The sequence below is a fragment of the Chlorocebus sabaeus genome, chromosome 20 (genome assembly GCF_047675955.1).
Source record: "Chlorocebus sabaeus isolate Y175 chromosome 20, mChlSab1.0.hap1, whole genome shotgun sequence".
Classification (NCBI taxonomy): domain Eukaryota; kingdom Metazoa; phylum Chordata; class Mammalia; order Primates; family Cercopithecidae; genus Chlorocebus; species Chlorocebus sabaeus.
This window is the reverse complement of record NC_132923.1, coordinates 108,174,869-108,298,496: the sequence shown is the minus strand read 5'-3', so window position 1 is coordinate 108,298,496 and position 123,628 is coordinate 108,174,869. Positions and strand designations below refer to the sequence as shown.

The window sequence follows — 123,628 nt, the reverse complement described above, 5'->3', positions numbered from 1 at the left end:
CTAAGCTGGTCTGGAACTCCTGACCTCAAGCGATCCACCTGCCTCGGCCTCCCAAAGTGCTGGGATTACAGGCGTGAGCCACTGTGCCTGGCACCAGCCTCAGGCTGGGCACAGTGGTTCACATCTGTAATCCCAGCACTTTGGGAGACCGAAGCAGGTGGATCACCTGAGGTCAGGGGTTTGAGACTAGTTTGGCCAACATGGTGAACCCCGTCTCTACTAAATATACAAAAATTAGCTGGGTGTGGTGATGTGCACCTGTAATCTCAGCTACTCAGGAGGCTGAGGCAGGAGAATTGCTGGAACCTATGAGGCAGAGGTTGCAGTGAGCTGAGATCACGCCACTGCACTACATCCTCTGAAAATAAATTTCGCTTTCCCTCAATTTTATTTTAGCTGTATGTGATTGGTTATCTTCTCTTAGTGTGTTCCATTATATAAAACGTTCTGAAATAATTATAGACTTAACACAAACAGTATGGAGAGTTACCATACCCTTCACTCAGCTTTTCCCAAATGTTAACATCTTAAATAACCATAGTAAAATTATCAAGACTAGCAAATATTGATGCAGTACTGTTAACTAATTTGAGTTGTGCCAGTTGTTACACTGTCTTTTTTTGGGGTTCAGCATCTAATCAGGATCCCACATTGCACTTAATTGTCTTTAGTCTCTTCTAGCCTGTGACAGTTTCTCAGTCTTCATTTTTTGATAGTTTTGGTGAGTACTGGCCAGTTATTTTATACAATGCCCTTCCAGTTGGATTTATCTGATCATTCTCATTATTAGATTGAGGTTATTCTTTGACAAGAATGCCACAAAAGCACCGTGCCTTTTTCAGTGCATTGTATCAGAATACATGATTGTGACATGATTTCATACTGGTGATGTTAACCCTGATCACTTGGTTACAGTGCTGCCAGACTTCTCCACTGGAAAGTTATTAATTTCCTCCTTTGTACTTAATATGTAACTTAGGAGATCAGGTATACTTGGAAACTTTTTTTCTTTTTGGAGACGGTCTTGCTCTGTTGCCCAGGCTGGAGTGCAGTGGCACAATTATGCCTCACTGCAGCCTCAACCTTCCGGCTTCAAGCAATCCTTCCTGGTATCTGGGACTGCAGGCATGTGCCTCCATGCTTGGCTTATTTTATTTTTAAATAGGGATGAGGTCTTGCTATGTTTGCCAGGCTGGTTTCAAATTGTCCTCCTGCCTCAGCCTCCCAAAGTGCTAGGATTACAGGCATGAGCCAAGGCACCCGGCTGAAACTACCATTCTTTGACCCACTAACTTTGGGCAGCTATGGATTGTTATTGCATGCAACAAGTATTCCTGTGGCATTTGCCAAATATTGCTTCACGATTTCTATTCCTTCTACATTTATTAATTAGAACTCTGTTGTAAGGAGGTGTCCCTTCTCTGTATTCAGTTATATCAGTATGGATTCACTTTTGCTTAAATTGTCTCAGCTTTGGCCATCAGGAGCTCCTTAAAATTGGCTCCTTTGTTTTCTTGACATTCTGTCAGTATTTTTGCTGGTCTGGCTTTGTGGCTCATGCCTGTAACCCCAGCACTTTGGGAAGTTGAGGTGGGAGGATTCCTTGAACCCAGGAATTTGAGACCAGCCTGTGCAACATATTGAGACCTGGTCTCCACAGAAAGTAAATTAGCCAGGTGTGGTTTGTTCCTGTAGTCCCATCTACTGGGGAGACTGAAGTGGGAGGATGACTTGATCAGGGGAGTTTGAGGCTGCAGTGAGCTGTGATCACGTAACTGCACTCCAGCCTAACAGCAAGGCCTTGTCTCAGAAAAATTTTCTGGTGTCTGCCCTTCTGGTACTGTAAGATGTTCCCAGAGAATCTTGTATTTTCCCTGCCCCAATTCCATTTTTTTCCAAGGAATTCTGGTTTCTTTTATTGGAGAATGTTTCAAAATTATTGAGGTGGTGTTTTGTTTTTCGTTTTTTTTTTGTTTGTTTGAGATACAGAGTCTCACTCTGTCGCCCAGGCTGGAGTGCAGTGGTGCAGTCTCAGCTCACTGCAATCTGTCGCCCGGATTCAAGCGATTATCCTGCCTTAGCTTCCCGAGCAGTTGGGATTACAGGTGCCTGCCACCGTGCCTGGCTGATTTTTGTAGTTTTAGTAGAGATGGGGTTTCACCTTGTTGGCCACGCTGTTCTCGAACTCCTGACCTTGTTAACCACCTGCTTCGGCTTCCCAAAGTGCTGGGATTACAGGCGTGAGACACCGTGCCCGGCCCTATTGAGCTTTTTTAAGGGCAATTCTTCAAATTGCAATGGATTGTTAAACTGGGATTTGTTACCAGTGTAAGTGGAGAATTATTGAGACTAATCAAAACAACCACTTTATTTTGTCCTCACCTTTTAAAACGCTACATGTGAATGAATCCTCTGGAATTACAGAGGGGGCTTCCACTTGACAATACTTCAGCTAGGGTATGGCTCAGTGCTCATGGGTTTGCATCCTTCCACAATGTCTCTGTTTAGCCTTGTAAATAAAGACCCAAAACGTTAGAAGTCCTCCCTGGAGTGTGTTAAGTCCTGGTTCCACACCTCCCAAGCAATTTTAGAGGCTTGGAGGTTTCTCTACCAGTGAGAAAGTAAATGGTCTTGTAATAAAGTTTTTGGTCGGGCGCAATGGCTCACGCCTGTAATCCCAGTACTTTGGGAGGCCAAGGCGGGTGGATCACCTGAGGCCAGAAGTTCGAGACCAGCCTGGACGATATAGTGAAACCCCGTCTCTACTAATAATACAAAAATTAACTGGGTGTGGTGATGCACACCTGTAATCCCAGCTACTCGGGAGGCTGAAGCAGAAGAATTGCTTGAACCTAGGAGGTGGAGGAGGTTGCAGTGAGCCGAGATCGCGCCATTGCAGTCCAGCCTGGGCGACAAGAGTGAAACTCCATCTCAAAATATGTAACAAAATTAAGTGTCCGTTTTTCATTATGGAGCTAACGTAGTAGCACTTGAATGTTACCACTTGTTTTGACCTTTATTTGAAAGGTGACTTGTGGCCTGCGTGTCATGAATGTTCTGAAAATGAGAGCGGAGGTAAAGGTGTCTCTAGGATTCAGATCTGATAAGTCCACTTCTAATCAGCTTTTTCTGCCTTGGGAAGCAATGCCACTTTGTCATGAGCATCGCTCATCGCTAGTGGTTTCTGGGCAGCGGGTGCACCTCCTTACTACAGAGAAGCCTTTGGAACTGTGATGTTTAATTACAGCTGCTGGGTTTGCACGTGGGAAGCTGACGTGCTGTGGTGTAAGCCAGCTGTTTTCGGTGAGTGGAGGGAATTGCAGAAGGTCTCACGCCCTTTAGGGCCCTTGGTTCGGGGTTTCCGGGACAGGCTCTGGAGCTCCGCCTGCGGGGGCCGGGCTTGGCGGCTGGACGGCGCGTGCGCCGTGCCTACGGACGGAGGAGGACTGGCCTCTGCCCGGCTGCAGTCAGGTTCCCTCCACGCTTCCCCACCCCGTCGCAGCCTGGTTTTTGTACGCTTTCTTCCTGACAGCGGATGTTCCACCTCATGGAGCCACGGCTCAAGGTGGTGTCCGCCCTTGCTTCTGCGCCTGCGCGGAAGCGCCCAGTCCTCACCTGCGCAGGTGAGCTGGTTCGTCTGAGAGGGAAATGGGGTTTCACACTACCCTGCTAACCGGACAGATGACATTCGTGTCATGTGTAGCTTGTTGCTTTCTTCAGCCTCTTCAATAATGCTCAGACATGAGGCTGGGTAAAGGTTGGAAAGCTTTTAGCCCACCTGCGGACCGTGGGTTCATGTACTCGAAAATGTTGAGGTGCCTCTGAAGGGCAGCTCCCCGAGGAAATTCCCAGTTTTGCTGCCCTCTCCAGGTATGCGTGTGAGTGTACTCATCTGTTGTTTCCATGTGTTAGTCAACCTGTCTCACAGTATTTTGTGAGATCCTGTCGCTACTATTGTTGGGCATTGGAGAAAAGAGAAATAAATGAAGATTCTTGTTTTCTCAAAATCCTGTTTAAGGAATATACCAATTACAGTTTGGCGAGCTCTATAAGAGCAGAGCTACCCAGAAAACTGCCCCTCTCTATATTGGCGTTTTTTTCTCTAGTGTTTCTTTTTTTTTTTTTTTTTTTTTGAGGCGGAGTCTCGCTCTGTCACCCAGGCTGAAGTGCTGTGGCCGGATCTCAGCTCACTGCAAGCTCCGCCTCCCGGGTTTACGCCATTCTCCTGCCTCAGCCTCCTGAGTAGCTGGGACTACAGGCGCCCGCCACCTTGCCCGGCTAGTTGTTTGTAATTTTTTTAGTAGAGACGGGGGTTTCACCATGTGAGCCAGGATGGTCTCGATCTCCTGACCTCGTGATCTACCCGTCTCGGCCTCCCAAAGTGCTGGGATTACAGGCTTGAGCCACCGCGCCCGGCCGGTTTCCCTAGTGTTTCTTTATCTCAGTGGAAACCACAGGAGCCCTTCGCCTCTTCATCCTCCTCCACAGCTCAGCTCTCTCTCATAGGCTGTCTGCGCCTTCCTTCACGAGCTGTGTGATGTTGGGCAGGTCAGAGAATTGCTCTATGCACGCATTTTCTCGTCCGAAAAAGGAAATTGCCTCTGAAGCTACTTGATGGTATGAGTTTTACAGGGATTTAAGGTGACATTAGTAGTCCCTTTTTTTTTTTTTTTTTTTTTTGAGATGGAATCTCTCTCTGTCGCCCAGGCTGGAGTGCAGTGGCACGATCTTGGCTCACTGCAACCTCTGCCTCCAGGGTTGAAGCGATTCTTCTGCCTCAGCCTCCTGAGTAGCTGGGATTATAGGAGCCGGTCACCATGCCTGGCCAATTTTTGTGTTTTTAGTCAAGACAGGGTTTCACCATGTTGGTAAGGCTGGTCTCTAACTCCTGACCTCAGGTGATCCGTCCACCTCCACCTCCCAAAATGCTGGGATTATAGGCGTGACCCACGGCGCCTGGTCCCAGTAGTGCTTTTCTAATTTAAAACAAACAACACAGTTCAGACAGTTACACATGCAGAATAAAACGTGTATACAGGCCGGGCACGGCGGCCCACGCCTGTAATCCCAACGCTTTGGGAGGCCGAGGCAGGCTGATCACAAGGTCAGGAGATCGAGACCATCCTGGCTAACCCCGTCTCTACTAAAAACACAAAAAATTAGCCGGGCGTGGTGACTCGCGCTTGTAATCCCAGCTACTCCGGAGGCTGAGGCAGGAGAATTGCTTGAACCCGGGAGGCGGATGTTGCAGTGAGCTGAGATCACACCACTGCACATCAGCCTGGGTGACTGAGTAAAAGTCTGTCTCAAAATGTTAATTTAAATCCCTGTAAAACTCATACCATCAAGTGGTTTCAGAGGCAATTTCCTTTTTTGGATGAGAAAATGCATGCACAGAGCAATTCTCCGACCTGCTCAATATCACACAGCTCGTGAAGGATGGTGCAGACAGCCTATGACAGTGAGATTCCATCTCAAACAGCAACAACGAAAACCTTGGTATAACATTTCGCTATCTATCCTTATAAACCTTAAAAGAAAAAAAAAAAAAAAAAACACTTGCTTTATGACATGTAAAATCAGTATATGGACCAGGCACAGTGGCTCACGCTTGTAATCCCAGCACTTTGGGAGGCTAAGGCTGGCAGATTACTTGAGGTCAGGAGTTTGAGACCAGCCCGGCCAACATGGCGAAACCCCATCTCTACTAAAAATACAAAAATCATCCAGGTGTGGTGGCACACACTTGTAGTCCCAGCTACTGGGGAGGGTGAGATGGGAGAATCACCTGAGCCTGGAAAGGTCAAGGCTGCAGTGAGCTGTGATTGTGCCACTGCACTCCAGCCTGGGTGACAGAGTAAGACCCTGTCTCAAAAAGTAAAATCAGTATATGTAGCATGTATCTGTTCCTAAATATGCACATGTCTACACAATTAAAAAAAATAATAATATCAAACCATCTTCAGGGTTCCCCAACCCCTCTCTAGATAGGGCCAGGCGCTGTGATTCTGTAAGTTCACTGGTTTGCTAAAGAAGGATCCAGAGCTTCTGTGACAACCTCAAATGGCCAGCCTTTTGGGATCCTGAGGTGAGGGGTGCCCAAGGACCCGGGTCTCAGACAGCAATCGCAACTTGGCAGAAGCCCATCGTTCTCATCTTGCTCTTTAGCATTGGAACCCAAACTTTTCTAGATTTCTGCTTTCCTGAAGCCGCTCAGTTGACAAGTTAGGCACTCAGTTTTTAGATGGATGTTATTCCAGATCAAGGCATTTTGATGCGGACCTACAGGATGTGTCCTGGATATGTGATTGAAGAGTAAGTTGACCAGGATTGGATAAGGAGGACAGTGTGGAGGAGCACTGGGGCCACAGCAGGTATCAAAAAGCTCCTGCCTTAGAGGGAAACATTTGTGAGATTGTGATGAGTGCTGTAAAGAAACATGGGTATGAGGCTGGAGGGAAGAGCCAGCTAACAGAAGTCCAGAGAGGTGAGAGATGAAGGCAAGTTGGGTAAGGCTTTAAGAAGAAAGCACCCACTTTTAAGAAAAGTGAATTTCATTCTCCCTCACCATGCTTCATATATCTCTTGGCTTCAATTCCATGGTTTACCATAATCCCCCTTCCTAATTGGTATTCACCATCAACTCCCTGGCCCCTTTCTCTTGCTTCATCAAATTTAATTGACAACCACAACCCCATTTACATCCAACTCTCCACCCACCTGCACCTGTGCAGCTTAGAGTGGCTGGAGAAAATCTTTCAACCGGTGTCTCATTTTTAATTCACAAGCATCAGCCTCAGCAGGAAAATCAGCTTTCCCCCCATTGATTCATTCTCCTCTCAAGAGAACCATTTCATACCTTCTCCCTTTCCTCCGGTCTCCAACACTTCCTCTCCCGTCTTTACTTTCAGTTCAACTAAACGGGAAAATGGAAGCAATCGGAACAAAACATCACAGACTCCATTACATCTACCCCCCTCACAGATGCTGCCTTCCCACCTGTTACGGATCAGTATCTCGTAAAGCCTGGTCTTGGCCAGCAGCATCAGCACCATTGGAGAACTTGTCAGAAACGCAAGTTATTGGGCCCCAACTCCTGAATCAGAAATCTTGCATCTGTGCTTTAACAAGTTCTCCCTAGAGTTTGAGAACCAGTGTCTTTGGACTACGCATGTTTCTGTCTAGAATAAATCCCTCCATTTGTGCATCAAATCTCAGTCTCATCAACTCAAGAAGATGGCTTGGTTGGGTTTGGTGGCTCACAGCTGTAATCCCAGCATTTTGTGAGGCCAGGTGGGAAGATCACTTGAGCCTAGGAGTTTGAGACCAGTCTGGGCAACATAGTGAGATCTTATCTCTACATAAAATAAAAAACCGGGGTGTGGTGATACTGTAGTCCCAGCTACTCCAGAAGCTGAGCAGAAGGATTGCTTTAACCCAGAGGTCAAGACTGCAGTGAGCCATGTTCGCGCCACTGCACTCCAGCCTGGGAGACAGTAAGTCCCTGCCTCAAAAAAACAAAACAAAACAAAAACCCAGAAAAGATGGCTTCATCAAATCTCTCCCCCACATTATAATTTTACCTCTAATGGATCATTTCCATTAACATAGAAACATGCTGTTGTTTCTCCTATTTCTTTTTTCTTTTTCTTTCTGTGCTTTTTTTTTTTTTTTTTGGGACAGAGTCTTGCTCTGTCACTCTCAGCTTGGAGTACAGTGGCACAATCATGACTCACGGCAGCTTCCACTTCCCAGACTCAGGCGATCCTCACACCTCAGCCTCCTGAGTAGCTGGGACCACAGGCATGCACCACCACACCGGGCTTATTTTTATTTTTTGTAGAGATAGGATCTCTCTATGTTTCCCAGGCTGCTTTCCAACACCTGGGCTCAAGTAATCCTCCTACCTCGGCTTCCCCAAGTGTTGAGATTACAGACATGAGGCACCATGCTCGGCCTGTTTCTCCTATTTCTTCCACCAGTTATTACTGCCCATTTCTCTCTTCCTCTTTGCAGCAAAACCCCGCAGAGGAAGCTGTTACTCACTGGCTCCGTTTCTGTCCTTCCATTTTCTCTTACCCGCTCCAGTTCAGGCTCTCTTCTTCATTCCAGCAGAACTGCTCCTGGCAAAGCCACTATTCCACATTGCTAATTCTCAGTCCTCATCTTCTCTGATCTATAAGCAACCTGTGGCATTGTTGATGCTTTTCTCCTTCCTTCCCTTGGATTCTAGCACAGCATGCCTCTTGATTTTCCTCCTGTTTCACTGGTTGTTCCTGTTTAGTCTCCTTGGCCTGGTTCCTCCTCAGTTCTTTGTCCTTGATGTCAGGGTTTAGTCCTTGACCTTCTGTCTACACTCACCAGATTTTGTCCGGGCCTGTGGCCTTAGTCACTACCCATATGCCGACTACCCCCAAATATAGACAGCCCAGAGCTGTCTCCTGAACTCATATATTCAACTGTCAACCCAGGCTTTCCCCTGGATGTTGGCAACATCTCAAGCCCAACGCCTTTTTTTTTTCCCCCCCGAGACAGATTCTCCCTCTGTCTCACTGGAGTGCAGTGGCACAATCTCAGCTCACTGCAACCCACCTCCTGGGTTCGAGCAATTCTCAAGCAATTCTCCTGCCTCAGTCTCCTGAGTAGCTGGGATTACAGGTGCCCATCACCATGCCCAGCTAATTTTTGTATTTTTAGTAGAGACAGGGTTTCACCATATTGACCAGGCTGGTCTCGAACTCCTGATCTCAGGTGGTCTGCCCGCCTCGGCCTCCCAAAGTGCTGGGATTACAGGCGTGAGCCACTGTGCCTGGCCTCAAACCCAACACTTTTAAACTCAAACCTTGTCCTTCCTCATCTGCTCCATCTCATTAATAATGAACACATCCTTCCAGTTTCTCAGACCAAATCTTGGGAGTAATGTTTGGCTCCCTTTCTCACATCTCCTACATCAGATTAGTCAGTTATATTTTCTTGGTGACCATGTCTCACTGTAGCAGGACAAGCCACAGACAAAACCCCTCAGACACTGAGTTAAAGAAGGAAGGGCTTTATTCAGTCGGGAGCTTCGGCAAGACTCACATCTCCAACAACTGAGCGTCCTCAGTGAGCAATTCCTGTCTCTTTTAAGGGCTCACAACTCTAAGGGGGTGCGCGTGAGGGGGTCGTGATAGATTGAGCAAGAAGAGGGTAACTGACTGGGGGCTGCATGCACCAGTAATCAGATCGAACAGAACAGGACAGGGATTTTCACAGTGCTTTTCTATACAATGTCTGGAATCTATAGATAACATAACCCATTAGGTCAAGGGTTGCTCTTTAACTGCCAGGCTCAGGGCGCGGCGCCAGGCTGTCTGCCTGTAGATTTCATTTCTGCCTTTTAGTTTTTGCTTCTTCTTTCTTTGGAGGCAAAAATTGGACGTAAGACATGAGGGGTGGTCTCCTCCCTTATCACCATATCCATCCTGGGCCAAGTCACCATCCTCTCATCTGGACGATTGCCGTAATCTCCTGGCTAGTTTCTATTTCCACCTTTGCTTCCTCCCGTCTATTCTCCACACAGCAGCAGAGGGATCCCATAAAACGTGCACCAAATCACGTCGCTTCTCAGCTCACCCTCTCACAGCCCCCATCTCACTCAGAGTAAACGCTAAACCCTTCAATGGCCTACAAAGCCTTGACCATCTGAGGCTCATCCCCAGTCTCTCCTTACCTCCCACTGTTCCTGTCTGCTCCACTCACTGTGGCCTCCAGACATGCAGGCTCCTGCTAGAGAATCTTCTCCCCAGCTGCCTCTTCCCCCAGAATACTCTTCCCTCATATATCTGCAAGGCCCACTTACTTCTTCACCTCCTTCAGGTTTTACAGCAGAGATGATCTAATCAGTGAGGTCTCCTGAGTATCCTCTCTACACTCCCTATCCCCATCCCCCACACTGCCTGTCCCTTTTGCTCCAGGGTGGCTATAGGGTGTGGTAAATCTGAGATTCCACCCACCCCAGATCTGTATCTTTTTTTTTTTTTTTTTTTTTTTTTTTTGAGGCGGAGTCTTCACTCTGTCGCCCAGACTGGAGTGCAGTGGCGCCATCTCAGCTCACTGCAAGCTCCGCCTCCCGGGTTCGCGCCATTCTCCTGCCTCAGCCTCCCGAGTAGCTGGGACTACAGGCGCCCGCCACCGCGCCCGGCTAATTTTTTGTATTTTAGTAGAGACGGGGTTTCACCGTGTTAGCCAGGATGGTCTCGATCTCCTGACCTCGTGATCCGCCCGCCTCGGCCTCCCAAAGTGCTGGGATTACAGGCGTGAGCCACCGCGCCCGGCTCCAGATCTGTATCTTTCTACCCTGAGGCAGTGAGTCAAGAAAGCCAACAGAAAGCTGCCCAACAATTAAAAAAAAAAAAAAAGGAATTTATTGGTAATTATTGGTTCACAGAATTTCAAGATTACAGTTTCTACTCAAATTCCAACTCCTTCTGCTTCACTAAAGTGAAAAAACACTGATGTGGGAGTCAGAAACGTTGGATTCTAGGCCAGGATCCACCACTACAGAGCTCTGTGACCTGTGACAAGCAAGTCATTAGGCTTGGCCTGCTTGGGAAGTGAGGGATCTGGGCTGCATGATCTGTGAGATTAACCTACCTCGCATCAGCATGTCCTGTGAGTTCTGCTTCCAAAATAAATTCCCACATCGCCAGTGTTTCTCTACCCCAATTGCTGTCACCCTACCCATGCGGTGGCATCAGCCTTCTTTCTCATCCTTTCACTGTTTTTATTTTTAGATGGAGTCTCGCTCTATCCCCAGGCTGGAGGGCAGTGGTCTGATCTTGGCTCACTGCAACCTCCGCCTCCCAGGTTCAAGTCATTCTCCTGCCTCAGCCTCCGAGTAGCTGAGATTACAGGTGCCTGCCACCACGCCCTGCTAATTTTTTGTATTTTTAGCAGAGACAGGGTTTCACCATGTTGGCCAGGCTGGTCTCGAACCCCTGACCTCAAGTGATCTACCCACCTTGGCCTCCCAAAGTGCTGGGATTACAGGCATGAGCCACCGTGTCCAGCTGTAGCATTTATTATTATTACTTATTTATTTATTTATTTTTGAGACAGAGTTTTGCTTTTGTCAGCCAGGCTTGAGTGCAGTGGTACGATCTGGGCTCACTGCAACCTCTGACTCCTGGGTTCAAGTGACTCTCCTGCCTCAGCCTCCGGAGTAACTGGGATTACAAGCGTGTCCCACCAGGCCCGGCTAATTTTTGTATTTTTAGTAAAGTGGGGTTTCACTATGTTGGCCAGGGTGGTCTCAAACTCCTGACCTCAGATGATCCACCTGCCTTGGCCTCCCAAAGTGCTGGGATTACAGGCATGAGCCACTGCATCTGGCCCCATAACATTATTTTAAATCATGTAATATTCATACAATGGATAGTATACAACTGAATAAAATATATGAATCCATATATTGATATAAAATGCTTTCTAAAATATATTGCTAAGTGGAAAAAACCCAAAGTATAGCACAGAGTATAAAATACCACCATTTGTATAACAAGAATGAGAGAGAGAATACATTTGCTTGTATATGTATATGGTTATCTGGATGGCTACAGGGGAAACTGATAACATTGCTTGCCCTATTGGGGGGCACTAGGGGGCTGGGGTAAGAGTGGGGACCTTTTCATTGTGCATTCTTTTGCATTCTGGATGACATTATGTACCACCTATTAACAAGAAATACTTAAAAGTCGTGTACTTACTTTGTTTTCTGTCTCCCTACAGAGAACATAAACTTCATGAAAGGATACATACACCATGTGCTTTCTTGTTCACTGTTACATCCTCAGCATTTAACACAATGCCTAGTACCTGATACTTGCTCAATAAGTATCTGCAGAATGAATAAATGAAAGAATGAAGGTCTCTTCCAGCTCTAATGTATTAGTTCTAATCTTAGGACTTCAAGAATGTATGAAATGCATTCCAGGACCCAGCCATTCAGAGGAACTGAGAAAGATGCTGACTTGTTTTTAGTGTGGTGTACTGTTTTTCTTGTTATTTATTTATTTATTTTTGTGATGGAGTCTCGCTCCCAGGCTGGCGTGCAGTGGCGTGATATTGGCTTACTGCAACCTCCGCCTCCCCGGTTCACGTGATTCTCCTGCCTCAGCCTCCCGAGTAGCTGGGATTACAGGCGCACACCACCACACCTGGCTAATTTTTTTTTTTTTGAGACGGAGTCTTGCTCTGTTGCTCAGGCTGGAGTGCAGTGGTGTGATCTCGGCTCACTGCAACTTCTGCCTCCCAGATTCAAGTGATTCTCCTGCCTCAGCCTCCTGAGTAGCTGGGATTACAGGCACACGCCTGGCCAATTTTTATAGTTTTTTCAGTAGAGATGGGGTTTCACCATGTTGGTCAGGCTAGACTCGATCTCCTGACCTTGTGAGCCGCCCACTTGGCCTCCCAAAGTGCTGGGATTACAGGCATGAGCCATTGTGCGCCTCCTTTATATATATATATATATATATATATATATATATTTTTAGTAGAGGTTTCACTATGTTGGCCAGACTGATCTTGAACTCCTGACCTCGTGATTCACCCGCCTCAGCCTCCCAAAGTGCTGGGATTACAGGTGTGAGCCACCACGCCCGGCCATTATTATCATTAAGTTTAAAGAAAACATGACAATGGGCCAGGTGTGGTGGCTCATGCCTGTAATCCCAGCACTTTGGGAGGCCAAGGCGGGAGGATCACTTGAGGTCGGGAGTTCAAGATCAGCCTGGCCAACATGGTGATACCGTCTCTGCTATAAATACAAAAATTAGCTGGGCATTGTGGCAAGTGCCTGTAATTCCAGCTATTCAGGAGGATGAGGCAGAAGAATCACTTGAACCCAGGAGGTGGAGGTTTCAGTGAGCCGAGATCGCGTTACTGTACTCCAGCCTGGGTGACAGAGTCCCCCAAAAAACATCACAGGAGAATGTATAGAGGGTGGATATGGAGGACAAGCCTGGTCACAGATGCACTTCCCAAGTGAAAGCCTCAGTAGCCAAAATAGCAGGGCAATGTCCTGCTCAGACTATACCCCAGTCATGGCTTCTGGGGTGGCAGCTTTAGATATAGGCAAAGTCACCCCATTTCTTGTGGCCTCAAAACATTCAGGATCACAGCTCCCATAACATTCCAGTTCCTAGAGTGTCTTCTGCTCTAAATTCTAAATTCCCTGAGGTCAGGGACTGGGTCTGTTTGGCTCATCAGATAACCTGAGTTTGGCACAGAAGGAACAAAAGAACGAATGAATGAAAGAATAGGAGGAGTTGAGAGAACTCCAGAATAGAGAAAAGCCAGAATCAGGAGCTGTCATACCCCATCTTGCCAGGAGGTGGCAGTACAGCAGTATTTTCTGAGACGGCTGCTCAGCCTGAGCCTTGCGGTCTGGGCATAGAGTCCAGTTTTGACCCGGGGAGGAAGTGGAGTTAGGTGATTTTTTTTTTTTTTTTTTTTTTTTTTTGAGACGGAGTCTCACTCTGTCGCCCAGGCTGGAGTGCAGTGGCCGGATCTCAGCTCACTGCAAGCTCCGCCTCCCGGGTTTACGCCATTCTCCTGCCTCAGCCTCCCATTAGGTAATTTTTGACAAATTTACTAAGGGCTTGTAAGAGAGGCACAGCTGGGTCAGGGAGACTGCAGCCCCACAGAGCCATCAACGCTATATAGGAAGACAAGCGCTATTCTGGCCCTCAGAATCCCCGAGGAAGGAGGATTAAGTTTGTTTGAGGCATTTGGGGAAAGTTCACAGAGATGACATTTGAACTGGGTCTAAAAATAAGGAGAATTTATCCAGTTGGAGGACATTCTGGGTAGAGGTAACAGACTCATGGCAAATTGGGGGAATGAGGAATTGCCAAGGATGGCTGGGTTATCCTGAGTTTGGTGGGAGATTAAATGAAAAGTTCTGTTGAGACCTCACTTCTTGTTTTTTTTTTTTTTTTTTTTTGAAACAGAGTCTCTCTCTGTCACCCAGGCTGTGCAGTGGCGTGATCTTGGCTCACTGCAGCCTCCGCCTCCCAGATTCAAGTGATTCTGGTGCCTCAGCCTCCCAAGTAGCTGGGATTACAGGCACATGCCACCACGCCTGGCCAATTTTTGTATTTTTAGTAGAGATGGGCTTTCACCATGTTGGCTAGGCTGGTCTCAAACTCTTGACCTCAAGTGATCTGCCTGCCTTGGCCTCCCAAAGTACTGGGATTACAGGCATGAACCACTGAGCCCAGCCTCACATTTTTAATGAAAGGATAACATTCATTCTTTTTTTTTTTTTGAGACGAGGTCTGGCTCTGTCACCCAGGTTAAAGTGTAATCGCGTGATCTCAGCTCACTGCAACCTCTGCCTCCCGGGCTCAAGCAATCCTCCCACCTCAGTCTCCCAGGTAGCTGGATTACAGGCGCCCACCACCACCTCCAGCTATTTTTTTGTGTTTTTTGTAGATACGGGGTTTCATCCTGTTGCCCAGGCTGATCTGGGAATTGTGAACTCAAAGTCATCTGCCCACCTTGGCTTCCCAAATTACTGGGATTACAGGTGTGAACCACCATGCCTGGTCAATGAAAAGACAATGGTCTTATGAAATTAATGCAATGCATACAGAAGGGGCTGAAGAAAGTTATTGGATTGAGATTTATGTATCAGGCGTATAGGAGAGGCTCAGTACATTTGAGTGAATGAATCATGAATTCTAGGTGGTTTCTTTGCTAAATCATAGATCTTTGCTGATACTTTAAGAGTGTTTTCAGGCTATGTGTGGTGGCTCGGGCTGTAATCCCAGCACTTTGGGAGGCCAAGATGGGGGGACTGCTTGAGGCCAGGAGTTTGAGACCAGTGTGGGCAACAAAGTGAGACCCCTGACTGTACAAAAATTTAAGAAATTAGTCTGGGCTGGGCACAGTGGCTGATGCCTGTAATCCCAGCACTTTGAGAGGCCAAGGCAGGTGGATCACTTGAGGTCAGGAGTTCGAGACCAGCCTGGTCAACATGGTGAAACTCTATCTCTACTAAAAATACAAACATTAGCTGGGCATGGTGGTGGGCACCTGTAATCTCATCTATTCAGGAGTCTGAGGCAGGAGAATCGCATGAACCTGGCAAGAAGAGGTTGCAGTGAGCCAAGGTCATGCCACTGCACTCCAGCCTGGTGACAGAGCAAGACTCCATCTCAAAAAAAGAAAAAAGTTAGTCTGGAGTGGTAGTGCTTGCCCGTAGTCCCAGCTGCTCAGGAGACTGAGGTGAGAGGATCACTTTAACCAAGGAGGTAGAGGCTATAGTGAGCTGTGATCACACCCTGCACTCATGCCTATATGATAGAGTGAGACCCTGTCTCAAAACAAAAACAGCGTGTTTTCAGCTGGCAAGGTGGCTCATGCCTGTAATCCCAGCACTTAGGGAAGTGGAGACAGGAGGCAAGAGGATTGCTTGAGGCCAAGAGTTTAAGGCTACAATGAGCTGTGATTGTGCCACTGCACTTATCTGGAGCAACACCCTGTATCACACACACACACACACATAAATGTGTAATCCAGGATTCTTCCCCCTGTGTAAGAAGCTCTTCACAGACAGCTTTTCTTTACCCCAAAGACAAGAAATCCTGACCCCGAAAAGGGAAGGATTGCAATAACCAATAAGATCCCTGACATCCAGAGACTTATTATAGGATTCTCAAGTCATGTCCCCAGAACACAGTCTTCTTTCCCAGGGCTGAGACAATAATAATTATTGCTTTGGCCAGATATGGTGGCTCATGCCTGTAATCCCAGCACTTTGGGAGGCCTAGGTGGGCAGATCACTGGAGGCCAGGAGTTGAAGACCAGCCTGGCCAACATGGTGAAACCCCATCGCTACTAAAGATACAAAAAAATTAGCTAGGCATGGTAGTTCACACCTGTAATCCCAGCTACTCAAGAGGCTGAGGCAGGAGAATTGCTTGAACCCGGGAGGCGGAGGTTGCAGTGAGCCAAGATCATACCACTGCACTCCAGCCTGGGTGACAGAGTGAGACTCTGTCTCAAAAAAAAAAAAATCATTGCTTATATTTTTATATTTATTTATTTTTTTGAGACAGAGCCTCGCTTTGTTGCCCAGTCTGGAGAACAGTGGCGCAATCTCCGCTCACTGCAACCTTCGCCTCCCAGGTTCAAGCGATTCTCCTGCCTCAGCCTCTTGAGTAGCTGGGATTACAGACGTGTGCCACCACATTTGGCTAATTTCTGTATTTTTAGTAGAGATGGGGTTTCACCATGTTAGGCTGGTCTTGAGCTCCCGACCTCAGGTGATCTGCCTGCCTCGACCTCCCAAAGTGCTGGGATTACAGGTGTGAGCCACCGTACCTGGCCCTGCTTATGTTTTTATACCAACCAGTGTCATCCATCATTTCCATGTGAAGTCCACTGGAAACATTTCAATCCTCATTTTTAGTTAATTCAGAGGGTGCTTCTTTCTTGAAACATTCTCCTTCCTCCTCGTCTGACCCAGTACTCTTCAATTTGCCATCTGCCTCTCTCCTCTTCTTAGTTTCATTTGCCAGGTCCTGTTCCTCTCCTCTTTAGCCAATAAAGGTCCAGTTCCGGGCCCTGGTGTCCTCTGGCTCTAACCTCTCTTCCTGAGTGGTCTCATTCTTCCCTGTGGTTGCAATTACCATCTGGGTGTCATCAGTACTCGGAGCTCTCTCCATAGCCTTCTATCTGGGCTCCAGTTCACATATCCAACAACATTTGTGACTTTTTTTTAACTTGGATGTTTCTTTTTTTTTTTTTTTTTGAGACGGAGTCTCGCTCTGTTGCCCAGGCTGGAGTGCAGTGGCCGGATCTCAGCTCACTGCAAACTCCGCCTCCCAGGTTCACGCCTTTCTCCTGCCTCAGCCTCCCGAGTAGCTGGGACTACAGGCGCCCGCCACCACGCCCGGCTAGTTTTTTGTATTTTTTAGTAGAGACGGAGTTTCACCGTGTTAGCCAGGATGGTCTCGATCTCCTGACCTTGCGATCCGCCCGTCTCGGCCTCCCAAAGTGTTGGGATTACAGGCTTGAGCCACCGCGCCCGGCCAACTTGGATGTTTCTTAAGATATTTTCATCTCAAGTATACAAAAACTCTCATCTTCCCTAGAGAACCTGTTCCACTCCAGGGTCCCTGTCGTGGTGGATGACTGCATCATCCAGCTTGCTGCTTAAGCCAGAGGCCTGTGTGAGTCACTCTTGACTCAAGTCCTGAGCATCCCATCCCCTCAGTGCCTCCTGAATCTAAGACTCCATTCCCACCACTTCCCTCATCTCAAGCCACCTTTTCTGTATGCCATTCTCTCTTCAGTGGCCAAAGTGCTTCCTTAAAAATGCAAATGGGGCTGGGCACGGTGGCTCATGCCTGTAATCCCAGCACTTTGGGAGGCCTATTGCACGGCCGGGCGCGGTGGCTCACGCCTGTAATCCCAGCATTTTGGGAGGTTGAGGCGAGCAGATCACCTGTGGTCGGGAGGTCAAGACCAGCCTGACCAACATGGAGAGACCCTGTCTCTACTAAAAATACAAAATTAGCTGGGCATGGAGGCACGCACCTGTAATCACAACTACTAGGGAGGCTGAGGCAGGAGAATCGCTTGAACCTGGCAGGCGGAGGTTGCAGTGAGCTGAGATCATGACATTGCACTCCAGCCTGGGCAACAAGAGCAAAACTCCATCTCAAAACAAAAACAAACAAACAAACGATCAGCAGTTCTGATCCTCATTGGTGAATTCATAAGGGAACTATTCATCAAGCATCTAATTTGTGGAGGATCCTGCAGAGGCTGCCATCCAATGGGATCTTGGCTCCCAAGTCTAGTAGAGAGAAGACACGTACATAAGCAAGGAAGCTTTCACATGCAAAGCGTAAAGGGCCTAGGAAAGATTTCGTTTTTCAAAAAAGCCATGGCTGGGAGTGGTGGCTCACACCTGTAATCCCAGCACTTTGGGAGGCTGAGGCAGGTGGATCATCTGAGGTCAGGAGTTTAAGACCAGACTGGCCAACATGGTGAAACTCTATCTCTACAAAAATACAAAAATTAACTGGGCGTGATGGTGGGCCCTGTAATCCCAGCTACTCGAGAGGCTGAGGCGGGAGAATCACTTGAACTAAGGATGCAGAGGTTGCAGTAAGCCGAGATAGCACCACTGCATTCCAGCCTAGGCTACAGAGTGAGACTCTGTCTCAAAAAAAAAAAAAAAAAAAAGCCAGGAACTCAAAAATCTGTTTGTTTGCTTGAGACAGGGTCTTGCTCTGTTGCCCAGGCTGGAATACAGTGGCGTGATCATAGCTCACTGCAGCCTCGACCTCCCAGGCTCAAGTAATCCTCCCATCTTAGCCTCCCAAGTAGCTGGGACTACAGGTGCATGCCACCACGCCTGGGTAAGTTTTAATTTTTTGCAGAAATGGGATCTCGCTGTGTTACCCAGGCTGGTCGTCAACTCCTGGACTCAAGTGATCCTCCCTCTTCAGCCTCCCGAATAATTTACATATAGTAAAGTACACAAACCTTAAGTGTACCATTGGATGAATTTTTGCATATTTTGCACACACCCAAATGCTACTACCCAAATCAAGACAAAGAACATTTCCAGCACCCCGGAAAGTTCCCTCATGCCTCCTCCTAGTCAATACCCTGGAAGAAACCTCTCTTCTGACCTCTGTCACCATAGACTGTTTTGCCAGTGCTAGAACTTCATAAACGTGGAGTCATATAGTATATACTCTTTTGCTTCTACCCTTTTTGATTCAACATGTTTTTGAGGTTGGGCATGGTGGCTTACACCTGTAATCTCAACACTTTGGGAGGCTGGGGCGGAGCGGGAGGATTGCTTGAGCCCAGGATTTCACGACCAGCCTGGGCAACATGGTAACACTCCATCTGTACAAAAAATAAAAAATTAGCTGGGAGTGGTAATGCATGCCTGTGGTCCCAGCTACTTGGGAGGGACCCAGGAGTTGTTGGAGGCTGTAGTGAGCTTTGAGGGCACCACTGCACTCCAGCCTAGGTGACAAAGTGAGACCTTGTCTCAAAAAAAAAAAAAAAAAAAAAGGCCATGTGGCCAGAAGAAACTGCAGGGGGGGAAATGGCCACTTTCTCTCCCTTGGTGGCTCAGTAACAGAGGATCTAAACAAAGCACTTAAACTTCCGTTAATGGAGTCAGGAATCATCAGTAAGTGGTTTTGGAGATTATTTGCTATCTGTTTACAATGCAAAAAAAAAAAAAAAAAAAAGTTTGGGCTTATATAATTGCAAAAGTCATAGTCAGGGAGGTAATTATCAAGTGTAACATGAGTGTTCTATTTTTGGGCCTCAGTGCTAGCTCTTCTGGCCCTTCATTCCCTTTGGCTAATGTGATTCCGAGTTGTTTTTGCTGGGTCTCTTCTGTTGGAGGTGGCTGGATGATGGGAGGCGATGGTTGGGGGAAATACAGAATGGAATATGATAAATCGCATTTCTGCTGGGTTTTACCGTTCACAAAGCACCTTTGTAGACAGCATCTCACTTGATAGCAATCCAGGAGGGAGGCAGGGCTACCAGTCACAGTTATTGATTGCAAACAACAGAAAGCAATTCTGGGTGGCTTAAGGAGAGAAGGAATGGATTGGGAAGTTATCAAACTGCTCACTAAGTCAAAGGGAAAACTGGAGAATGAGGGTTAGAAAACAGGCAGGAATCAAAGAAGGCTTGTGTAAGCCCCTGTATTTTATAGTGTCTTTGTTCTGCAGCTTAACTATTTTATGGTTAAGTTTGGAAATGATCAAGACAGATTTTTTTTTTTTTTTTTTTTGAGACACAGTTTCACTCTGCCATCTAGGCTGGAGTGCAGTGGCATGATCTCAGCTCACTGCAACCTCTGCCTCCCAGGTTCCAGCCTCTCGAGTAGCTGGGACTACAGGCATACCCTACCACGCATGGCTAATGTTTGTATTTTTAGTAGAGACAGGGTTTCACCATGTTGGCCAGGCTGGTCTGGAACTCCTGACCTCAAGTGATCCGTCCACCTCGGCCTCCCAAAGTGCTGGGATTACAGGCATGAGCCACCATTCCGGGCCTCAAGACAGATTTTAAAAATCTTCCTTAAAGGAAGAGATAGCATAGACCTTGATGACTGAAAGTAATTTGACAGGCAGAGAAAGGAGATTTCAGGAGAGAATCATTGGGTGAGTGAAGGCAGAAGGGTCAGAAAGAATGGTGGGAGTACAGCGGGGGTTCCCAATCTGTGCAAAGGAGCCGGGGGAGAGACAGCTGGGGAGGTAGGTTGAGGCTACACTGTGCAGAGCGTGCTTCCGGGATGAGTTTGTACTTCAACCCGTGGCAGTAAGGACCCACTGGAGGTTTATGAGTAAGAGAATGAGATTTGCTAGTCACACTTTAGGAATAATAACCTACGAGAGGCGGGAGAAGCCTGGACCGAGGCCACCTGACATAGGGAACAACAGTGTCAGCTGTTCCAGAAAGACTGAGGGGAATGGAAACCAAGAAAGTGCTTTGGGGCCTGGGTCCTTGGCAGCCACAGAAGAGGCAGTATCAGGAGTGTGCTGGGGCTGAGGTCAGTCTGAGAAGCGTTAGGGACTGACTGGGCGATGAGGAAGTGGAGTTTCGGACAGATGAGGACAAAGATGTCAAGTGCGAGCTCCCCACCTGCCACTGCCCTCAGCTATTTCTGGGCTTCCCATTTCCCGCCATGGCTGCCCCCTGCCCAGAGCTGAGCTGCCCCCCTGGAGCCCTCTCCTTTAGCCTGGCTTCCCAGCTGCACACGGACTCCTAGCATCCGAAGAGACTTTAGATGAGAACGTGGAGGCTTGGGGAAAGGAAGAGAAGGAACTTGCTGAGGACATGCAACCAGGGAGAGATGGTGCCAGTAACGAACCTCCGTCTCCTCTGCCCTATCAGGGCTGTTCTCTCCAACCCTGGTGTACACATGTCATATATATGATACATAAATATTATTAGGATAAATGAATAATTAATAATTATGTGCACATACACAGTTTATATAAATTATTGATATAAATAAATAAGATAAATATTTATTTATTTATCTTGAGACAGGGTCTCGCTCTGTCACCCAGGCTGGAGTGCAGTGGTGCAGTCTCGGCTCACTGCAACCTCCACCTCCCGGGCTCAAGTGATTCTCCCACTTCAGCCTCCCAAGCAGCTGGGACTACAGGCGGTGCTATCACGCCTGGCTAATTTTTGTATTTTTTGTAGAGATGGGGTTTTGCCATGTTACCCCAGGCTGGTCTGGAACTCCTGAGCTCAAGCAATCCACCTGTCTCCACCACTCAAAGTGCTGGGATTACAGGTGTAAGCCACCATGCCAGCCTAGGGTGTAGTGTTTATATGAGAGTCTCCTTTCTATCTCCCTGCCCTGTATGGCCAGAACCTGGACCCTGGCTAGTTCCTTGCCATTCTCCTAATGCATCTCCCCACCCTGGGACTCTTCCCTTGCTCTTCTCACCCTCACATCAGATGAATCTCAGTAAAGTGCAGCTCTGATCATGGTCAAGAACCTTCAGTGGCTCCCCGTGGGTTAGAAAGATGCACATAGTTGCCAGGCACGGTGGTTCATGCTTGTAATCCCAGCACTTTGGGAAGCTGAGGTGGGCGGATCACTGGAGGTCAGGAGTTCAAGACCAGCCTGGTCAACATGGAGAAACCCCGTTTCTACTAAGAATACAAAAATTAGCCGGGCGTAGTGGCGGGCACCTGTAATCCCAGCTACTTGGGAGGCTGAGACAGAAGAATCACTTGAACCCAGGAGGTGGAGGTTGCAATGAGCCAAGGTTGCGCCACTGTACTCTAGCCTGGGAAGCAGAGCAAGACTCTGTCTCAAAAAAAAAAAAAAAAAAAAAAAAAAAAGAAAGATGCACATAGTCAACCAAGTAGCATTTCAGGCCTCTGCAGTAGGGCCTCAACACCAATTTTGCAATCTCACCGCCAGTCACTCCCAGCTGGGCAGTCATCAGGCAAGCAGAAGCCATAACTTGGGGGTGCCAAGGAGAAGTGCATGGCACCTCCTGGGTACTTGAAGCCACCTGCCTGGCAAAATGATTTCCCACCCACCCCTGCCATTCATATTCTCCTTAGACTTAATTTCCCCTTCTTATTCATAATGTAGCAGGGATGGGGGAAAATCCTATATATTTAATTTATTTATTTACTTTCAGACGGAGTCTCTGTCACCCAGGCTGGAGTATAGTGGCACCATCTTGGCTCACTGCAACCTCCACCTCCCGGGTTCAAGTAATTCTCCTGCCTCAGCCTCCTGAGTAGCTGGGATTACAGGTGCCCGCCACCACGCCCAGCTAAGTTTTTGTATTTTTAGTAGAGACGGGGTTTCACCATGTTGGCCAGGCTGGTCTCGAACTCCTGACCTCAAGTGATCTGCCTGCCTCAGCCTCCCAAAGTGTTGGGATTACAGGCATGATCCACCGCGTCTGGCAGAAGTCCTATTTTGAAAAGCTGCCTGCAGTGGTAGATTTTGTTATGTATATTCAACTAAAAATTTTTTAAAAAGCTGCCTGGCAGCATTGCATTTTCTATACGCAGCCAGATTCCATCCTGGTGGAAAACTGCCCATTTTGGACAACATACCTACCTGGCCAGGTTATGCAATGCAAGTCCCAGAATTAATGTGGTGGGAGAAATTGAGGCCGAAAGAGCTAAACTGTTTTGTACAGTGAGGTAAAGGGCGTCTTTCTGGGTGGAAAGGTTGTTTGGTTATTAGTAGTTTTTGTTGTTGTTTGTCTTTGTTTGCACATGTTGTTCTGGTTTTCTTTCTCTGGAAGATCCAGGAAATGGAGTGGGGCAGTTTGGGCTCAGCGAAGAAAGGGCAGGAACAGAAGAGCTTGATGTGAGCAGGGAGCCCTCCGCTGACACAAGGGTGGGAGGCTGGGGGGACAGCAGGGGCTCCGAGGAGGGGTTTTTGGATACCCGCATTTGAGTTTTCCTATAAGACGTCAAGCTTCAGCAAGGCGTGTTAGCTGCACCCCTGGAACTGGCCTGTGGCTCGCACTGCCTTGGGGAATGAAGTGAAGAATAGCAGCCTCCTCTCTGGGCGAAGGTGACCAGGTGACCGAGAGCCTTGTAGCAGCCTGAAACCTGATTGAGGCCTGGTGAGGAGTTGGGAGGGAGAAAGGTGGGAGCAGATACTGCCTTGTTAACTTTCCCGGACTTAAGAGCAACCGGACGCAGCTCTGGGTCTGGCAGGCAAATGGCCAGGAGTGAGTTCTCTGGAGAGAAAGACACTTGGGGCTTCTCTCACTCTTGCTATGGAAAGAGAGAAGGGTGGGAGGAGAGAGAGAGAGAAAGTAGGAGGGAGAGAGAGAAAGTGGGAGGGAGAGAGAGAAAGTAGGAGGGAGAGAGAGAGAAAGTAGGAGGGAGGGAGAGAGAAAGTAGGAGGGAGAGAGAGAGAAAGTAGGAGGGAGAGAGAGAAAGTAGGAGGGAGAGAGAGAGAAAGTAGGAGGGAAAGAGAGAGAAAGTAGGAGGGAAAGAGAGAAAGTGGGAGGGAGGGAGAGAGAAAGTGGGAGGGAGAGAGAGAAAGTAGGAGGGAGAGAAATAAAGTGGGAGGGAGAGAGAGAAAGTGGGAGGGAGAGAGAGAAAGTGGGAGGGAGAGAGAGAAAGTAGGAGGGAGAGAGAGAGAAAGTAGGAGGGAGGGAGAGAGAAAGTAGGAGGGAGGGAGAGAGAAAGTAGGAGGGAGAGAGAGAGAAAGTAGGAGGGAGAGAGAGAGAAAGTAGGAGGGAGAGAGAGAGAAAGTAGGAGGGAAAGAGAGAGAAAGTAGGAGGGAAAGAGAGAAAGTGGGAGGGAGGGAGAGAGAAAGTGGGAGGGAGAGAGAGAAAGTAGGAGGGAGAGAAATAAAGTGGGAGGGAGAGAAAGTGGGAGTGGGAGGGAGAGAGAGAAAGTGGGAGGGAGGGAGAGAAAGTGGGAGGGAGGGAGAGAAAGTGGGAGGGAGAGAGAAAGTGGGAGGGAGAGAGAGAAAGTGGGAGGGAGAGAGAAAGTGGGAGGGAGAGAGAGAAAGTGGGAGGGAGAGAGAGAAAGTAGGAGGGAGAGAGAGAAAGTGGGAGGGAGGGAGAGAGAAAGTGGGAGGGAGAGAGAGAAAGTGGGAGGGAGAGAGAGAAAGTGGGAGGGAGAGAGAGAAAGTGGGAGGGAGAGAGAGAAAGTGGGAGGGAGAGAGAGAGATGGGCAACTCTTGCAAGTCTCCCTTGGCGCTGTCTTCATTTTCATGGCAACTTAAAGTGTGAAATGAATCATGTTTCCAAATGCAGTGGACGAACGAGGCCTGCTTCTCTCCTGTCTCTCTCCCATCCCCTCTTAGTGAGGCGGGACCTGCCATCTTGGCCACTTCCGCCAGATTGATGGCAAGGATTTATTTATGTAGGTTGCAAAATGAAAATAACTTTGCTGGATTTTTTTTCCCTGCTTATTGTAAAAGATTTAGACAGATGCACAAAGATATTTTAAAAAGTAAACAAAATCACATGTTGTTCCCTCATCCAGAAATAGCCCCTGATGGTGTTTTGGTGTCAAGCTTTCTCCACTTTGTTTTCTTATGCATTCATATGTCAGTCATACGTCCTTGCATCCCCCACCCTAGATCCTGTTGCTTCTAATGTGATCTCTCTTACCCACTTGTCTCTGAGAGCTAATGTCTTTGGGTTCGGGTTTGTACTTCCTACCTCCAGTGGTTTATCAAAGTGTTATCTTAAAGAGAGACAGTTTCCTCTCTAAGGAACCTGCTGCCATCTGTTAAGACAGCAATTCTTCCCAACCTGTCAGACACATCCATCTATTTTTTTTTTTTTTTTTTTTTTTTTTTGAGACGGAGTCTTGCTCTGTCGCCCAGGCTGGACAGATCTTGGCTCACTGCAAGCTCTGCTTCCCGGGTTCACGCCATTCTCCTGCCTCAGCCTCGCAAGTAGCTGGGACTACAGGTGCCCGCCACCACATCCGGCTAATTTTTTGTATTTTTAGTAGAGACAGGGTTTCACTGTGTTAGCCAGGATGGTCTCGATCTCCTGACCTTGTGATCCACCCGTCTCGGCCTCCCAAAGTGCTGAGATTATAGGCGTGAGCCACCGTGCCCAGCCTATTTTTTTTTTTTAAACATGAATGGGCTAACTCTACATATTCTTTATGACAAACAAAGTGATATTCTTTGCTCTATTTTACAAAAGAGGAAACTGACGTCAAAATCTTGGCCTTTGCCTGAAAGCCGCCCTGCCTAACCCTTCACCTGGACCAGCCTTGAGGTCAGTCTGAGTTGTGCCCTTCAGCACGCTTGCAAACATCTCTAATTAGTCTGTTTTATGATGTGTTCCTTATTTATTGCTCCCTCTCTGAACTGGAATGTGAACTCAGCAAGGCCACAGACCTGTTTGTAGTGTGCACTGCTCCGTCTTCAGAATTAAGCACACAGTAGGCCCTATGAGTCAGGGTTCTCCAGAGAAACAGACCCCAAAAGATGTGTGCATATATAAAGATTTATTTTAGGCAATTGGCTTACATGATTATGAAGGCTGGCAAGTCCGAAATCTGCAGGGTGGACCAACAGGCTGGAGGCCCAGGGAAAAGTCAGTGTGTTAGTTCAGGTTTGAAGGCAGAATTCCTTCTTGCTCAGGGGAAATCAATCTTTTGCACTATTCGGGCCTTCAATGGATTGGATGAGCCCCACCCACATTATGGGAGGTAATCTGCATTACTCAGAGTCCACTGATTTAAATGTTAATCTCAGCTGGGTACAGCGGCTCATGCCTGTAGTACCAGCTACTTGGGAGGCTGAGGTGAGAGGATTGCTTGAGGCCAGTAGTTTAAGATAAGCCTGGGCAACATAGTGAGGCTCTGTCCCTACAAAAAAATTAAAAATTAGACAGGTGTGATGGTACACACCTGTAATCCCAGCTACTCAGGAGGCTAAGGTGGGAGGATCGCTTGAGCTCAGGAGTTTGAGGCTACAGTGAGCCACGATCACGCCACTGCACTCCAGCCTGGGTGACAAAGCGAGACCCTGTCTCTAAAAGAATAATGATAAACTGCTGCTATTTATTTTGTGCATATTTTATGTGCTAGGTGAGGAAAAGAAAATCCCGGAGGATCAGAGAGGGTAAAGGATTTGCCAGAGATTCCCACCTTTACATATCACAGAACTGACAACAGACCCTAGTTTTCAGGCTGCAAACCTGCACTCTCTCCCATCACAGGGGAAGAATGCAGGCTCCTCCTCCCCTCTCCGGATGCCCTGGGATCTCATTCCTCTGGGCTGTCCCTAGCTCTGTCCTGACCCCTCGGGAAGGGCAGACATTGGGTCAACTGGTTTGCCAGTCTGGCCAAGTCAGGCGAATTTGCTTCCCTGCAGCGGCTGTGGTTACCATGGCACCTTCCCTGGGCTCCTTTCAGTGTAAACCTGGGGGCGAACTGTTTTGAAGCAAAACAGGGAAAACAGAAAAATTCTCCCACTGATACGGGCAACTAGGAAACAGCCAGCCTCTCCTTGAAATTCCTTTCAGTGCCTCACAGGTGGACCTTAGGGCCATGGAGTTCAATGCTTCCATTTCACAGGTGGAGAAACTGAGGTCCCGGGTGCTTAGCATTTCACAAAGAGGTTTTGTGCCTTGGCCAGGAGGGTATCTGGAGTCACAGCCTGAACTGCTCTGAGCTTTGGATTCCCCCCTGTTACCTGAGGATCCTAATACCCACATCCTGAAAGTGGTATTTGAAGGATTAAGTGAAATCATATATGTACAGTGCTTCACAAAGTGCCTGGCATGGAAGGACATGCAGTTGTTCAAGGTCATGTCCAGTATGGGGGAAACGATCATAGGATTCAGGAGATGTGGGTTCTGGTGTTGACTCTGCTACTCACTTGCTGAGTGGCTTGCGCAAGTTCCTTCATCACTCCGAATTTCAGCATCCTTTACTGTAAACTGAAGGAGGGTGGGACTAGATGATGCCTAAATTTTATTTATTAATTTGTTTCTTTGAGATGGAGTCTCGCTCTGTCACTCAAGCTGGAGTGCAGTGACACAATTTTGGCTCACTGCAACCTCCACCTCCCAGGTTCAAGCAATTCTCCTGCCTCAGCCTTCCAAGTAGCTGGGACTACAGGTGTGTGCCACCATGCCTGGCTAGTTTTTTTTGTTTTTGTTTTTTTTGTATTTTTAGTAGAGACAGGGTTTCACCATGTTGACCAGGCTGGTCTCGAACTCCTGACCTCAAGCGATCCACTTGCCTTGGCCTCCCAAAGTGCTGGGATTATAGGCGTGAGTTATCGAATCTGGTCAATGCCTAAATTTTCTTTCTGGTTCTACAGATCTACGTTTCTGGTGATAAAAGACTTAATCCCAGGGCTCCTAAAGCTGTGTTGGTTCCACCACACCACCCTGACTCACTGCCAGATTGGTTCAGGGGTCCAACTGGGAGGCCGGTGCCCTGAGCCTGAGGGCCCTTTGCAGGGGGAGGCAGAGATGCCGGAGTACTGGCACTCAGTCTGGCTCCCTGGTGACTGCCTCTGGTTCAGGGCCCTGCCCATGCTTTGTGGAGAGAGGCTGGGGGAGACTAGATGGGAGGGGGAGTGAGGAAGAATACTTCGGATCTGACAAGGTTAACTGAAAGCAATTTTCAATACCTTCAGCATGAGAGTATGCAAATGAGGCCTGGGCTGATTCGATGCTCCAGACAGTAATTGCTGAGGCTAGAGGAGGAGGAGCGAGGGGAGCTGGTGGGTCTTAGGATTCCAGCGGAGGGAATGGGAGTTCCAACCTGGTGGGGAAGGGTTAGGATAGGGCAGGAAGCTGAAGGGGGCACACAGAGAAGAAAAACCAGAGAAAGGGAAGGGAAGAACCGATTTTTGCCTGAGGAAGATGACTGCTTGATAGAAAAACCAGGAGCCAGGTCGAGTTTTTCAAAGAATGTTTACTTCTACCGTCATGGTGTTTGCTCACTGCCCTCAGGAGGTGAGCAGGGGAGGCACTACAGGCCATCTCAGAGGAGAAGTCTGAAGGCCCTTTGCCCTGCTGGGTCACACTTGATGGCCAGGGGATCAAGGGGGATCAAGGGATGTGGGGGCCCCATGCCTTCTGCCTGTGACACCGTGGCCTCTATTCATGAGGCTCTAGTTGGCACTGGGCTGGAGACTGTGAGCCTGTCCCATGGTCCTCCCAGCCACTGTGCCATCCCTGCTGCTGCCCATCCTTCAAGTCCCTTCTAATCCCTCCCTTCATCAACCTCCATTCGCGAACAAACAAGCAAACAAATCCTGCAATTTGACACATGGGAATGAACTGCAGGCAGGATTCAGCACACCGTGTGGTCCATGAGCTCAACACTGGCTAAATCCCAGGGATGGATTGGTCTAAAACCGAGATCACTTTGCCCCACAAGATCAAGAAAGGAGGGCTGATCTAAACATGATTATTGTTCTTGATATTAGACATGGTTGGTGTTAGTATGGCTAAGACAAGAACAGATTGAATGTTTCCTGTGTGCCAGGCTCTATACTTGATTACCTCATTTATCTCTTTCAAAATCCTATACAATATATATGATGATGACAGTGCCCAGGCTGGAGTGCAATGGTGCTATCATAGCTCACTGCAACCTCAAACTCATGGCCTCAAGCTATCCTCTGGTGTAAGTGGGACTACAGGTGCATACCACCATGCCTGGCTTTTTTTTTTTTTTTTTTCTTGTAGAGATGGGGTCTTGATATGTTAGCAAGGCTGGTCTCAAACTCTTGGCTTCAAGCAGTTCTCCTGCCTCCGCTTCCCAAAGTGCTGGGATTACAGGCGTGAGTGATATTACTATTGCCTCCTAACAGATGATGAAACGGAGGCTTGGAAAAATGGATTTTTCCATTTTTATGGAATAAAAATGGATAAGTGACTTATCCAAAGTCACTTCTCTTGGATGTGGCCCACCCAGTGTTTAAATTCAGAGTCTGCATGTTTAATCACAGACTTCCACCTCCCAGGCTCTAAAAAGACGCATTCATGCCAATATACCAGGCCCACTTATTCCTGTGACATTCTTCTTGGGATGTTGTTAGTGCAAGAAGAATGCACACTAGTGCATCCTTTAGGAACGCTTTTAGCTGCAAGGAACCGAAAACATGACTAACAGTGGCTTAAACAAAAGGTTTTTTTTTTGTTTTTTGTTTTTTTTTTTTGAGACGGAGTCTCACCCTGTTGCCCAGGCTGGAGTGCAGTGGCATGATCTTGGCTCACTGCAACCTCCGTCTCCCACATTCAAGTGATTATCCTGCCTCAGCCTCCTGTGTAGCTGGGACTACAGGTGCCCGCCACCACCACACCCAGCAAATTTTTGTATTTTTTTTTTTGTCTGAGATGGAGTCTTGTTCAGTTGCCCAGGCTGGAGTGCAGTGGTGCGATCTCGGCTCACTGCACGCTCCGCCTCCCGGGTTTATGCCATTCTCCTGCCTCAGCCTCCCGAGTAGCTGGGACTACAGGCGCCTGCCACCACGCCTGGCTTATTTTTTAAATATTTTTAGTAGAGATGGAGTTTCACCATGTTAGCCAGGATGGTCTCGATCTCCTGACCTCGTGATCCACCTACCTCAGCCTCCCAAAGTGCTGGGATTACAGGCGTGAGCCACCACGCCTGGCCAAATTTTTGTATTTTTAGTAGAGATGGGGTTTCACCATGTTGGTCAGGTTGGTCTTGAACTCCTGACCTCAGGTGATCCACCTGTCTCAGCCTCCCAAAGTGCTGGGATTTCAGGTGTGAGCCACTGCGCCCGGCCTAAACAAAAGGTCTTGAAGCAGGCAGTCCAGAGGTGGTGTACCTGGAGTTCAACAACATCACCAAAGAGCCAGGCTTATTCTGTCTTTCTGTTCTCACAATGTCACTGTATTGGCTTTTCATCCTCATGCGTACTGCTTCATGATTGCAGGGTGGCTGCTACAGCTCCAGGCATCATATCAGCCTTCCAAGGGGGAGGAGCAAACAGTTTTCTCCTGATGGATCTTTGATTTTTATCCTGGAAAAAAAGTCTGTTAGTAGATTTCTCTTTATGCCTAACTGGCCACATATACACTCCTAGACCAGTCAGTGCTGTAGAAAGCATATTTATGATGGCTCCTACTTAACACATCACTCCAAAATCTAGTGGCTGGAAACAACCCCCATTTATTGTTGCTATAAGTCTATGGGTAACTGGGTGGTCCTGGCTGATTTTGGCTGGGCTTCCTCGTGTGTCTGTGGCCAGCTATTAGGTCGGCTGGAGGTTGGCTAGTCTAGGATGGCCGTACTTACTCAAGTGTTTGGTGTTGGCTGGCTCTAACTGGGGTGCTAACCGAGGCTTCCTCAGGCTCTAACTGGGGTGCTGGGTTGACTGGGTTCATCCTCCAGCAGGCTAGCCCAGGCTTGTTCCCATGGCAGCAGTAGCGTTCTGAGACTGGGAGGAAGAATGCAAGGCCTCCTGGGGCGCAGGCTCTGAACTGGCACTCCCATTTCCATCCCATTCTTTTGGACAAAGCAAGTCACAGTCTGGCTCGGGTCCAAGGGCTGGGAAAATAGACTCAACCACTTGTATGGGAGGGGCTGCAAAGTCACATTGCAAAGGGCATAGAGAGGAATGAAGAATTGTGACCACTTTGCAATTTACCACAGGTTACCATGATGTATTTAGACCAATTCATTCCTTGAGGCAGAGAAGGGGCTCCCTTTCCCCAAATCAAAGGAAAACCCTTATCCCCTGATGGGGTGGGGGGATACAGTTGCAGGGAATGAGGAGGGGGCAGTGCTGTTGGGCAGACAGCTAAGTGTCTGGACAGGGCGCCAATCCCAGATACAAGGAAATGGAGGGAGATTTTGCACGTTCAGTTCCTCCAAGTCACCATCTTTCTTCTGAAAAGCATAATTTCCATCTGTCTTGTTGATGCCTATTCTAGGCCTCATGATGATTCCTCTAACAGGTGTAGGCATTTCCTCCGTGACACTCAGATGCAAAAACAAACTTTTAAAAAATCAAATGAACTCAGTCTCTGCCCCATCCTCCAGGGTGGTGGGAAAATCCATCCTCAGTCACTGGGGAAGAGGGGGCCAGTCCTTCTGCTCCCTTGAGGTTTTTGCGGTCCAGGAAACATGGGGCAGAGGTCTCTGTCATTTGTTTCATCAAAATAATCTTTGAAGGGCTTTTGTTCAAGCCTCAGGGTCCATTCAAAAGCGGGGAGACAGTCTGTGTTGCCTAGACCTTGAACTTACTGCAGGACTTCTCTCAGGCTCTTACCGCCCACCAATGTCTTCACTCAAAGAACTCCTCTATTTTCCCCTTCTCACAGAATCCAGTTCTCTGTCCTGCCTGGGACCACCCTCCCTGTATGATAAAGACATACCTAACGCCGGGCGCGGTGACTCACGCCTGTAATCCCAGCACTTTGAGAGGCCAAGGCAGGCGGATCACGAGGTCAGGAGATCGAGACTATCTTGGCTAACACGGTGAAACCCCATCTCTACTAAAAATACAAAAAATTAGCCAGGCGAGGTGGCTGGCGCCTGTAGTCCCAGCTACTCAGGAGGCTGAGGCAGGAGAATGGCGTGAACCCGGGAGGCGGAGCTTGCAGTGAGCTGAGATCCAGCCACTGCACTCCAGCCTGGGTGACAGAGCGAGACTCCATCTCAAAAAAAAAAAAAAAAAAAAGACATACCTGAGACTGGGTAAATTATAAAGAAAAAGAGGTTTAATGGACTCACAGTTCCACATGGCTGGGGAAGCGTCACAATCATGGTGGAAGGTGAAAGGCACATCTTACATGGCATCAGGCAAGAGAGAGTCAAGCAAAAGGGGTTTCCCCTTATAAAACCATCAGATCTCGTGAGACTTATTCACTACCACGGGAACAGTATGGGGGAAACCGCGCCCATGGTTCAATTATCTCCCACTGGGTCCTTCCCACAACATGTGGAAATTATGGGAGCTACAATTCAAGATAAGGTTTGGGTGGGGACACAGCCAAACTGTATCACTCCCTCTTCAACTTCTTTCCCTCCTCCTCCTGACAGACCTAGGCCTCCCCAGCAATGCCTGGATGGGGTGGTCTTCAAGGGACTCAGGACTTGACTGTACTTCCAGGAGAGAGACGTGCCCCAAGAGTACAGACACTGTGTGATGGAAACTCATCTGGGGATCAGGGAAGGAAGCAGCATCTCAGCTGAGAAGTGATGGAGGTGTTGGAGTGGGTTAGATGACAGAGGGCCAGGAAGGTGCAGTAGAGCATTCCAAACAGAGCACCATCATCACAGCAATAGCTAACACCTACTGAACAATGCCTATACACACCAGGTGCCATAATGTAGGTACTTTTGTTGTCCCCAGTTTATGAAACTTATAGAACTTACATAACTCACCCAAAGTCATGCGACTAGTTAAGTGGATGAGCTGGGATTTCAAATCCAGCCAGTCTGATGCTCAAACATTTTTCTTAACCATTCAGATAAAACTGGAGGTGAGAGAAGCAAGTTGTTTGGAGACCCTCAAGGAGTTTATTTTGGTTGGAACCCAGCATGTAAATATAAAAATGTAAGGTGGTACAAGGGTCTGGTGAGGTAGAGAGAGGTGGAAGTGTGAAGCAGCCTGAAGCCATGTTACTGCTTGAAGGCAGCAAGCCTGGGTGCAGGGAGGTCATTTCAGAGGCGATTTCAGTAGTTTCAGCAATAAATGGTGCCTATAATCCCAGCACTTTGGGAGGCCAAGGTGGGCGGATCACCCGGGGTCAGGAGTTCGAGACCAGCCTGGCCAACATAGTGAAACCTGTGTCTACCAAAAATACAAAAATTAGCAGGGCGTGGTGGTGTGTCCCTGTAGTCCCAGGTACTCGGGAGGCTGAGGCAGGAGAATTGCTTGAAATCGGGAGGCAGAGGTTGCAGTGAGCTGAGATCACGCCACTGCACTCCAGCCTGGGCAACAGAACGAGACTCCATCTCAAGAAAAAAAAAAAGAAATGGTGGTGTGTCAGACTAGGAGGAAATTGGTAATAAGAATAAGGAACAATGACAGGATCCAGGGATTATAAAGGAAGGATGGACAGGACCTGGCGATTGCTTAGAAGTGTTGGAAAGAGACAGAGAGGAGTCAAGAATGATTCTCAGGTTTCTAGCTTGGGCAACTACATGGATGGTGCCAATCCTATTTCTTTCGCCAGTTTGCTGTGTATCCTTGGGGATCCCACCAGGCTCTCTAGATGTCTGTCTTCCTAGCTAGCAAACGAAGATAATGAAGCCTAACCTCCCCATGTATCAGGCTGGTGTCAAGATGAAGTCATCAATCTGGAAGTGCTTTCTTTGTTTGTTTATTTATTTATTTTTATTTTGAGGTGGAGTCTTGATCTGTCGCCCAGGCTGGAGTGCAATGGTGCGATCTCGGCTCACTGCAACCTCCGCCTCCCGGGTTCTAGCGATTCTCCTGCCTCAGCCTCCTGAGTACCTGGGATTACAGGTGCCCACCACCAAACATGGCTAATTTTTGTATTTTTAGTAGATATGAGGTTTCACCTCATTGACCAGGCTGGTCTTGAACTCTTGACCTCAAGTGATCTGCCTGCCTCGGCCTCCCAAAGTGCCGGGATGACAGGCGTGAGCCACTGCCCCTGGCCTGGAAGTACTTTGGAAAGGCAAAAGTCCTTTGCATTATTTTATGGTTATCTTTGCTATCCTCCCCCTCCTGGAGATTGCTGATGGAGCCAGACTGAAAGGCAACCCAGGGGAGCTGCCTGCTCACTGGGAGGCAGCCACTGTATTTTCTATCAGGCAGCTCTGTCTCTTTGGCAGGTGGGAGCCACATTCCCACATACTAAATTGTTAATAGCTTCCCCAGGGAGTTCCTTTCTGCTCTGACTCCTTCAGTGATTTCTGTTTCTCTCCTGCTGACGCCTTCTGATGCCCTGGGTTAGCCCAGGATTTCCCATTGTTTTTCTCTTCATTTCTCCCACCTTGAGGTCAGGATATGAACAAGCTCCAAACACAGCTGAAACTCTTCTGTGACCCAGGTGTGAAGGACTGTGTCTACCCTGGTTCCCCCCAACAGTGGAGATGAACTCAAAAATCTCCCAAGTGGCCACATGCGGCGGCTCATGCCTGTAATCCCAGCACTTTGGGAGGCCAAGGCGGGCAGATCACCTGAGGTTGGGAGTTCAAGACCAGCCTGACCAACGTGAAGAAACCCCATCTCTACTAAAAATACAAAATTAGCCGGGAGTGGTGGCACATGCCTGTAATCCCAGCTACTCAGGAGGCTGAGACAGGAGAATTGCTTGAACCCGGGAGGCGGCGGTTGCAGTGAGCCAAGATCGCGCCACTGCACTCCAGCCTGGGCAACAAGAGCAAGACTCTGTCTCAAAAAAAAAAAAAAAAAAAAAAAAAAAAATTAATAATAAAGAATCTCCCCAGCTCCAAGTGAATCATTGCCCTACACCAGGGTGGTGGGGAAACTGCTGAACAAAGGCAGATGGAGTATGTTTTTCTGGATGACTTTCTAGTCTTTGTTCTGGGAGGCAGCATAGTCTAGTAGTCAGGAGACTGAGGTTTGGAGTCACACACAGACCTGGCTTGGCATCTCAGTTCTGGCTTGGGTAGGTAAACTAACCTCTGAAAAATGGAATAATAATCACTCTATATGCTTATGGGGCTGCTTGGAGATTAAATGAGATAATCCACATAGCATTTGGCCCATTGCCTGCCATAGAACATGCTCTCCATAAATGGAAGCCAACAGCGTTGTTATATGAATTTGTGACCACAGAAATGAGACTGTCTTTTAAAGATAAGTAGACTAGAAGGCCAGGTGCAGTGGCTCATGCCTGTAATCCCAGCACTTTGGGAGGCCTGAGCCCAGGAGTTCGAGCCTAGGAGTTCAAGATCAGCCTGGGCAACATAGTGAGACACCATCTCTACAAAAAAAAAAAAAAAATTAAAGGCTGGGTGCGGTGGCTCACACCTGAAATCCCAGCACTTTGGGAGGCCGAGGCAGGTGGATTACGAGGTCAAGAGATAGAGACCATCCTGGCCAATATGGTGAAACCTGTCTCTACTAAAAATACAAAAATTAGCTGGGTGTGGTATTGCGCACCTGTAATCCCAGCTACTCTGGAGGCTGAGGCAGGAGAATTGCTTGAACCCTGCAGGTGGAGGTTGCAGTGAGCCAAGATCGTGCCACTACACTCCAGCCTGGCAACAGCGTGAGACTCCGTCCCCCGCCCCCCAAAAAAGATCATTTCCAAGTTTCACTTTAGAAGGTCATTGTGGAATCCCCCTAGAAGCCTTTGAATTTCCAATTCACTTGCACTTGGCATGCATGTTTTCTTTCTTTCTTTCTTTCTTTTTTTTTGAGACAGAGTCTCGCTCTGTCGCCCAGGCTGGAGTGCACAGGCACGATCTCGGCTCACTGCAAGCTCCGCCTCCCAGGTTCAAGCAATTCTCCTGCCTCAGCTTCCTGAGTAGCTGGGATTACAGGCGTGAGCCACCAAGCCTGGCTAATTTTTTGTATTTTTAGTAGAAACTGGGTTTCGCTATGTTAGCCAGGCTGGTCTTGAACTCCTGACCTCAGGTGACTTGCCCTCCTCGGCCTCCCAAAGTGCTGGGATTACAGATGTGAGCTACGGAGCCCAGCCGGCATGTATGTTTTCTTAGCAATTATTTCACTTATGTACTTGGTCATTTACATATCTTTCACAACTTCTTTTTCTTTTTCTTTTTTTGAGATGGACTTCCGCTCTTGTCACCCAGGCTGGAGTGCAATGGCGCCATCTCAGTTCACTGCAACCTCTGCCTCCCAGGTTCAAGCGATTTGCGATTCTCCTGCCTCAGCCTCCCAAGTAGCTGGGATTACAGGAATCTACCATTACGCCCAGCTTTTTTTTTTTTTGTATTTTTAGTAGAGACGGGGTTTTACCATGTTGTTCAGGCTGGTCTTGAACTCCTGATCTCAGGTGATCTGCCCTCCTCGGTCTCCCAAAGTGCTGGGATTACAGGTGTGAGCCACCGCACCCACCCCTCTTTCACAACTCCTTGATTGTGAGCTTCTTTAAAAAAAAAAAAAATGAAGTAACCAAAGTTGGAACTGAGCTTCTTTATTCAGTTACTCATCAAGTGAGCATCTGTGTGTCAGGCTTGCACTAAGGTGGAGGGCACGGAAATGCACAAGATCTTTTTATGTTTTTTTCAACTTTTTTTTTTGAGACAGGGTCTTGCTGTCATCCAGGCTGGAGTGCAGAGGCACGATCTCGACTCACTGCAGCCTCTATTTTCCCAGCTCAAATGATCCTCCCACCTTAGCCTCCCAAGTAGCTGGGACTAGAGACACACATTACCATGCCTAACATTTTTTTTTTTTTTGTAGAGACAGGGTTTTTTCCATGTTGCCCAGGCTGGTTTCGAACTCCTAGGCTCAAGTGATCTGCCTGCCTCTGCCTCCCAAAATGTTTGGATTACAAGTGTGTGCCACTGTGCCCAGCCTTTTTCAATTTTTCTTGTAGATCCAGGGGGGTCCATGTGCAGATTTGCCACCTGGGTATATTTTGTGATGCTGAGGTTTGGGGTGTGAATTTTCCTGTCAACTCAGTTACTGAGCATAGTACTCAATGGTTAGTTTTACACAATACTTTTTTATGTGAAGGTGATGCACAAAAAATCCAAAGATTACACAAATAAATACCTGGGAAACTATTAATATGTAAAGAAGAGGCCGCATAATAAGGAGAGCTGGGATAGTTGGAGGTGGGGTGGGGATCAGTGAAGGTTTCACAAAGGAAGTGATATTTATGCTGAAACTTGAGGGATAAATAATGCTTAGGCTGGGGAATTGGTCCAGCCTTCCGAGTGGAAGGAATAGAATGTACAAATGTCCTGAGGCAGGAAAAAACTTGGCTTGGAGGGTTAGGGAGGGGACCAGGATTCCAATAAAGTAGCCCTCCTTCTTCCTGTCCCAATTTTTCTCCGCTGGCACTAGAAAAGTCTGTGAGTACCAGGCCCTTTGGGAAGGGGAGAGAGTTTTGGCAGCAGGTGACCAGAGCAAAAATCTCTGATAAGTCCTTAGGTGGTTGAGTGTGAAAGCCCTGGGGTGGGGGGCTTCTGTAGTTGGTAGAGGTGCCTGGACAGCAGCTAAGTGGGGTGGAGAAAATGGAGAAGAGGGTGAGCTTGGGAATTCTGGCTTTTTTTCCGGTAAAGGGTAGGAGCCTTGCACATAGATGAATGACTCAAGCTAGAGGGTGAGCTGAGGGAGGGGTCTTTGTCCAGCCACACACACAGCCAAGAGCATTGCCCCAGAGCCTAGAGCTCAGAACCCCTAATATTGTTCCACTTCAGTTCCCTTTGGGATCTTTATCATCCAAAAAGCATTTCTTGAGCACCTGCTGTGACCCCAGCCCTCTCCTGGATGCGGGGGTCAATCAGTCCCTTTAAGGAGGGAGACCAGTTCGGAGAGGTGGGATAATCTGGTGCTGAGTCTCAGTCTTCTCATCTGTAACATGGGGACAATAATAACAGAAGCTACTCCAAAGTGTTGGCGCATGGATAAAGTGCTTATCACAGTGCCTGGAACAGAGTAATGCTTGGTAGAGAAAATATTCTGGAAGGGCTGGGCACCCCAAGGAGAAGGATGGCTCTAATCTGGAATGGTTAGGTCTTGGAAGGGGTGTGGCAAGGATGACTTAGCCAAGTGCCCCACTTCTATCGGCTCGCACTGCAGCCAGAGCGCTCCTTAAGGTCGTCTTCAAGAACCTGCCCACCGCCTCACCGCCCCCTCACTTCCTGCCTTCTCCTCTTCCTGGTTTCCTTTCAGTCCCTCTGCTTCCTTTATCCGGAATCCTCTTCCCTTGTTTCTTCCTTAAGTTAGTTCCTCCCCAAACTTTACCCCTCACCTCAAGTGTCGTTTCCCCAGGGAAGCTGTCCTGACCCCTACGTTTTGTACACCCTGCCACTTTCTCAATTCGTACCTATATCTTAATGGCATTTTAGGATTGCTCTCTCTCTCTCTCCTGCACTGGGCTGTAAGCCCCAGGAAGCAGAGGCTGCATCTGGTTTTGTATACTAGAGGGTCCCCCCAAACACTTGGCTTTTCTATTAGGCACCTTCAAAATTTTTGTTGAGCGAATGAATGGGATGCAAGAAAGGCACGGATAATAAGGGTGATTTACGGAGCATGTAACTGTGCGCAGGGCACTGCGCTACGCTCTTTGTTCGAATCATTTTATTCAGTCTCCCCAACCACCCTCTGAGGGAGGTGGTACGATTTTCCTCATCTCACAAAGAGAATGAAGCTGAGGGAGGTTAAATGACTTACACAAGGTCACTCCGCCGGTTAGTGGAGGGGCGGGAGGCGGGATCCACACCCAGGTCCCTCTGACACTAAAGTAGCAAGGGGGTGGGAGGGGAGTCCAGGCTGGGACGGGGGCGCACTCGAGCCGGCGGAGCATCCCTAGGGAGGGGGCGGGAGGCCTCCCCTGCCCAGCTCCGAGCCGGTGGTGCAGCGCCCGCCCCCGGTCGCGGGCGCAGACTGGCGGCCGCCTCCGGGCCACGTGGTGCGCGCGGCGGGCGCGTCCGAGGAGCCTGCGGCTGCTCCTGGCTCACAGCGCTCCGGGCGAGGAGAGCGGGCGGACGTCGGGGGCTGGGCCGGTGCGGGTGCGAGGCAGGCGGAGGAGGCGCAGAGACAGCGGGGCGGCCGGGACGCGGCAGCCGGCGGCGTCGGGGCCGCGGCCTCTACCTTCCCGCTCCCTTGGTGTCGGATCCCCGCGCCCAGGGCGCACGGTGGAGAGGGACGCGGCGGAGCCGGCCGGCAACGATGGAACCGGCCCCCTCCGCCGGCGCCGCGCTGCAGCCCCCGCTCTTCGCCAACGCCTCGGACGCCTACCCTAGCGCCTTCCCCAACGCTGGCGCCAATGCGTCGGGGCCGCCGGGTGCGCGGAGCGCCTCGTCCCTCGCCCTGGCAATCGCCATCACTGCGCTCTACTCGGCCGTGTGCGCCGTGGGGCTGCTGGGCAACGTGCTCGTCATGTTCGGCATCGTACGGTGAGTCCGCTGCGGGCCGGCACCGCAGGGATGGGGCCCGGGGGGAGGGTGGGGATCACGAACTTGAGACCCCAAGCCCGGACCCTGGACTCCCTGCGCCTCCGCACTTCCAGCAGGGGCACCTGGGGCCCAGCGAGAGGTGAGGCCACTTACATCGAGGGGGACAAGGAATGTGTGTCATCGTGTGTGTGTGTGTGTGTGTGTGTGTGTGTGGTGGAGGGGGTTGCGCCGCGGTTGAGTAAATTACATTTGATCATCTGTTGGCATCCCCTTGTTTCTTTGTGGGACAGTTTGGCGTCAGTTTGTGTATCTGTCACAGTTTGTGAGTGGATGGTTGTGACAGTACAACTGTATGTTTGGACGTCGGAAACATGCCCATGGGGTGGGCAGAGCTGCTCTGAGGTGCCGCGGGCCTTTGGGGAGACCGGTGTGAGGGCATCGTGCGGGCAGGGCAGACAGGAGGGTGCTGGGTGTCAGCACCTCGCCGTGGGGCCCTTACCAAGTCATATTTGGTGCTCATCTGTTGGTGTGTGCTTTAACGGTCAGTTTGTGATTCTGTCTGAATGTAACAATGTGACTGTTGTTTCTTGTCAAGCCCCTGAAACCCCGAGGGCAGCAGAGCGTCCAGAGTGGCTGTACCTGTGTTTGTGCAGCTGTGTGTGCCTTTGTCAGTGATTCCTGGATACCATGGGCGACAGCTGTGGGTCGCCAACCGGTTCTCTGTTCCCTTCCCCAGTGGCCATCTGGTCAGGAATTCTGAATAGGATTCAGAGAAGCCTCACGCCATCCTCACAAATGCCGCCTCCTATTTTCTCTTTGCCTCCTCTAACAGTCTTTTCTTCTGCCAAAGGCAGCAGAGGTTTGTCTGGGCTGGAGTGGATTTTGAGTTTTCATCCCAGGAAGCGAGGTGCTCTTCTTGGAGTTTATGGAGAGTGCGGGGATCTTCTCAGAGCGCCTAAGACGTCAGCTTGCCCCAGAAGCAGCCCTCCTGATACAGCCCACAAGTTCAGACGTGGCCAATAAGGGTTGAGAGGAAAACTTCCATCCTTAAAACAACAAAGATGCCCTGGTATTTACTGTTAGTTGAAAATGGGTCCTCCATGCTGGTGGACCGAGGACATGGCCCTAAACCTCTCTGGGCTGTGATGCCACCGTGCAGGGCATAGGTCAGATCGTGGACTCAGAGGTTGGAGAGATGAACTGTAGTCTCAGCCCAGTCATGGATGCCCAGGCACCATTCTTCCTGCCCCGCCTCCCATCCGCCTCAGTTTCCCTGTCCGAAGAATAGAGACCCAATCTCCTCAACTGGAAAGTATGAATTCCAGGGTATGGGGTGTCTGCAGGGCAGAACGCGGTGTGTTGGAGCATGGGATGAGGTGTGTGGGTGTCAGTGGGCTTCGGCATTGATGATCTCTGGGGGATCTTTGCTCCTGCAGAAAGAGTGGCGGGTACAAGAATTTCCTGTGCTTTCCATGACTCATCACAAGCAACAGGGAGAGAATTCCCCCCGAGCACAGGCGGAACTGATCTTTGCTTTGTGTCTTTGTCAGTGATTCTCCCCACTTCGTAGGCTTAGAGGCAGGCCGGCCTGGGTATGAATCCCTGCTCTGCCACGAACTGGCTCTGTGACTTGGGCGAATCACTTCGCCTCTTCGAGCCGCAGTTTCTTCATCTGTAGAATGAAGTAATGATAAATCTTCTTCCACAGGGTTGTTGTGAGGTGTCAGTGAGAGAGCATGTAACGCACTGGCCTGGCGCCTGGACCCAGTGAATGGACACTGTCTGTATAGCGAGGATTCTAGATCCTGGAGAATCCAACTAAAGAAGGGAGCTTGAGGGAGACGCTTGTCCTAAGGTGGGCCTGAGAGTAGCTGTGATTCTGAGAGCTCCAGGTTCCTGGCACCTGCCCTGTCTAGGGGAGCTCCAGGTGCCCAAGTCTGGGAAAAGTTGAGCGTCAGTGGGTTCGGTCTCATTTCCAACCTTTTCCTCAGGGCCCCTGGCTGGTGGGCTGACTGAGCACAGCTTCCCCACTACCATTGAGCAAGGGGCGGGGGCTCCCACTGCTGAAGGTCCACTGTAGGGAGGCTCCGGGCTTGGCCTACTAGGGGCATTCCCTCACAGCCTTCCCGGAATTGCATTGCCAAGTGTACGCAGGCAGCTTAGCGGGCCCCTAGGCGTCCCCACGTTGCCAAGACATTTCGCTGGTCAACCATTTATGTGAAAACTGTATCTCTGGGTCTGAATGATTGAATCCTCACCTTCAATCCTATGGGACAGGCATTAGAATTATCATCAGCACCCGCATCCTGCAGATAAAATGAAGAATCTGCAGCTCAGAGAGAGGCAAGGTGACTTATTCTTGGAGGGTACCACAGTTGGCACCAGGCCCAGAGCTAGAACCCTAGTCTGTGACTTAAGTCCAAAACTTTTCTCCAGAGTTGCCTGGGGTAGAGGACAGTCAAAGCATTGTCTGGGAGGAGGGGGGCAGAATTCTGTCCCTCTTTTATTTTTGAGACAAGATTTCTCTCTGTTGCCCAGGCTGGAGCGTCGCAGTCACAGCTCACTGCAGCCTCGGCCTCCTGGGCTTAATGCGATCCTCCCACCTCAGGCTCGTGGGTAGCTGGGACTACAGGCACACGCCATGCTAACTTTTGTATTTTTTATAGAGACGGGGTTTTGCCATGTTGCCTAGGCTGGTGTCAAACTTCTGAGCTCAAGCGATCCTCCTGCCTTGGCCTCCCAAAGTGCCGGGATTACAGGCAGAGCCATCGTGCCTAACTTTGTCCCTCCTCTTGTCCTGGAGTTCTCAGAGTGCAGAGACCTGGGGACTGTGCTCCTCTGCATTTTTCAGCCTGTGTATTTTAGGCTGCTGTCCTTTGGGGAGGGGGGATGATAAGGGCTGGCGCTTAGTCCTTCCCCAGTGAACAGTGAACGAGAGTCTGAGGGCAGGGTAGCTGCCTGGGTCTTGGCTTCTGCTGGAAAAGCCTCAGAGAGGGCAGCCCGGGTGGGAGAAAGGCCCCTGCTCCCCTGAAGGGCTCCTCGAGCTGCGCTCCATCTCGTTGTGGCAGGCCCTGTTTAGAAGACAGCCAGTGCATGAGCCGGCTGCTGGGTTGAGTGAAGGAGGGGTTGAGTGAGCAAATTCTGCCTGTCAGTCCTGAGCTTAAGCAGCGTGTGGGGGGTGGGGGCAGGGGACAGTGAGCAAGGGAAGATTCAGAGACCCTTGGGGAAGGAAAGCAGGGTGGTGTAATGGGCAGAGCTGTGGCTCTGGACCAGACATATCTGAGGTCAAAGCCGCTTACTTGCTGCGTACTCGGGCTAGTGATGAGCTGTCTGAAGCTCTTCTCATTAAAGTGGGAACACCGACAGCGCCTCCAGGGTGGGGGTGAGGATTAAGTGGCATAATGTGTGATATCTGAGCCTTTTAGACCCTAAGCTCTTTGAGAACAGGGAGGGGCTCTGTGTGAAGGATGGAAAAGAATTAACTCATTCTACAACACTCTACAGGCTCTGTGCTAAATGCCGAGAAAAAACCCCACCGTGCTCCAGACCTTCCGGAGCTCAGGGTCTGGCAGGAGAAACAGACATTGGTCACCCAGCCATCCAATAAACTGAAGTTTGTAGCTGTGGTAGGGGCTATCTATGATGTGGGGGATTTGGGAGCCCATGATGGGGGCAGGGGAGGGTCTCAGCTAGACAGAGAGATCAGAGAAGCCTCTGCAGAGCTAAAGGATGAGGAGGGGAAACTGAGTCAAAAGCTGAGGGAGGAGCTGTGGCTGGGAAGCAGGACGCTGATGAGGGCCTGAATGTAGGAACCAGGAGTCTCAGAATTCCAGATCAGAAGCACCCTCCGTCCTTCAGGCCCCACACTCTGTCCTCTCTCCGCTCCAAGGAGCCACCTGAGAAGCCGTCTCCTCCTGGGGGCCTGAGAGGGGCCTCTGGGAATTGCGTTTTTAGCAAACAGCCTGTGGCTTGAGGGAATGAGGCTTCTGTGAAGCGTGAGCAGGACTTCTGTGGACAGGTGGTCCTAAGGCAGAGCATCACCCGCTCCTCCTCCTTGTGGGATTGGCCAACATGATGACTCATGCTGGCCATGGGGGTGCCCTGGTCCTCAGAGCAGACACGGGACAACTCCTCCTTCTGGGCAGAGTCAGCGTCCTCTGCTGGGCTGGCATCTCAGAGACTTCCCATGGGCAGCCCACTGGGTAGGTGAGGTGTGATGGGCTTAGCAGGCCCCTCACCTGTGGCAGATGACCCCCTCTTCCTCCTGCCTGCCCAGATCCTGGGTGGCCCGACCCAGAACCTAGGCAAGGAGTCAGTGCTTTCCCACTTGGCTGTCTGTTCCACAGCCTTCTCTGTCTCCCTGCCTTCTCTGCGCCCTGAGCCAGGTTTCCGCAGGTTTGTACCCTCACAGCACCCCCTGCCTCCTGCCAGCCCCGGCCAACCTCCCCGAGACGCCTTCAGCCTGTGTGCTTCTCTGCCCCTTGATCTCACCTCAGCTCCTTGATCTCACCTCAGCCCGTTGATCTCACCTCAGCCCATGTCTCTTCTGATTTTTCTCTTTGTATCAAATGCTGGCTCTGCTACTTACTAAGAGCTTTAGCAAGCCAGATCGCCTCACTGCACCTCTGTCTTCATCGGGAAGATGTGGGTAATAAGTACTACCTCATAGGTACCTTTGTCCTCAGGATTGGATGAGATGATGTTGGCAAAGCACCGCGTTTTGGTGACTATCTAAGGTGACTGCAGCACCCAGCAGGGAGGGGAGTTGGGCCAGGCAGGTGGACTGTGGCAGGGTCGGGACAGGCGAATGAAGGGTTCTGCTTGTCTCTTCGGTCTCCTGCTGAGGTTCCAGAAGCTGCTGGGGAAAATGCTGAAGTGTCTTCTAGGCAGAATTTGTAGTACTGAATCCCTGTCCTGGTTTTGGAAGCCCCCTGGCTTCTTGTCTCCCTCTCCTCTCTTGGGGTCTGGACCCAGGGCCTCTGGGCCAGGAGAGATTCCAGTGAGATGACACAGTGCAGTGGTGAAGGTTGTGGCTAGAGGTCAGGGAGCGCCCGGTCTCTATCCGTGTCCCAGAGGTGTGGCTTTGGGCAAAACCAGCTTAACTTCCCTGAGCCTCATTTTCTTTTTTGGATGGAGTCTCACTCTGTCGCCCAGGCTGGAGTGCAGTGGTGCGATCTCGGCTCACTGCAACCTCTGCCTCCAGGGTTCAAGGAATTCTTGTGCCTCAGTCTCCCCAGTAGCTAGGATTACAGGCACTCGCCACCACGCCCAGCTAGTTTTTGTGTTTTTAGTAGAGATGGGAGATTTCACCATGTTGGCCAGGCTGGTTTCAAACTCCTGACCTCAAGTGATCCACCAACCATGGCCTCCCAAAGTGCTGGGATATAGGCGTGAGCCGCCATATCCCAAAAATTGGGGTGAAGGCCGGGCGCAGCGGCTAAGGCCTGTAATCCCAGCACTTTGGGAGGCCGAGGCAGGCGGATCACGAGGTCAGGAGATCGAGACCATCCTGGCTAACACGGTGAAACCCCGTCTCTAGTAAAAACACAAAAAATTAGCCGGGCATGGTGGCGGGTGCCTGTAGTCCCAGCTACTCGGGAGGCTGAGGCAGGAGAATGGCGTGAACTCGGGAGGTGGAGCTTGCAGTGAGCCGAGATGGTGCCACTGCACTCCAGCCTGGGTGACAGAGCAAGACCCCGTCTCAAAAAAAAAAAAAGCCGGGCGCGGTGGCTCAAGCCTGTAATCCCAGCACTTTGGGAGGCCGAGGCGGGCGGATCACAAGGTCAGGAGATCGAGACCATCCTGGCTAACACCGTGAAACCCCGTCTCTACTAAAAAATACGAAAAACCAGCCGGGCGAGGTGGCGGCGCCTGTAGTCCCGGCTACTCGGGAGGCTGAGGCAGGAGAATAGCGTGAACCCGGGGGGCGGAGCTTGCAGTGAGCCGAGATAGCGCCACTGCACTCCAGCCTGGGGCACAGAGCAAGACTCCGTCTCAAAAAAAAAAAAAAAAAAAAAACAAATTGGGGTGATATGACAGGTTATTGGGAGGACTCAGAGATTGAGCATGGAAAGGCCGAGCATAGCACCTGGTATGCCCTGCACTGTGGTTTCCTGGCACTCCTGCAGCGGCTGCAGGTGGGCTGTGGAGGCCTAGTCATCTACGTTTTCCACCTTGGGCTCTTCCCCATGTCCTGCATTACCTGCACATATACTCAGTCAGTAAAGCATTTGCTGATGCTGACCCGTGCCAGGCCTGTCCAGCCTCAGCTCTCGCTGTCCACACCCACAACTTAAACCTCCATATGCCCCCTGGCTCCTAACACAGCCATGCCCCGTACCAACCCCAATTAGTTGCAACTCCACAGACAAGTGCAGCTCCCTGGAACTATGGGAGTCCAGGGAGTCCCCAGACCCAGCCAGAGGAGGGGATGCCTATGCATCATGGAGGGGGAGCAGCAGTTGGCTCCCTGGAGAGGTGTGGGCGGAGCGTCCCAGAGGGAACCACAGGAGCAACGATTCACCGGGGCTGAGACGAGAGTGCTGGGGACCAGGGTGGCTGTGAGGATGGAGAGGCTGCAGGGACAAAAGCAGGAAAAGCGTCATAAGCAGGTGTCCTCCTTACCATAGTGTCAAAAGCACCTGCTGGGTGCTGAGCTTGGCTGGGCTCAGGAGCCACCCATGATTCCTGAGGAGGTGCACCTGGTAGAGCAGCCCCAGGTAACTGGAGGCAGGTGTTCTCATGGGGCTGAGGAGAGGCCTGGAGGCAGGCCCAGCATGACTGTGTGAGGGGCCAGAGGCCATGCTGAGGTTCTAGTCTGGATGTGGGAGCTGAGACTGGACAGGTCCTCAAGGGTCCCCTGGTAAGGATGGCGTGCTGGGAAATGAGGGAGCTTCGGGTCACAGGCCATGGGGAGGGGGATTTTGGAGCAATCTGTGCAGAATGGTGTTCAAGAGAATGAATTTGGCGGGGCGGGGGGTGGGGGTAGATTGGATGGGGAGGGGCTCAATGTGGGGAGACTAGAGAGGGTGGCTCAGGGCAATGAAAAGAGAGCCATGTGAGCTTGGATGGGGCTGTTAAAACCTTGGCCTCAGCTGTCCTCTTTCTGAAATGGAGTGTTGTTGGACCTAACAAGAAGGCAGGGAGCTGTGCATGGTGGTGCATGCTTGTAATCTCAGCTACTCAAGAGGCTAAGGTGTTGATCAGACTGGACAACATAGCAAGACCCCATTTCAAAAAAAAAAAGAAGGAGGCAGCAGGAGAAGGCTGGGCCAGATGACTTCTGGTGAGGCTGAGCAGAGAGAACAAGCAGCAGCCCCGGCTGCCGTTCCTGCTGCATCTCCTGGTGTTGCTGGGAGCCTGCTTCTTCCTGGGTCTTGGGTTCATTCCCTGGGGAGTGTGTGTGACTTACAGACGCACTGGGGTGGGTCCATAGGAGTCACTGAGAACACCGAAGAGCCTCTTCCTAAGCTTCTGCCACATTCTGGAGGCTTCTGGAGCCAGAGGCCATACTGAGGTTGAAGTATGCAAGCTGCACCACAGCCCTGCAATGGGGGCTTTCTGTTCTCATTTGCAAATGGGGACAAGAAGGTTCAGAGGGAGCGAGTGCCTCTCACAGCAAGAGAGGGGTGGAGTCAAGATTCAAACGCAGGCGTCTCTGACTCCAAAATCACTCCATGTTTCCGTCTGCTGCTGCTGTCCATGACATGGCGGAATGGAGGTGAGTGCTGGGGGTGTCTAGGTAGAGAAACGAGGAACGGGGACGGGGTAGAGGGTAGATTGCTGTCTGCAAATCTCTGAAGCCTCTCCGTGGGGTGGCAGCCATTGAGAGCCTAGACATTGGATCCAGACTGACCTGGAATGACATCCCCGCTGTGCCATTTACTAAGAGAGTGAGCTTGAGCAGTACATACACACCCTCTCTGAGCCCAGCTTTCTCATCTGTGAAAGCAGCGAGATACCCTCATATAGTGGTTTGGAGGAGTTCACGAGGCTTGATGCGAGGGACTTCAGCACAGAGCTAGGCATTTGGTATGTGGTCAATACATTTTCTATAATTATGACTATTTAGAAGAGGAGTCAGACTTGCTTTGCATTCGTTTGGTGGACATTTTTCGACCCTCAGGAACTAGAATTTTTTTTTCTTGTTTTTTTTGTTTTTGTTTTTGTTTTTGTTTTTTGAGACAGAGTCTCGCTCTGTTGCCCAGGCTGGAGTGCAGTGGCCCGATCTCAGCTCACTGCAAGCTCCGCCTCCCGGGTTTACGCCATTCTCCTGCCTCAGCCTCCGGAGCAGCTGGGACTACAGGCGCCCGCCACCTCGCCCGGCTAGTTTTTTGTATTTTTTTTTAGTAGAGACGGGGTTTCACCATGTTAGCCAGGATGGTCTCAATCTCCTGACCTCGTGATCCACCCGTCTCGGCCTCCCAAAGTGCTGGGATTACAGGCTTGAGCCACCACGCCCGGCCTTTTTTTTTCTTTTGAGACAGAGTCTTGCTCTGTTGCCCAGGCTGGAGTGCAGTGACGCGATCTCGGCTCACTGCAACCTCTGCCTCCTGGGTTCAAGTGATTCTTTTGCCTCAGCCTCCTGAGTGGCTGGGATTACAGGGGTGTGCCAACATACTAGGCTAATTTTTGTATTTTTAGTAGAGACGGGGTTTCACCATGATGGCCAGGCTGATCTCGAACTCCTGGCCTCAAGTGATCCACCAGCCTCAGCCTCCCTAAATGCTGGGATTACAGGTGTGAGCCGGAACTAGAATTATTGAGTGGGTGGTATAGGGAAAGTTTATCAACTCAGTATTATAAATTTTCAGCTGGGTGCAGTGACTCATGCCTGTAATCCTAACACTTTGGGAGGCAAAGCAGGAGGATCACTGGAGTCCAGGAGTTTGAGACTTGCCCAAACAATATGGCAAGACCCTGTCTTTACAAAAAAACTAAAAAGTTAGCTGAGCATGGTGGCATGCACCTGTAGTCCCAGCTGCTTGGAAGGCTGAGGTGGAAGGATGGCTTGAGCCCAGGAACTTGAGGTGACAGTGAGCTATGATTGTGCCACTGTAGTCCAGCCTGGGCAACAAAGCAAGATCCCATATCTTGAACTCCTGACCTCATGTGATCTGCCCGCCTCTGGCCACCCAAAGTACTGGGATTACAGGTGTGAGCCACTGCATCTCGCCTGAGACCCCATATCTTAAAAAAAAAAAAAAAAAGAAAGAAAGAAAGAAATTTTCTTCTACAATAAAGGTAACAAACTTATTTCAGAAAATATGGAGAAATTTAAGCAGAGACAGACATTATCCATAATCCTACCACAAAGAAAAGAGCTTTTTCATTTTGGCGTATTTCCTTCCCATCTCTTTTCTGTCTCTCTGTTTCTCAATTTTACATTTATTTATTTATTTATTTATTTATTTATTTATTTATTTGAGACAGAGTCTTGTTCTTGTCACCCAGGCTGGAGTACAATGGCACAATCTTGGCTTGCTGCAACCTCTGCCTCCTGGGTTCAAGCAATTCACCTCCCTCAGCCTCCCAAGTAGCTAGGATTACAGGTGCCCACCACCACGCCTGGCTAATTTTTATATTTTTAGTAGAGACAGGATTTCACCATCTTGGCCAGGCTGGTCTTGAACTCCTGACCTCAGGTGATCTGCCTGCCTTGGCCTCCCAAAGTGCTGGGATTACAGGCGTGAGCCACCATACCCGGCTTATTTTTATTTCTGAGATGGGGATCTCCTTATGTTGCCCGGGCTGGTCTCGAACTCCTGGACTCAAGTGATCCTCCCACCGTGGCCTCCCAAAGCACCAGGATTACAGTCATGGGCCAACACACCCAGCTTTGTTTTTCCATTGTAGTGAAATCAGGGTCACATGTTGAAGTCATGATGATATTGCATGTAATATTTTGTGAGATGCCTATTCACTTAACATTATATGGTAAGCATGTGCCCTTCTAGTTTGAAAACATGATTTTTGATGGCTACATTGTAGGAATGTGGTCTTTTTCCAGTGACTTTTATTATTTTCAATATTATGCCAATCTAAATAATGCTGCTGCCTGGGCATGGTGGCTCACCTCCATAATTCCAGCACTTTGGGAGCCCACAATGAGGGATCACTTGAGCCCAGGAATTCAAGATCAGCCCAGGCAACACAGCAAGACCCTGTCTCTAAAAACAAAAAAATAGTAGTAATACATAATGCTGTGAACATTCTTGGACACGAGTGTTTGCACACATCTCATTCTTTCTTTTTTTCTTTCTTTTTTTTGAGATGGAGTTTTGCTCTTGTTGCCCAGGCTGGAATGCAATGGTGCGATCTCGGCTCACCGCAACCTCTGCCTCCCGGGTTCAAGCGATTCTCCTGCCTCAGCCTCCCGAGTAGCTGGGATTACAGGCATGAGCCACCATGCCCGGCTAACTTTGTATTTTTAGTAAAGATGGGGTTTCTTCATGTTGGTCATGCTGGTCTCTAACTCCTGACCTCGTAATCCGCCCACCTCAGCTTCCCAAAGTGCTGGGATTACAGGCGTGAGCCACCGCGCCCAGCTATTTCATTATTTCTATAAGGAATTTGCCAACAGTCAAAGCTCTCCAAGAAGATATGGGCTACTGTGTAATGTAGGGAGCTTCCTGTCACTGAAGTGTGCAAGTAGACACTGGGAAACCACTGGGTGGAGGTTTGGCCGTGGAGATTCGGGTGGAGAAAAGACAAGCAGAATTTCAGGCCCCTCTCGCCATGGCTGAGATTTTATTTTATTGCTTACTTACTTACTTATTTATTTGAGACGGAGTCTCATTCTGTTGCACAGGCTGGAGTACAGTGGTGCAATCTCGGCTCACTGCAACCCCTGCCCCACTGGGTTCAAGTGATTCTCCTGCCTCAGCCTTCTGAGTAGCTGGGATTACAGGCATGTGCCACCATGCCTGGTTAATTTTTTTTTTTGCATGTTTGATAGAAACGTGGTTTCACCATGTAGGCCAGGTTGATCTCACACTCCTGACCTCAGATGATCACCTGCCTTAGCCTCCCAAAGTGCTGGGATTACAGGCGCCCAACCCTGAGATTTTAAAAAGAATGACTTTTAAATGCTGTGATCTCAGATTCTCCTTCCCCCTTGCCTGGCAGATGTCTGGACTTTGAGAGGCAGGGGGCTGTGCAAGGGCAAGGCATGATTTCATTAACCTCAAGAGTCCTGGGACCTCAAAATCAAATTGGCCACACGGAACGTCATAACATGCACAGGAAGAGGGATAATCGGGGGGGTAGAGCAGAAAGTCTGGCTTAAATGAGCAATTTACCATCCTCTGCGGGCTACAGTGGCCCCATTACCGGCTGGGGGCTGTGGGGTGGAATGAGGGGGTGTCTGGGCTGTGTTCTACTGATTTATAGTTCCCAGTGCAGCTGCAGAAATCAGCAGCTTTGTCTCAGGCCAGCAAGGGTGTGTGCAGAAAGAATCTTGTCTTCTGTAGCTTTCCTAGTCTTTCTTTTCTTTCCCCTTTTTTTTTTTTTTTTTTTTGTTGTTGTTGTTGAGATGGAACCTCACTCTATTACCCAGGCTGCAGTGCAGTGGCGCGATCTCGGCTCACTGCAACTTCCACCTCCTGGGTTCAAGTGATTCTCCTGCCTCAGCCTCCCAAGTAGCTGGTCAGGTGTACACCACTACACCTGGCTTTTTTTTTTTTTTGAGACGGAGTCTTTCTCGGTCACCCAGGCTGGAGTGCAGTGGTGCGATCTTGGCTCACTGCAAGCTCCACCTCCCAGGTTCCCACCATTCTCCTGCCTCAGCCTCCCAAGTAGCTGGGACTACTGGCGCCCACTGCCACGCCTGGCTAATTTTTTTGCATTTTTAGTAGAGATGGGGTTTCACCGTGTTAGCCAGGATGGTCTCGATCTCCTGACCTCGTGATCCGCCTGCCTCAGCCTCCCAAAGTGCTGGGATTATAGGCGTGAGCCACTGCGCCTGGCCTTTTTTTTTTTAAATTGTATTTATTTATTTATTTATTTATTTTTTGAGATGGAGTCTCGCTCTGTCACCCAGGCTGGGGTGCAGTGGCGCCATCTTGGCTCACTGCAACCTCCGCCTCCTGGGTTCAAGCGATTCTCCTGCCTCAGCCTCCTGAGTAGCTGGGATTACAGGTACGTGCCACCATGCCCGGCTAATTTTTGTATTTTTAGTAGAGATGGGGTTTTACCATGTTGGCCAGGCTAGTCTCGAACTCCTGACCTCGTGATCCACCTGCCTTGGTCTCTCAAAGTGCTGGGATTACAGGCATGAGCCACTGTGCCTGGCCAATTTTTGTATTTTTTTAGTAGAGATGAGGTTTCAGCATGTTGGCCAAACTCGTGACTTCAGGTGATCCTCCCACCCTGGCCTCCCAAAGTGCTGGGATTACAGGTGTGAGCCACCGTGCCCAGCCTGTCTTTCTTGATAAGTAGAAAGAAATCAAACTTCAAGGTCCCGTGAGGTCAAAAAAAACCCCATTCAAGTCGGGCGCGGTGGCTCATGCCTATAATCCCAGCACTTTGGGAGGCTGAGGTGAGTGAATCATTTGAGGTCAGGAGTTTGAGACCAGCCTGGCCAACACGGTGAAACTTTTTCTCTACTAAAAATAAAAAAGGTAGCTGGTTGGTGGTGGTGCATGCCTGTGATCCTAGCCACTCGGGAGGCTGAGGCAGGAGAATCACTTGAACCCGGGAGGCAGAGGTTGCAGTGAGCCGAGATCGCACCCCTGCAGTCCAGTCTGGGCAACAGAGTGAGACCCCGTCTCAAAAAAAAAAAAAAAAAAAAAAAAAAAAAAAGGCACCATTCGAAGAACACCACGCAGGGAGAGGCAGCATTTTCCTCCCTTGCAGAAATGACCTTGTCACTGAGACATAGAACTGTGACTCATGGATGATGGTTCTTTTTCTTGAGCACCTATTTTGTGCCAGGCACCCTGCCTAGAGATGTACGTATATTATCCCATTTAATCTTTGCAGACCTTATATGAAGTGAGTGTGTTGCCCCCATTGTATACATAAGGAAACCTGAGGTTCAGAGAAAGGACATAACGTGCCCAAAGTGCCAGGATCATTTTGAAATCAGAAGAGTGTTGTTCTGAGCCCAGAGCCCGCACCCTTAACCATTGCCTTGTTCTCTGCCACCCTTTGTATCAAGTTCAGCCCCTCCGATTTACAAATGAGGAAACCGAGACCTGGAAAGGTTCTGTGTCTTTTGAGTCCATGGCCAAGACTGGACTAGAACTGCTTTTCCTATCCCCTTGCTCCCTCTCCTTGTGTCTCTTTGCACAGTTGGGATTTCCTGAGGTGAGGGAGAGTGAGGGAGTGGCTGGAAATAGCGGTACTTGAGAACATCAAGAAGTCGGTTCTTTTTTTTTTTTTGAGACGGAGTCTCACTCTGTCGCCCAGGCTGGAGTATAGTGGCACAATCACGGCTCACTGCAGCCTCTCCCGGGTTCAAGCGATTCTCCTGCCTCAGCCTCCTGAGTAGCTGGGATTACAGGTGTGCACCACCACATCCAGCTAAGTTTTGTATTTTCAGTAGAGACAGGGTTTTACCATGTTGGTCAGGCTGGTCTCGAACTCCTGACCTTGTGATCCGCCCACCTCGGCCTCCCAAAGTGCTAGGATTGCAGGCGTGAGCCACAGTGCTCGGCCCAAGAAGTGGGTTCTTATACAGGGCAGCCTGGCCTAGGGGCTACTGATAACACATGACAGGCCTAAAGAACTCCAGGTTTCCTGGGGCAAGGCCAACAGCAGAGGAGGCAGCCCTGTCCTTCAGTGGCAGGTGGACTAGGGTTCAAATCCAGCTTCTTGCTGACTGTGCACTGTTGAACTCAGCGTGCTGTCTGTGTTCTCATCTGTGAAATGGGGATGATAGAAAAACTTCTGCATCATCAGGTTGTGCCCCCCGAAGTACCAGGCACAGTTCTAGGTACTTGGGATGCAACAGTGATGAAGACACAGTCCTTGCCCTCCTAGAACTGACAGTCTAGTGGGGAAAAGATGGACAGTAAACAAATAGTTGTAAGGCCAAGGCTATAGGCAGTGAAGTCAACCGAAACAGGCATTGGGTGAGAGGGTAGCGGGGCTGCAGTCGTACAGGCATACCTCAGATATACTGTGGGTTGGGTTCCAGACCACTGCAATAAAGCAAATATCTCAAAGCAAGTCACACACATTTTTTGGTTTCCCAGTGCATATGAAAGTTGTTTACAGCTGGGTGTGCTGACTCATGCTTGTAATCCCAGCACTTTGGGAGGCTGAGGTGGGCAGATGGTTTGAGCCCAGGAGTTCAAGACCAGCCTGGGCAACATGGCAGAACCCTGTCTCTACAAAAAAATACAGAAAATTAGCCAGGTGTGGTGACGTGCACCTGTAGTCCCAGCTGCTCGGGAGGTTGAGATAGGAGGATCGCTTGAGCCCGGGAGGTCGAGCCTGCAGTGAACCGAGATCACGCCACTGCAGTGCAGTCTGGGTGAGACAGCCAGATCCTGTCTCAAAAAAAAAAAGTGTTTATACTACACTGTAGTCTATTAAGTGTGTCATAGCATTATGTCTAAAGAAAAATATACATACTTCAATTTTAAAATACTTTCGTTACTAACAAAATGCTAATAATCATCTGAGCCCTCAGCAAATCATAATCTTTTTATTGATGGCTGCTGGTTGGGGTGGTGGTTGCTGAAGGTTGGGGTGGCTGTGGCAATTTCTTAAAACAAGGCAACAATGAAGATGCTGCATCAGTTGACTCTTTCATGAAAGATTTCTCTGTAGCATGCGATGTTGTTTGATAGCATCTTACCAGCAGTAGAACTTCTTTCAAAATTGGAGTCAGTCCTCTCAAATCCTGTTGCTGTTTTATCACATTCATGTTATATTCTAAATCCTTTGTTGTCATTTCAGCAAAGTTCACAGATCTTCTTCCCCAGGAGTAAATTCCTTCTCAAGAAACCACTTTCGGCCAAACGCGGTGGCTCACGCCTGTAATCCCAGCACTTTGGGAGGCCAAGTTGGGCGGACCCTTTGAGGTCAGGAGTTTGAGACCAGCCTGGGCAGCATGGCAAAACCTTGTGTCTACAAAAAAATACAAAAATTAGCCGGGGGTGGTGGTGTGCGGCTCTAGTCCCAGCTACTAGGGAGGCTGAGGTGGGAGGATTGCTGAAGTCCGGGAGGCAGAGGTTGCGGTGAGCTGAGATTGCACCACTGCATTCCAGCCTGGGTGACAGAGCAAGACCCTGTCTCAAAAACAAAACCAAACCAAAAAAAAACACTTTCTTTCTTTTTGATTTCTGTCTCACTGTGTTGCCCAGGCTGGAGTGCAGTGGCTACTCACAGGCACGATCATAGCTCACTACAGCCCCAAACTCCTGGGCCCGAGTGATCCTCTTGCCTCAGTCTCCTGAGTAGCTGGTAGTACAGGCGTATGCCATCATGCCTGGCTTCAAGAAACTGCTTTCTTGCTCATCTATAAGAAGCAACTGCTCATCCATTAAAGTTTTTTCATGAGATTGCAGCAGCAGCAATTCAGTCACGTCTTCAGGCCCCACTTCTAATTCTAGTTCTCTTGCTATTTCTCCTACATCTGCAATTACTTCCTCCACTGAAGCCTTGAACCCCTTAAAGTCATCCATGAGGGCTGGAATCAACTTCTTTCAAACTCCTGTTAATATCTTTTTATTATTCCCCAGAGACACAGTCTTAGTCTGTTGCCCGGGCTGAGTACAGTGATCATAGCTGACTACAGTGATCATAGCTCACTGCAGCCTCAAACTCCTGGGCTCAAACGATCCTCTTGCCTCAGCCTCCCAAGTAGCTGGGACTACATGTGTGTGCCACCATGTGTGGCTAATTTATTTATTTTTCATTTTTGTTTTTGTAGAGCCGGAGTTTCTGTGTTGCCCAGCTGGTCTTGAGCTCCTGGCCTGAAGGGATCCTCCTACCTCAGCCTCCCAAAGTACTGGGATTACAGGTGTGAGCCACCACATCTGGCCACAAGTGTTCCTAATGGCAGCTAGAATGGTGAATTCTTTCCAGCTTTCAGTTTGCTTTGCCCAGATCCATGAGAGGAATCACTATCTATGACAGCTGTAGCCTTACAAAATGGATTTCTTAAGTAGTAAGACTTAAAGGTTAAAATTATTCCTTGATCCATGGGCTATAGAATGGATGTTGTGTTAGCAAGCATGAAAACAGCTTAATCTCCTTGTACATCTCTATCAGAGCTCTTGGGTGACGAGGTGCCTTGTCAATGAGCAGTAATATTTTCAAAGGAATCTTTTTTTCTGAGCAGTTTGTCTCAACAGTGGGCTTAAAATACTCCGTCAACCATGCTGTAAACAGATGTGCTGTCATCCAGGCTTTGTTGTACCATTTATAGAGCACAGGCAGAGTAGATTTAGCATAATTCTTAAGGGCCCTAGGATTTTTGGAATGGTAAATGAGCATCGGCTTCAATTTAAAGTCACCAGCTGCATTAGCCCCTAATGAGTCAGCTTGGCTGGGTGCAGAGGCTCATACCTGTAATCCCAGCACTTTGGAAACCGAAGAGGGAGGGTCGCTTGAGCTCAGAAGTTCGAAGCTGCACTAAGCTATGATCGTGCCACTGCATTCCAGCCTGAGTGACAGAGTGAAACCTGGTCTCTTAAAAAAAAAAAAAAAAAAAAAGGCCGGGCACGGTGGCTCAAGCCTGTAATCCCAGCACTTTGGGAGGCCGAGACGGGCGGATCACGAGGTCAGGAGATCGAGACCATCCTGGCTAACACGGCGAAACCCCGTCTCTACTAAAAATACAAAGAAAAAAAAAATTAGCCGGGCATGGTGGCAGGCACCTGTAGTCCCAGCTATTTGGGAGGCTGAGGCAGGAGAATGGGGTGAACCCGGGAGGCGAAGCTTGCAGTGAGCTGAGATCCAGCCACTGCACTCCAGCCCAGGCGACAGAGCGAGACTCCGTCTCAAAAAAAAAAAAAAAAAAGCCAGGCGCAGTCGTTCACACCTGTAATCCTAGCACACTTTGGGAGGCCGAGGCAGGTGGATCACCTGAGGTCAGGAGTTCAAGACCAGCCTGACCAACATAGTGAAACCCTGTCTATACAAAAATTAGCTGGGTGTGATGGTATGCACCTGTATTCCCAGCTCCTCAGGAGGCTGAGGCAGGAGAATCGTTTGAACCCAGGAGTTGGAGGTTGCAGTGAGCCGAGATCACACCACTGCACTCCACCCTGGGTAACAGAGTGAGACTCTGTCTCAAAAAAAAAAAAAAAAAAATGGAGAGAGAGGGAGCATCAGTCTCTCCTTGAAGCTTTGAAGCTTTGTAACCAGGCACTGACTTCTCTGTAGGAATGAGAGTCCTAGATGATACCTTATTCCAATAGAAGGCTGTTTTGTCCCCTTGAGAATCTGTTGTTTAGTGTAGCTGCCTTCATCAGTGATCTTTAAAGCTTCATGGACCAGCCTCTGCCACCTTCAAACTTTTCTTCGACAGTTTCCTCACCTCTCTCAGCCTTCCTAGAATTAAAGAGAATTAGGGCCTTATTCTGGATTAGGCTTTGGCTTAAGGGAACGTTGTGGCTAGCTTGATCTTCTATCCAGACCACTCAAACCTTCTCCGTATCAGCAGTTAAGTGTATTTTGTTTTCTTTTTCTTTCTTTCTTTTTTTTTTTTTAAGACAGAGTCTTACTCTGTTTCCCAGGCTAGAGTGCAGTGGTGCAATCTCGGCTCACCACAACCTCCACCTCCCAGATTCAAGTGATTCTCCTGCCTCAGCCTCCTGAGTAGCTGGGATTACAGGTATCCGCCACCACACCAGCTAATTTTTTGTATTTTTAGTAGAGACAGGGTTTCACCAGGTTGGCCAGGCTGGTCTCGAACTCCCGACCTCAGGTGATCCACCCACCTTAGCCTCCCAAAGTGTTGGGATTACAGGCGTGAGCCACTGTGCCCGGCCTTCTAGATTTTGACCTAAAGTGCAAGACATGTGACCCTTTCATTTTCTTTTTATCTTTTGAGACAGGGTCTCGCTCTGTCGGCCAGGCCGGAGTGCAGTGGTGCAATCATGCCTCACTGTAGCTTCAACTGGCTGGGTTCAAGTAATCCTATTTCCTCAGCCTCCCAAGTAGCTGGGACCACAGGTGTGCACCACCATACTCAGCTAATTTTTAAATTTTTTGTAGAGATGGGAACTCACTTTTTTCCCAGGCTGGTCTTGAACTCCTGAGCTCAAGCAATCCTTTCAGCTCAGCCTCCCAAAGTGCTGTGATTGTAGGGTGTGAGCCACTGCACCCGGTGTTTCTTTCACTTGAACACTTAAAGGCCATTGTAGATTTATTAATTGTCCTAATTGCAATGCTGTTGTGTCTCAGGGAATAGAGAGGCCTGAGGGGAGGGAGAGAGATGGGGCAACGGCTGGTCAGTGGAGGGGTCAGAACATACACATTTATCAATTAAGTTCATCCTCTTTTAGGTGTGTGGTTTGTGGCACTCCAAAACAATTACAATGGTAGCATCCAAGATCACTGATGGCCAGGCACAGTGGTCATGCCTGTAATCCCAGCACTTTGGGAGGCTGAAGTGAGAGAATCGCTTGAGCCCAGGAGTTTGAGACCAGCCCTGGCAACAGAATGAGACTCCATCTCTATAAAATGAAAAAAAAAAAAAAAATAGCAAGGTGTGGTGGGACTTGTCTGTAGTCCCAGCTACTTGGGAGGCTGAGGTGGAAGGATTGCTTAAGTCTGGGAGGTCGAGGCTGCGGTGGGCTGTGATGGTGCCACTGTACTCCAGCCTGGGCAACAGAGTGAGGACCCAGTCAAAAACAAAACAACAACAACAACAAAACACTGGTCACAGATAACCACAAGAGATATAATTATGAAAAGTTTGAAATGTTGCAAGAATTACCAAAATATGACACAGACATAAAGTGAGCACTTTGCTGTTGGAAAAATGGTGCCGATAGACTTGCTTGTAGCAGAGTTGCCACAAACCTTCAATTTGTAAAAGCACAATACCTACAAAGTGCTTTAAACAAGGCATACCTGTATATGGAGAGGTCAAAGAAGAGGAGACAAATGAGCAGAGTAGTGTTGCTTGGAGGAAGAGTGTTTTAGGCAGAGGGAACAGCAAGGGCAAAGGTTAAGCGAGATGATGCTGTATGGCTTGAGCGCAGGGCCTGGCCCACAGCAGGAAGCCGTTGGTGATAATGAGGCCTTTTGGATCATTGCCCAGCACCTGGGAACCAGGGGCAGGAATTAAGCCAGAGCGGAGATGCTGCTTCTCCTGGCCCCACCAGATGCCGTCCCCACCAGATGCCCCTGCAGGACAGATGGAGATAATCTGTTTCCCTTGGTTACAAAAACTCATCCTCCCACAGTGCTGGGAAATACCCCACATCTAGTGATTTTCCATTCCTCCCTGAGGGGAGCAAATGGAGCTGTCCTGCTGGGAGGGGCAGGTTAGCCACAAGACATTCCTTCCACCTACCTAGGCCTTGTCATCCCATATAAGAGAGGGCTTGGCTGGGTACAGTGGCTCACGCCTGTAATCCCAGCACTTTGGGAGGCCGAGGTGGGTGGATCACGAGGTCAGGAGATGGAGACCATCCTGGCCAGCATGGTGAAACCCCATCTCTTTTAAAATACAAAAATTAACTCGGCACGGTGGCATGCGCCTGTAGTTTCAGCTACTCAGGAGGCTGAGGCAGGAGAATCGCTTGAACTCGGGAGGTGGAAGCTGCAGTGAGCTGAGATCATGCCATTGCACCCCAGCCTGGGTGACAGAGTGAGACTCGATCTCAAAAAAAAAAAAAAAAAAAAAAAGGAGGGCTCAACAGCAAAGTATAGCACACTGACTCAGTTGGAGTTAACACCAAAAATAGCACTGCTGACTTTTTTCTTTCTTTCAGTGATCATGGCTCACTGCAGCCTCAACTGCCTAGGCTCAAGGGACCCTCCCACCTTAGCCTCCTGAGTAGCTGGGACCACAGGCGCCACCATGCCTGGCTAATTTTTTTATCTGTAGAGATGAGGTCTCACTATGTTGCCCAGGCTGGTCTTGAACTCCTGGGCTCAAACGATCCTCTTGCCTTGGCCTCCCAAAGTCCTGGGATTAACAGGCATGAGCCAGCACGCCTGGCTCACCTTTCTTGGGTGCTGACAAGGTGGCCAGCTTTGTGCCAAGCTCTGTGTGAAGCATTGCACAGAAGTTATCTCATTTAATTCTGCCAACTCTGTCAGGTTGGTACCATGTTTCTCTCCATTTGACAGATGAGAAAACTGGGGCTCAGAGATGATAATTCACTTGCCCAGGGCCACAGTTAGGAAGTGGCAGAGCCAGCCTTTGAACTGAGGCCCCTTGACTCTGAGAGCTCAGATGTACAAAGTGTCCATGAAGCAATGTCCACAAAGAAGGCTGAACCTATGATACCCTCTGATTTCCACTGTGGAAAGATGACTTTTTCATAGAGCCAGGGATTAGGAGAGGCTGTGGAGCAGAGCAGACTTACTTGTAATGTCATTAAAATAATTTTAAAAATAATCCATTGTTAATAAACAAAAGGAAAGTGAAGCTCTTTTGGGTGCCAGGCAGAGAGATGGTGTAAGAAGTAAAGGCCAGACTCAGTGGCTCCTGCCTGTCATCAAGCACTTTGGGAGGCCAAGGTGGGAGAATCGCTTGAGCCCAGGAGTTCAAGACCAACCTGGGCAGCATAGGGAGACCCCGTCTCCACAAGAAATACAAAATTAGCCAGGAATGGTGGCCCACGCCTGTAGTCCCAACTACTTGGGAGGCTGAGGTGGGAGGATTGTTTGAGCCCGGGAGGTGGAGGCTGCAGTGAGCTGTGATTGTGCCACTGCACTCTAGCCTGGATGGCAGAGTGAGACTCTTTCTCAAAAAAAAAAAAGTAGCATACAGCATAGCCAAAGGCCTGGAGTCTGCCTGGGCTTTTCGGAATGCCTGGCTTTGGATCTCAGTTCTGTTCATTCTGCACTCCTGGATGAGCGCCTCTCATCTTTTGGGTCACAGTTTCTTCTGTAAACAAAATGGGAATATACTGAGACCCACTTCCTGGGGTGGGTATGATTCAAATGAGAGAATGTGTGTGGCGCTCTGCATAGGGGCTCCCTAGCCCATTGTCCTCAAAGGGTATTTCTTTGTTGGGGAGCTGGGTGGGGACAGGTTAGGGAAACTGTAACATCTACACCACTGTCACTAAGAGTAATAAACTTGTGGACATTATTTACATGGAATTGTGGAACTGAAACATTAACTTGGCAGATGGTGAGGACTCAAAATCATGAAGAACCGAGAAATTACAGCTGTGGCAAAAATGAGCCTGTGTTTGACAAGATTAGAAGGCTCTCTACAGGAGACCTTACATGCAAAAATCTCACCGAGTCTTAGCACTTCTATGGGGTAGGAACGATGTAATGTGCCCATTTTATAGGTGAAGAAACTGAGGCTCAAGGATGAAAGACTTTTGCCCAAGGGCACGTGGTTAGTAAGTGTCTGACAGCAGAGCACTCGATGTGGTGGGGGGTGTCGCTGCCCTTTTCCAGCTCGGGAGACTGCGTGGCTCCCTGGCACCAGCCTTGGCCTAGAGTGTGGGCTTTGGGTCTGTGTCAAGCATGATCCTGTCAGAGAAAAAGCACCAGTAGGATATATTTCGAGGAGTTGGCTTATATGTTGTGGGGTCTGGCTGGGCAAGTCTGAAAGTGGTAGGTGGAAAACTCAGGCAGGAGCTGTTGCTACAGGTGGAGTTTCTTCTGGGAAATCTGTTTTGTTCATAAGGCCTTTGAACTGATTGGAAAAGGCCAACCCAGATGATCAAGGATAATCTCCTGAAAGTCAGCTGATTGCAGATGCTAACCACAGCTACAAAATCCTTTCACAGCAACGCCTCGATTAGTGTCTGATAAAATAGCCAGGTACTATAGTCTAGCCAAGTCGACACACCAGACTAACCATCATGGGGTCAGACAGACCTGGGCTTGAGTCCTTGTGCTACAACCTGTCAGCTGTGTTTCGCTGGGCAAGCTTCTCTGACTCTCTGATCCCCAGTCCCCTCATCTACCAAATGCCGTGGTAGTGCTTACTGCAATTGGTTATCAGGATTAAATGCAATTTTATAAATCACAGGGCCTTCATCCAGTGCCTGTCACCTAGAGAGAGGGAAGACACACACAAAAGTAGGTGGTCACAAACCAGTGTTCTGATTTTTTGTCGCCCAGGCTGGAGTGCAGTGGTGTGATCTCGGCTCACTGCAACCTCTGCCTCCTGGGTTCAAGAGATTCTTCTGCCTCAGCCTCCAGAGTAACTGGGATTACAGGCTCACTCCACCATGCCTGGCTAATTTTTGTATTTTTTTTTTTTTTTGAGATGGAGTCTCACTCTGTCACCCAGGCTAGAGGTGCAGTGGCCGGATCTCAGCTCACTGCAAGCTCCGCCTCCCGGATTTACGCCATTCTCCTGCCTCAGCCTCCCGAGTAGCTGGGACTACAGGCGCCCGCCACCTCGCCCAGCTAGTTTTTTATATTTTTTAGTAGAGACGGGGTGTCACCGTTTTAACCAGGATGGTCTTGATCTCCTGACCTCGTGATCTGCCCGTCTCGGCCTCCCAAAGTGCTGGGATTACAGGCTTGAGCCACCGCGCCTGGCCTAATTTTTTTATTTTTAAGTAGCACAGGGTTTCACCATGTTGGCCACTTTGGTATCAAACTCCTGACCTCAGGTGATCCGCCCACCTCGGCCTCCCAAAGTGCTGGGATTACAGGTGTGAGCCACTGTGCCATTCCAGGTACTTCTTAAATATCCAGATGGCATTTTGTTAACGAGATTTGGTCTGTAGGGTTGTTGGGATCTATAATAAAAATCCCCCAACTGCGAGACAAGAGGGCAGTAAGATGTGCAGGAACCCTAGGCTGCTGTATCCTTCAGAGAAACCCCTTACTTTTCAGCTTAGAAAGTCTTTCCTCCAGGAAGCCTTCTCTGATTGCTCCGCATCACCCTTCCAGCCAACAGGTAACCCTCCTCTGTATTCCCACAGTGTCCTGTGTGTCCCCTGCCATTGGAGTAGGGACTATGCACTATTTCAGACATCTGATTGCTCCCCTGTTCTGCTCTCCCTGCCACGAATGGGTGTGGGGTAGAGAGAGTATATCCTTTGTTCATAGCTGGAGCCCCAGCAGAGGGTCCAACACTCAGACAGCATGTCACTAGGTGTTTGTACAAAGGACATGCCCTATTTCCAGAGGTCCATGGTCTGATATGCCACATCCTTGTGGGAGTCTGCTTTCTTGGGCCCCCATTGTGCCTGCTGCCCCATCCCTGGTCCATCCATCCCTAGGCCAGAAGCAGAGCCAGGGTGGTGGGGAGAAGCTGCTTTTCCCTGGCTGCCATGAGTGTGGTGTTCTCGAACTGAGCTGAACGAGGCATCTGTCCTGCTTGTTGAGTGTGACCCGGTTGGCCTCCCCGCTCATGTTCAACTCTGGAGCCTGGATTTCTCTGTTCCAGCCTTTAATCTTCTCCTATGACATGCTCTCTGGGCTTCATTATAATTAACCACTTTCCTTCCTCAGGCTGCGCCAAAACTGTGACAGCTAATTAATTTCTGGCCACTTGCCACTCTCGTTAAGTGGTGGGCAGGGATGCAGCCTGCAGCTCTTACTGCCCAGCTGGGCTTGTTTTGTCAGTCGTGGAGGGCAACCACCCTTTGTCTGCAAATAGAGGGAGCCCCAGCTGGACCCCAGCTAACTGGCAGTAGCTTCACTGAAGCTATTTGTTCCCCTGCAGTGGGCAGAGCCTTTGTGGTCACTATTGTAGATGTGCCTTGGTTTCCTTATTTGTAAAATAAAGGGAATGAACTTGACCTGCAGGGAGAAGATTGGGTGGTGGTTAGGAGTGCGGGTTCTGGAGTCCAAGGAACCTGAGGCCCCACCTAGGCCTTGCCAGCCCCAGCTGTGGGCCTCTGGGTGAGTTACTTCATCCCTCTGAGCCTCAACATTCCCCACCTGTAAGATGGGGAGAGCAGTGCTCACCTCCTGTGGTGGTTGTGTGGGTTCAGTGGGTTATGGAGCACATGACTGCCACTTAAGAGGGAGACTGGCACATAGTAAGCGCTCGTAAACACTCTCCTCAGCCATCTCTCCTTCTAGGCTAACATTCATTCTTGACGGAAAAAAGGCCTTCTGTTGTGAGAGCTGGGGTGTGGAGCAGTTTTAACAGATATTGCTTCTGTGTTTAGGCCGTGGCTGGTGAGATGGTTAACCCCTTCGTATTAGTTCTCTAGGGCTGCCATAGCAAATTGCCATAAACTGGGCGACATAAAACATTAGACATTTCAGCCGGGCGCAGTGGCTCATGCCTGTAATCCAAGCACTTTGGGAGGCCGAGGCGGGCAGATCACGAGGTCAGGAGTTCGAGACCAGACTGGCCAATATGGTGATACACCGTCTCCACTAAAAATACAAAAATTAGCTGGGCTTGGTGGTGTGCACCTGTAGTCCCAGCTACTCAGGAGACTGAGGCAGAAGAATCGCTTGAATCCAGGAGAGACTGCAGTGAGCCGAGATCGTGCCACTGCACTCCAGCCTGGGTGACAGAGCGAGACTCTGTCTCAAAAAAAAAAAAAAGACATTTCACAGTTCAGGAGGCTAGAAGTCTGAAATCAAGGTGTTGGCTGGGCTGTGCTCCCTCTGAAGGCTCTATGGAAGAGCGCTTGCTGGCCTGGCTTCGGTGGTTGCTGGCAATCTTTGGCATGCCAGCTACCTCGCTCTAATTTTTTCCTGTTTTCACATGGCCACATGTGTCTCTGTGTCTTTTGTCCTTTGTTTGAAACAGGGCCTCTCTTTGTTGCCCAGGCTGGAATGCAGTGGCATGAACATGGCTCATGACTTCCTGGGCTCAAGCAATCCCAAGTAGCTGGGACCGCAGGTGTGTGCCACCATGCCCAGCTATTTTTATAGCAGCAGTCCTGAACGTTTTTGGCATCAGGGACCAATTTTGTGGAAGACAAGTTTTCCATGGATGGGGGTGGGGTCGGGGGACTGGGATAGTTTCAGGATGATTCGAGCTCATTACATTTATTGTGTACTTTATTTCTATTATTATTACATCATAATAGATAATGAAATAATTATACAACTCACCATAAGGTAGAATCAGTGGGGCTCCTGAGCTGGTTTTCCTACAACTAGATGGTCCCATCTAAGGATGATGAGAGACAGTGACAGATCATCAGGCACTAGATTCTCATAAGGAGCTTGCAGCCTAGATCCCTCGCACGTGTAGTTCACAATAGGGTTCCCGCTCCTATGAGAATCTCATGCCGCTGCTGATCTGACAGGAGGCGGAGCTCAGGTGGTAATGCGAGCAATGGGGAGTGGCTATACATACAGGTGAAGCTTCGCTCGCCCACTGCTCGCCTCCTGCTGTGTGGGCCCATTCCTATAAAACAAGGTTGGGGACCAGGTGCAGTGGCTCACACCTATAATCCCAGCACTTTGGGAGGCCAAGGCAGGCGGATCTTGAGGTCAGGAGATCGAGACCAGCCTGGTCAACATCGTGAAATGCTGTCTCTACTAAAAATACAAAAATTAGTTGGGCGTGGTGGCGCACACCTGTAGTCCCAGCTACTCGGGAGGCTGAGGCAGGAGAATTGCGTGAACCCGGGTGGCGGAGGTTGCAGTGAGCCAAGATCGCGCCACTGTACTCCAGCCTGGCGACAGAGCAAGACTCTGCCTCAAAAAAAAACAAACAAACCAACCAACCAACCAGGGCTGGGGACCCCTGTTTTATGGAGAGTCTCACCGTATTGCCCAGGCTGGTCTTGAACTCCTGGACTCAAGTGATCCTCCTGCCTCAGCCTTCCAAAGTGTTGGAATTACAGGTATGAGCCATCCCACCCAACTGTCTCTTCTTGTAAGGACGCCAGTCATATAAGGACCCACCCTAATCTAGTATGACCTCCTCTTAACTCATTACATCTGCAAAGCCCCTCTTTCCAAATAGTGTCACATTCCGAGGTTCCTGGTGGATTTTGGGGCACACTATTGAATTCAGTATACCCTCCCAAGGCTTACTTTCCTCCTCTGTACAGTGAGGATGGCAGCAATTTCATAGGGTTTTTGGAGTGATTAAATGAGGTGATGTCTGTAAATGTCATGGTAGCATTCAATAGAATGTGTCAGTTGTGTAAGCACTGAGTCCACATAGCTGCTGAGATGGAGGTGGTGGTGAAATGGTGACAGTGGTTGAGATGGTTCCATTCTTGAACCTGCCCTACACTGGTTGATCACTAGACCCAGGGACCTAGAATGTAGACATCTGCAAAGAGCTGGGGCCTTGTCAGAAATTCTGAAGTCTTGGACAGGATTCTCCTTCCCCTTTAGCCTCAGCCACCGTGAACCTCATCTGAGACTTAGTTCCTAGGTCAGCTTGGAGAAGCAGAAGGAACTTGGTTTCCCAGAAGTCAGCAGAACCGATTTTCTGTGTGACCTCGCACAACTGTTTTCCCCTTTCCAGGCCTCAGTTTCTCCATCTGTAAAGTGGGAGGGGAGGTTTGAACTCATTGTTACAGATCGGAGCCTTTTCCAGTGCTGAAGTTCCAACACAGGTGTCTGTGTCCCACCCCCGTGATGTCAGGTTACCAAGAGCCAGCAGGGAAGTCAGGGGCCCTGGGACTCCAGGGGCAGCCTCAAAGGTACATTTTGGATCCGTCTTGTTCACTTGAGCAAGAAGAGAAGCCACTATGATATGGGCGCACCAGGCAGAGTGCTAGGAACGTGGCAGGCCTGACCTCATTTGATATTCCCCACACCCTCACGAGGCTGGAAAGATCATGATAACCAGTTCACAGAGGAGTAAACCAAGGCTCAGAGAAGTCAGAGCTCACCCAAGATCAGGGCAATTAGTTAGGGACAGAGCTGGGGCTTCAGCAGCTGTGTCTAGTGTCAAAGTCCACACCTCTCCTTGGGCTGCCCTTTTTTGGTTGTTGGGAGATGGGTTGTTAAGAGATGGGATCTAAAGCTGTGTCGCCCGGGCTGAAGTGCAATGGCTATTCACAGGTGCGATCGTAGCACACTACTGCCTTGAACTCCCGGGCTCAAGTGATCCTCCTGCCTCAGCCTCCCTGGTAGCTGAGACTACGCGTACTTTTATTGGATTAGTTCCCTAGGGCTGCCAAAAAAAATTACCACAGACTTGATGGCTTAAAACAGAAATGTATTCTCTCACAGTTCTGGAGGCCAGAAATCCAAAATCAAGGTGACAGCAGGGCTGTGCTTTCTCTGAAGCCTCTTGGGGAGAATCTTTCCTCGCTTCTTCCCATTTCTGGTGGCCCCAGGCTCTTAGTTTGTGGCTGCATCGTCTAATTTCTGCTTCCCTCTTCACACGGCCCTCTCCTCTCCTCCCTGTGTGTCTCTTACAGGGACACCTGTTGCTGGAGTTAGGGTCCACCTCAATGATCCAAGATGGCTTGAGATCCTTAATTACGACTGCAAGTGATTTTGCATTTATAATGAGCAGCTGTTATTTCTGAGAGCTCGAACAGCATTTGGGAATAAAATTAATTCTAAATACTCCAGCAATCCACACTGGATTTGGTTGGAGACCAAATGAGCTTTGGTCTAGGCTGGAGCCGTTTGTTCAGTTTGGCTCCTGAGGTGCCGCAGGGTCAGTGGGACTGGGTGTAGACGTTCTCACCTTGTTGCTGTTGTTGTTATTGTTTTTGATTTTAGGTCTCTTGCCCCTACTTTGAACTCATGGGCTGTTATGCATCAGTGGGAAAAAAACCCCTCAGTTTAGTTAATGACAAATTAGCTACCTTGGGTAAATGATCAGAGCAAACATTTCACCCATCGCCAGCAGGGCAAACAGGGTCAGGCCCAGGCATCCTTCAGGGCACCTGGGCTGGTCCAGGGTGAGCATGGGAGAAGGTAGGAAGGGAGGGAGGGAAGGAGGATGAAAGGAGAGAGTGCAAGGGGAAGGGAGGATGAGGAAGAGAGACTGCCCTGATTCCAATTCTGGTCTGTGGCTCATTACTGAGGATCAGGCCACTCTGACACCTGCACGCAGGGTTCCTCCAATAAGCGCTGTGTCTCCTCTGAGCCCGGCCCCATGCTGGGTGCTGGGAAACAGCGTGAAGGAGACACATTTCCTGCCTGAGGGATGTCCCAGTCCAGTGCGGAAGACAGACACATGAACATTTATTCATTTCACAAATGTGTTTTGAGTACCTGCATTGCGCTGGGTGCTGCTGTAGGTTCTAGGCTCTTCGTGATAGCCAAGACAGACGTGATCCCTGCCCTCTGGGAGCTTATCTATATATGTGTATGTGTGTGTGTATATATGTGTGTGTGTGTGTGTGTATATATATATATGAGATAGAGTCTCGCTTTGTCCCTCAGGCTGGAGTGCAGTGGTGTAATCATAGCTCACTGCAGCCTCTACTTCCTGCACTGAAGTGATCCTCCCACCTCAGCCTCCTGAGTAGCTGGCACTACAGGCATGAGCCACTACCTGGCAAAAAGTATGTGAAGGACACACAGAGTGCTTTGGGTCCACAGGAGAGAAGCTAAAACCAAAGCCAAGAAGAAGGCACTGGGGTTTTGGGGAAGAGCGCTGGGTTTGACTCTGCTCAGCCTGTTTCTCACTCTGCAGCCTGGGGTAGGTCCCGCTGCCTGTAAATTGGGAATAATGAACACTGTCTGCCCCACAGTGAGGATTCAATAATGTAAAATACAGGGCCAGGCACGGTGGCTCATGCTTGTAATCCCAGCACTTTGGGAGGCCAAGGTGGGTGGATCACTTGAGGTCAGGAGTTCAAGACCAGCCTGGCCAACATGGTGAAACCCCAGCTCCACTGAAAATACGAAAATTAGCCGAGCATGGTGGTGGGCGGCGGTAATCCCAGCTACTCGGGAGGCTGAGGCAGGAGAATCACTTGAACCGGGAGACGGAGGTTCCAGTGGGCTGAGATCACACCACTGCACTCTAGCCTGGGAGACAGAATAAGACTCCATCTCTAAATAAATAAATAAATAAATAAACAAATAAATAAATAAAGTAAAATGCTTATTGCAGTGACTGGAATATAGTAAGTGTCCAACAAATGTTTATTATCTGTTTAAAAAAAAAAACCAAACACAGGCGTAAGGAGCATATAAACCACACGTGAGAAAGACCTAGCACACAGTTATCCATGAACACTGGCTGCCACCCCCTTGGGACCAGAGGTGTACATTTTGTTCTGAATTGACCTCTCCTCCTTGCTCCACGGGGCCCCACATTCGTGCCTGTGACATTGTTCTGATGTTTGTAAGTCTGTGTCTCCCTGACCCCACCTGGACCGTGAGCACCTTGTCTCCAAATCCTGAAACCATAGCAGGGTTGGGGAATGTGTGAGAAGCAGTTGAATGCTACGGAGTGGGCCCATCCCTAGCCCAGCCCGGCCCCTTCTCCATGGCCAAGGTTTCACAAATGCAGGTGGCAAGGAGGCTGGAGGAAGGTGGACACAGACCCGAGTGGTTATGAGCTTAGGCTCTGGAAACCAGATAGATCTGCACTTGAATCCTACCTCCACCACTTCTTAGCCATGTGTTTTGGGTGAGCATCTAACTTAGCTCATTTGTAGAATGAGGCTGAGATGAAATCCTGCATTCACTGCTTTTAGCATAGTGCTTGGTGCACGAGAGAATGTGGCTTCAAGGAAACAACCGGCCCAAAGCTGTCGGTCCTCTCCCATTGACACCGTGCACAAAGGAGGGAATGTATTGATCTTCTGGGCACTGGGTGTTTATTTATTTATTTTTATTTTATTTATTTATTTATTATTATTATTTTTGAGACAGAGTCTCACTCTGTCACCCAGGCTGGAGTGCAGTGGTGTGATCTCAGCTCACTGCAGCCTCCACCTCCCAGGTTGAAGTGATTCTCTTGCTTCACCCTCCTGAGTAGCTGGGACTATAGGCATGCACCACCACACCTGGGTAATTTTTTTTATTTTTTTATTTTTAGTAGAGATGGGGTTTCATTATGTTGGCCAGGCTGGTCTTGAACTCTTGGCCTCAAGTGATTCACCCGTCTCAGCCTCCCAAAGTGCTGGGATTACAGGCATGAGTCATCTCGCTGGCCTTATTTTTATTTTTATTTTGAGACAGTGTCTCACTCTATCTCCTAGGCTGGAGTGCAGTGGCCATGATCATGGCTGACTGCAGCCTCAACCTCCCAGACTCAAGCAATCCTCCCACCTCAGCCTCCAGGGTAGCTGGGACTATAGGCACGTGCCACCATGCCCAGCTAACTTTTTCTGTCTCTCTCTCTCTCTTTTTTTTTTTATTTTGAGACGGAGTCTCGCTCTGTCGCCCAGGCTGGAGGGCGGTAACATGATCTTGGCTCACTGCAAGCTCCGCCTCCTGGGTTCACACCATTCTCCTGCCTCAGCCTCCTGAGTAGCTGGGACTACAGGCGTGTGCCACCGAGCCCGGCTAATTTTTTTGTATTTTTGGTAGAGAAGGGTTTTCACCGTGTTAGCTAGGATGGTCTTGATCTGACCTTGTGATCTGCTCACCTCAGCCTCTCAAAGTGCTGGGATTACGGGCGTGAGCCACCACGCCCGGCCAACTTATGTATTTTTTGTAGAGACGGGGGTTCACCACATTGCCCCAGCTGGTCTGCAACTCCTTAGCTCAAGTAATTCACCTGCTTTGGCATCCCAAAATGCTGGGACCACCAGCATGAGCCACCACTGCACCACGTCTAGGCACCGGGCATTTAGATGTCGGCTGCTCTGACCAACTGCTCTGGCTTTGCTTGGGGAGAATGTTCTTACCAGGAGCTTACTTGTCAGTCGGCACTTGGGTATTCAGTTGAGAAGCCCAGCTCTCCAGAGGCCCAGGAACGAGTGTGGATTGAATGTGGCCTGGCTATGCAAGGTACAACCAGTCTCCATCAAACTGAAAGAAAATTAATAGAGGTGGTGATGATCCTCCTGCAGTGGGGGCTTGTTTAACAGAGGAGTGTAGGGCTTTGAAACGAACATGCATAGCCACTTAGTGTTTGGTGCGAGGGAAGCTTTGGGGATTTGGAATTGGAAAGAGAGCAGAGGGTTTTCCAAAGATATCTCAGGGTCAACAGAGGTTCAACCAGAGCTTTCCAGTCCCTACCCCTTGGTTGGATCCAGTGGGTGATGATGAAACCCTAAAAGAAAAAAGCAGGCCAGGTGTAGTGGATCATGCTTGTAATCCCAACATTTTGGGAGGCTGGAGATCACTTGAGTCCAGGAGTTTGAGACCAGCCTGGACAACATAGCAAGATCCCATCTCTAAAAAAAAATTTTTTTAAAAATAATTTTAAAAATTAGTTTGGTGTGATAGCACGCATCTGTAGTCCTAGCCTACCTACTTGGAAAAAAAAAGAAAAAGAAAAAAATACCAGGTTGGGGAGTACCAAAAGGGTCACAATTTTCAACTACACTGTGGCCTGTAAGCTGCTCACTTTCACATGTGTGGCTCCTGGAAAGCATCATTACACTAAAATTACCAACAAGGAAGCAGGTTCAGAAAGGTTAAGTGATTTGCTCAAGATCACCGAGCTATGTATGTTGAGGCGCCAAGATCTGAATGGCTTGAAAGGACTCCCTCACCCCACTCCCAAGCTTAGACAATAAACATAGCGACAGCTCTTGATTATCCCCTTTTTTATTGTGATAAAATATACACAACATAAAAAATACCACTCTGGCCGGGCGCGGTGGCTCAAGCCTGTAATCCCAGCACTTTGGGAGGCCGAGACGGGCGGATCACGAGGTCAGGAGATCGAGACCATCCTGGCTAACACGGTGAAACCCCGTCTCTACTAAAAATACAAAAAACTAGCCGGGCGAGGTGGCGGGCGCCTGTAGTCCCAGCTACTCAGGAGGCTGAGGCAGGAGAATGGCGTAAACCCGGGAGGCGGAGCTTGCAGTGAGCTGAGATCCGGCCACTGCACTCCAGCCTGGGTTACAGAGCAAGACTCCGTCTCAAAAAAAAAAAAAAAAAAAAAAAAAAAAAAAAAAAAAACCACTCTAACCATTCTTAAGGGTGTAGTTCGGTGGCATTAAGTACATTCACACTGTTATGCAGCCATGACAACCGTTCATCTCCAGAACTTTTTCATTTTCCCAAACTGAATCTCCATACCCTTTAAACAGTAACTGGCCATCCTCCCCTTGCCCCAGCCCCTTGTAACCCCAGGGCTTCTGCCTCTCTGACTACTCTAGGTGGCTCATGTAAATGAAAGCATACAGTGTTTGTCTTTTTTGACTGGCTAATTTTATTTAGCACAATATCCTCAAAGTTCATCTGTGTTGTAGTAGGTGTCAGAATTTCCTTCTTTTTTTTTTTTTTCTTTTGAGACAGGGTCTTGTTCTGTCGCCCATGCTGGAGTGCAGTGATGTGATCTCGGCTCACTGCAACCTCGACTTCCGGGGTCAAGCAGTCATCCCACCTCAGCCTCCCCAGTAGCTGGGACTACAGGCATGTACCACCACGCCGGGCTAATTTTTGTATTTTTTGTAGAGACTGGCTTTGCCATGTTGCCCAGGCTAGACATTTCCTTCTTTTTAAGGCTGAATAATATTCCATTGTATGTCTGTACCACATTTTGTTTCATAATCTATCAATGGATATGTGGGTTGCTTTCACCTTTTGGCTGCTATGAAGAATACTGCTATGAACATGGGTATACACACAACTCTTCAAAACCCTGCTTTTAATTCTTCTACCAGAAGAGAAATTGTTGGGTTGATCATAAGAGTCAATTCTATTTTCAAATTTGTGAGGAATTATGCTTTTGTTTTCCACAGTGACTGTACCGTTTTACATTTCCACCAACGGTACACAAGAGTTCCAATTTCTTCAAATCCTTGCCAATACTTGATTTCTTCCTTTTTTTTTTTTTTTGTTATCTTAATAGGTGTGAAGTGGTATCTTGTTGTGGTTTTGATTTGCATTTCCCTAATGATAATGATGTTGAGCATCCTTTCATGGGCTTGTTGGCCATTTGTATATCTTTTTTAGGGAAATATTCAAGACAGGGTCTCACTTTGTTGTTCAGGCTGGAGTGTAGTGTTGTAGTCATGGCTTACTGCAGCCTCGACCTCTGGGACTCAAGCGATTCTCCCACCTCAGACCTCCAAATAGCTGGGACTATACAAGCTCATGTCACCACGCCCAGCTAATTTTTGTATTTTTTATAGAGATGGGATTTCGCCATGTTGGCCAGGCTGGTCTCAAACTCTTAAACTCAAGTGATCCACCCACCTCAGCCTCCCAAAGTGCTAGGATTACAGACATGAGCTACCATGTTCGGCCCTTGTTCATTTTTTAATTAACTTATTTGCTTTTGGTTGAGTTGTAGGAATTATTTATATAGTCTGGATATTAACCCCTTATCAGATATGTGATTTGCGAATCTTTTCTCCCATTCCATGAGTGGCCTTTTCATTCTGTTGATAGTGCCATTTGTTTTGTTTTTTATGGGGGGTGACAGAGTCTCACTGTGTCACCCAGGCTGGAGTGCAGTGGCACAATCTCAGGTCACTGCAACCTCTGCCTCCCAGGTTCAAGCGATTCCTGTGCCTCAGTCTGCTGAGTAGCTGGGATTACAGGTGTGCACTACCACTCTCGGCTAATTTTTGTATTTTTTTGTGAAGATGGGGTTTCAGCATGTTGGACAGACTGGTCTCAAACTGCTAACTTCAGGTGACCCACCTGCCTTGGCCTCCCCAAGTCCTGGGATGATAGTGTCATTTGAGGCACAAAAGTTTTAATTTTGATATAGTCAGCCAGGCGTGGTGGCTCACGCCTGTAATCCCAGCACTTTCGGAGGCCAAGGTGGGCAGATCATGAGGTCAGGAGTTTGAGACCAGCCTGATCAATGTGGTGAAACCCCATCTCTACTAAAAATACAAAAATTACCTGGGGCCGGGCACGTGGCTCACACCTGTAATCCCAGCTCTTTGGGAGGCCGAGGTGGGCAGATCACTTGAGGTCAGGAGTTTGATACTAGCCTGGCGAACCTGGTGAAACTCTGTCTCTACTAAAAATACAAAAATAATTAGCTGGGTGTGGTGGCAAGTGCCTGTAATCCCAGGTGCTTGGGAGGCTGAGGCAGGAGAATTGTTTGAACCCAGGAGGCAGAGGTTGCAGTGAGCTGAGATCATGCCATTGCACTCCAGCCTGGGAGATAGAGCAAGACTCTGTCTCAAAAAAAAAAAGAAAAAAAAAAAAGAAAAATTAGCTGGGTATGGTGACATGGGCCTGTAGTCCCAGCTGCTCAGGAGAATCGCTTGAACCCAGGAGGTGGAGGTTGCGGTAAGCCAAGATTGCGCCACTGCACTCCAGCCTGGGAGACAGAGTGAGACTCCATCTCAAAAAAAAAAAAAAAAAAACAATTGATATAGTCCAACTTAATGTATTTGTTGTTGTTGCCGCCTGGGCTTTTGGTGTCATACCCAAGAAATCATTGCCAAATCTAAAAAGAAACTTAAAAAAGAGGAAAAAAAGAAAGAAAGGAAAACAAATAAACAAACACAAGAAATCATTGCCAAATCTGGTGTCATGAAGCTTTTCCCCTATATTTTCTTCTAGGAGTTTTATGGTTTTAGCTCTTACATCTTTGATCCATTTTGAGTTAATTTTTGTATATGGTGTAAGGGAAAGGCCCAACTTCATATCTACAACCTTTTGTAATAGAAAAAAAAAAATTAGAGAACAACAGTAGAGTTTTGGGAAATGGAGCCATAAACAATTTCTCTTTCTAGAAAGTTGGGTCTCTTGTCCCCTCCTGCCTTGTTCTCCATCTAGCCTCCACACAGTAGTCAGCATGATCTTTTAAGAAACTCACATAAATGGGCCGGGCGCGGTGGCTCAAGCCTGTAATCCCAGCACTTTGGGAGGCCGAGACGGGCGGATCACGAGGTCAGGAGATCGAGACCATCCTGGCTAACCTGGTGAAACCCCGTCTTTACTAAAAAATACAAAAAAAAAACTAGCCGGGCGAGGTGGCGGGCGCCTGTAGTCCCAGCTACTCAGGAGGCTGAGGCAGGAGAATGGAGTAAACCCGGGAGGCGGAGCTTGCAGTGAGCTGAGATCCGGCCACTGCACTCCAGCCTGGGCGACAGAGCGAGACTCCGTCTCAAAAAAAAAAAAAAAAAAAAAAAGAAACTCACATAAATGAACCACATCACTTCCCTGTTTAAAGTCTTCAGTGACTTTACACTCAGAGTAAGCCCAAACTTCTTGCCGTAGCCCAAAGGCCCTGTGTGATTTGACTCCCGCAGATTTCCACTGCTGCATCTCCTGTTGCCTCCTTTCTGGCTCGCTGCACTGTCATCACATGTGATTTCTGACCGTTCCTGCAGCTCATCCGGCTCTTTCCTGCTACAGGGCCAGAAACATGCTGTTTCTTCTCTTTGGACCAACCTTCTTCCTTCTCTTCACATGGCTAACTCTCATCCTTCCAACCTGGCAGAAATGTCACTGTGTCTTAGATAAAAATATAGACTGGGTGGCTTCAACAACAGAGATTTAGTTTCCCAGTTCATAAGGACAGAAGCCCAAGATCAAGCTGCCACCACTGTCAGGTTCTAGTGAGGGCTATCTTCCTGGCCTCTAGATGGCTGCCTCATCACTGTCCTCACATGGCAGACAGAGAGAGAAAGAGAGTGAGAGAGAGAGAGCAAACTCGGGCGGATCGCCTGAGGTCAGGAGCTTGAGACCAGCCTGGCCAACATAGTGAAACCCCGTCTATACTAAAAACACAAAAATTAGCTGGGCATGGTGGTGGGTGCCTGTAATCCCAGCTACTAAGGAGGCTGAGGCACAAGAGTCACTTGAACCCAGGGGGTGGAGGTTGCAGTGAGCCGAGATTACACCACTGCACTCCAGCCTGGGCAACAGAGCAAGACTCTGTCTCAAAAAAAAAGAAAAAAAAAAAAAAAGAGAGAGCAAGCAAGCTCTCTGGGGCCTCTCTTACAAGTGCAGTAATCCCACCATCCCAAAGGCCCCACTGTATTTATTCAGAGTTGTATCACATGCAGCCTGTTTGCATTTCTTTCTCTTTCTCTTTCTCTTTCTCTTTCTCTCCCTCCCTCCCTACCTCCCTCCCTCCCTTCCTTCCTTCCTTCCTTCCTTCCTTCCTTCCTTCCTTCCTCTCTCTCTTTCTCTCTCTCTCTCTCTTTCTTTCTTTCTTTCTTTCTTTCTTTCTTTCTTTCTTTCTTTCTTTCTTTCTTTCTTTCTTTCTTTCTTTCTTTCTTTCTTCTGTCTCTCTCTCTCTTTCTTTTTTCTTTTCTTTTCTTTTTTTTATGAGACGGAGTTTTGCTCTTGTTGCCCAGGCTGGAGTTCAGTGGCGCGATCTCAGCTCACCACAACCTCTGCCTCCCGGGTTCAAGCAATTCTCCTGCCTCAGCCTCCCGAGTAGCTGGGATTACAGGTGCCTGCCACCATGCCCAGCTAATTTTTGTATTTTTAATAGAGATGGGGTTTCGCCGTGTTGGCCAGGCTGGTCTTAAACTCCTGACCTCAGGTGATCCACCTGCCTCAGCCTCCCAAAGTGCTGGGATTACAGCCGTGAGCTACTGCGCCCAGCCGAGCCTGTTTGCATTTCTGACCTGAGGACACCTCAGAGGTGACAGGACCGGGGCAGAGGTCTAGCCAAATAGATGTGAGTGCACTGAAGTGGAAGGGCCCAGGTGTGAATGCTGGAGAGCCAGGTTCTTTGAGGTTCTACATGTACCCGCTGAGGACCAAATGGCATATGTTATTGGGAGAAGCAGTCTCTGTGGACATGGATTCTGAAAGAACAGCAAAGGCTGGGCACAATGGCTCAGGCCTGTAATCCCAGCACTTTGGGAGACTGAGGTGGGCGGATTGCTTGAACCCAGGAGTTTGAGACCAGCCTGGACCCTGTCTCTACAAATAATTCAAAAATTAGCCAGGTGTGGTGGTGTGCACCTGTAGTCCCAGCTACTTGGGAGACTGAGATAGGAGGATCACTTGAGCCCAGGAGGCCAAAGCTGCAGTGAGCTGTGATCACACCACTGCACTCTAGCATGGGCAACAGGAGGATCACTTGAGCCCAGGAGGCCAAAGCTGCAGTGAGCTGTGATCACACCACTGCACTCTAGCATGGGCAACAGGGCGAGAACCAGCCTCAAAAATAAATACATAAAAATAAATAAAACCAGAAAATCAAGTGTTGTGTTGGGCTTGGGGCTCTCATATGTAAACTGCAGAGTAAAGCAAACAAACAAAAAAACAGTTATTTGAAAAAAATTGCCAGGCGCGGTGGCTCACGCCTGTAATCCCAGCACTTTGGGGGGCTGAGGCAGGTGGATCACAAGGTCAGGAGTTCCAGACCAGCCTGGCCAAGATGGTGAAACCCTGTCCCTACTAAAAATGTAAAAATTAGCCGGGTGAGGTGGTGGGCACCTGTAATCCCAAGTTACTCAGGAGACTGAGAAAGGAGAATTGCTTGAACCTGGGAGGCAGAGGTTGCAGTGAGCCGAGATCGCGCCACTGCACTCTAACCTGGGCGACAGAGCAAGACTCCATCTAAAAAATAAAAAAAAATTGGCAGCAAGAGGAACCCCAATACCATCACATTGGGGGTTAGGGTTTCAGTATATGAATTTGGGGGAACTGAATTCAGTTCATAGCACACCTCCTCAGAGAAGCCATTGTTGACCTTCTAATCTAGGCCAGGGTCCCTCCACACTCCCCAGCCTGTCACCCCCACTAGGCAGTGTCCATCAATATACCCCGTTCTTACCCTTCCCGGCATCTTGGTAACAGCAGGTAACTGTTCATTAATTAATGCAGCAGTTTGTTCAATGTCTGCCTTCTCCCTAAAGTCATAGATTTCAAGAGGCCAGACTGTCATCATTACTCTTAGATCCCTTATTCAGTGCCTGGCACAGTTCAAGTGTCCACTTAATACCTGTTAGATGAGTGAGCAAACCCCAGTTTATTATAATAAGTTCACGTTCTTGACTTTTTCGCTATGAGAGATGGGGAAGGAAGGAAAGTGACAAATACTGAGTAGTTACCAGATGTTGGCACTTAGACTGTGTTCAATACCAGCTCTGCCACTTACTAGTCATATGACCTTGGATAAATCACCTCGCCTCTTGTGCCTCAGTTTATCTTCTCTAAGATATGTCAGTATATTTGGACCACGAGAAGCAACTGGAAGAGGAATGACAGCAGGAGTGAGGTGTGGGACAGAAAACAGGGGCAGGAGGATGATTGGTCTAGAGGGAGTACTGGGACTGTTAGGCACCCCCATCCTTGTCCCCTGCACAACCAGATGGCTACCCCTCCACTCTGCAAGAAGGCAAGGTTTTTTCTTTTCCTAGAGAAGTCTTCATCGGGGGAGTCTGGACTCAGGGCCAGCAGACCCAGAAAGGGTCAGGACAAGATACCAAAGGTAAATGGGGAGCGGGAGGCCAGGCATGGTGGCTCATGCCTGTAATCCCAGCCTTTGGGAGGCCAAGGTGGGAGGATCACTTGAGTCTAGGAGTTGGAGACCAGCCTGAGCAACATATTGAGACCCCCATCTCTATTTTAATTTTTTTTAATGGGGAGATGGGGGGACTCCTAGGCCCTTTCTCCAGCTCTACCAACAGAATTCTGGCAGCCAGAGGTATGCAACCTAGGTGAGAGATGGGAGGATTATTTTCTGAAGACCTGAAGGCCAGAGAAGAGACCTACGGAAACTGATATTTTCATGTCCCTCAGTGTAAAAGCCAGATCATCACTTAATTCCCCTATAGTGAAGCCCACCAGTTGACAGGGCCCTCACACTGATACACACGTGCACACACACATGCACACACACGCATGCACACACACATGCACACACAGGCACACACATGCATGCACACACACAATGCACTCACGGGCCCACACACATGGACACACATGGGCACACACATGCACACATGCACACACGGGCACATACACATGCACACACGGGCACACGCACACACACATGCACACGCACACACATGCACACACACAGGCACACGTGCACACACATGCATGCACACACACATGCACACACATGGGCACACGCATGCACACACACGCATACACACACGGAGCTGCCAATTATTTAGTGCTTCACTTAAAAATCAGCGTTTAATTATATATCACCAGATACTTGAAGGAAGTCTCCAGGATAAGAGAGGAAGGCTAAAGCAGACAAAGGAACACAAATGTTTGAAGGAAGTAAAAGATGCAGAGAGCAGAAGAAAATACAAAACAAGGCTTCTTAGCATCCCCAGAGAGTTAAGATATTATGTCCCTGAAATAAGATGCTATAAATGCTATATGAAAAAGGAATAACAAGAGAAGAAGAAAGGGCACTGGAAAAATAAAACATGAGAGTCAAACTTTTTTTTTTTTTTTCTTTTTGAGAAGGAATCTTGGTCTGTCGCCCAGACTGGAGTGCAGTGGCACAATCTTGGATCACTGCAAGCTCCGCCTCCCAGATTCACACCATTCTCCTGCCTCAGCCTCCCGAGTAGCTGGGACTACAGGTGCCTGCCACCACACCTGGCTAATTTTTTGTATTTTTAGTGGAGACAGGGTTTCACCATGTTAGTCAGGATGGTCTCGATCTGCTGACCTCGTGATATGCCCTCGTCGGCCTCCCAAAGTGCTGGGATTACAAGCTTGAGCCACCGTGCCCGGCCAGGAGTCAAACTTTTTAAAAAGACAGGGGCCAGGCATGATCACTTGTGCCTGTAATCCTAGCACTTTGGGAGGCCAAGGTGTAAGGAACACTTGAACCCAGGAGTTTGAGACCAGCCTGAGAAACACAGGGAGACTGCATCTCTACAGTTTTTCTTTTCTTTTCTTTTTTTTTTTTTTGAGAAGGAATCTTGCTCTGTTGCCCAGGCTGGAGTGCAGTGGCGCGATCTCAGCCCATCGCAACCTCCACCTCCCGGGTTCAAGCGATTCTCCTGCCTCAGCCTCTGGAGTAGCTGGGATTACAGGCATGCTCTACCACGCCCGGCTAATTTTGTGTTTTTAGTAGAGATGGAGTTTCTCCATGTTGGTCAGGTTGGTCTCCAACTCTTAACCTCAGGTAATCCACCTGCCTCGGCCTCCCAAAGTGCTGAGATTACATGTGTGAGCCACTGTGCCCAGCCTAAAAAATGTTAATTAGCTAGGCATGGTGGTGCACCTGTGACCCCAGCTACTCGGGAGGCTGAGGTGGAAGGATCGATTGAGCCTGGGAGGTTGAGGCTGCAGTGAGCTGTGATCACACCAGTGCACTCCAGCCTTGGTGACAGAGCAAGATCTGTCTCAAAATAATAATAATAATCATAATAATAGCAATAATAAAAGGTCAATGGAAGAATCGAGAGATAACGAAAAGGAAATTTCCCAGAAGATAGAACAAAAAGACAATGTAAGGAAATTAGGGGATCGATCCAGGAGGCCCAATATCTGACTAAGGGATTTTCCAAGGATCCCAGAGAAAGCAAAGGGGAGGAAATGGTACGAGGACGTTTTATACCGAAGGACATGAATCTTCACTCACACACACACAGAGCTGCCAGTTCACCTAGGAGAGGTGGGGAAGGGAGGAAGGTAACAAGTACTGTGTGGTTACCCTTAGAGGGTCCAACAGAAATGAAAAAGAGCCACTTGAAAGCACACGGTCACAAAGGGTCAGACTACCAGGGATAAAGAGAGGAACCTACACGTTTTGCAGGTAGAGAGGACAGATCACATACAAAACATCAGGAATCAGAATAGTTTTAGATGCTTCAGTGGCAACACTGGAAGCTGGACGATGAGGGAGCCATGCCTTCAAAATTCTGATGGAAAATTACTTCCAACCTACCATTTCATGTCCAGTCAAAGAAATCAGAAATTAGGATAGAATAAACACATTTTCAGACAAGCAAGGGTGTAAAAATTCTACCTCCTATGTGCCCTTTCTCAGGAAGTGATTAGAGGATGTCTTCCACCAAAACGAAGGCATAGGTCAAGACGGAGGAAGACTTGCAAGCCAAGAAAGGAGTGCTCTAGCCAAGGAGGACAGGTGTGCAGCTGGTGTAGAATACAAAGCAAACAGTGCAGATGGAAAGTGGGGAGGAGGCCAGGCGCGGTGGCTCACGCCTGTAATCCCAGCACTTTGGGAGGCCAAGGCGGGCGGATCACCTGCGGTCAGGAGTTCGAGACCAGCCTGACCAACATGAAGAAACCCCGTCTCTACTAAAAATACAAAATTAGCCTGGGCATGGTGGCTCATGCCTGTAATCCCAGCTGCTCGGGAGGCTGAGGTGGGAAAATCGCTTGAACGGCTGAGGCGGGAAAATCGCTTGAACCCGGGAGGCGGAGGTTGCACCATTGCACTCCAGTCTGGGCAACAGGAGAGAAACTCCATCTCAAAGAAAGAAAGAAAGAAAGTGGGGAGGAAAGGTCCAGAACATAGCTCACTAGGGAAACAAAAAGAACTGGTAGATTTTTGCAACTGGATGGAAGAGGCATCTTATAGGTCTTTTGGAGTGTTTGAGGAGATTTAGCAATATGTACACAGAACTAAGCAAGTGGATAAAATTGGGGCAATTATTACCTCTGGGAAACTTAAATGTCTGTGCTACAAAATGTAATTATAGTATGCTCTTCGGCTTAGCAGTGGACAATATTTACAAAGTCATAAGAATGTAAACCCTGAATACTGAGTCAGCTAAAAATGGTGATAAAACTATATTGGAACCAGACATGGTGGTGCGCACCTGTAGTCCCAGCTACTCAGGAGTCTGAGGCCAGAGAATCATTTGAGCCCAGGAGATGGAGGCTGTAGTGCACTATGGTTGCCCCTGTGAATAGCCACTGCACTCCAGCCTGGACAACATAGTAGGACCCCATCTCTTAGGATTTGATTTCTCTCTCTCTTTCTTTCTTTCTTTCTTTCTTTCTTTCTTTCTTTCTTTCTTTCTTTCTTTCTTTCTTTCTTTCTTTCTTTCTTTCTTTTTCTTTCTTTCTTTCTTTCTTTTTCTTTCTTCTTTCTTTCCTTCTTTGTTTCTTTCTTTCCCTTTGTTTGTTTCTTTCTTTCTCTCTCTTTTTTTTTCTTCCTCCCTCCTCCCCTCCCCTCCCCTCCTCCCCTCCCCTCCCCTCCTCCCCTCCCCTCCCCTCCTCCCCTCCCCTCCCCTCCCCTTCCCTTCCCTTTTCTTTTCTTTTCTTTCTGTTGGAGTTTTGCTCTTATTGCCCAGGCTGGAGTGCTATGGGATGCTCTTGGCTCACTACAACCTCTGCCTCCTGGGTTCAAGCAATTCTCCTGCCTCTGCCTGCTGAGTTACTGGGACTACAGGTACCCGCCACCACGCCCAGCTAACTTTTTGTATTTTTAGTAGAGAAGGGGTTTCACTATGTTGGCCAGGCTGATCTTGAACTCCTGGCCTCAGGTGATCTACCCGCCTTGGCCTCCCAAAGTGCTGGGATTACAGACATGAGCCTCTGCGCCCAGCCAAGACCCTGTCTCTTAGAAACAAACAAATAAACAACTATGTTGGGAGGATGGAGAGAGGAACAGTTGGGTGATGTGATGAGTTAGTCCTCATCTTCTGTAACAGGGCTTTGTGAGGTTCACTAATATCTGCTTCTCCCTGCTTTGGGTCACATAGAAGACTATTTCTCACCCCCTTACAGTTGGGCATGGCCACATGACTACTTTTGACCCGTCAGCTTCAGGTGGAAGTGACATGTCGCCACCAGACTAAAACTTAGATGATCCTGCAGCTGCCTCTTCTCCCTCTCCGATGATCAAGGAGGCCTTGGGGTAAGATAGCAGGGCCACAGGAGTAAAGCAGCCTGGAATTGCCTCCTGGAGTTTAGTTGTCCTGGAAACACTGAATGGACTCTGTGAGAGATAAACCTTTCATTTGTTAAACCACTGGAATTTGGGTATTTAGGCATAGCGTTTCTTAACCAAATCCACGCTTCAACAAATACTGTCTAAAATGGATGAATCAAGAAATAGCCACATAAGCATATTCTTTAGAATTGTGGAGATAATCGCTATAAGAATAGCTAAAAGTATTCAAAGTGGTTGCCCCTGGGGAACGGGACAGAGGAGTAAGTGAGCAAGGATGGGTAGAGGGGCAGCTGTTCTCATTATTGTCCTGCATGACTTTTTACAAATGTAATTGTGTTACATTGGCAGAAATAAAATTTTCTTTCCTTTTATTTTTGAGATAGGATTTCACCCGGTCACCCAGGCTGGAGTGCAGTGGTGCGATCTCACTGCAGCCTCTGCCTCCCGGGTTCAAGTGATTCTCGTGCTTTGGCCTCCTGAGTAGCTAGGATTACGGTGCCCACCATCAAGCCTGGCTAATTTTTGAATTTTTTGTAAAGATAGGGTTTTTCCATGTTGTCCAGGCTAGTCTCCAACTCCTGAGCTCAAGCGATCTGCCTGCCTCAGCCCCTCAAAGTGCTGGGATTACAGGCATGAGGCACCACATCCGGCCAGAAATAAAATTCTCTAAAAAGCTATATACATATATATAATTTGGAAGGATCCTCAGCAAGTCGTGATAGTGGCTGTCCCTCAGGAGGGAGGGCGTGCTACACAGAACATGCGAGGGACTACTGATGTGGCCAGACACAGGAGGGCACTGTGGGAAAGGAGGCTACCCAGATGGAAATCCAGTCCAGGGAGCTGTTTGTTTTTAGACTTGGGGTGTTGCTGTGTTCCCCAGACTGGAGTGCAGTGGTATTTTCAGAGCTCACTGCAACCTCAAACTTCCAGGATCAAGTGATCCTCCTTCCTCAGCCTCCTGAGTAGCTGGGTCTACAGGCACACTCCACCATGCTCAGCTAATTTTTTTTTTTTACGAGACAGTGCCTTGCTGTGTTGCCCAGGCTGGTCTCAAACTCCTGGGCTCAAGCAGTCCTCGACCTCAGCCTCCCAAAGTGTTAGGATTACAGGCGTGAGCCACCATACCTGGCCAAATCTGCCTTTTAGAGTGAGCCGCCAACTTACATGGGTGATGAATTGTGGGGGAGGGAGGCTGCTGCAGTGTCCCCGTGCGAGCTGGTGAGGTTGGACTAAGACATCCACATCACAGATGTCTCTTGAGAGCCTGCTTTTTTTTTTTTTTTTGAAACAGAGTCTCACCCTGTCACCCAGGCTAGGGTGCAGTGGCATGATCTAGGCTCACTGCAACCTCCGCCTCCTGGGTTCAAGCAATTCTTCTGCCTCAGCCTCCTGAGTAGCTGGGATTACAGGCGCGTGCCACTACGCCTGGCTAATTTTTGTATTTTTAGTAGAGATGGGGTTTCACCGTGTTAGTCAGGCTGGTCTCGAACTCCTGACCTTGTGCTCCGCCCACCTCAGCCTCCCAAAGTGCCGGGATTACAGGCGTGAGCCACCGCGCCTGACTGAGAGCCTGCTTTTTTTGCTGGGCACTGCTGGTAGGCCCAGGGATACAGCAGGGAACAAAATGGATGAAGTCTTCTGACTTCAGGGAACTTGCATGGGTGAGAGACCCAAGTGGGCAGAAAAGAAGATGAATGTAAGTCAGGAAGTGGTTTGTGCTATAATGAAAAATGAAGCCGCTGAAGGAGCTAGAGTTGGTGGGGAGGATGGTACTTTAGATAGAGTGGTCAGGGAGGGCCTCTCTGAGGAGGTGACATTTGAATAGAGTCCTGAATTAAGTGATGGAGCAAGCCATGCAAAATATGGGGGGTCTAGGGTTCCAGGCAAGAGGCAAGAGCAAGTCCAGAGGCCCTGAAGTGGGGAGGTGGGAGTGGGCTTGACGTGTCCAGGGAACAGTAAAGAGGCCAGTGTGTGGCAGGGGCACATCGGTGGAGGAGAACATGCTGGGAACTGAGATCCCAAAGGTGGTCGGGGCAGCTTGCAGAACAGAGAGAATTTTGGGAAGTCGCCGGGGAATTGAGAGCAGGGGAGCGGCATGATTTGTCTTGGGGCTGGAGAAGGGAGTCTAAGATGGCCAGAAGGATGGGGTGTGGCTGTGGGTAGAGGGGAGAGAGGGGGGCTGTGAGGAGAGGAGCCTGGGGCCCTGCCTGGCAGGCAGTCAGTGCTGGGCCGCTCAGCCCGCTTGGACCAACTACAGCAGCTTCATCACCCACTTCCCAGCATCCCAGCCCCCTCTGGGAATGGAAGGATCCTTCGCAAATCAAAATAGCAGGCAAAGAACAGCCTCTAATTGTTCTGCGTAAGAGCAGAGAAATTAGACGAGTCAGCTGTGGGGTTGAGACCGCCTCCCACACAGCTGTGATCCCACACCCCACTGAAGACACTTCCTGGGACTTGCAATTCTGCTGTCTCCGAGCAAAACTTTTTCCTTCTCCAGCCCCAGAGCAAATAGCAGCTATTTGGGGTGGGGGGGGGCGGGTAGGACAGATGCTGCCCTGGAGGACAATGAGTGAGTCAATTTCTTTTCAACCAAAAATACCAGTCACTTCATACAGGAACAGCCTTAGCTGATGCGAGTTTATTCCACCATTCGAAAACACTGAGTACCTCATCTAGGTGTCCGGGTCTGGGCATGGGATCCGAGAGATTCTAAAGGAATGGAGGCACACAGCATGGGACCACCCCTGGGGTGGAGGAAAGAAGGAGCGCGGGAGTCAGGAAGTCTCAGTTCTCGCCTCGGCTCTGCCACTGTCGCTATGTGACCTTAGATGAGTCATGCTGCCTCTCTGGGCTTCAGTCTCCCCATCTCTCCCAAATGGAGGCTTTAGGCTACGTAGTAATTCTCAAACTTCAGAGTTCATAAGAATCACTTGGGGTGAGGAGGTGCTTCTTAAAGATGAAGATTCCCAGGCCCCAGTTCCAGAAATGAAGATTGATCAGCTCTGAGGTGCAGTTCAGGACCCTGCATTTCTTCCAGGCTCTTCCGGTAATTCTGAAGTGAGCCCTCGGGCCACGCTTTAATAAAATCACTTCCCCTTAATGTGTCTCTCTTCCTGCTCTGGAATTCGAGGAGTCACTCATGTAACCCTCCTCCGGGTGTCTCAGGTCACTCCAGAGGTATGAGAGTGGTGTCATGTCGCCCTGCCTCGGGGTGCCCGTGTGTTGCTGTGGTGGTGACACTGCATTTGGGAAGGTCTGGCTCAGTGTATGCAGTCTCCTCTGGGCTACCTGGTGCCTCGCCCAGGCCCTGGTGCAGAAGGGGCCATGGCTGTAAACGTTGGCCAAACGGGGTCAACTGCAGTGTACATAGCTGTGCAAGGCAGAGAGCCTGGAGGGATAACAGGAGTGCTGGGTGCAGAGTTTGGCTGCAGACATCTGCCCTGGACCCCTGGGCTTATGCCCTGGGTTGGACGTGTGACCCTGTCACCTGCTCCGCTTCCCTACACCACTGTGGATGGGAAGAGGGATGCACTGTGGCTTCTGCAAAGAGGTGAGTCCAGTTACATGGGGATGAGGAGGCCTGGATGGAGCCACAGGAAGGACTGGGGGCTCCGGTCTACCACAGAGGACACCCAGGGGACCTCAGGCGCCAGCCAATCTACTAGGCAGTGTCCCTCCCTCAGAGTTGACCAATCATACTCCCCAAAGGCCGGGTCAGTGCCAGGAGCTAGAGAATCAAGTCACTCTGGTCTAGCCCCCAGCTCCATTCTTCACCTGTGAAGAAAAAGAACAGTGATTGTGTCCAGAGTGCTCTCCATGTATCAGGCTTGGGGCTAAGTGCTATGTTAGCTTATTAAATTTTCACAGCCATCCTAAGAGGTTGCTACAAACATCACCCCTCTTTTTACAGTTATGAATGCAGAGCGTTAGAGAGCTCAAGTTTCTCAGCATCACTCTGCTAATATAATAAATAGTAAAGGCAGGATTAGAACCCAGATCTGCTTTCTGCTGGAGCCCAGTTTTATTTTTAAACATATTGCTTAGTACCTCTTAGAAGATAAGGATTTTTCTTTTTCTTTTATTTACTTATTTATTTTTGAGACCGTGTCATGCTCTGTCATCCACTCTAGAGTACAGCGGCGTGATCTCAGTTCGCTGCACCCTCTGCCTCCTGGGCTCAAGCGACCCTCCCACCTCAGTCTCCCGAGTGATGGGACTATAGGCACGCACCATCATGCCTGGCTAAATTTTTTTTTTTTTTTTTTTGGTAGAGATGGGGTTTCACTGTGTTGCCCAGGGTGGTTTTGAACTCCTAGGCTCAAGCAATCCACCTGCCTTGGCCTCCCAAAGTGCTGGGATTATAGGCGTGAGCAACTGCGCCTGGCCTAGGATTTTTCTTAAAACACCTTCTACCAAAGTTATTCACAACCAGAGAAATCCTTTTGCTTCTGTTGTAGTGGAAAGGAGCGATGCCAGATCAGATAGTGCAGGGTTCTAGTCCCACCTTTGCCCCGACCCTTTTTTTTTTTTGAGACAGAGTTTCGCTGTTGTTGCCCAGGCTGAAGTGCGATGGCGCAATCTCGGCTCACTGCAACTTCTGCCTCCCAGGTTCAAGCAATTCTCCTGCCTCAGCCTCCCGAGTAGCTGGAACTACAGGAGTACACCACCACCCCCAACTAATTTTTGTATTTCTAGTAGAGACGGGATTTCATCATGTTAGCCAGGCTGGTCTTGAACTCTTGACCTCAGGTGATTCACCTGCCTTGACCTCCAAAAGTGCTAGGATTACAGGTGTGGGCCACCGCGCCCAGCCTCCCCTGACCTTTTGCATGACCTTGGGAAAGGTACTTCCCCTCCCTGAGTTTTATGTGAAACTGAAATCTGTGAAATGGGATTAATTACACATGCATTTCCTTCTAAGGTACACTAAGATGAAGACGGCCACCAATATCTACATCTTCAACCTGGCCTTGGCTGATGCGCTGGCCACCAGCACGCTGCCTTTCCAGAGTGCCAAGTACCTGATGGAGACGTGGCCCTTTGGCGAGCTGCTGTGCAAGGCTGTGCTCTCCATCGACTACTACAACATGTTCACCAGCATCTTCACGCTCACCATGATGAGTGTCGACCGCTACATCGCTGTCTGCCACCCTGTCAAGGCCCTGGACTTCCGCACGCCTGCCAAGGCCAAGCTGATCAACATCTGTATCTGGGTCCTGGCCTCAGGCATTGGCGTGCCCATCATGGTCATGGCTGTGACCCGTCCCCGGGGTGAGTGAGTAAATGCACCGTGGCACAGGCCACTGACCACAGGAGGCAGTACATGGCCCTTTGTGGGCTTGCAGGGCACTTACCAGGGTGAGTGTAGGTGGCTCACCAGCAGAGGTTGGATTCTGATCAAGATCAATGATGGTGTGGTGACTGGCCAGTGGGAGTGTAGAAGGTCAACCGATGGGAATGGGAATAGCTGGCCAGTGGGACACACGGATGCTTGACTATTGTGAAGATGAATGACTGATCAGTGGTCTCATGGGTTGCTGGCCAAAGGGAATGTATGAATTTATGAAGGGGATTATGGATGACTGGTTATGTACACGTAGGTGGCTGGCCAGGGATGTGTGGATGACTGATCTATAGAGAGATGGATGGATGTCCAATGAGGTAAGGGTGTCACTGACTAGTGAGCAGTGGAGGCCGCAAGTTCTGTGTTCCCATTTTAAACTCCCTTTTATCCTAATTTGAAAACCATTAGCCTGGATGACCAAAGCAAGGCCTAGAGAATGGCCTGCAGGGAATGACTAATAGGAGCTAAAATGGTAGTTATTATAGTACCTCCTTGCATTAGGGGAGCTGCAATAACATTCTCCAAAGCTCAGGGGCTTGACACAGTAGAGGTTTCTCTCTTGCTCCCATCACAATCCAGTGTGAGTAGGAGGAGCACAGTCATTCAAGGACCCAGCCTCCTGTTGATGGCTTCAGAATCTTCTACTGCTGGCATATGGCCGGCAGATGAATATGGAAAGGGAGCGGGGAGAAAGCACAACCACTTTAAATGTTGACTGGGTGCAGTGGCTCATGCCTGTAATCCCAGCATTTTGGGAGGCCAAGGCGGGTGAATCACTTGAGGTCAGGAGTTCCAGACCAGCCTGGCCAACACAATGAAACCCTATCTCTACTAAAAATATAAAAATTGGCTGGGCGCGGTGGCTCACACCTGTAATCCCAGCACTTTGGGCAGCCAAGGCAGGCGGATCACGAGGTCAGGAGATCGAGACCATCCTGGCTAACATGGTGAAACCCCATCTCTACTAAAAATACAAAAAATTAGCCAGGCATGGTGGCAGTCGCCTGTAGTCCCAGCTACTTGGGAGGCTGAGGCAGGAGAATGGTGTGAACCTGGGATGCGGAGTTTGCAGTGAGCCGAGATTGTGCCACTGCACTCCAGCCTGGGTGACAGAGCGAGACTCTGTCTTAAAAAAAAAAAAAAAAAAAAAATTAGCCAGGCCTGGTGGCAGGTGCCTGTAGTCCCAGCTCTTTGGGAGGCTGAGGCAGGAGAATCACTTGAACCCGGGAGGCGGAAGTTGCAGTAAGCTGAGATCGTGCCACTGCACTCCCCTTGGGCGACAGAGCGAGACTTGTCTAAAAAAAAAAAAAAAAAAAAAAAATTATGGCCCATCTCTTCCTAGTGACAGCTGGTCACATGGCCCCACCTTAATGCAAGGAAGTTTATTGTTTAGAAGGGCACCACAGACACAGGAACTAACCTCTCTGAGTCATACTATAGCATGAGATGTTGAGAAAAAAGAGATGATATGTGTAGAATACTTAGGACAAGTCCTGGCTCATCGCCAAGGCCCAATGAATAGCCGCTATTAAATGATTAAGCCTGTGAGATAGGCAAGGCAGGGACTCCTACCTCCATTTGACTGTAGGAAAACAGAATCAGAGAGGTCAGGTGGTTTACTTAGGGTCACACAGCCAGGCATTTTGTGGAATTTGGCCTGCAACCTAGGGTTCCTGCCCCCAGGTCTGTTGCTCCTTCTAGTCCCTTGGGTGGAAGTTTGCAGAGGGTCATTGCTGTGGTTGGGAGAGAACAAGCTTCTTGGTTACCCTTGACCCTCACAAGGGCAGAGCCCCTGGTGCCCTTTTACGGCCTATGAGTCATTGGTCTTGACTCAGCAGCAGAGCCCCATTCCTCACTGTCAGCCTTCAGTTTACGGGCCATTAATTGCATCCCTGCTGGGGCTGGACCAGATGGGCCTCCTCACTCCACAATCCCTCATACACACACTTTCCCAGTGTGTGCCATCAGCACTTATTGGACCTGTGGGCCACTTGCTGTGTGATCTTAAACAAGTGCTGTTCTGGTTCCTATACAATGAAGGTCTTAGCTCTTTCTAGGGGTCCTGCCAGCCTGATGTCCTGCGGACCCACTCTGTCTGTGGATCCCCAGCCCCTTCTCACCTCTTAGCCTCAAGTCCATTGTGTGGCTTCTTAAATCCTAGCATTCCAAGACATCCTGGGAGTCCCCTGGGCCAGCCTTAAGGCTGTATCAGAATCCCACAACACCCTCTAAGGTGTTCATCCAGCCCAAGCCCACACTCCAGGAATGGGGAGCTCATTTCATCCTGGGCACCCTTCCTATCTCAAGAAGGAAGTCCTTGAGTTAAGCTGAAATCTGCTTTCCTCCAAGAAGGAAGGAAGGAAGTTTCGTTTTGTTTTTGTTGTTTTGAGACAGGGTCTCACTCTGTCACCCAGGCTGGAGTGCAGTGACACTGTCCCAGCTTACTGGAGCCTCAACCTCCAGTGCTCAAGTGATCCTCCCACCTCAGCCCCCCAAGTGGCTGGGACTACAGATGTGCACCACCATACCCAGCTAATTTTTTTTTTTTTTTTTTGTAGAGATGGGGTTTCGCCATGTTGCCCAGGCTGGTCTCGAGCTCCTGGACTTAAGCAGTCCACCTGCCTCAGCCTCCCAAAGTGCTGGAATTACAGGCGTGAGCCCCACACCTGGCCAGGAGGTTCTTGCGATTAAGCTGAGACCTGCTTCCCTCTGGGGAGGCTAACCCTATCCTTGAGTCCTGGACTCCCACACATATGTGCCCCTCTTCCCTGTGGGTACACCAAGAGCTTGAACCCCACTGTGCTAAATGCGTTAGGTGTCTTAGCCTATTTAATCCTCACGACAGTCCTGGAGATGTGGGTACTGTCATTAGCCCCACTCCAGTGAAGCTCCAAGAGGTTTAGTAATTTCCTTACACTAGGTAGTAGGGCCTGAGTCCTGCTCCTAACTCATGTTGTCTGTCTCAGAAGTCCTGTTCCCAGTGGAGCTAGTTTGGAAATGGGTCAGGGTGTTTTGAGTTACTGCAATGACTGGCATTCAGTGGGCTGAGCTAAATGATTTCATTACTGCCACCCATGGGCACAAAGGCTGATAAAGGGGCCAGGAGAGAATATAGGGGACCTCCCAGATGAGGGCCAATCCTACTGGGTCTTTTAGGATGACTAAGAGTTCACCAAGTACAGAATCTGAGGAGGACATTCCAGACAGAAGAATCCCCTTGAACAAAGGCTGGGAGGAGGTGGTGGGACTTGCCCAAGTCTTGGAAGGGTGGGTGAGCAGGTGGGGGCCCCTTAGGCACACAGGCCCCTCACCCCGTCTGTCTTTTCCTTGTTTCCACGGCCCAGATGGGGCGGTGGTGTGCATGCTCCAGTTCCCCAGCCCCAGCTGGTACTGGGACACAGTGACCAAGATCTGCGTGTTCCTCTTCGCCTTCGTGGTGCCCATCCTCATCATCACCGTGTGCTACGGCCTCATGCTGCTGCGCCTGCGCAGTGTGCGCCTGCTGTCGGGCTCCAAGGAGAAGGACCGCAGCCTACGGCGCATCACGCGGATGGTGCTGGTGGTGGTGGGCGCCTTCGTGGTGTGTTGGGCGCCCATCCACATATTCGTCATCGTCTGGACGCTGGTGGACATCGACCGGCGCGACCCGCTGGTGGTGGCCGCGCTGCACCTGTGCATCGCTCTGGGCTACGCCAATAGCAGTCTCAACCCCGTGCTCTACGCCTTCCTCGACGAGAACTTCAAGCGCTGCTTCCGCCAGCTCTGCCGCAAGCCCTGTGGCCGCCCGGACCCCAGCAGCTTCAGCCGCGCCCGCGAAGCCACGGCCCGCGAGCGGGTCACCGCCTGCACCCCGTCCGACGGTCCCGGCGGTGGCGCCGCCGCCTGACCGGGCGGTCCGGCCCCCAGCACGCTCCTCCCTAGTGACCCGGCGGCCACATGAGTCCCAGTGGGAGGCGCGAGCCATGATGTGGAATGGGGCAGTAGAAGGTCGGACGGAGGCTTGGGATCGCCAGATGGGGCCTCTGTTTTGGAGACGAGGCCAGGCCGCGAGATGAACATGGGGTGGGCCTCTGGTTTGGGGCGAGGCAGAGGGCAGATCAATAGCGCGGGGCCTCTGGGCTGGGTGCCCCGTCCACGGCTCTAGGTGGGGCGGGAAAGCCAGTGACTCCAGGGGAGGAGCTGGACCTGTGGCTCTGGAACTGAGTCCCTAAACGGGGGATCTCCAGGGAGGCGGGGCTTCATCCTTGAGACAGCCTCAATTTCTAACTTGGAGCCGGACTGTTGGAGTTGGGCGTCCGGGCCCAGGACCCAGGAGGGGCAGTGGTGGGGACAGTTGCTTGAAAACTGAGCTGCAAGACTGGGTCTCTGTGTAGTAGGGAGGAGCCTCCTATGAGGGGAGACCCAGAGACAGGACAACCGGGTGTGGCCACGGCTCAAGATTTGGTCACTAGAAAGGGGGCCTGTGCAAAGGGCCTGTGGCCTCAACTTCGGATACAGTCCCAGTCCCGAGTTCTAGCAAGGGGCAAGCCTCGCTGAGGTCCAGGTCCAACTTGACACCTCTATAAATAGAATATAAAAGACTGAGGGGCCAGGCATGGTGGCTCAAGCCTGTAATCCCAGCACTTTGGGAGGCTGAGGTGGGTGGATGGGCATGAGTCCAGGAGTTTGAGACTAGTCTGGGCAACATGAGAGACCCTGTCTCTACAAAAAATACAAAATTAGCCAGGCAGCTCTGCACCTGCAGACCCAGCTCCTTGGAAGGTGAGAGGATTGCTTGATCCCAGGAGTTTGAAGCTACAGTGAGCTATGGTGGTGCCACTGCACTCCAGCCTGGGGGACAGAGCAAGACCCTGTCTCTAAAAAAAGAGAGGAGGGAGAATGAGGGAGGAAGAGATAGGAAAAGAGAGAAACAATATACCTTTTCTCTCTTTGACAGTCATGTATTTCCTTGGAACGGGCAGGAATGCCTCAGAATCGAAGTGGCCACAGTGGGGCTTGGGACAGGACAGCAGGGCAGGGGGCAGCTGCTCCAGGATAGGGTAATAAGATAGGACCTTTGTTGGGGTAGGGTCCCCAGACCTGAGTACTAATGGGAGCCCAGAGGCTTGGGAAGGAGAAGGCTTCCAAAACCATCTCGAAAACTCAGGCCCGGAGTGGACCTCTGTGGCAAGGGGTGGTGGTGGGTCGGTGGAGGAAGAGAGGTGGGCTCCTGCTTCAAGGTTAGGTCTTCCAGTGGAAGGTGGATGCTTTTTGTGGGTCCTCAGGGCCCTACTTTCTCTGGCCCAGATACTGGAGGACAGAAGACCATTACTTAGATCCTGTGGATGGTAAGTGGTGCCTGGGACTCTTGGGGGTGGGGGGTGGAGTATGAGAAGCATCAGTTCGCACTTGATGCTGGGTCCTGGGCCCCTGATAAGAACCTGGATGAAATCATCTTCCGTTCTCCCAACATCTGGCTGCACCCAAGTGTCTGGTGTCAATGACTCCAGTGAACTGGAACTGCCCATATGGGGACCTGACCTTGAAGGAACTAGGGGGAGAAGCTTTTGTAACTGCAATGCCAACATCAGTGTGCATCCCCCTCTGCCTTTCCCCCCTGCAGGCTCCCCAGGTTCCCCACCTGCTCCAGCCTAGCTGCCCCCTTCATGCTGCTGAGAGTGGCATCCACCTGGAGTTGGGTGTAGAAGTTTCTCTCTTCATTGGTTTGGCATTTTATTCAGGCACTCCTGGATCTTTGCTTCCCAGAATATCAGTGTCTGTCCTTGTTCCCTGTACCTCCCCCGTGCCTCGTCTCCTCTCCCCCCACTGCTCTCCCCTCCCTCACCAACACTGCCTCAGTAATGCACCCCTGACTCCCTATTGAAGCAGTGTGCTGACATCCTTGTAAAAACAAATTTAATTTTCTTCCTTTTTTGGGACAGATGGAAAGAAATTGACGTCTTTGTCTCAAACAAAAGAAAAAAGAAAAAGAAACAATATACTTCTTTTCCTTTTGACAACCATGTCTTTGGAACAAAAGCTGGGAGGCTGTCACTCCAGCAGGGACTGAATAGCATGCAGGGGGCTGGGGACTTAGGCACCAAGAGGGGCTTTGGGCACATTAGGGGGAAGGGATGCCCTTGGAGGGCAAAGCACAGCCCCCTTCTCAGGGTGAGGCTCCCAGCAACCCTAGACCCGGGGATGTGCCTCCTTTGGGAAATGGCTTCCCCGGGTCCTGGAAAGATGTGGGGCCATGCCCAGCACTCACATCCAGCCTGCCAAGCCACTGTGACCTGGGATCCCAAGCCACCTAGATCACTCTCAGTACCCTGTGACCACAGAGACCCCTGTGTCTGAGGGTGGGAGGTCATCAGCATGGCAGGAGACACTTCTCCTCATCAGGGGCTCCTGTGAATGCTTTGGGGGTATGGCAGAAAAAGGGGACAATCTAGGAACTGGGGAAGACTCCTGAAAGAGGTGACATTGAAGTCAGGTTGTTTACTCTCCCTGCAGATATTGTGTCTGCTCCCAGGATAGGCCTGTTTCAAGGCTAGCTGAAGCCCACTCATTGCCATCTCCTGTGTCTGTAACAGATCTGGCTGGATTTTGCCCCTTCTGATACATAAATCTGTCCTGGGGTCAGCAGGGCCCGGGTCCAGACCACGTGTGTTTAAGGTAGTGCCAACTTGTATTGAAATCTACTTCTTGCCAGGCATGCACTCTGGGCGTCAGGACTTGGAAATGAGTCAGCCTCAGCCCTGTCCTCAGAAAGCCTGAGCCAGTGCTGGGACATAAAGCATCAACAGATGATTGCACCTCAGTGTGATAAGTGCAGTGACAGGGAGTCCTAGGGAGGGTGTGATGGGGAAGTGCCTTTTCTAAGCTTTTCACTGAAACACATGTTCGTAGCAATTCTGTAAGAGGAGGAAGAGGGTCGGGGGCCCTGAAGGATGAATAGGAGTTGGCCACCAAGAAGAGGAAATCGCGTGTGTGGACACATGGGGATGTTTAAATGCTTGGTAAACCCAATAAGTTGGGTGCAGCTAGAGCATGGGGCTTAACTGAGCTCTTCTGTCTGCCAGGCTCTCTGCCAAGTGCCTTGTGTGCATCAGGCACTTGTGTGCATCCTGATCCTTAGGACAGCCTGGTGAGGAAGTAGTGTTATCCCCATTGAGGACAAAGAGAGCTGAGGCTGAGAGGTCAGGCTACTTGCTCCTAAGTCACAGGGCCTGTTCATACTGGCAGAACTTGGGTCCCTGGAATTCCAGGGTCCATGTTTCCAGTTAATTCCAGGCATCAGTGAAGTAGAAAGGCCTTAGAAGCTGGAACCCCAGAATGAGGTTTTTGAAGACCTAAAACCAAATGGAAAAATCTAAAGGAAACGGGCAATTTCCCATGAACTTTTGTTCCTCCTGAAGCTCTCCAAATCTTCACGTTTCAGAATGTACTGTGCATGGTGCATTTTAAAGCTCTGAATTGACAGTGTAATTCTAGATCGTCACAGGTTCTCAAAACTGCAGAGTACGTCTGTTTCCCCCAAAATTTCCATTTCTCTCCCTCCAGGAGGAGGGAGGAAAGTTTTTGCCCCTGATTTCAAGATGTCCTACTGTTTCAGATCCCTTCTTCATCTTTTTTTTTTTTTTTTTTTTTTTTGAGACAGTGTCTTGCTCTGTTGCCCAGTCTGGAGTGCAAGTGCAGTGGTGCAATCGTAGCTTACTGCAGTCTCAAACTCCTGGGCTCAAGTGATCCTCCTGCCTCAGCCTCCTGAGTAGCTGGGTTTACAGGCACGCACCACCACAGCCCAGCTAATATTTGTATTTTTAGTAGAGACTGGGTTTCACCATGTTGGCCAAGCTGGCCTTGAACTCCTGACCTCAGGGGATCTGCCCGCCTCAGCTTCCCAAAGTCCTAGGATTACAGGCGTAAGCCACCGAGCCCAGCCTTTTTTTTTTTTTTTTTTTTTTTTTAAATAGAGACCAGAGTGTTTCTGTGTTGTCCAGACTAGTCTTGAACTTCTATCCTCAAGCAATTCTCCTGCCTCCCAAAGTACTGGGTTTACAGGTGTGAGCCACTGTGCCCAGCTCTCATACCTCGTCTTGATGCAGAAGAAGTAGTGGTTAAGGCTGGAATCAGATCTTGGTTTTCCCTCTCTGAGCCTCAGTTTCCTCATCTGTAGAGTGGACTTCCTTCATGGATGGTTGTGAGGATTTAATGTATGTATAGGATAAGGCCCAGAACATAAGTAAACTCTAAGTACATGGTAAGTGGCAGTTACTGCTTAAAAGTGGAGCCAGAGTTCAGGGTCAGAGCTAGAGACCTACAGGGAAGAGTAGGTGAGCTATCAGGGCTAGCGATGGAGAGAGAGGAGAGACTGGAGATCCGGCTTCAGGATCCTCCTGCTTCCTGGCTCAGGAGCCACCATGGAGAGTGAGAAGCTGCCAGAGAAGCAGGAGGAGGATGGGGAGAATGTGCTACCATGGAAACTGGAGGAGGAGGGCGTTCCCAGGGGGAGGGAGTGATGGATAATGTCAAGTGTCATAAGAGAGGATGGGAGTAGGGAGGACAGGAGGGTGATGGGAACCCTCCAGTTCAGTGTTTTACATGGCCCAGGCAGTCCCCAAGCTTGGATCAAATCCCAGCTCTCAAGCTAACTGGCTGTGTGACCTAGACAAGGGATTTGCCCTCTCTGAGCTTCTGTTTCGTTCTAGAGTTGAGATGTGGGAATTGGTCCATCTCTAATATGACCATCAGTTTCACTTAATAAGAGTCCTAACTTTGCCGAATTCTTGGCCACGTGCTAGCAATGTGCTCTTAGGCAAGTCACTTCACCTGCATAAGCCCTCTCTGAAAGCTAGAGAGATGGTGAGCAAAGTGCCGCCAAAGTGCCTGGCGCATAGTGGGGCCTCGATACAGGATTATTCTCTGATAATTACGCGGGTGCCAGAGGCAGCTGCTCGAAGGAGGCTTGCTGGGCTTGGAATTAGAAATGCTCCTCGAGGGCCGGGTGCAGTGGCTCACACCTGTAATCCTAGCACTTTGGGAGGCCAAGGTGGGCGGATCACGAGGTCAGGAGTTCAAGACCAGCCTGACCAATATGGTGAAGCCCCGTCCCTACTAAAAACACAAAAATTAGCCAGGCATGGTGGCCCGCGCCTGTAACCCCAGCTACTCAGGAGGCTGAGGCAGGAGAATCGCTTGTACCCAGGAGGTGGAGCTTGCAGTGAGCCGAGATCGCGCCACTTGCACTCCAGCCTGGGCAACAGAGCAAGATTCCATCTAAAAAAATAATAATAAATAAAATAAAATAAATGCTCCTCAGGTTGGAGAGGGCCCACTAGCATCCTGAGAGGACTTGGAAGAACAACAGTCCAGGCTGGGCGCCTGCTGGGTCTCTGTCCAAAGGCCAGCCCTCTCTTTGTGTCAGCGGCAGATTCCTCACCTAGGGCATGACTACTGGCTGCCAGCTCCCTCTAGCACCTGCTGCAGATCCAGACTGGAGCCGGTCCCCAGAGGCCCAAAGCCCCTAGGAAGTGACCACCCCTCTCCCTGGCACCCAGATCCTGGCCCCTGCACTCACACACAAAACACGTACACATGCCTCTCTTTCATCATGTATTTATTCCTTTATTTCACTGCTGGGCCCCACACTAGAAGGAGTGCTGGAAGCTGGGAGGAGTGACAGGAGCAAATCAGGACCTGGCCGCCCCACGCTGAGCTTGCAGATGTTGAGAGCTGGGTGACAGCTGGCTGTGTGGTTCAGGCTGCAGGCAGCTTGGGAATTCAAAATGGGGCTTAGAAAGGAGCTGGAGGGGGCCCTCGAGGTGGATGTAGTGATGCAGTAGAGCATGGCGCTGTGAGGTTGCCCGGGTTCTAGCCCCAGCACGAGACGAGCGTGGGGACGAGCCGTTTCAGAGTGTGGTACTCTGTCACACTCCATTTCAGTGAGAGGCCACTGAGACTGAGACATTATCAATGGGTAATGTACAGCACTTCTATGGCGTAACTCATTTAATCTTCACAGCATGATGATGAGGTAGGCGTTAGTATCATTACCTCCATTTTACAGATGGGGAAACTGAGGCTCAGAGAAGGGAGCCCAAGACCACATGGCTTCTCAGTGATTCGCCCAGCTAGGATCCCATCTCTGGTCCTTCAGGTCCACTTACTCTGCTTTCCTCCTCCTGCGCCCTGAGAGGAAACTCTCTGAGTACACCGAGGACCCTCAGGAGACTCTCACCTCCAGCTCACAGTCACGGGCTGAGCACTCCCTGTGCTGGGTTCTGCGCCTCATCATGTTGGCAGCAGAGGCATGTGCCAGTTGTTCAAAAAACTGCTGTAACCTTGGTAGGTCCCTCTTCCCATCCATTTCCTCCTTGCCTTGGAAATCCTGCTTGTTTGATAATTTTCTGACTGACTGCCACGTCGTTACCATGTGACCTTGGGCATGCCATTTCACTCTGAGCTATTTCTCAATCATGGATGACAGCACTTACCTGGTGAGAAGTTGAGAAGATTCAGAAAGAGGCTATGAGTGAAGGACCTTGTCTGTTTTGGTCATGAAAGTGTTCCCAGGAGATGTAAATGGGCACATAGTAGTTATCTACTGAGTGAATGAACAACGTTCCTGGTGCATAGTAGGTGCCCAACAAATGCAGCTTTTTTCATGTTATCTAATGTTTTAGGTCATGCCTGCATCAACCCATGCTTCTTTTTTTCTTTCTTTTCTTTCTTTTTTTTTTTTAAGACAGAGTCTCACTCTGTTACCCGGGCTGAAGTGCAATGGTGAGATCTTGGCTCACTGCAACCTCCGCCACCCGGGTTCAAGCGATTCTCCTGCCTCAACCTGCTGAGTAGCTGGGATTACAGGCACATGCCCGGCTAATTTCGTATTTTTAGTAGAGACAGGGTTTCGCCATGTTGGCCAGGCTGGCCTTGAACTCCTGACCTCAAGTGATCTGCCCATCTCGGCCTCCCAAAGTGCTGGGATTACGGGCTTGAGCCAGTGTGCCCGGTCCAACCCATGGTTCTTCATGCTGCAGGTGGGTCTGGAGCAAGGCTTTTCTCTTTTAACCATCTCCTTGAGTTTCAGAAGGTGGGACAACATGTGCTGGAAAGCAGTTTCTCAAGAGGACATAGCCTGGAAAGGAAGAAGGTCCCGGACCATCTGCATCATGGGGATGGAGTCCCTTGGCAGGTGCCGGTGCAAATACCCCCCTATAATGGGGTTCATCTAGAAGCTCCTCTCGGACTGAGGAGACAGCAAATGTGGTTTTGAATCTTCATTGTCCGCTTCGTTGCTGTGACGTTGGGCAGGTCTCTGTCCCTCTCTGGGCCTCTGCACGATGGAGGGGTAGGAGTTGATGGTTCTGAAGCCTCTGCCATCCTGGAAAAGAACTGAGACACTTCCCTCCTGTTCCTGGGTCCCAGAAACAGACATCTATTGGTAAAATCCACTGGGCATTTGCCCAGAGACAGGGAAAAGCATGCCTGGGGGTCTGTAATGGAGCTGCCCCAATTGGAGGCAAGGAGGCGGGCATGTGAAAAAGGAAGCTTAACTCAAAGCCTCGTTTTCAGGCTTTTTGCCTACCCCAGGCTCCATCTTGGTACGAAGGACCCAACCTTCTGTTTTCTCAATAAAGCGAGCCCTCTTCTGTGTCTGCATCTCTGGCTGTTTTGTTGGCTCACCTCTGCCAGGTTCCCTTGTAAGGGGGCCCCAGCCTGGGGGGTCACATAAGCCTATGGGGAAGTCTAGCTCTGCCCTGAGGACCTGTCTCAGAGGGAGAGGCAATGTTGTCCTTAAGAACCCCAGTTTGGACCAGGTGTGGTGGCTCATACCTGTAATCCCAGCACTTTGGGAGGCTAAGGCAGGTGGATCACAAGGTCAGGAGTTCAAGACCAGCCTGGCCAAGATCGTGAAACCCTGTCTCTACTAAAAATGCAAAAATTAGCTGGGCGTGGTAGTGGGTGCTTGTAATCCCAGCTACTCGGGAGGCTGAGGCAGAGAATAGCTTGAACCCGGGAGGCAGAGGTTGCAGTAAGCGGAGGTTTCAGTGAGCCGAGATCGCGCCACTGCACTCCAACCTGGGCGACAGAGCAAGACTGTCTCAAAAAAAAAAAAAAAAAAAAAAAAAAAAGCCCTAGTGTAATGGGAGAGACAGACACACAGGCAGGCATTTCCTAGAGTGAGCTCTGAACCAAACCTGGCCTCTGTGCTCCACTCCCCTTCCACCCTCCGAACTGGCTCCTCCCCTTCCCTGCGCCCCCACCACTCTCCTAATCTAACTCCCGTGTCCTCCAGAGCCCTGCCTACCCCACATGCCTCTTGGGGCTCCACTAGATCTCTCCCATCTCTCTGCCCCTCAGTGACCCTTCAGGCCATAGAAGTACCAGACCTCCCCTGTGTACATTCAAGGTGGCCCTGGGGTGGGAGTTAGAACCCCGTGCCCCAGGAGACCTCCGCCTCCTCAGTGTTCTCAAATAGACTGCTGGCCCCTGTGATTAATCAGTAACTCCCAGGAAGGCAGTTCTCTCCTGACCCAGACCTGTTTTCCATCACATGTGACCCATCCTTACGAGGCCACCAGAGCCTGGAGCCTCCCCCACCCCTGGGGCAACTTCCCTTCAAAGTCCTCAACCTAGGGTCACCCACCTTGAGGCCTGTTCGTGTCAAGGTGATGAGCACCAACGCAGATGGACAGCCCTGACACAGACTAGGATCTCAGCATGCCTCAGGGCAGGCTGTGTGGGCAGGGCCAGGGCCAGGGCGGCCAGGCTGCCCGGGGGTGGGGGTTGGGGTGGCTTCTTGGCCCCACTCTGCTCATAGAGACTCAGTCAAGAATTTACAGAGGCCTGACAGCTCTAGTCACAGCCAACTCCCACCAAAGCTGGGAAGGACAGCTGTGAAGGTGAGAGAGAGAGTGTGTGTGTGTGTGTGTGTGTGTGTGTGTGTGGTGTGAGCACCAGCGTGAGTGAGAGCATCTCAGTGTTGATGTGAATGTATACAGAGATTTTTTTTTTTTTTGAGAGGCAGGCTTGCTCTGTTGTCCAGCCTGGAGTGCAGTGGCACCATCTCATCTCACCACAACCTCCACCTCTTGGGTTCAATCGTTTCTCCTGCCTCAGCCTCCTGAGTAGCTGGGATTACAGGCATTGTGCCCCCATGCCCGGCTAGTTTTTATATTTTTAGTAGAGACGGGGGCGGGGGGGGGGGTGTCTCACCATGCTGGCCAGGCTGGTCTCGAACTCCTGACCTCAAGTGATCCGCCCACCTCTGCCTCCCAAAGTACTGGGATTACAGGTGAGAGCCACCGTGCCCAGTCTATCCAGAGATTTTTTTATTCACCTTTGTGTATACCCTGAGGAAAACCTTATCCGTTTGACCCCTTTGGGCCTCACTTTCCTCTTTTGAAAAAGATAATAATATTTAAAACAATGCATTTACCAGGACTCTCTTGAGAGTCCAATGAGACACACCTGTGCATGGAAACTAGGATACATTCTTATTGATGGGGGAAAACACTCTGCCTTAAACCTTCCATAGCTCCTACTTGCATGGAAAATCAGATGATCCCGCGGGCCCCTTTCCAACAGGTGACCCTAGGAATCTAAGTTCCAACTTCCCGGCCTGCAACCGCAGACTCTCTTGAGGGGGAAGGAGACCCACTGCAGGAAGAGCACTGCTGAAGTCCAGCTCAGGGCAGGCAGTTCTCAGTGAGGGAGCAGGCAGAGCAGATTCCTGTCTTGTGCCAACTTCATCACCCTTTCAGGTCAGCTTCACTGCCTCTGCCTCCAGGAAGCCGCCTCTGCCTCCAGGAAGCCGCCTCTGCCTCCAGGAAGCCGCCTCTGCTGGCTCTAGCTACACTCTTGGATCCCTGCCTGGATCTACAATTGCTATCAGGGTGCCTCACCTGAGCAAGACCTGCCTGCTGTCTCTCTCTGTAGAGTGCTGGGGACCCCACAGCACCACCAAACACATGGGAACCCCATCCTCCCTAAGGGAGAAAGGAAAGACTGGGGGAAAAGAACATTTAGGGTTTTTCTTCAATGATATTTATGAGGTTTCTTAGTCCTGTATCAAAGGAATATGTGCTCATTATAGAAACTGAGAAACCTGGCCGGGCGCGGTGACTCACATCTGTAATGTGATGGGCACTTTGGGAGGCCGAGGTGGGCAGATCACCTGAGGTCGGGAGTTTAAGACCAGCCTGACCAACATGGAGAAACCCCGTCTCTACTAAAAATACAAAATTAGCCGGACGTGGTGGCGCATGCCTGTAATCCCAGCTACTCGGGAGCCTGAGGCAGGAGAATCGCTTAAACCTGGGAGGCGGAGGTTGTGGTGAGCCGAGATGGCACCATTGCATTCCAGCCTGGGCAACAAGAGCTAAACTCCGTCTCAAAAATAAATAAATAAAGAAATAAAACGAGTAAAGATTAGCTGGGCATGGTGGCTCACATGCTTGTAGACTCAGCTACTTTGGAGGCTCCCTTGAGCCCAGGAGTTCAAGGCTGCAGTAAGATCACACCACTGCACTCCAGCCTTGGTGACAGAGACCTCAACTACTGAAAAAAAAAAAAAAAAAAAAAAAAAAATGGCCGGGTGTGGTGGCTCATGCCTATAATCCTAGTACTTTGGGAAGCCGAGGTGAGCGGATTACCTGAGTTTAAGGAGTTTACCAGGAGTTTAAGACCAACCTGACCAACATGGTGAAACCCTGTCTCTACTAAAAATACAAAAAATTAGCTGGGTGCAGTGGCACACACCTGTAATCCTAGCTACTCAGGAGGATGAGGCAGGAGAAAAGCTTGAATCCGGGAGGTGGAGGTTGTGGTGAGCCAAGATCATGCCACTGCACTCCCAGCCTGGGCAACAGAGCCAGACTTCATCTCAAAAAAACAAAAACAAAAACAAAAAGGCTGTGTGCAGTGGCTCATGTCTGTAATCCCAGCACTTTGAGAGGCCTAGGCAGGTGGATCACTTGAGCTCAGGAGTTCAAGACCAGCCTGGCCAACATGGTGAAACCCCATCTCTACTAAAATATACAAAAATTAGCCAGGTGTGGTGGCAGGTGCCTGTAATCCCAGCTACATGGGAGGCTGAGGCAAGAAAATTGCTTGAACCCAGGAGATGGCGGTTGCAGTGAGCCGAGATTGAGCCATTGCATTCCAGCCCGGGTGACAAGAGACTCTGTCTCAAAAAAAAAAAAAAAAAAAAAAAAAAAGGCGGGGGGCAAAGGGCATGAATAGACATTTTGCATACAAATGGTCAACAAATATATGAAAAGAAAATAGTCAGCATCACTGGGCATCAGAGAAAGGCAAGTCAAAAACACAATGACATATCATCTTACCCTAGTCAGAATGGCTAATATTAAAAAGGCAAAAAATAACAGTTGTTGGTGAGGATGTGGAAAAAAGGAACTCTTTTTTTTTTTTTTTTTTTTTTTTTTGAGTCAGAGTCCACCCAGGCTGGAGTGCAATGGTGCAATCTTGGCTTACTGCAACCTCCGCCTCTTGGGTCCAAGTGATTCTCCTGCCTCAGCCTCCCTAGTAGCTGGGATTACAGGCGTCTGCCACCACACCCGGACAATTTTTGCATTTTTCATAGAGACAGGCTTTCAACATGTTGGTCAGGCTGGTCTCAAACTCCTGACCTCAGGTGATCCACCTGCCTCAGTCTCTCAAAGTGCTGGGATTACAGGCATGAGCCACCACACCCAGCCAGGAAAAACGAACCATTATACACTGTTGGGAATATAAGCTAGTACAACCACTATGGAAAACAGTATAGAGATTTGTCAAAAAACTAAAAATAGAACTACCATTTGATCCAGCAAGCTCACTACTGGGTATCTACCTAAAGAAAAAGAAAGCAATTTATCAAAGAGATATTTGCACTCTCATGTTTATTGTAGCACTATTCACAGAAGCAAAGACACAGAATCTACCTGTGTTCATCAATGGATGGCTGGATAAAGAAAATGTGCTATATATACACAATGGAATATTAGCCATAAAAAGAATGAAATCATGTTATTTGCAGCTACATGGATGGAAGTTGAGGTGATTATCTTCAGAGAAGTAAGCCAGGCACAAGGCCAGGCACAGTGGCTCACACCTGTAATCCCAACACTTTGGGAGGCTAAGGTCGGTGGATCACCTGAGGTCAGGAGTTGGAGACCAGCCTGGCCAACATGGTGAAACCCCATCTCTTCTAAATATACGAAAATTAGCCGGGTGTGGCAGCGTGCACCTGTAGTCCCAGCTACTTGGGAGGCTGAGGCAGGAGAATCGCTTGAACCTGGGAGACAGAAGTTGCAGTGAGCCGAGATGTCACCACTGCACTCCAGGCTGGGTGACAGAGTAAGACTCCATCTCAAAAAAAGAAAAAAAAAGGAGAAGTAAGCTAGGCACAAAAAGACAAATATCACGTGTTATCACTTATAGGTGGAAGCTAAAATGTTTGATCACATGAAGATAGGGAGTAGGAAGATAGATAACAGAGGCTGGGAAGGGCTAGTGGTGCGAGAGAGGGGAGGATGAAGAGAACTGGGTTAAAGGGTACAAACATACAGTAAGAAGGAATAAATTCAGTGTTTGATAATAGAGTCGAGTGACTATACTTAACAAAAATGTATTATACGCAGGGAATGGACACCCTAAACACCTGATTTGATCAGTACGTATTACACACATGTAACCAAAGTTCACATATGACCCATAAATTTGTATAAAAAAAAAATTTTTTTTTGAGAGAAGGTCTCCTCTGTCTTCCACGCTGGATTGCAGTGGCGCGATCTCGGCTCACTGTGCCACCTGATTCCCAGGCTCACGTGATCCTCCCCACCTCAGCCTCCCGAGTAGCTGGAACTAAAAGCGAGTGCCACCATTCCCGGCTAATTTTTGTATTTTTTGGTAGAGACAGAGTTTCGCCATGTTGCCCAGGCTGGTTTCCAACTCCTGGGCTCAAGTGTTCCGCCTGCCTCCGCCTGCCAAAGTGGTGGGAATTACAGGTGCGAGCCACCGCGCCCGACCCAAAATTTAAAAAAGTAATTATTTATATGTTTGAGTTGAAAAGAACAACCCCTACCCCGCACACACACACACATACATTTGGGTGTATTTCCATACCCAGAAGAATGTTCAAGGGGTCCACAGCTGATTCCAGAGCCTTTTTAAATGGAATACGAACTTCGTACTTCACTGCAGGATCCTAAACCTTCATTGGATGCTCCAGGTGTCCAGGACCTGAAAGTTTAAGAACTGCTGCGTCAGGGAGTGGGGGCGGCGGGGAACGGTTCACACATACCTCACAGCCACATACAAATAGGCCCCCATCTGTACACCTGTGACCCATACACCTGACCCATACAGATGCACACCTGTACACCTGTGTTCATACACGTGCACACCGTCAAACAGCTTCGCTTGGGAGAAATTTAGGCAAGGCTGCCCGAGACCAGGCTCATTTCACGGACGCTGCTGCCACCTACCGGTCATATCTTGCATTAGCTCCCTCGCTTAGTTCCTGCTTCATTCCATTCTTTCCTCCATTGCTCATCCCTGGAAGCTGTGCATTGGAATTGGTTCCTGAAAGAGGGACACGAACAAGGGAGGTGGATGGGGTGGGCAATTATCATCGACTAACTGTCCATTATATGTCAGGCACTGCTGTCCTTTATAGTTGTTATATTTGTTTTCTCAATCCATGTGCCTTATGCAGTGCTTGGCACATGAAAAATCCTAATACCTATTTCAATTAAATGACTTAAAAGCACTTTAGGCCAGGAGCGGTGGCTCACACCTATTTTTAGTCTCTACTAAAAATACAAAAATTAGCCGGGCGTGGTGGCGCAAGCCTGTAGTCCCAGCTACTCAAGAGGCTGAGGCAGGACAGTCGCTTGAACCCAGGTGGTGGAGGCTGCAGTGAGCCAAGATCGCACCACTGCACTCCAGCCTGGGTGACAGAGCAAAACTCTGTCAAAAAAAAAAAAAAAAACCACTTTAAAGTGAGTGTGTTTAACAAATGAGGAGATGGGCCAGGCGCAGTGGCTCATGCCTGTAATCCCAGCACTTTGGGAGGCTGAGGTGGGTGAATCACTTGAGGTCAGGAGTTCGAGACCAGCCTGTCCAACATGGTGAAACCCCATCTCTACTAAAAATACAAAAATTAGCTGGCCATGGTGGCAGGCGCCTGTAATCCCAGCTACTCGGGAGGCTGAGGCAGGAGAATCACTTGACCCGGGAAGCAGATGTTGCAGTGAGCCGAGATGGCACCACTGCATTCCAGCCTGGGTGACAAAGCGAGACTCTGTCTCAAAAAAAAAAAAAAAAAAAAAAAAAAGGAGATGGGCTGGGGTGTGGTGGCTTACGCCTATAATCCCAACACTGGAAGGTTGAGGTCTGAGGATCACTTGAGCTGAGACCAGTCTGGTCAACATAGTGAGACTCCATCTCTACAGAATATTTAAAAGTTGGCAAAGTATGGTGGCACAGGCCTGTAGTCTCAGTTACTTAGGGGACTGGGGTGGGAGGATCACTTGATCCTGGGAGATTGCGGCTGCAGTGAACCACGATAGCACCACTAGACTCCAGCCAGAGTGAGACCCTGTCTCAAAGGCAAACAAACAAACAAAAAATGAGGAGATGGAAGCTCAGAGAGGGGAAGTGACTGGCTCAAAGTCACACAACGGCTTCTTGTGATAGTCAGGAAAGTGCTCTGAAGAGAAGGAGGAAGAAGCAGTGAAGCTGGGAATTTTTACTGAGACATGCAGGAAGCCCAGCCCAGATTCAGTTCACACACACCTCACAGACACATACAAATAGGCTCACACCTGTACACCTGTGCACCTGTGACCCAGAGGTCATGCATACACACGTTTGGATGTGTGCCCAAACATCACCCAGCCCTCCACCCTCCACAGCTTGGGGACATTCTGTCCTCTCTCACAGACTCATTCTTGGCATCTGTTAACATACACATGCGCACATACATTCATATTACAGGTGTGCACATGCATGCACCTCTTTGTATCCACACCTTCCACTGGGACAGATGTTCAACCCCTGTGTGAATCAGGGGATCAGGATGAGGTCAACCTGGAGGGATAATTTCACCACCCCTGGGAAGCTTCTCCTACCCTGAACTGCTGCCTTAAATTAATTCATTCAACTAATATTTTATTGTTCACAATGTGGTGAGCTCTGTACTCAGACTAAGGATAAGTAGTGAACAAAGACAAAAGTCCAGTCCCGGGCCAGACGCGGCGGCTCATGCCTGTAATCCCAGCACTTTGGGAGGCCAAGGTGGATGGATCATGAGGTCAGGAAGTTGAGACCAGCCTGGCCAATATGGTGAAACCCCATCTCTACTAAAAATACAAAAATTAGCCAGGCGAGGTGGCATGCGCCTGTAGTCCCAGCTACTCGGGAGGCTGAGGTAGAAGAATTGCTTGAACCCAGGAGGCAGAGGTTGCAGTGAGTTGGGATCAGGCCACTGCACTCCAGCCTGGGCAACAGAGTGAGACTCTGTCTCCAAAAAAAAAAAAAAAGTCCAATCTCTGTCCTCATTCCAATGTGGGGACACAAAATGGGCTCCTTCTTCGCTGTCCCACTCCTACAGGCTTTTGGGACCTCTCTGAGTTTCTCGCCACCATTCCAACTTTGCTGAGTGGATGAGCAGGGGGAGGTGGCTCGTGGTGGGGAGGGGTGGTTCTGTCCCAACTCTTTAGTATTGAGGTTGAGCAAAGAGAACCTCAAACCAGGAGTCGGTTGGACCTGGGTCTGAATCCAGCCTTAGCCACTCCCTTGTTCTGTGACCTTGGTCCAGTCTCTTACCCTTGCCGGTCCACTGTTTTCTCATTGGTTAAAGCAAAGAGCTTGAACTAGGGCAGTGTTTCCAACTCATAGTTCCTTAGAGGAGCTGGAAGAAGCCACATAGGGGGTCGGTGGGGAGGGAGAGGGGAGGCCAACCCCACCTTACCCACCCACACCCTCTGCTTCACTCAGAACAGCCCTGCTTCCCTCTGTTTCATACATTGGGCTTCTATCATTAAGAGTCTGAGGCTGGGCACAGTGGCTCATGCCTGTGATCCCAACACTTTGGGAGACTGAGGCATGAGGATCACTTAAACCCAGGAGTTCGAGACCAGTCTGAGCAACATGGTGAAACCCTGTCTCAATGAAATACAAAAAAAAAATTGGCCAGGCATGGTGGTGCATGCCTGTAGTCCAGCTACTTGGAAGGCTGAGATGGGAGGATTGCTTGAGACCGGAGAGGTTGAGGCTACAGTGAGCCGTGATCGTATCACTGCACTCCAGCCTGGGTGACAGAGTGAGACTCTGTCTCAAAAAGAAAAAAGTAAAGAAAAAAAAAAAAAGAGTTTGATAACCTCCTGGACTAGTTGATATCTAAGTTCTTGGCCCTAAACATTTTAAGACCGCGTCCATGTCTTATTTGACCACCAGACTGTGAATTAGAAAAGGGCTGGAACTGGATCTGAGTCCTCTGTCTCCCCACCCCCACCCCACAGTACCTAGCACAGGTCTGACTGTAAAAGGAGAAGTTCAGGATATGTCCAACTGAACTGGCTACTAATGGGCAACAGTAGACTGACAGCACTGCAGGAGCTCAGACAATAGCTGTGTACTCACCAAAGACCGTGGGAATTGTGGGAGTACAATTCAAGATGAGATTTGGGTGGGGGACACAGAGCCAAAGCATATCACAGGCCCAGGGGCAGTCCCACACTTGCACAGGCCCTATGAGGGACCTCAGCCTTGTGTTGACAAGGTCGCATGTTTCTGTACAGTTTGGAAAAGTAAACCATGTTAACCTCGGTGGAGTAAGCCCACTGTCTCCTTCTGCTCTACTCCTCCTCATTCCCACTGTGTCCTCCGGGTTTGAATGGCCACGGGCTTTTTTTTTTTTTTTTTTGAGACGGAATCTCACTCTGTTGCCAGACTGGGGTGCAGTGGCACGATCTCGGCTCACTTTAACCTTTGCCTCCTGGGTTCAAGCGATTCCCCTGCCTCCACCTCCTGAGTAGCTGGGATTACGGGCATGCACCACCATATGTGGCTTAGTACAGGTGGGGTTTCACCATGTTGGTCAGGCTGCCCTCGAACTCCTGACCTCAAGTGATCCGCCAGCCTCAGTCTCTCAAAGTCCTGAGATTACAGGCATGAGCCACCATGCCCGGCCACCTTCTGTATTCTTAACTTTTTTTGAGATGGAGTCTTGCTCTGTGGCCCAGACTAGAGTGCAGTGGTACAATCTCGGCTCACTGCAACCTCCACCTCCTGGGTTCAAGCGATTCTCCTGCCTCAGCCTCCTGAGTAGCTGGGATTACAGGTGCATGCCACCATGCCTGGCTAATTTTTGTATTTTTAGTAGAGATGGGGCTTCACCATGTTGGTCAGGCTGGTCTCGAACTCCTGACCTCAGCTGATCCACCTGCCTTGGCCTCCCAAAGTGCTGAGATTACAGGCATGAGCCACCGTGCCTGGCCTGTATTCTTAACTTTGCATTCTTCATCTTAAGAAGACCCCCCGTCCCAGACAAGCTTCAGGCCCCACAATCCTGGATCTGCCCACTGGGTCCTCGGTTTTCCCAACTGCAAAGAGAGAATAAAGGCTGTGAAACGGCTTCATAGGATGTAAGATGATCTCTTTTATTTTTTAAATTTGTATTTATTTTTAAGACAGGGTCCTGCTCTGTTGCCCAGGCTGGAGTGCGGTGGCACAATCACAGCTTACTGTAGCCTAGACTTCATGGGCTCAAGCGATACTCCATCTTAGCTTCCTGAGTAGTTGGGATTATAGGTGTATGCCACAACATCTGGCTATTTTTTCTTTTTTGTTTGTTTGTTTGTTTGTTTGTTTTTGTAGAGTTGGGGTTTCTTCACGTTGCCCAGGCTGGTTGTGAACTCCTGGGCTGAAGCAATCACCTTGCCTTGGTCTCCCAAAGTGTTGTGATTAAAGGTATAAGTCAGTGCTCCTGGCCTATTTTTAAAATTTATTTTTATTTATTAATTTTTTAAAGACTAGTCAAGTGCGGTAGTGAGAAGGAGGGAAAGAATAGAACAAGGAGTTTGATCTGTAACTGACTGTGAATAATCAACTGAGATAATTCACTACTTTCAGGCCAGTGTATTTTCATCTTTTTGACAGGGTCTGTCTCACTGGGTTGCCAGGCTGGTCTCAAGTGATCCTCCCTCCTCACTTCCCAAAGTGCTGGGTTAACAGGTGTGAGCTACCTCGCCTGGCCATTGACGATCTCTTTTAATCTTTTCAAAGTCCCCAGAGAAGAAAAAAATGAAGAGCAAACATAAGGGACTTAGGGTTTCACAGCAAGTTGTGGCAAGCTGTGAGGTTGCAATCTAGGATAGCCCATTTGAAAGCCCCCCTTTCATTATCACCTCCTGCCTTGAGTGCGCACCTGTGCGCTCAAAGGCACCCGCCTTTCCCAGGAACTCAGCTTCTGACAGCCTGGAAGGCTTAGCTCTGCACTTCCGCCCCAGCTGCTCCGTGACCTCGAGGGGGCGGCAGACACCGTGTTTCCCTCACCCTGGCACCTGCTTATTCCAGGTTTCAGAGTCCCACATAGCCAGAATCTCAGCTCTCCCCAAACACCTCCATCAGCTCTCTCCTGCCCCTCCCTGCAAACAGCGAGTACTGCCTTCAAGTCCTGGCCTTGTCATATCCTGGTTATGTGATAGTGAGCAGATCACCTCACCTCCCTCTGCCTCATTTAACTCATCCATAAAACAGGGGTATCTTGTGAAAACAGGTCAGTAAAGCACCCGGCTATATAATACACCAACAATCATTGACAGCCATTGGGGTTTCAACAAGGCCTTCCGGAGATGTCACCTCTCCTGGGAAGGGGTTCTCCTGATAGGATTGGCCCCTACTCCACGCTGCGGCAAAGCCGAGGAACTCCTAGGCAATGGGGCCTTTCAGGGCTCTTCAGTATTCATTTGTTGGCATCCTCTGTGCCCATACATAGGCCCCTCCCTGGGCTGTAGTGTCTGACTTGGCTTTTTCTCCATCCCTACCAACCCCCATCTCTCCCTTGGAAGGGCTGTGCAACCTCTTCCCCACCTTGATGTCTTCCTGAGGATTTTCCCCAAATTTCTTATCTTTTTTTCTTTTTTCTTCTTCTTCTTTTTTTTTTTGAGACGGAGTCTCGCTCTGTTGCCTAGGCTGGAGTGCAGTGGTGCCACCTCGGCTCACTGCAACCTCTGCCTCCGCCTCCTGAGTAGCTGGGATTACAGGTGCCCACCACCATGCCTGGCTAATTTTTTTGTATTTTCAGTAGAGACAGGGTAGAGACACCATGGTTGGCTAGGCTGGTCTCAAACTCCTGATCTCATGTGATCCGCCTGCTTCGGCCTCCCAAAGTGCTGGGATTATAGGTGTAAGCCACTGTGCCCGGACCCAAATTTCAAATGCATTCTCCTGGAGAAGGGTTGCTGACCCACTGCCTACCAATTTTCACTGTCTCCTTACCCATCCCTAAATGACTGCCACACCCCAGTGCCCTCTATCTCAAAGACTCACTGACCATCCCCAATTGTCTCTTCCCCCTGTGTCTTAACCTGGCATTTGAAGCCTTCCACAATTTGGTCTCATGATTCACCCTGTCCTTTAACTATCCCAGACCATTGTCTGTTCCCAGAGTACACCTTCACTATTCTACCTCCAACCCTTTGTGCAGGCTGTTCTTCCACCTGGAATGCCCTCTCTCATTTCCATCTAGTAAATTAGTCCTTAATGTCCAGCTGGGAGGTCACCTCCTCCAGGCAAGCTTCTTCACTCCCTCAGATGAAATCACTTTCCCCTCTCTGGGCTCTGGGCATACAATTGCTTTAGGGCCTTCCTCATAGGAAGCCATGAGTAACAGCAGGAACATCTATTATTCACACTTTACAAATGCCTTTCCCTTCTAATATCATGGGCTGGGGAAAAGCAGGCAGGGTGAGAGCCATTACCTCATTTGACTGATGAGGAGACAGGCTAGGAGGAAGTCATAAGCCCCCTAAATGGGGGAGTCAGGATTCAAACCCGGAACGGCCACACCCCCTGCCTCAGGCCTGAGCGTCCTCTCCCTCTACCTTTTCTTGTGGCCTGGTCTTGTGACTCCCTGCCCCTTTGTCAGTCTCAACTTTTAATAATACTCTCAATGAAGCGCTGCTGAAGGAACAGAGGCTCCCACGTGTGCACTCCCCGCCCCCACCCCGTCTGTTTCTTGGCTTCTTTATCACCCACCTCAAGCCCATCTGAAGCTGGTGGGAGTGCCCAGGCTCTGGCAGGATAAGGAGTTCCTGGAGGTGCAGGCCTTCTCAAAGGAAGAGAGGGGAGACACAAACAGGTTCCTTCCCCCAGCCCCCAAGCTTATCAGCGCCCCACAGGCCCCAGGGAACTGAATGCTCAGCTGAGGGAGGAAAGCTGCTTCTTGCCTGTCACCTTCACACCCTCTATCACTTACCCGTCTCTACTAAAAATACAAAAAAAAAAAACCTTAGCCGGGCGTGGTGGCCTGTGCCTGTAATCCCAGCTACTCGGGAGGCTGAGGCAAGAGAATTGCTTGAACCCGGGAGTCAGAGGTTGCAGTGAGCTGAGATCACGCCACTGCACTCCAGCCTGGCGACAGAGCAGGACTCCGTCTCACAAAAAAAAAAAAAAAAAAAAAAAAAAGAGTGGTGTGACCTTGGCTTGCCACTTTAGCTCCCTGAGCCTCAGAAGCTCTTTAGAACATTTTTGGCTGTTAGGATTCAATAAGACAAAGTGAGCAATTGCTTGTAAAAGAACCAGGATTGCTAAATGTGAATGACTTCTTCAAGAGGTCACTGCTGACAGAGGCATCTCAGGTAGCAAAGTGCTCCCTGCAGTCTGGGGATGGAGGTGAAGATTATGATGTCACTGGCAGAGGCCCTGGGTCAGGGGGCCCGAAGTCCAGGCAGTGACAGCCTCCCCGCTTCAGTGACTGACAAGGCCACACAAGGCCTTCACTCACACAAGCGCACAAGTCACCTCAACGAGAAACACACACACAGGAGGGCCATGGGACAGGGCAGAGCTCTCTAGGTCCCAGGGCCTGAGGCCCAGGGGACAGCCTGTTTATAGGACACAGACAGACACAGATTCATACCCTCTATATAAACTCACAAACGTGGGCACACCCTCACAAGCACCAAAACACACCCCCCTACACATACACATACACAAATGCACAGAAACAAGAGATACAGGATCACAAGCATATTCCCAAATGTACTCCCCATGCACAAATTCAGAAACACAGAGCCCTCCCTGGACACCCCACACACACACACACACACACACACACACACACACTCTCTTATCAGGCTGGGGCAGGCACTGGCACTGCTGAGTCACCCACAGGCAGCTCAGCCCAACAGAGCTAGAGCCACGTGGCTGCCCTGGCAGGGAGGGGGCAGGGCCCATAGCAGCTCTTTAGAATCACCCCATCCACCTGACTGCTGGGGTTTTCCTTTCCCTAGCCCTGTGATTGAGTCAGGGGTGGGGATGGGATTGGGGGAGGAGCCACTGTTTGCAGAGGCCAAATTAAAGATTTGACAGCCTGCACTCTCCTGGGTGCATGAGTACGTGTGAGAGCAATTAAAAAATGCTGCTAGAGTCATTGCTATTTGAAATACATTTTCACATACTCTCATTTAATCATCACAACAGCTCTATATAAAGTTAGCACTATTATTAATCTCATTTTTACCCAGGGGTGGGGGATGGGTGGCTTGTCCCAAGGCCCAAAACCCAGACTCACCTGCCCCCAAATCCCTATCTCATAACCCCTGGGCCATACTGTCTGGTGGGCAGGTGTGATACAGGTAAGTGCAAGGTACATCAATGTGCTTGGGAGCCTGGTTATGTGTGTGCCAGGCTTCCCCAGAGGATTCACAGGGATAGGGACTGAAAGGGTCTCAAGTGTCCTGATTTCTGGCCAAAGGATCCAACGCTTCTCTAGTCCCTTGGAGCCCACCTCCCTCTATCAGAAAACATCTCCCAGGTCTAAGGGCTCAGTCTGACCCTCCTCTGCTAGACTATGGGCTCCTTGAAGGCAGGAACCAGGGCCCTGAAGCCTCAAACAGGACTTGACTCAGAGAAGGCCTCAGTGAATTTGGAGCGGGAGGAGAGTCAGTCAATGTATGACTTTTAATTCAGTTATATATCAATATAACAATAACATCAATAATTATAATAAATGCTACCACTTATTGGATGCTTACTCTGGGACTGGCACTGTTCTTAGCACTTGACATGGATTCTTTCATTCAATTCTTGCCACAACCCTTGAGGAAAATACTTTTATTAACCTTACTTTGCAGAGGACGAAACTGGCTTGGAGAGAGTTAGTAACTCACCCAGAGTAACTCAGGAAGTGGCAGCGTTGGGGATTGGAACACGGGAAGTCGAGTTAGTAGGAAGATCACTTTAGTAGGAAGATCACTACACTCAGAGGAAGACAGCTTTGTCCTCAGCGAGCCTCAGTTTGCCGTATTTGTCCAAAGAAAGGATTAGTTTTCCATGGTGCTCTGGCCTGGAATATTCTATGATCCTATGATTCTGTGATGAAGAGCTTTTGAAGTGTCAGGGTTGGTTTTAAAATGAAAGAGGCCATTCTGCGGGGTGGTGAGCTTCCTGACATGGGCATATGTAAGCCAGCCCAGGCCTGATATGGGAGGGAGGGAATGAGTCTTCGGCCAGTGACCATGGAAGCCCCTGCCAGTGTTGATGGAATGGACCATCAGGAGGGGAAAAGTCACTGAGAAGAGTGGCAAGGCGGGCATGACAGGATCCAGAACTCGCATTTACGGAACGCCTACTGTGTACCAGTGTACCAGACCTATGCTTGACATTTAACTTACATCGCTAATTCTCAGGAAAACATTGTAATATTTATGGTTGAGGAAATTCAGATCCAGAGAAGTGACTTGTTCAAGGTCAAGCCTGACGAAGTGGTAGGACAGGTGATCCAGGTGAGTCTCCTCAGGGTCACTTCCCTAGATCCCCTCTGACCAACCCCGCTACCTAGTACCCTTAGGGGCAGTACCACGTGTCAAATTGCTTCACACTTTTGTCATATGACGTCACACCAGTCAATCCAGGAAGTCCCTGCCCTTCCCTCCCCTGACCTCTGGGGTCTATCAAAGCAGCCCCCCGGCTCAGTGTCCCCGCCGGACCAAGCCACACCTGCAGCCCCCACCCTTCCCAGCTGCGACTCTCGCACTCCTCTGCGCCGGCCTCCTTCTCCCCGCCCCGCTGATCGGCAGTTGCCCTGCGCCAATCAGAGGGCCTAGCGGGTGGGCGGGGCCTCACGATGGGAGTTGCCCTGTCAGTGCAGGTGGAGGCCCCGGCGGGGCCAAAGTGGCAGGAACCTCTTAAAGGGCGAGAGCGGCGCGGAGCCAGAACGCGGTCCGGCCCAGTCCCCGCCGCACCCAACCCAGGTGAGCCTGGACCACCTGGGGGACGATCCTCGGTCCCCGGGAGGGACAGGGTGAGGGACACAAGAACCACCCCAAAGGGCTCGGACCGTCCCGGGAGAGGCGAGACAGGGTCGAAGGGTCCGGGATTGAGGGGTCCAGGGGTCCCGGATTTCAGAATCCGAACTTGGGGTCTAAAGGAGTCTGGGCGTCTTAAAGTTCGGGGGTGCAGGGAGGGGCGTGGGAGTCTGGAGAGGGGGTCGGGAGCTCGGATCCAGAGCTAGGACCGACCGTCGGGTCCGGCCGGTCCCTGGTTGTCTGGGGCGGGGTCCTGGGTTTGGTGTCACCGGGCGGAGTCCCTGCAGGCGGCGCAGTCCCCGACCGCCCCCCCAGCCCCGCCTTGCCCGGCCCCTGCATGCTCCTGCCGCGCCCGCAGCAGCGCTGGAGCGGGCGGGCGGCGCGCAGCGGGAGGGGGCGCCAGGGCCTGGAGCCCCGCGCCCCGCTCCGACCCTTACGTAACTGACTTTGAGTTTCCGGACCCAGGGACCCGCGAGCTGGGGCGCCGGCTGTGCCCGCCAGGGTGGCCCCCCGGCCGCCGCGCCAGCCCCACACCCTCCCTGCCAGGCTTGGTCTAGGGCACTTCCCTCTGTCTGGGTCTCCCGGGTCTCTCTGTCCGGTTCAGGCTCCGGTTCGCTCTCATCCCCTGGGTTCCCTGTGTCTCTCATCTGTCGTCTCTGTTTGGCTGTCTCTTCCTGTCTCTGTCCTCTGTCTTTCCTCAAGAATTGTCTCGCCCTCACCTATACTTCCTGGCAGGCCCCACCTCTTCAGGGCAGGACAGGACCCCTCCTCTCCAGCTAGTTGGAGGCAGAGACCTGTCCAGACCAACCCGAGCCCGAGCTCGCTCCAGAAGTGGGGAGGGGAGAGGAGGGTTGGGGAAGGTGATTCCAGGACCCATAGCTCCTGGGTTCGGGAACGGACGACCCCCTCTCCGCCTCTGGAGCCCTTTCCTCCAGAAGGAGGAGGCTTGGACAGAGCCTGGTTGGGGCTGGGCTTAAGGCAGCTGGGAGTCCCTGTGAGAGCAGCCTAGTGTCTCGTCAGGGTCAGGTCCTCAGCTATTGAAGGGGAGCGGGAGGGGTTGGGGAGGGGCCAGAGCACTGGCACGCGCCCCGGAGCTTCAGCAAGCGACCTACCTCCACCCAGTTCTAGGCCGGGAGGATGGTCCTGGTAGGAGGCTGGGTGGGGAAGAGACCAGCAGGAGGAGGCCCAAGGGACTTCTGCATGTTGGGGAGGGGGGTGGGGATGTAGAATGACAGATACACAAGTCTAAGGAGCACCCACTGGGGTCACTCCCTGCCTTGAATTCTCTCCTGAGTGTCAGACAGACACTTCAGAAGTAACTGTAAATAAGGCGTTAAAGCAAGTGTGAGGTGGGAATTATTAATTCTTTTTTTTTTCTTTTGAGACGGAGTCTTGCTCTGTCGCCCAGGCTAGAGTGCAGTGTCCTGATCTCGGCTCACTGCAAGCTCCACCTTTCCTGTTCAAGCCATTCTCCTGTCTCAGCCTCCTGAGTAGCTGGGACTACAGGCACCCGCCACCATGCCCAGCTAATTTTTTGTATTTTTAGTAGAGATGGGGTTTCATTGTGTTAGCCAGGATGGTCTCCATCTCCTGACCTCGTGAGCCACCGCATCTGGCCGGGAATTATTAATTCTAAGCACGGAGAAACTTTGAGCAAGGAGGTAGGAGGTTTGAGAAGAAAGGGAGCCAGAAGCTGAAAGGAGTAGAGTGAGGGAGGAAAGGGGACATCCAGTGCCTGGTAGGCTCTGCACACAGCAGAACTGGGTTGAATCCTGACCCTTCCACTTTCCTGCTGTGTGACCCTGCATGAGTCACTTCACCTCTCTGAGTCCCAGGCTTGTCCTTTGTCAATAATCTGGATCTTGCAGGCATAAGCAGCATCAAATAGAGCAATGTGTATGCAGACCAGAATGGTAGCTGGTCTGATAGCAGGCCAGTAGTGTGTTTTAAGAAGGGAATGGAGTGGGGAAGCCCTGAGGTTTCCAGTGTATGTACAGGAGAGCCAGGCACCACCTGCCAGGTCCCAGCAACATGGGGCATGGGTGGAGTGCCTGGGTGTGTGGGTGGTACTCATTAAGGCCAGTAGGCCCCACACCCGGCTGTCTCCTGATTGGCCCATCCATCCACCTCCTAGACCAGGGCTGGCCTCCCCAGGTGCCAACAGAAGTTCCCACCCAGGCTGCCTTACTCCCCAGACCAGTGTGGGTGGAGACATGGTAGGGCAGGGCCAGCACCCTCTCTGCAGAATGGACCATGGCCAGGAGCTTGGCTGGCTGTGCCGGGCAGGAACATCCATCTAGCTAGGAAGATGCTGACGCTGTGCAGGCCCTGTGGAGGTCCAGACTTCTGTTGGCTGAAGCTGAGCCCAGCTGGTGGAACCTAGGCTGCAGGGTGAGACCGAGGCTGGGGTGGGAGTGAGGAGGGGAGATGCAAGGAGAGACTTCTGGAGAGGAAGCCTGAGCAGAGGTGTGGAACCAAACCGAATTTCATTTGGTTATTCTCTAAGCCTTTCCTGAGCATGTACTATGCACCATAAACAGGTATGCCAGCCACAGAGCTGAGCAGGATACTCACAGAGGGCTCACCGTAGAGTTATGGTGGCCTGAGATTTGTTAGGGGTTTGCAGAATGGGTCTGTACGACAGTTCCTGGGGATAGGGGAGTTCAGAATTTTCCCAGGGCCTAAGATTTTGATATTTAATTTAAATTTAATTTAATTTAATGTTTTTGAGACAGAGTCTCACTCTGTTGCCCAGGCTGGAGTGCAGTGGCACAATCTCTGCTCACTGCAACCTCTACCTCCTGGGTTCAAGAGATTCTGTTGCCTCAGCCTCCCAAGTAACTGGGATTACAGGCGCCTGTCACCATGCCCAGCTAATTTTTTTATGTTTAGTAGAGATAGAGTTTCACCATGTTGGCCAAGGTGGTCTTGAACACCTGACCTCAGGTGATCTGCCCACCTTGGTTTCCCAAAATGCTGGGATTACAGGCATGAACCACCGTGCCTGGCTGATTCTGATATTTATTAAAGGGGGCTCCTTTATAGTCTGCGGGCTAGTCACTTTTCTTCCTGGGTTTCAGTTTCCCTTTCTGTGAAATGAGTATGGGAAATAAGTCTAAAGTCTCTATGGGTCTTCCAGCACCTATTACTATAGCCTCAGGACCTGGTTTGGACTTAGTCTACCCCCTACCCTCACCCCACGTGAGGGGATAGGATGGAGCAAGATGAAGGCACAGTATCATGGGCCCACAAGTCCTGTTCTTGGCCTCTGTTCTCTAATCATAATTATAGTCACTGCCTGTTGAGTACTTACTATGCACAGCATTCTGTCCTAAGTGTTTAATATGCTGCATTAACTCATTCAATCCTTGCAACCTCATGAGGGAAATATTATCCCTGTTTTGCAGGAGTTTAGGGAGCTGAACAGACTTGACCAAAGTCACAATGCTGGGAAGTGGCCGAGCTGGGATTTGAACTTAGGTTCAACTCCAAAGCCCAGACTTAACTAAGAGTGGCAGCCTCCACCCCATGGGTACTGAGGTGCCCACATTGCTCAGCCCTTACCTATGGAACTGTTTGACCCCTGCTGGAGCAAGCTCTGAGCTCTGGGATGTTGAGGCTGGGGAGCTGGGGAACAAGCTGTGCTGCCTTTGTTGGGTGGCCTGGGCCCAGCTAGAGAGAAAGGGGCAGAGGGAGCAACCTCCAGGTCAGCCAGGGCCCACTAGGGGTATCCCCAGAGGGGCAGCCCCACCCAGATACTGCCCAGGTGCCAGACCGGGCACTAAAAGGCAACCTTGGGTATGTGGCCAACTTTGGACCTCAGTTTCCTCATCTGTAAAGCATGGACTTAAATGAGTGTAGACACTCCTTGACTGCCGGGTTAGTGGCCGAGGTCAGTAATAAGATAAAGGGTTAGAGGAGGGCTTGGAGTGACAGCGACTGAGTCTGTGAAGGAAGAGTTTGGGTCAGGAACAGCTTGGATCCTGTGCCAGCTGTTTGACAGATATTTCAGATGAACAGACTGAGGTTGGAGAGGTTCAAAGGCTTGTCTGGGGCTATGCAGCCAATACCCCAGAGACTGAAGGGAAACAAATCAAGGGAAAACCCAGAGAACAAAATCCAGGCAGATGTGAGCTAGAATCCTGGGTTGGCCACTTAACTAGGCTTGGAGGTGTGAAGTGGCATCCCTGAGGACACAGGAGAGTCCCTTCACCTCACTGTCCTCATCTTTAAAGTGGGAGTAGTAACAGTTTATCCTTTGTCCACTTGCTGGGTTGTTGTGAAGGTTAAAGGAGATGAGGCATTTGTAAAATCAGGTGAGAATGTGATTGCTGGTCATTTTTCAGTCCAAAGCTGCAGTTCTGGGTTTGTGTTTGTGCTGGTGGGAGCATTTCCGACAGCTCCTCTGTTGAGATGCTTTATCCAGGGGTTATGCTGGAGAGAAGCCCTAAGAATACCACCACCGGCCGGGTGCAGTGGCTCACACCTGTAATTCCAGCATTTTGGGAGGCGAGGGTGGGCGGATCACCTGAGGTCAGGAGTTCGACACCAGCCTGGCTAACATGGTAAAACCCCGTCTCTACTAAAAATACAAAAAACTAGCCGGGTGAGGTGGCAGGAGCCTATAATCCCAGCTACTCGGGATACTGAGGCAGGAGAATCGCTTGAACCTAGGAGGCGGAGGTTGCAGTGAGCCAAGATTGTGCCACTGCACTCTAGCCTGGGCAATAAGAACGAGACTCAGTCTCAAAAAAAAAAAAAAAAAAGAACACCACCACCGTTTATTGCGCAGCTGCCGGTACCCGGCATTGTACTCAACTTCACCTCTCACTGTCTCATTAACCCCCTACAGCAACTTTGTCAGGTAGGTCACCCATGCTGGGTCCCTCTGAAATCCACGCCAACAGCCCCTGTAATGACAATAGCAAATGCTTGTGAACAGTTTACTGTGTGCCAAGCATCCTTCCAGACATATTACATGTATTAACCCATGTTAATCCTCACATCAACCCTGTGAGGTGAATACTGATACTATCTCCAGTTTGCAGATGAATAAATGAGGCATAGACAAGTAAAAATGAGGCTGGGCGCGGTGGCTCAAGCCTATAATCCCAGCAATTTGGGAGGCTGAGGGGGGCAGATCACCTGAGGTCAGGAGTTTGAGACCAGCCTGACCAATATGATGAAACCCCATCTCTACTAAAAATACAAAAATTAGCCGGGCCTGGTGGCATGCACCTATAATCCCAGCTACTTGGAAAGCTGAGACAGGAGAATCGCTTGAACCAAGGAGGCGGAGGTTGCAGTGAGCCGAGATCGCACCATTGCACTCCAGCCTGGGCAAGAGGGAAACTCCGTCTCAAACAAACAAACAAACAAAACAAAACAAAACAAAACAAAACAAAATGGCCCCAATGTCACAAAAGGTAGAGCCATAAATAGTGAAGTCAGGATTTTCCCAGGTTCTTTTTTTTTTCTTTCTTTCTTTTGCTTGTCTTTTCCTTCCTTCCTTCCTTCCTTCCTTCCTTCCTTCCTTCCTTCCTTCCTTCCTTCCTTCCTTCCTTCCTTCCTTCCTTCCTTCCTTCCTTTCTTTCTTTCTTTCTTTCTTTCTTTCTTTCTTTCTTTCTTTCATTCTTTCTTTCTTTCTTTCTTTCTTTCTTTTTTGAGACAGCGTCTTACTCTGTTGTCCAGGCTGGAGTGTAGTGGTGCGATCTTGGGTCACTGCAACCTCTGCCTCCCAGGTTCAAGCAATTCTTGTGCCTTAGCCTCCTGAGTAGCTGTGATTATAGGCACCTGCCACCATGCCTGGCTAATTTTGTATTTTTGGAGATGGGGTTTCACCATGTTGACCAGGCTGGTCTCAAACTCCTGACTTCAAGTGATTTGCCTGCCTCAGCCTCCCAAAGTGCTGGGATTGCAAGTGTCAGGTTCTTTTATTCAGAGACAGGGTCTCACTCTATTGCCCAGGCTAGAGTACAATGGGGTGATCATGGCTCACTGCAGCCTGGACTCCTGGGCTCAAGGGAGCCTCCTACCTAGGCCTTCTGAGTAGCTGGGACTACAGCGGTGTGCCACCACACCCAGCTAATTTTTGTATTTTTTTATAGAGATGGGGTTTCCCCATGTTGTCTAGGCTGGTCTTGAACTCCTGAGCTGAAGCACGCCTCCCACCTCAGCCTCCCAAAGTGCTGGGATTATAGGTGTGAGGCACCATGCCCAGCCGGCTTAGGTTCTTAAAGTCTCCTCCTTGACGCAGTCATCACAGTTATAATTCAGTAGTTACTTACATGATTGTCTCCTCACTGCATTGTAGGTGCCATAAGGGCAGGGGCCACGTCTGTCTTCTTCAGGCCGTATCCCCAACCCCTGGCACACAGCAGGTGCTCAGTTAATGTTTGTTCACAGGGACACTGCTGCTTCTAGTGGGCTGGGCCCTGGAGGCCTGATGAGCTGAGGGTGGATTATCAGATTATTGCTGACTAGGGTGTCTGTCCCAGCAAGACCCCAGGGGCAGAGGGAGGGCGGGGTTCCCTCCTGGCCCAGGCCCTAGCTGAAGAAGGGGCCCCAAAGGACTTTTTCTTTGGCTGTGCTGTGTGTCTCACTGCTGTCCTTTGCTTCCATGTGCCACTGCGGTGATGGCTCCACGGCCTCTCCCGGACTGGCTGCGTGACCCCGATGGCTGCTTCTGGGTGAGTAATGGTTTGACTTAACGACTGCCACGTGAGCTGATTTTAATGCATGTCCTGTGGCTCTGAGGCCACTGGGAGGTGTAAAGAGAGGCCCAGGGGTAGGGGCAGAAATGCTGAGAGGGCACTCTGTGAAGTTAGGATCCTACCACAAGCAGGGCCTACCAATTAAACATACTGGGTGCTGATTTTTTTTGGTCACATGATACAATGCAAAGGTCTTTGGGGCAGACTGGGCTGGAATAGAATCCTTTTTCTGTCACTTACAGGTGGGTGATTCTTTGCATCTCAGTTTCACTTCTGCAAAATAAGAATATGAATACTTACGGGACACAAGTGTATTTGTTCTTTCATTCGTGTAAGCCCCACAAGGGCAGGGATTTCTTGTTCATCTGTTCACTGCTGTATCTCCAGCACCTAGAGTATAGTAGCACATAGTAGGTGCTCATTGAATGTTTCCAAAGGAATGAACATATTTATTGATGGTTTACGGTGTGCCTATCAATGTGCTTTGTATTGGATTAAATGGCGAATGGACAACAGGGCCCAGCATGATAGGGGCTCAGTGATGTGAATTCCCTATCTATTTTCTATCTATAGATAGTGACATGAATTCCCTATTTTCTATCTATAGATAGTGATGTAAATTCCCTATCTATTTCCTCAATAGACTGTGACTTTCTTGGGGATCAGGGCTCTGGTAAAGTGAGCTCTGGGTCTTCTGAACTTAGTAAGGGGCCAAGAACCAAGCATGTATCAATCAGCACAGAGAGGGGCCTGGCAACTGGACTTCCTGGAGAGGGAGTGACAGAGCCTCTAGTTTTCATCAGAAGAGAGGCAGCTGGGAAGATCTGGGGCAGAAATGGGAGGGATGAGGAGGGACTCTGCCCTTCTAGTACTGCCACTTTTCCTTATCCAGGTGTGACCCTGGACAAGGCATGCTCTTCTCTGAGTCTTGGAGACCTCATCTGTGATGTACATATCATAACACTTTCCCCACATAGGTGTGGGAAGGAGTTGATAAGAGCGTAGCACAGGGCCCCATTTGGTAACTTCCCAGCCCTGGGCTCATCCTGGGATTCAGGGAGGGGACTATGTGTTCCTCTTTCTGGCTCATTTCTCCTACTTTTAACTTCTCACCCAGCTGGGACTGGAATCGCAGGAGCCCCTGAACTTCCCAGCAGGCTGGCCAGGACCCTGGGACAAGGGCTGGGCTCTGCCTGGTGTGGGAGGAGCTGAGTGGAGGTTCCAGCTCAGCCACTCTCGCTGTGTGACTTGGTTCTGTAACCCCTTCTCTGCCTTGGTTGCCTTACCTGTAAAGTAGGGTTATGAAAAGACACCTCCCTTGAAGAATTATTTAATTAGAAAATAGGTGGATTAGGCATTATTATCCATATTCCTATTTGGCTCTGGCTGAGGCGACTCTAGGGAGGGCCCTGGAGAATTACATCCCACCGTGGCCCAGGGAGCCTGGGACTCGCTAGTCATCATGTGTATTATTGCCATTTATTGGCTATTTCTTATAGGCTAGGCTGGTTTTGTGCTATTTCAGACACATTATCTCATGCATTCCTCCTAGTGACCTAGGAGACCCGCTGAAGCAGGCATTATTATCCCCGCTTCATGGCACTGGGTAAGCCAAATGAGTCACCCAGGATCCCACAGTTCTTTAGGGGTACAGCTGGGGCTCAGAACCAAGCCTGCTCACTCCAGGGCCCAAATTCTTTTTTTTTTTTTTTTTTTGATGGAGTCTCACTCTGTCCCCCAGGCTGGAGTGCAGTGGTGCAATCTTGGCTCACTGCAACCTCCACCTCCTGGGTTCAAGCAATTCTCCTGTCTCAACCTCCCCAGTAGCTGGGACTACAAGCATGCGCCACCATGCCTGGCTAATTTTTGTATTTTTAGTAGATGGGGGTTTCAACCATATTTGTCAGGCTGGTCTGGAACTCCTGACCTCAGGTGATCAACCTGCCTCGGCCTCCCAAAGTGCTGGGATTACAGGTGTGAGCCACCGAGCCTGGCCCTAAAGCCCAAATTCTTAGTGTGAAACTCTCCTCTCTCTCTCAAGGAGGTAGAGTGCACATCTAAATTCCCTTTGTCTATCGCCAGTGACCAGTACAGGGCTGGTGGGAGCTACTGGCGTGTTTGTCGGATGAAT

At 49.8% G+C, this 123,628-nt stretch overlaps 2 protein-coding genes across 8 annotated transcripts in view; both read left to right on the top strand.

Moving 5' to 3' along the window:
• The first annotated feature begins 38,579 nt into the window (after positions 1-38,579).
• Positions 38,580-94,874, top strand: OPRD1 (opioid receptor delta 1). The gene is made up of 3 exons (XM_007979749.3): positions 38,580-39,051; positions 86,841-87,190; positions 90,608-94,874. The coding sequence occupies exons 1-3, from the start codon at positions 38,825-38,827 to the stop codon at positions 91,147-91,149; spliced, it is 1,119 nt and encodes a 372-aa protein (XP_007977940.2). The 5' UTR covers positions 38,580-38,824; the 3' UTR covers positions 91,150-94,874.
• A 19,728-nt stretch (positions 94,875-114,602) lies between these two features.
• Positions 114,603-123,628, top strand: part of EPB41 (erythrocyte membrane protein band 4.1) — a 231,276-nt gene continuing 222,250 nt past the window's right edge. For 5 of the 7 annotated variants that reach the window (XM_073007601.1, XM_073007598.1, XM_073007600.1 and 2 more), the window contains exon 1: positions 114,603-114,730. In XM_073007601.1, the coding sequence (XP_072863702.1) occupies positions 114,604-114,730 (127 nt within the window). In that variant the 5' untranslated portion in view covers position 114,603. Of the gene's footprint in view, positions 114,731-121,368; positions 121,474-123,628 lie in introns of those variants that run through there. The other 2 variants (XM_037988782.2, XM_007979728.3) reach the window with 2 other exon arrangements.

Coding starts and splice junctions, on each gene's coding strand:
- OPRD1 (XM_007979749.3), top strand. CDS start 38,825: ATGGAACCGGCCCCCTCCGCCGGCGCCGCGCTGCAGCCCCCGCTCTTC. Junction 39,052..86,840: donor GTCATGTTCGGCATCGTACG/GTGAGTCCGCTG, acceptor TTTCCTTCTAAG/GTACACTAAGATGAAGACGG. Junction 87,191..90,607: donor GGCTGTGACCCGTCCCCGGG/GTGAGTGAGTAA, acceptor TCCACGGCCCAG/ATGGGGCGGTGGTGTGCATG.